Here is a 126,589-nt window from a genome sequence, read left to right as displayed (position 1 = left end):
GATAAAAGGCCTGCTCAACAAACACTTACTGTGAAAATGTTTAAAGATACACGTCAGGAAACAAAAGTAATAATACAGTTTATGACTTCCCCGTTAAAAACACTGATTCTGCGCTCGGAGCGAAAATGTTTGTGCATAACGACTTTTATTTTACAAACCAAAATTGGTCCAGTTAATTTCAAGCCAGTACTTAACCTTGTTATATAGCTTTTAAAAATGTTAAACATTTTCCGGACTAGTTGCTTTAATGGTTTAAATATCAAAACTAAATGCCTCAAGTCTAAAAAAACGGGTATAAAGTTAAATATGTGTACAATATCAAAATTGATTCTATAAAATCAAGTTGAAACGACATCAACACAGAAATATACAAAATTGTTCTGTGCTCAGACCAGGTCATATGAAGGGCCAGGGATCAAAAAATAAAACCAGTAGAATACGCAAGGTCTATGCGTTTAAATGTCTACCCATTTTTTTTTTATTTCAAATGAAAGCAATACCATTGTGACATTGATTAATGAAATCATAATTTATCGAAAGGTGATTTGCTTAAAGAAATATGTACTGTTAACGTTCGTGCTTGCATCTTATATATTCTATTTTGATATTCAATTAACGTTCTTAGATTTAATTAGAAATAGAAATGACGAAAAAGAAGCGTTTTAAAGGTTCGAAAACAAACACTAATCTTTAATATTTTTTGTAACTTTAGTTTATCTTGAATAAGGTATTCTTCTCATTACACATGGTATTACATTGAATATTCTTATATTTGTAACACTGCCATTGAAAAAGAAGACATTATTGGGTCCAATGCAATGCTGGTATTACAACAAACAACGAACGAAGGCGAAGTGTGTTTGTGAAAGAGTCGCCCTTACTTCATAGCTGCTCTTTAGCTAAAACCCTAGAAGGGTACTTCCATGAAAGGACAGAGTGCAGCACTTTTCTACAACTCTTCAAATAAAACACTAGAAGGGTACTTCCATGAAAGGACAGAGTGCAGCACTTTTCTACAACTCTTCAAATAAAACCCTAGAAGGGTACTTCCATGAAAGGACAGAGTGCAGCACTTTTCTACAACTTTTAAATAAAACCCTAGAAGGGTACTTCCATGAAAGGACAGAGTGCAGCACTTTTCTACAGCTCTTTAAATAAAACCCTAGAAGGGTGCTTCCATAAAAGGATAAGGAAAAGCAAACTTCCATAACTCTTTATCTTAAACCCTAGAAGGGTGGTTCCAAAAAGGACAGGGTACAGCACACTTCCATATCTCATTATCTGAAACCCTAGAATGATACTTGCAAAAAGGACAGGGTACAGCACACTTCCACATCTCTTTATCTGAAACCCTAGAATGATACTTGCAAAAAGGACAAGGTACAGCACACTTCCATATCTCATTATCTGAAACACTAGAATGATACTTGCAAAAAGGACAGGGTACAGCACACTTCCACATCTCTTTATCTGAAACCCTAGAATGATACTTGCAAAAAGGACAGGGTACAGCACACTTCCACATCTCCTTATCTGAAACCCTAGAATGATACTTGCAAAAAGGACAGGGTACAGCACACTTCCTCAACTCTCTATCTGAAACCCTAGAATGATACTTGCAAAAAGGACAGGGTACAGCACACTTCCACATCTCTTTATCTGAAACCCTAGAATGATACTTGCAAAAAGGACAGGGTACAGCACACTTCCATATCTCATTATCTGAAACCCTAGAATGATACTTGCAAAAAGGACAGGGTACAGCACACTTCCACATCTCTTTATCTGAAACACTAGAAGGGTGGTTCCAAAAAGGACAGGGTACAGCACACTTCCTCAACTCTCTATCTGAAACCCTAGAATGGAACTTCCTTGCAGGGACAGGGTACAGCACACATCCATAACGTTATATCTAAAATCATAGAAGGGTACTTCCTTAAAAGGACAGGGTACAGCTCATTTCCACAACTCTATATCTAAAAACCCTTGAAGGGTACTTTCAAAAAGCACAGGGTACAGCACACTTCCACAACTCTTTATCTAAAACCCTAGAAGGGTACTTCCAAAAAAGGACAGGCTACAGCTCGCTTTCACAACTCTTTATCTAAAACCCTAGAATGATACTTGCAAAAAGGACAGGGTACAGCACACTTCCATATCTCTTTATCTGAAACCCTAGAATGATACTTGCAAAAAGGACAGGGTACAGCACACTTCCACATCTCCTTATCTGAAACCCTAGAATGATACTTGCAAAAAGGACAGGGTACAGCACACTTCCACATCTCTTTATCTGAAACCCTAGAATGATACTTGCAAAAAGGACAGGGTACAGCACACTTCCACATCTCCTTATCTGAAACCCTAGAATGATACTTGCAAAAAGGACAGGGTACAGCACACTTCCTCAACTCTCTATCTGAAACCCTAGAATGATACTTGCAAAAAGGACAGGGTACAGCACACTTCCACATCTCTTTATCTGAAACCCTAGAATGATACTTTCAAAAAGCACAGGGTACAGCACACTTCCACAACTCTTTATCTAAAACCCTTGAAGGGTACTTTAAAAAAGCACAGGGTACAGCACACTTCCACAACTCTTTACCTAAAACCCTAGAAGGGTGCTTCCAAAAAAGGACAGGCTACAGCACACTTACACCACTATTTATCGATAACCCTAGAAGGGTGCCCCTAGACGGGTGCTTCCTAAATGGCCAGGGTACATCACACTGTCATGACTCTTTATCTAAAACCTTCGAAGGGTGCTTCCTAAAAAAGGACGGGGTACAGCCAATTCCAAAACTCTTTATCTCAAAACCCTAGTGCTTCCTAAAGAGGACAGGGTGCAGCACACTTCCATAGCTCGTTAACTAAATTCCTATATAAACTAGCTTGCCCTTTGGCATTTTTTGAATTTAAGATGTTTGATTTTTGAACATAGGATGCTGTCTCTATAGTTGTACTTTTCGTAGTTTAAAACAAACCGCGATTGCTATTTTGGTATTTGATATGTGTTAAATGTCATAACGATAAAACTATTTCGTTTGATTTTCAATTGTATCCTTTTTGTAAAACAAAATTCCGATTTTATTTTGCATTTTGAGTTTTGAACTTTTGCACACACCTGCTGAACTAATGTCGGTATGTCATTCGCTTTGTCACTTTTAAGAAAGCATATCTTTTGTCAATGTGCATTATGTTCACCTTAATTAAGGAAACATGCTAATTATCACATGAATTACTTCCACATGATGATGTCAGTGTAATGACACGGAGCATCGCTCGCATAAACCAAGAAAAAAAACTAACCGCGGCTTGGTTGAATTCCAATAGCACAATCAAACCACAGTATCCTTTTTGTTGTCACACGATTATGTCTGCTTTGATGATTCTTGACATCTTTGAAAACGAAATAAAATTAAATATATCACCCATTGTGTTCAAGGGTCTGTGTGACTCTTGCGTTTTACGTATCATTAATAATCTGATTTATGAAGACTTTACTGAATCACTTTCACTGAACATTAGTTTCAATTATACTTGAATGCACACTAATTTATTCTCTCCATTAACAACACTCACGTAGATGGTAATGCAATGCATATTTCAGGGACAAGCCCAGTAGCCAAATTGTTCAGCAATTATTGGGGCCTAATGGCTAACGCCTAACATACATTAAAGAAAAGACACACAACGTACGAACAGCACATACATACCTTTTGCGTTTGAAGGCTAAGGCCGTACATACACTGAACGAGAGAAACACAACATACAAACAGCACAGACAGACCTTGTTTCAATCCACAGAGGCTTAGAACTAACATACACTGAACGAGAGAAAAACAACATACAAACAGCACAGACAGGCATTGTTTCAAGCAATAGAGGCTTAGAACTAACATACACTGAACGAGAGAAAAACAACATGCAAACAGCACAGACAGGCATTGTTTCAAGCCATAGAGGCTTAGAACTAACATACACTGAACGAGAGAAACACAACATACAAACAACACAGACAGACTTTGTTTCATAGCGCAAAGGCTAAAGAACTAACATACACTGAACGAGAGAAACACAACATACAAACAACACAGACAGGACTTTGTTTCATGGTGCAAAGGCTAAAGAACTAACATACACTGAACGAGAGAAACACAACATACAAACAGCACAGACAGACCTTGTTTCATGGTGCAAAGGCTAAGAACTAACATACACTGAACGAGAGAAACACAACGTACTAACAGCACAGCCAGACCTTGTTTCAAGGCCAACTGGCTAAGGCCTAACATACATTGAACGAGAGACACACAACGTACAAACAGCACAGAAACACCTTGTTTCAAGAGACAAAGGCTAGGGCCTAACATAAACTGAACAAGAGACACACAACGTACAAACAGCACAGCCAGACCTTGTTTCAAGGCCAACTGGCTAAGGCCTAACATACATTGAACAAGAGACACACAACGTACAAACAGCACAGAAACACCTTGTTTTAAGACACAAAGGCTAATGCCTACATACACTGAACGAGAGACAAACAACGTACAAACAACACAGACACACCTTTTTCAAGGCCAACTGGCTAAGGCCGTACATACACTGAACGAGAGACACACTACGTACAAACAGCACAGCCAGACCTTGTTTCAAAGCACAAAGGCTAGGGCCTAAGATATACTGAACGAGAGACACACAACGTACAAACAGCACAGAAACACCTTGTTTGAAGGGACAGGGGCTAGGGCCTAACATGAAGTGAACGAGAGACACACGACGTACAAACTGCGCAGACATACCTTGTTTCAAGTGAAGCGCTAAGGCCTTACAAACATTGAACGAAAAACACACAACGTAAAACAACACGGACATACCTTGTTTCAATGCACAAGGGCTAAGACATATGTTACACTGAACGAAAGACACACAAAGAACATAACAAACTCATATACCTTTTTTCAAGGCGCAAAGGCTACGGCATAGCATACACTAAACGAAAGACACACAAAACAATACAAACAGACCTTGATTCAAGGCCCAATGGCTAAGGCCTAACATACACTGAAAGAGAGACAAAAATCATCCATACATACAGTATCTTGGATTAAATCAAGTTTCTGTTTACGCAACCTCACACTTGTCCTATCCTTACATTAAATGATAATTGCAATATTGACTCACATAGAGCATTTTGAGGCTTACACGTTTATTCTTGCTCCTATTGATAGGTATTGGGAAAAGTGTTAAGTTTACTGACCCTCTAAAAGCGGTAATCCAAATCTTTATTGAAACAAGTATTTTGTTATATTTTTGTATTCTCTATCTAATGCTTTGGGGCGGTGTGTGTCTCTCCTTCAGTGTCTGTTAAATAATTGATATTTGGAACTTTCTTGGAGACTGTAGTTTGCATTTTGTCACAAAGGGAAACCTTCGGATGCTTTTACTCAGGTATGCAAATACCATCGATACAAAATAATGAATAGTATTTGATGTTGAGAAATACACAACTTCAACCTAATTGGACTTCATTGTTTATCATATGATGTATGTTGTTTATTCTGGTAATTTTATTCTTTTGTTCAGGGGTTTATAAATGTGACTGTTTTTACAAAATATAGTATTATAAATAATATTTTATATATTGTATTGCCAAAAAAGTGCGCAGTTCGGTTTAATGTGTGTTATCTTTATACATGAACAACAATATGTTTTCGACTTGAAATATGACTATCAAGTTTGTTATGAAAAAAGAGTCATTTACTACCTAGTGAGTACGTTATTTGCGGTTTAAAATTTAAAAATAACACCCATTTAGCTTTAGTTACTTTTCTCTAAAAGGCAACAACAAAAGATTCACAAATGAATTTCCCTGCAGTTGTGGTTTTAATGCCAAAAGATACAACCCAGTGACTTCTTACCTTGTTTTCACTGAACCAACATCCACTAACGTCAATATTGTGTGTGTTGAATGGTAGCGTTGTTTATCTTGTTTGTGTTTGTCTGGCGTTTGTCCTTTAACCTTTTACAGCACCTTTGTTAAATGTTACCGAGGCTCACATAGGAGGCTATTTGTCTTGTCCATGTAGTTTCCAGTGTCTGTACTCTGGGTATACATGGATTTGATACCGTCTATCATTACCAGAACAGAATAAAACAGAACAGAATAGAATAGGACAGACAGTTTCTTGGTATTCTACAATATTACATCGTCTTAGTACATACTGTTATAAATACATTCATGGCATGTATCTAAACATATAGTAAACTAATGAATGTTTTTTTTATAAAAATGAAAGTCAAGGTCAAAAGCAATAACATTTTATTTTTACATGTTGACATTGGCAGTGAGGTAAATTATCATAACTTGTTTACTTAGCTTAATTATTACGTATAACAAATGCTGCTTTGATATATTTACAAACAGCCTCGACGATCAACATTGCACAGTCTGGTAGAATGCAGTGTTGTTATGGCTATTCATTTTACGCCTCCATTTGTGTTGATGCAAAGGCTGACAAACCCAAACAATACTAAACTGTTATTATTTAATTACCGCAGCATGTAAACATCTGACAGTTTGTCATTAATCAGCTGCATCCAGGTTGTGTGACGGTCAAATATGATGATGTTTACTGTAGATCTTGTACTTTTTGCGAGTTGTTCGTTGCTTTGGTGTGCGTCCAAGCAATTGCATGGCTGATGATTAGCACATGTTTTGCAATCTGTTCCGTGAATGACATGAACTACTGTTCAATTCAATTTGATGCCATGTTAAACGCGTTTAAAACGGCTTCAGTATTTTTAACATAACGCAAACATCATCCGTGATTAAGCGTAAATAGAGGTGAACAGAGTCAACATCCCGGTCATCCCGAACATGCGTCATAAATAGAAATTATTTTCTAAAAATAGCTAGACACTTTTTGAGGAAATAAAAGGTGAATTGTTAATGAACCAAAATAGCCTGTCACTTACAATATAAACTATTTCATTTGAATAGAACAATACATACCGTCATGTTATCATCAGCAACAAACAAACAAACGACATTGTCATAGATGACATGATTGGACAAGCGCACGGTGGATAGCTTGCCAGGCACAATCCATGGCGTTGTTGGATGTCTCTTCTGGTTTTGCTATGCACTTAAGGAGCATAAAGGTCTTTATCCTGTCAATATATTACTAGTGGTGGCTCTTTGATTTCCTCTCCCTTTTTAGGCCTGATGGAGTTCGAGGTGGTGTATTAGGCGAGGTAGAAAGAGTTTCATCCCATTTCATAAAAAATGCGCAAGCAAAGTTGGGTATTCTACCAACTTGACGGGGTATTTTTACCATCTTTAATGTATATTTCTACCATCTTAACTGGGTATTTCTACAATCGTGACTGGGTATTTCTACCATAGTGATTGGGTATTTCTACCATCTTTACTGGGTATTTCTACCATAGTGATTGGGTATTTCTACCATCTTTACTGGGTATTTCTACCATCTTGAATGGGTTATTGTGGCCTGGTATATCTACCATAGTGATTGGGTATTTCTACCATCTTTACTGGGTATTTCTACCATCTTGAATGGGTTATTGTGGCCTGGTATATCTACCATATTGACTGGGTATTTTTACCATCTTAACTGGGTATCTCTGTCTAGGTATAAGGGTATTTCTACCATAGTGATTGGGTATTTCTACCATCTTTACTGGGTATTTCTACCATATTGACTGGGTATTTGTGACTGGGTATATCTACCATTTTGACTGGGTATTTTTACCATCTTAACTGAGTATCTCTGTCTAGGTATAAGGGTAGTTCTATTAACGTGACAGATCAAAATATACTATTAATATTCTGTACAAAATTATAAAAAGGCATAATTATAGTTTTATTTTTTTATTTTTTATTAAGTGCAGAGGAATTCAGTTTATCAAACATTGGACCGATTATTCAGAACTTTATTAAACAACGTTGTTACTGTCATCAATGTAAACCTTCAAATTTTTAACCTTTATTATTATGAAATTGAAATGAGTGCATTTGTTATGTGCAGTATTTCATACAAGATTCGAGATAAATGTTTCAGTTGTACGTGTTGTATTTAAATATATGTGAATGTTATAAAATAGTTCAACTTTAAAAGTTGACAACGATGCCTATAATCACGTCGTTAACTTTAACTACTTTCAGAACAATCGGGCGACTTATATATTATTTATGCACAGAAAATAAATAGTTTTGAATAACACTGTATATCTGAACGTTGTTTGTCAAGATAATATATTTACATTCTAAATTAGTTAGACTTTTTTCCCGACGAAAATTGTATTATTGAATTCATAGAAGCTTCAAAAGACGGTTGACTAATTATTTGACTGCTACAAAACAATTTGTAAACATCACCAATACTTTGGGTATGTTAAAAGGAAAAAACACAGACGTGAGTTTAGGGCAGTAACCTTTGATGTTTTATGACATACTAAATGTACATGACAACTTAATGGCTATCCCAAAAAACAACAACACTTCCTTGCCGTAATTAAACGACACCGACTTTACTATACCTGGCCAGGTAGACGGTAGATTATTGAGTTGTGCTAGATTAGAAGGGGAAACAAGAACCTTGTAAAATGTAACTTTTGGATGCCACTGATGAGGAAAGGGGAAGCAGATATGAAAGAATTCTAAATCTAACAGCAAGAATAATAGCGCAGAGTTTAATTTATAACGATAAAAAGCGTTATAAAACGTAATATAACGTATTTAAAGTTATATAGTTAAAGTAAAATGTGTATGTTCTTGTCTGGCTCTATAGTTAGACGAACATGTTACCCATTCACAACCCCAATAGCCTAATGGTAGGGCGTTTATTTCGAGTGCGAAGGCGCTTTTCTCAGTACTTAATATTGGATTTTACGTAGGAAAGTTTTTTCCTGTATATTGGTTAGTTACACCGGGGACGACTAAAGAACCAAGAGACATTCGAAATGAGCTGGGGTATCACACCTGGATCTCGTACCATCTCCTCCATTTCTTGAACTCTTCTGGCATCTTGATGTGATTGGAGAATTCAATTAGTTTTTACTCAGGTCACGTGTGACATTTAAACACATTTTAAGTCGTGATGGGGTTTCGTCGAAGTGAAGTTCTAATACAGCCAATTATAGGCACGGGTAGACTTTAAAAAAACTCTAAGAAACAAACAATGTGACCGGTACCTTTACTCTCAAAATTAATGGAACGTATCGCAAAAGAGTCAACGTGGGTAACTGATTGACTTTACTTCGGGCTTTTACAATACGCCCAAATGACATTGAAAGTCAAACAGCTTGTTGTTGTTGTGTTTTTTTAAATTACTACGGGGTCTTATCTCACAAACTTACACCACAACATTTTTAATCTTTAACATACAAGGTTGGCAATTTAATCGAGTGATAAAACCCTTTCGTAGTTTTTCTACAAAGAGAAATTTCTATCCCAAAAAAAAGATTAATGTCATTTCAGCAAGACTTTCAGATTTGGATAGTTTGTAATGTAATGTTGTTATATCAACAAAGTGACCTTTACGGATAAAAAATGGGATGTTTTGTTTGTCCATTTAGCAGCTCATAAATTTCTTTAAGTGAAAAAACTTATAGTTAATAGAAAATGACACTGCTTTTGTCATGTTTGGCTTATATTAAGGACATATAAGTTAAATATATGTCCTAGGTTGTGAGTACTTGTGAGACAAGATCACGCATTCACATTTGTTTGCCTCAGAAATGTCTACTTGTCTTATTTTCAATTCATTCTTCTATAAGTTAACTATAAAATTCTGAAGCTTGGAAGATCTAGGGACCATTTTATTAAGACTTTGTACAAACAAGACACGAAATCTGTGAATAACTTCCCGCGAACTAAACACGGAATCTGTGAATAACTTCCCGCGAACTAAACACGGAATCTGTGAATAACTTCCTACGAACTGAACACGGAATCTGTGAATAACTTCCCGCGAACTAAACACGGAATCTGTGAATAACTTCCCGCGAACTAAACACGGAATCTGTGAATAACTTCCCGCGAACTAAACACGGAATCTGTGAATAACTTCCTACGAACTGAACACGGAATCTGTGAATAACTTCCCGCGAACTAAACACGGAATCTGTGAATAACTTCCCGCGAACTAAACACGGAATCCGCGAAACATTTCGAACGAACCAGACACGAAATTTACGAATTACTTCTAGGGTCTACGATTCACTTTGTAGCAACTATAACAGAAGTCGACATTTCCGCGAACGAAACGATTTATTAACACGTTTGTAAATGACTTTGTATGGCTTCGATCGTAATTACTCTTCAAAAGGAGGATATATTTTTAAAACCAAAATGGCCGAAATGTTGGAATATCTAAACTCTAAACTTTCAGCAACCTATTTGGAATATAGTCTAGTTTGAAATTATAGCTATCACATCCTCATTCAGTGTTGTTTAAAATGATGAAAAATGAATGTACTAGGCGATGTAATTAAGGACCTTAGGACTTACATGCTTCCGTGTACAAAACATAGAATGACAAATAGACTGCACATGTGCTACCATACCCATCATGTTATGGCATTTCGCATCAATTTTAAGAAACACTGAACTTGCAAAATGTGCACTACGTTGGTGCTTAGTGTCACCGACTCCATACAGCTTCACAATTGTTGGGCACACTTTACTACAACCATGACATGTTTCAATTTACATAATTTGACAGTTACAAGACTAATTCAACGTTGTAAACATATTTGGTGATACAATCAACTTTAATTTACTGTGACACTGTGACAGTAATACACGAACAATCATACAATTGTCATTGTTCCGATTTCATTTAAACAAAAACAGCACAATGTTGTCTCACTTTGTGTGTTCTTTTGGCAAGCTTTTTTCCTATAAAGTCATAATTTGCAAGATTTAGTGGATGACATTTAAGATGGTAGCGCGACAGCAAAGACTTCCAAAATTGTGTCGGAAAGGCTTGAAAGTAGGATTTGGGCTGTTGGCCTTTCCCTTGTAACGCCCATTGCATCGTTAAAGATGCACTCTTACTCCCAAATAAATTTACCACATTTAATACAATTGCTTTAATATACGAAAAGATGAATAAAATGTTGAAAAAATGATTCTTATGAAGGAAACTGAGAACTTTTTGAAAAAAAGGTGCAGAAAGCACAGTATTTCTACCTTATGAGACGACAGTAGACAGTAAATCTTTTACCACTCACAAATCACTTGAGATTTTTTTGCATGTTCAGCTATTATTATTTACACAGTTACCACCTTTTTATCAGTTATTGATATTTTCCATAAATGCATTATTTAGTAAGTAGTTAAAGGTTTATCACTTAAACTTTGTATTTGTTATACATGAGTATGTATTGATGTTGAATAAGAGTGTCACTTTAAAGAAAACCACACTCGTTTGGCAAAGGCACTATACCATTGTAACTAGAGGGACAAACCCAGAAGCCAAACCATTAGAGGCAAAGATCCCAGCTGTTCCAAAAAATGATTACATGCTAATGGATTGACTGTGTTTCAAAACTCTGAGGCCGTCATGGAAGATTTACCCAGATATATCTATTAATCAATAGTCACAGCTCATTAACTATGAAGTTCAAACACGTCAATCTATAAATATTATTGATAATAACTCACAAAGTGTGCTGCAGTTATGAACATTGAGCTTAAAGTGAAAACTACGAGCCGATTGTTCAGATCTTTGTTTAAGTTAACAACGTTGTTAACGCCATCGTTGTTAACTTTAAACTCGTTAACAAACACTAAACGAGAGACAAACGACGTACAGACCACACACAAATTAGGGTTTCTGTATGAAACTTTGTTAAGTTGTCTTCTGGTTATCGTTTTTAAATGAAAATGATTTGATTGGTTAATATGATCTTTTGGATAAATATTGACCAATCAATAATCTTGGACCAAACGAAAGAAATACCCACTTTTATAAAATTGGTTGCTGGTGAATATGGACAAAAAATTATCGGATAATTTAAAGATGCACTCTTACTCCCAAATAAGATTTCCCACAATTAATAATATTGTTTTAATATTCCAAAAAGGATGAATAAATGTCGAAAACAATGGTTCTTATGAAGGATATCGCGTTTAACTTGAAAGAAATGAGCATAAAATACGGTATTTCTACCTTATGAGACTAAAGTAGACTACAGTAAATCTTTTAGCATTCACCAATCATTTAATAGGTTTGCGTTTTCTGCTATTAAATACACTGTTACAATTTTGTTATCTATAATTAATATTTTCCATAAATGCATTATTTAGTAAGTAGTTAAAGGTTTATCAGTCGAAATTGATGATTGTTATAAATGTGTTCGTATTGATTTTGAATGAAAGTGTCACTTTAAAGAATGTGAAGGTATATTATTGGAAAGATCGATATTTGACTTCTAATGCGCATTCCGTTATTCACAACTTTTCCCTGATTTTTATTACATAGTCAATCAAAAGATGATGTGTTCATTCGAATGGTGTCTAATTTGATAGTGCTTTACCATATACATGTCAACTGTATACTCCTGATCTCTATATTTGTAACTGATGCAGTAAACCGATCATTTTACGTGTAATAATAATATACGGCCATTATGCAGAAGTCAACGGCACTTAAGATTTCTTGTATTGGTATGCAGACACTGGTCAATCGTTATATTTAGAAATAATAGTAGTAAACTATACCTGATTATCAATACAAAATGTCTATTGACATGTATACGACCAGTAATGAACCGTTTGGAACTGTTTTGTCTGACATTTGACAAGAAATAAAATCATTGCCAATGCACCAGATCAACAATGAAACCGTTTGAAACTTTTTGCTTGATACTTGTCAAGAAATGATTTCATCGTCTATGAACGCTCTTTATTAAGTATTTACATGTTGTTGTTTTTCGGTTAACGTCACTGCCAACAATATTGAATACTGGAGCGATTGTCCAGAACTTTGTACAAGTTACCAATGTTCTTAACATCATCGTTGGTAACTTTCAAATAGTTGCTGCTCTGGAATTTGAATGGTGACACTTGTGATCTGCTGTATTTCTTACAAGATTTGTATTTAAACATGTGCCCAAATCATCAGAAAAATGGTTGCTGGTCGGAATTTGAATCATTACACTTGTGATCTGCTGTATTTCTTACAAGATTTGTATTTAAACATGTGCCCAAATCATAAGAACAATGGTTGCTGCTCGGAATTTGAATGGTGACACTTGTGATCTGCTGTATTTCTTACAAGATTTGTATTTAAACATGTGCCCAAATCATAAGAACAATGGTTGCTGCTCGGAATTTGAATGGTGACACTTGTGATCTGCTGTATTTCTTACAAGATTTGTATTTAAACATGTGCCCAAATCATAAGAACAATGATTGCTGCTCGGAATTTGAATGGTGACACTTGTGATCTGCTGTATTTCTTACAAGATTTGTATTTAAACATGTGCCCAAATCATCAGAAAAATGGTTGCTGCTCGGAATTTGAATCATTACACTTGTGATCTGCTGTATTTCTTACAAGATTTGTATTTAAACATGTGCCCAAATCATAAGAACAATGGTTGCTGCTCGGAATTTGAATCATTACACTTGTGATCTGCTGTATTTCTTACAAGATTTGTATTTAAACATGTGCCCAAATCATAAGAACAATGGTTGCTGCTCGGAATTTGAATCATTACACTTGTGATCTGCTGTATTTCTTACAAGATTTGTATTTAAACATGTGCCCAAATCATCAGAAAAATGGTTGCTGCTCGGAATTTGAATCATTACACTTGTGATCTGCTGTATTTCTTACAAGATTTTAGACAACTGTCTCAGCTGTACTTTTTGGTATTCAAACATGTGCCAAAGTCATTAAATAAATCACGTTTAAAAGTTAAAATGAAGAGTAAAAGTAGACAGAGTAATAATTTTATGGATTCTAGTAAACGTTTGGTCATTTATTTTACATATGAGTAAACAGCCAGCAACTACCTTTCAGATAATACCAAACTTATACGGGATCACCAGGTAGCTCAATTTTACACTAATATCAATAAGGCTGGCTTAGCTGAGGGTCAGATTCCTTAAAGATGTACTCTCATAGATTAACAGTTTTGACACCTTTTTTATTCTTTTTTTTATCTATGAATGAGCCAACTTGTGTGCACATTTCTGGAAAAGAGTGAAACAAGACTGCTGACAAAGGATCAGATCGCAGTTTTTCATATTTTTGTTCGAAAATTGATGTTTTATGGCTAAGAACATTACGATCGCTTTAAGGAAAATGGCAATTTTGGCAATTTTCCAAACAGGAAAATTATTTTATACTACTGGGTTAAATGCATTTACGCAAACATCAGCTATTTCTGAGACAAAATTAAAACAAATGCCAAAACTGTCAATCTGTGAGATGGCAGCTATATACAGTGGGCCGATTGATCAGAACTTTGTTAAGGTATCAACGTGGATAACGACACTGTTGTTAACTTTTAAACGTAAAATATTTAATACAGTCTTAATATTTTGTTAGGAACACAGCAGATCACAAGTGTATCCATCAAATTTCCAAAGCCGTAGCGATTTGAAAGTTAACAACGGCGTCGTTAATGACGTTGTTTACATTCACAAAGTTCTGAGCAATCGGCCCAATGTTTGGTAAAGTTTGAGTCTAAGTGAGATTAATAATGTAAGTCATTTTTTAACGAAAACAAAACGGCGATTGGATAAATTCGTAGATTGACGTAATACATCTCTAATGTCATGTTTCTCTTGGTCTCCGAAATCCATACAATATTGTTCGGTCAATATTTATTACAATGATACACTTACCTGAGTGAGTAAAGACGTCATATTTTGACATATTTACATCGACTTACAGATCATTTCGTCTGGTCCACCATTGGGTAAGAAAGTTATGATAAATGATTGTTTTGATGACATATCTAAAGGCGATAAATCATACTTTGGTATATTTTGACTAATCATTACTTGAACTAACAAATTAACTATTAAATCGATGATATTTGCGTACATTGGTCATAAAACGGTCACTCTGTACCGATATACTGAATCATTAATCGCTTTAAACAAAAATGTTAAGAAGATACAAGTCAGTAAGTAGAGTAATGAAAGTATGTTGTTTGTTATTGTAATATGTGCAATTTAATAGATTACAGCACATTTACAAAAGGTTGCACGCGACCCGGTAGGTTTATATGTCACCAAAGCTGAGAATATTTCGTATATACACTATATACATATAGCGTCGAACTATAGACTATAAAACAAAACCATAGTTTTTACAAATCGTTTTAAATTTGACTCTACGAATAAATAATACTTCGTCTTCTCAAATATTCACTAACTGTAAAACTAGGACAGTTTTCAGGGACTTAAAGGGACTTAAAGACATCAGCATATTTTATTTACTATTCAGCTCTTAAAGTACTATACCTCAAAATCATTATAGAGATTGCATTCAAATAGGAAATGAACGTCGTCATCAATTTGATCGAGTTCGCATACCTGTCCTACTTAGTTGGTATTTCTTTCATGAAACTAGTCGGTTATTACCAACGTTTTCTGATAAATACTTCATTTAGTATTATGTTAGTATTTAAAGCTGTACTCTCACAGATTTACACTTTTGACAACTTTTTTTCTTGACTTGAAATGACCAAACTTGTGTGCAGTTGTCTGAAAAACTAAGGTACAAGACTGCTTACAAAAGATCAGATCGCAGTTTTTTATATTTCTGTTCCAAAGATTATGTTTTAATGCTAAAAGCGTTACTAACGTTTTAGGAAAAGTGATTTTTTGGCAGTTTTCCAGCCAATTAAGATTTGATCTATTGTTAGTTATATTTGACTATTTGACTGAATTGAAGGCATTGTTGCAAAAATCATCTGATACATTTTTTTACAACAAATGCCAAAGAGAGTGCAGCTTTGAAACAGCTCGAATTTATAGAAAATACAAATAAAAGACAAATGTTTTTGATAACTTTTCAAAGACGGTTATTAGTATTTTTAGTGTTGAATACTTCATTGATTATCAATATATAGTGCAAGTATCGCGTGTTTGTCTGTGTACGTTTGATTGTTTGTAAATAAACAAGTTCATATCACAGGGATGGTGAACATAGTATTTATATTAATATCATTTTTATACAGTTGAACTTCGTTGGCTCGAATTCGCTTGGCTCGAACTCATGTACCATGTGCCATGTTGGCCTTATCGAATTTGTATGTACAAGATGATATATTTCTTGAATAAACTAATCTTATTTATTTATATATGTTATCAGATTGTACCCAATGGGTGCTCGGGGGGGGGGGGGTGTTCACCCCTCGCCAATTGAGAACATGAGAGTGAATTTAAGCAATATGTTAAAGAGTTTATTTTAACAATTATATACGATTCTACGATAACGAAAAAGCGATATCATATAATCATCATAGTGTCGTATAATCGCGTTTTCGTTATCGTACTGTCGCGTTTCATCCTCGTACTGTCTCGTTTTAGTCAACGTAGTTTCATGATTTCGCGTTTTCGCTATCGTACTATTGTGTTCAACACATTCACATGCGATAGCCCTAATGGAATTCCGTAGTTGTAGGATAGTGTGCTTTTTTATTTTGGGGGGAGGGGGTCATTTTATACACAGAGAAATAAATACCCGCAATTCACAGACATTGAGAAAAAACAGCCACAATTAAAACATCAGTTAACCACCGCAGACTATTATGACAGGTTTAATTAGCAACAAAGGTCAGCGTAGGGTCATTTGCGTTTGAATAAACAATAAATGTGTTACATCCCAATTACACTCATTGATGTTCCGTTGTAATTTACATTATTTTTGCACGTAACGGTGCATGTATATTGTCGTGTGATAATTACCTACATGAGCTGTCATGTAAGGTGACCAACTCAGACCCCCGGGCAGACTGTCAGTCATGAATCGGACAAATACACATTCTTGTAACTTTTTTTCGACAAATAATTACTTTTCGCGTAATAACTTACCAGAAATTACTGTTAATATCATCTAGTGATTTTGACTAAATGAAGTAGTTGTCAATAAAACAATATACGATAGTCACATAATACAGTATATATTTTATAATATATCACAACTTTTTCAACTCCCTTTTCAAAAACTAGTTAACTATATCATTGTCAAAATAATAAAAAATATTACACAAGGAATTCCCGTTAAATTTGCCAAAGAGTTAAACTGAAAAGCACATAAAACATTTTCTCTCTCTTTGTTTCGACCTCTGAGAAGTCCCCTTTATCCACAGTAAATATACGTTATCAGGGGTCGGGTTTGTTCCCTGTAAACGCGTCGTCATTCTGAACATCACAAAAGGATCGAACATTTTAATATATATTTAAGTCGTCTTGCTATATCTGCGATGTCATATAACTGCGATGTCTTAAAGGGGCTGTACTCCATATGATGAAATAGCGAAAAAAAAAGAAGAAAATTGTCGAAAACTGACATAAACTTGGTATCGATGTGTACAATGCATTGAAACTTACTAACTGAAGTACCTCATAGTTTACAATTAATTTATTTTACGCAGTTTTTCGGTAATTTCCATTTAAAATGATTACTAGGTATGTCTACCTAGTAGAATGTATTCCTTATGCGTGATTGGCTAGTCGATGTTATCACGTGATATTACCAAGTTAGGTATATAGCTGAAATATTCCGACTGTAAAGGATAAGCCTTCGTAGCACAGTGGATACAACACTGAACTGCAATTTTGGCGACACCGGTTCGAACCCGATCTCCGACTCGATTTTTTTTACATTTTGGTATTTTTCTAACAATTATGATATCAAAGAGTAAAACATTTTATTAAATAATTGTCCTGAGATTCCTTACAGAAAAACATATGTTTGGTGCCAATCTGGTGTCCCTTTAAAGCTTATGCATTGTTTAAGTGATTTGTTTTTACATTTTTCAACACCTTCAGATATTGTTTATAACTTCAACACTGATTAGTTTGATACCGCATTCAATGCTTTGTTGAATATTAACTGTGTATAGATAAAAAATATCGCTTTTTAAAGTCGGATTTTTGGCCACGTAGTTATTAATTTATAAAGGCTTATATTTTATATATTTTCATATATCATATGCCTTTATGTTATAGTTAAACATAATAATGCATTAAAATTAACACCTTTCGTTTGTGAATCTATCTAGATTTTGTACTTTTAATAATTAAATCGATAAAATAATAAGCAAGCCATTTAAGAAATTTTAACTTGTATTTGGAATGTGTAAGCATAGCGAAGAAAAGGACGAAAATTCACATATTCGTTTCATCTTTTATAATAGAAAGCGAAAATCCTTCCACGCATCCTTAAAAGGGCATGGACAAGATTTGTTAGATGTTCAATATAAGTATATATTTACCATAATACAGTCTCAACTTGATACCAACCAAAGAGCCTAAACCATTACTATCAGCTTCTTTAAAGAAAGCGCTGGAAATGTTGAAAGGCTGAAGGTGTGCTAAGTGTGATTTACTTTTTAACAATTCTGTTCAAATGCAATAAAACTTAGATCTTAAAAATAAAAAAGTGGCCTCAAACTGTAACCGATAGGTGCTTGCTATTACTTAAGAGTAGGTAATGTAAATTGATGAATTGTTAATGCAATTAGCTAGTTTAATAACAGTTACTGATAAAACTATATGAATTGGAATATATGAACATTGCTTTTCATCGCGCAAGTTTATTGCTAGTGTAAATTTTATTAAATGAAACCCGATATTTTGACTATTTTAGTAAGTAAAGTTAGGAAGAGTTTGCATTTTCTGCGTAACTTTCCATACTTACCTAGTCCCTTCGATTCCTCACAAAGATTTATTTAAGATTATTCGCCTTGATTTCAAATTCACATTAACGTTGCAAGCTTATTGACGTATTTAAATCAAGTGGTCTTTTCGCCATATTTGAAACCGCATAACCTTATACGTCCCATTTCGTATCCCCGGTGCATTAATTCTTTTTATATGTCATGTCAAAAAGTAGATCGTACGACATCTGATTTCGATTTGCGGTACTCTAAAGTATGTAGGCCTGCGGCCTAAACCGAAAAAAAATTTGACGAGCTAGAAGACGAGAGTGGCATAAGGTAATAGAACTAGTAAATCAATTAATATTAATACATCAAAGACTGTTACCGGATTGGAACGGTTATCGAAGTCAATTGGTGTGTGTGTGTGTGTACATCACTTCATGAAACTAAATCTTAGCACTCAGCATACGTAAAAATGGACATGTTTTTCGACCCGTGTCTAGGTCTGTCCTTACTTGGTTGGATATGTAAATCGATTTACTCATATAATTACTTTTGTTATAAATTCATGTCGGGGGGGGGGGGGGGGGGGTTACACTAGACTGATGCATCATTGGTTTTCAAAACAAATTTTCATGTGTGTCACTACAGGGTCTTTGTTGAAACTTAAAACTTTGACCACTTTGCTGGTCCTAGTAGTTTCCATTGGGTTAGCTTAATGTATCAGAGGAGATTAGTTTAGTTTATACTTTTTCATTTCACAACGTTTGAACAACAAGTTATTACAACATTATATCAATCACTCTAGTTTGCACGATGTAACGCGAGCTTGTGGTTTTGTGTTGTGGAGAAAACCGGAAAACCCGGAAGAAATCCACATGTCCGACTTGGTGACCACAAACCAACCTCACACAAGTTCAGAGATATTTATTGAATGATTTCTATTTGTAAGCAGGCTTTATTATGAAATGAATACTATTAAGGGCGAAAATGTGTCATTACAAGCTAAGTGTCGTGTGCCAATGAATATTATTTCAATATTTTACAATTAAACTGAATGAAACGAATGACTTCATTGTTCTAATATGTCGACAATGATGAAGTGGTTTCTTACTTAATTGACAGTTTACAGGCACATCTTTGTGTAAATCTTGTAACGGATAAAACGACAAGACTGAGTCAAATAGAATATTAAATACACTATTGTCTGAAATAGTCAACAGGAGTTTTCTGAACATTTTCTTTTCTGGAAAAGACGTTTCTTTCTATGTGAACTTCTTAAAAAAAGTCAATACATGATATTTCGAAACATTGTTGAAAACAAAGCTTATTTTATTTTTGGATGAAAAACACTCATGCCACAATCTTGTTTGACTGCATGAAATTATTTCAAATATGTTCAATGATAGCTGCCAAACACCTTGACAATGTCATGATACATATGTATTACTTGTAACACCTACATGCTACATTAGTACGGGTCGTAACCTAAGTTGAAAAATCTCATGAATTACTAACTATATCGGAGAGTTTCGTATCTGATATTGAACGAGTTTGTGAATTATTTACTGCATCGGGCAGGATCGTTCCTGATGTTGAACAAACATGTGAATTACTTTTCATATCGGAGAGGGTCGTATCTGATATTGAACGAATTTGTGAAATACGTACTACTTTCCTAAGGGTCGAAAATGATGTTGGAACAAACTTTTGAATCACTTACTCCATTGTAAAGGGTCATAAAAATATTTTGAACACAGTAGTACATAACAAATTACACTGAAAAGGGTCGTTACTGATTAGAAACAAAACAAAAAAATATGCATAACTTACTAAATTAGAAAAAGTCGTACATGATGTTGAAGAAACGTTAAGTACATTAAAACAACATAAGGAAGGGACGTAACTGATGTTGAAACCCGTTGTGAATTACTTACTATATCGGAAAGACTCGAAATTGATGTTGGAAACACTTGTGAATTACGTTCTTCATTGTAAAGAGTCGTAACTGGTTTTAACAAGACACGTGAATTACGTTCTTCATTGTAAAGAGTCGTAACTGGTTTTAACAAGACTCGTGATTTACGTTCTTCATTGTAAAGAGTCGTAATTGGTTTTAACAAGACTCGTGAATTACGTTCTTCATTGTAAAGAGTCGTAACTGGTTTTAACAAGACTCGTGAATTACTTACTTCAATGGAAACGGTCTAACTGATATTCAACAAACACTAGAACCTCAACATCTATCGGTTCAACGATATTCAACTGAATATTTAATAGCCTCTGAAGTTGTTCTCATTAAGCCTACGCTGGGTCTGAATCCTTGTAACTTAAGACAAGACCATAGTTTAATGTTGTCTTCTCCGCACTTCCTTAGTTTTCATTGTACACTCAGTTGCAGAAGGCAGTGCGCACTATTTTGTTTTATCAATTTTATGTCTTATTTTAAACATAAATGTATGAATGTTTGGTACAAATGGTCGATAGGCCGGTAAAAAGGAAATTTGCAAACCGCCTTAACAATCTAAAAATTGTGTTTGACATTTTGAGTGTTTCGTGTCTTTGAAGTTATGAGGTTGATTATCACTGTTCAACAACCCACTGATAATACAAGCAACGATGAGGCCGCAAATGGACTTCGGACTCCACACACTTTGACCAGCCCTATTGCGTTCATACCCTGATAATGACATCAATCGCGCAATTCATTCCTTAAATGAATATTATACTTTTTTCTGGATGGATGGATGGATGCGTTTTCAAGGCTGTTAATATCACCTTTCAAACTTACCCTTCGACCAAACACGTATGTGAAAAGAACCAAAACCCACTTCCTCTGCCCCAGCGCAAATGACTTTGAGCCAACTGCATTCGAGCTGCCCGATGACATGACGCGATAACAGCACTGATCCACATACGGTCGCCTTGGTCGAAAAGGAACACCTAGGACGACGCCAATTTGTACACTTTCTGATACCGTCTAGTTTTGTGGCACTACTGGCACTAGATGTTGTTTTTAGGCTGAAGGGTATTTTCATATCTTATTTTTGACATGACATGTTCAAAAATATATGCACCGGGTTGTCAAAATGGGACACTTAGTTGTATGCGGTCTAAAATAGTTCGAATAAACCGTGTGAGACCACTTTATATGAATACATCCATACGTTAAAGGGACTGTGTCACAGATTGGCACCAAAAAAAGTTTTTTTCTGTAACGAATCTCAGGACAATTATCTAATAGAATGTGTTACGCTTTGATATCATAATTGTAAAAAAAGTACCAAAATGTAAAAAAAAAATTGTGTCAGAGACCGGGTTCGAACCCGCGTCGCCAAAATTGTAGTCCAGCGTCTTACTCACTGCGGTACAAAGGCTTATTCTAATCAGGTGACATAATTAAGCTATACATCTACCTCGGTAATATCACGTGATAACACCGTCTAGCCAATCACGCATAAGGAATGAATTCTACCTGGTAGACATACCCAGTAATCTTTTTCAATGGAAAAATACGAAATAACTGCTAAACTTAAAATAAATTGTAAACTATGTGGTACTTCAGTTAGTAAGTTTCAAGGCATTGTACACACCGATGCCAAGTTTATGTCAGTTTTCGACAATTTTCTTTTTATTTTCGCTATTTGATCATACGTGAGACAGCCCTTTTAATCTGTATGTAGAAGCGAAAGGAAAAGACAATTATAGATAATTACTCAGAAAATGGGCATTTGGTGACGAAAGACCTTGCCTTATTTTACTATCAACAGAAAGTCAAAACGTCCTCTGCCAAAACTGGGTTTCATTCAATTTACTTGATACGAGCAATTAACTTATGAGATAAAAGCAATGTCTATATATCATAGAACATATTGGTTTATCAGTAACTGTTATGAAACTAGCTATTTGTATTAAAAATTCATCAATTTACATAACCTTTTCTTTGAAAATGATAGACACTTATTAGTTACAGTTTGGGGACACGCAAAATATCGTTCGGATTTGATTTTTACTGCTTGGCAATGCGAACAGAGTTGTAAATAAAGTAAAATCACACTTGTCGGGCCAACAGCCTTTCAACGCCTCAGAGATTTCATTAAGTGGTGTCACAGGTGAAGCGGTATGTTCTTGCCAATGCCGAACCTACGTCGATCTATGGCTCATTCGGTTTGTTAAAAAGGGTCCATCAGACGAAAAATTGTATTTCCATGGCGTCCTAAATTCCTTCTGATCTGCATTTCGCTGACGCCAAGGGTAAGTTTCGTTAATACTTAGAATCGCATTTTTTCACCATGCTTTGGCGTTTTGATCAAGCACTGCTTGAATATCAGTTAAGTCGTTCCCTTTATAAAAGGCAATGGGAGTGTTACCAAACATGATCCCTTTTACATGTCCCTTGATTTGCAAGAAGAAATAACATATTCCCAATTCGATTGAAATTTATTTTATTCATATCGGACATTCGTGCTATAAAATTAAGACTGATACGTTTGAACACCACCATAAAAAGTGAACATTTTTGTGCAACCAAGTGTATTACAAATTAATTTGATTTTTTCCATTTTACACTGGACTGTTTGTTGTCTGCCTTTTCTTTGTATGATATTGAATGCATGCGCTTTCAATAAATGAATAATGATCAAAGTACTCATATGCAAGATAAGATTTCATACTTCTAGAAAAAATAAGCTTGCTATTCTATTGTTAATAATGTTTGATTGTGATGTCTGCTGATCCCATATAATTTTGTCATCAATCTGAAGGGCAGTGCCTACTGGGTAATTATATGTAAAGTAAATTACCGAAAGCATTTGATAGATAAAGGACTTTCACCTCATTGTTCTTTGTTTCAATTTTAATCATACGTGTAATGCTTAGTAAATGGAGAATATTTTTAAGATGTCCTCGCACCTATTGGCTGGATAATTGTTTAACCCAACGGCACCCCTTGCAGTTTAAGCATAAAGTGGGGAATATATCCCATATCCTGGCGAATAAATCCAACATGTTAATAACTTTGCCCTTTGCTCTTTGGTTATGTGATGAATGATATGCAAACGTTAAAAACAAGATACAAGATATATTACATACAAGAATCATGTGCAATAATATTTATTTAAAGTCGGGTATACGGTAACAAGAAACATTGGCTCAGTTAGCTATTTTCCTACATGATAACAAACATACATTGCATAACAAAACTTAACAAAGAGCTGGTAATCTGGAAATAAAAGTGTATAGTTATAAATAGGTACAAATTGGAAAAATAAGTATAACTTACAAAAGCCGTTTCTTATTATATTCATGCATACAATTACAAGAAGTAAGATTGAATAGAGCAGTGTACACACTGATAACATTAACTAGTTTCCCGGCTGTACGGCCAGTCCAAACGCGCACGGTTCCTCTAGTTGACGTACGACTTCTTTCTAGAGTATAGATTAAAGGTTCTCGTATACATGTAAAACAGCAAAATTGTAAGCAGCACTATGTTTATGGGAGTTACAGCACGGTACAGTCAAGTGTAATTGCCTAATTGGTAATATTTTTTATGATTCATTAAGCTTGCTAATAAATCTTTCTAAAGTATCGCTAAAAGAATGTACTTAATTTCTTATGCAATTTAGTTACTACTAGATTGCGCTTATATTATCAGACACAGAATGGAGAGAGGAAAGAGGGGACAGTCTCTGCCAAATAGGGCCAGGCTATGCGCGTGTCACCTGGGTTTGGTTGCAATGAATCACCGCAATTGAGGCTCAGGACGTCGACTTTCTCATGATAATCAGAGCCGAATGATGGATGCCTTTTATATACTTATTGGTCACCATGCATGTGCATGACGTCATCAGTCATAACAAAACAAACACATGATTAATTCAAAATGGCTGCTTAAAAGAGTTGCAATATGTTCTATTAATTTGGTAAAACAGTTCCCATTATTTGAACTTTTGAATGCCTTTTTTTTACACTTCATGCCAAGACTACAAATTCATCTTTCCAGTTAAGGGGTAATTGATGAAAAATATGCAGCAAGAATCGGGCCTCAAATATGTTGAGTTTCGAACAGCACATGTCTTAGGGCGTTTTTTTACACCAAACTAGTTTCAGTTTTGCTTTCAAGTGTTTCGGCGGTTTAGAAACCTGTTTCGAAAGTGTTGCTTGAAGTATCAAATGCATGATTTTGTGAACAGCTTCAAGAAAATGACCGAGCTTGTAGGCATTATTTGATTATTTATTCAAAACAATGATACCGCAAATGGACGTTTGCCTGTTTTTAGTTTTAACTAAATGGTGTTTCAAAACACGCGTTGGAATACTGTCCGTCATGCTTATGTTTTTTTTAAGCGAGCTATTTTTTGGATGGAGCGAATCGAAGTAAACCCCTCCGAAGGGATTTCAATACTTTCAAAAACCAGTTTCGGTTTTAGTTAAACAAACGATAAAACTGGTTTTCATTTTCCTTGAAACTATCACAACAAATACACAGTGCGGGAAACCAATATAAAACCAAAATTAGTTTATTACCAACAAAAACGCCCTTAAGACTCGACGGGGTCGTAGAAACTAGAACTATAGTGAGGTCTGCTCTGTGCGGTATTGTTTCGTATGGACTTTACAAAACACACCAACAACAACATGATTAAACGGTTTATTAGAATTGTCAGAAAATATAACAACGTCGTTTTGACATATATATTAGTAACATTAAACATTTATAACGAACATGATTGTAATAATAATGCAAATCACAATGCATTAATCATCGCAACACTGAGTCAAAATATATATATAAAAAAACACTATGCATGGTATCACTATGGAAGGGCAGGCCCTGCGTCTTCAGTATCACAGCTTTGTCGATGTGCCCTACAAAAGAGATAAATCAGATTTAACATTATCAAGTCCTATGCAATGAGGTGTTCCCTCTGACGTAAGCATTCAGTAATTTAATGTTATTTTATTAGTGAATTCGGATTGATCTATGGACGTGAGGGTGTCAATTTAAAAGTAATAAACTCGCTTAACAAACAACCTTTATATTAATTTTACCTTGTAAGTATGCTCTCGAAACAACGAACTCCAGGAAGACAAACTATTGATAACTAATTAATATTACAATGTGACTGATTATGCTGTCACTATTTTATTAACTAAACGTTCGAAAACCACTAGTTTAATTTATTAAGACAGCAGAGCTGAGCACGTAAATGATTATGAACAAATGGTGTGTGTTTAACAGATTGACATAAGGGTATAAATGTTTTCCAAAAGCCGTCGATAAAATTCATTATACTGACAAGCCACAAAAGAAAAAAATAGAAAAAAATAAGAAATATAACATTTGGCGTTTGTTTACTATCAACATCATTTTTGACAAAGTTCAATGCCTTAAATGCCTTACTTATCCGACGTGCTCTTCTATCCTTAAGTAAAATATGTACCCCCCCCACCCCCCGAATTTCCGAAATTGAGTTTGCTTTTTTCCAAACGGTTGTGTAATAAAGAGATTGCCAAATATAATCTCGAGTATCAAACCACTTCACCTAAACGAACATTTGACAAATATTTAATGGGTGTATTATTAATTGACTTACGTCAAACTACCTACAATTTAAAATATTATTACATTTGGGATATGTTTAATCATTTCCGGTTCGTCAAAGGTAAAGGCCTTGTTCGTCTGCTCAACGCGGATCTCCATCTCCGCCTCTTCCGGTGTGATACTAAAAACATCCATGGAGGCTGTGGAGTCCGTCCGTGGTAGTGAGGTGGGGCTCAATTTGAGTTCGTCCTCAGACTCGCTGGAGGACACCTGCTCTGCCTCCGGTCGCGGCAATGCTCCCATGGCGCTCACCAGGGCTACAGACGCCAGACTGGTAAGGCTTTGGAATAAACTGCTGCGTCTGCGCCGACCTTTTGAAATAGAGGTACATTTCCTGTGATCAGAAGTAATATTAACATTTACCACATACAAATAGTAAAATGAACAAATAAACCTAGAAATGATGTCACTTTAACCATTTGAATGTGTCAAGAACGTGAATTCATTAGCGAGGTGAAATTAACGATTCTTTAAATATTGGATTTCGGTGTATTATCTTTATTGTATCTCTTACTTTTACAACAAGCACGCATGCATATAATAAATAATATCGTTATCTTTTGAGATTGACCATACTTGTATAAATTAAGTAATATTTTTATCAACTGAGATTGACTTTACAAATATGCGTCACCTGTAGGACAGCACGCCTGGATGGCAGACTCCTCCGCCCCATGCTTCCGACACAGACCCTGCAGCTGGCGGACCTCCAGCTGAAAGAACAAACACATGCATGTACACGACCAATACGTAATATTCGTTGTTTTATCATGAGAAGTTAAATGTTGTAAATACAGGTTACCCCTCTGAGAGAAATGAAACCGAAGAAGGTGATAAGAAACCAAGTTTAATCAAAGAAAATATAAACTCGATTTTGCTAAATAAGCAATATTTGAGATGATTTCAAGTAGGAACTTTAGTGTGTGCCATTAATTTCACCAGGACTCAATCCAAGGGGAGCTCCTCACATTGTGAGATTAGTGAAACCAATCCGATTGATCGTATTCAAATTTGTAACAACCTGATTTAACGTCTTCAAGATTTAAACAAACCCGAATTACCATACTTATTTTCGAAACAACCAAAATTGCCATGCTCAAATTTGAAACAACCCCAAATTACCGTACTTATTTGAAAAAAAAAAATGAAAACGGCAGTGTAATTGTGGTTTTGTAACCTTGTCCTTCAGTTCAAGATGATAGCAAAACATGCTTGTCGGATCAAGTTGCTCATACAGAACGCCACTCAACATACTATATACATGTACATAAGAAATATTTTTATTATTAACACCAAACCACAAAGACGCTTTCTTCTCTCTGAACTATTAATTATAGTGTTTGTATTTTCGGTGTAAGTGACCAATTAGCAAATGATCTAATTAGGTGAAATAACCAAAATATCAACAGGGATGACAATAGTAATAATTTTGGAAAAGTCATTGTAAGACCACAAAATTAGTTCGCAAATAGATAACCTTTTGGCTTTCACAATATATATGAAGAAACACAAGCCGAAACATATTGTTTAAACTCGTTTATGACTCAAGCTGACAGCTTTTTGACTCAAGCTCGAGTCTGTATCCTGGGTAGAAATCAATACTGGCCCCACCCAATATCACAAAAATACTCAAATAAAATATCAATCTCAACTCATTTTACAACACATCAGTCGAACCCCGATGGCTTACACTCCTTCTGACTGGCAAAAATACCTCGAGCCTCAGAAAATTCGAGCTAAGCGGGAAAACTTATGTTCAATGAAAAGAGATCGGTCCGTAACATTCAATTCGAGCCAACGAGGAATTCGAACTAAACGAGTTCGAGCCAACGGGATTCGACTGTTTAAGCAAAATATGATCTTGCATGTTTTATACTTATAAAAAACGGTTGTTTATTTTCCATAGAATGTGTTGATAAAAAGATTTTGACAATATTTCAAAGAAAACTAATTCTATAGCAAAAAACATGATCATTTGCTCAAAGGCAATGAAATGAAGTACATTTATGGCTGTAGAGTTATTTTTATTGGAATTAACATATTCAATGTTAGAATGCGGTTTTAAAATGTGTACACACGTATATTATTTTCAATAACTTTTGATGCTATGTGGTCAAACCATGTCGTTATTTATACATGTGAAACAGCCAATCAAATCATACAAAGATATTCTATCAGTGTGTAAAAGTGTAAAAGTCCAGCAAGTAGACGCATGGTCAAGTACATGTAACAGAGAGATAGACAAAAATACAGACGGGAACGACGGACAAATGAACAACGTAGCAAAAATTTCACTAATCACACAAACTTCCAAATGTATGAAATGTAAATGATCTGTGTGCCACTTTTTTTGTGAAAATGTGTTTGAGTATGCGACCCCCCTGTTTCACCGTATTCATTTTCATATATTTATTTGTGAAATTCATGACCACATACTTTACAAATTTTTGAAAGATGTGATTTGTGAATTGTGTGGTCTAACAGTGCATGCAAACGACCTCAAGGCACACGCGATATCATTTGCGAAATACTTCGTTTCAATAAACTTGCCTCTTGCAAAAATATCACAGGTTGGGAAGAATTTGTTGTTGGAGCATGATTCCAGTTTCAAAAAACAAATTAATGCTTCCCACGTTACAGATTCCATTAACACGTTTGTAATAGAAGCATTGTTTCAATTGATTAATATGGCTTCATACCATTAGGCACATGTTGGACTTCTTTCTTGCTATTAAACAAGTTGAGATGTATCAACGGGCTCTATTTTTATTACAAAAGAGTCAATAAGTCCCGATATCGCTCATCTGAGTACCTGGATAACGTGAAGAAGCAAGCTATTGCCAATGAAGTTATTGGTTTCTAAGACAAATAGTGGTTGTTAAGGAAGTGATCGGTTGCTAAGACAAAGAGTGGTTGCTAAGGATTTGATTGGTTGCTTAGACAAATAATGGTTGATAAGGAAGTGATTGGTTGCTAAGACAAAAAGTGGCTGTTAAGGAAGTTAGTGGGTGCTCATGAGATCCATGATGGTTTCTAGGGAACGTGGTGAAACATAGGGAAGAAAGCTAGTCATTTGGTACTAAGAAAAAGTGTGGTTGCTAAGGAAGTTGATGGTACCTAAGGAGATCAAGACTGTTAAGGGGAGCAAGTATTTGCCTATAGCCAGGGAAGTCATTGGTAACTAGAACAAAATGTTGTTTCGAATAAAGGGGTTACAAAAACGTAATCACTATATCCTCAAGTAACATTCACTATCAACATCTCATCAACTACCATGTAATTGATTATTCGAATCCCCAACTGCCAGCTAGCAGGTAGTTGAGAATTTTAGAAGTTTTTTTTCCTTTTGATCTCAATGGCAAATCATTTTTTAAGTACCACCCAAGAATATTTCCTGTGAAGCCTGGGCACATTTTACCAAACGATAGAGAAGGAAATGCCGTAAGAAGCATTTGGAAGGAAATGCCATTAGAAGCAACTGTGGACGACGGACGCCCACCTTCCACAGCAGCTCACCCTAGAGCAGTCAATGCTCAGGTGAGCTGAAAACACAAAAGGCGTTTTATATGTAAAAATGCAAGATTTTATGACAACCTGATCGGAACAAGACCGTTGTCTCCTTAATTAATTTGTTTATCTCGTATTTTTTTGGTTTCGAAGCACGAGTTGCGCATGCTCGTTTTAGTGACCAAAAACACACACACGCACGGATGAATGATGGCTTCCTTTTTGCACTGATTGTCGTGCGATCGCGTCTTAACTATTACAGAACAAAACTAGTGTTTTGTAATTAAACTGTAGTATATGTGTGTCATTTCCGTGACAAAGAACAAAAATGATTGCTATTTCTTTTTCCTCATTATTAAGTGTATTGTAAACACAATATGTGGTTTGAAAATGATTTATTGTAGAGCTAAACATAGCTAACCATAATTTCAAAAAATGCGCAGTATCACTTCAGGCTTTGATTGTAAATTATGACAGAAACAAAAGGCTCATGTTAGTTGTTATAAGGAAGTTCAATTAAAGTCATGACATTCAACATTCCAATTTATTTGCTCAGTGAGATTGTGTCATTTATTGCAAATAAAAGGCTTATTTATTCATTCAGAAAATGATAATATTGAACCTTTATTATACAGTGTATGTATACCACGTGATAAATAGCGTCATAAATGCTCTGTCTGAAGGCAATATTTTACCTCGAATGAAGACTTTAAACAAAGATATCTTACATATTTCCTCACCATATTAAATGAACCCTAGCGCTTTCTACGTCGCTTACGGAGCCCCACCTTCAGTCTTTTACCAGAGTTTGATTGAGAATTTAGTTTCTTTATTTTTCTTCACCATTTAAAATGAAACAAAGGGCAGTCTATGACGCTTAAAGAGATCCTATAAGGTAATTAGTTTTCTCAAATACTTCGACAAACCTTTTTACAAAACCGTCGCCTGATGGGCACTGTCGAAACATTATTTTGGAAACAGGTTTGTCGAAGTGCTTGAGAAAATTTATCACCTTATCAAACTCCAGTAATAAAACGAATAGCGGGCTCTTTAATCGGCACAGACTGCCCTTTATTTCATTTAAAATGGCGAAGAAAAATAAAAGTTGTCTTTGTTTTAAGTAATTATTCGAAGCAAAATATGGCTTTCCGACGTAGCATTTATAACGTAATTTACCACGTGGTATACACATACCTGTATATCCTTTTAAGAAATGTATATGCAACACGTATTTCTTTTTCGTCCATGTGTTATTTGAATATCTCAGATACGGTTACTTTGCATGCATGTTTATATCAGAAATTCAATTGATATATGGAGTTTTTTTATGATATAGTGTCCTAATAAAGCATTAAACCACAAGACGGCAATTTCAAGTAAGTAGATCAATAAATACTGTTTGTTCCGGCTTCGGTTTGGACAAATATATTCAAAATTACCTTATCTATTCAAGACATGCTATTACGTACAATAACAATTGTCAAGTATGTAAGCTGTTTTTTAATTGCTGTTTCTTGGAACTGTTTTAAATGCATTTCAGGGAGTTTTATACTGAATTTGATTTCGAAGGCTAGCTTTCGTTTCATTGTATTTAAGTCTCCTTCGACAAACATAGACTGGTTCTCAACCAATTTTGTTAATCATAGTAAACTATAGACGAACCCCTTGGCTCGAAATCGTTTGGCTCGATTTCCTCGATCGCTCGAACTTTATGTCAAGCCCCGATTTTGTTTTACTCTTTGTAAGCATTCCCGCTTGGCTCGATATTTGCGGGCTTCGAAGTATTTTGGCGGGTCCCTGAGATATCGAGCCAACGGGTTTCAACCGTGTTTGAATTGCCATTTGCATTTCTTTGATGAATGCTAAGCTTCCAGTTATAAAACTTGTTCCGTGTTTAATATGGGATAATATTATACATCTTTTCAATTTTTCAATTAGCAATGACCCCTATATAAATCAACAATTCTTGTCTCTTATAAAATCGAATTAATAAGTTATTTTTAAATGCCGCATAGATTAAAAGATGAACAAACAAACAAGAAACATGAAAGACAACAACCACTATTAAGATCAATTTTTCAATAATTTGTGTGACAAGAATTACTTCTTGGCGTGATGAACGGAAGCCAAAGTTCTATTGTTTGCTTCAGTTGAAAACTACAAAACATTACGCGATTGTTTTTAATGAAACTCCCAAAGCTAAACACTTATTATTCATTGCCCATGCAACAAATTGAAGGGACTCGCTCCTGTTTATGGACCAGAACATTTTGTTCACGGGCATGCAGTTGAAAATACTAATATTGTAATATTACTCGTTGATGCCGAAATAGCCCCCCCCCCCAAAAAAAAAAAAAAAAAAAAATAATAATAATAATAAAAATAAAAATAAAAAAATAAATAAAAAATAGTGGTTATAGTAGGAAGCGAACGCACGCCGGCACAGTTAAGGAAACATAGAAAGCTGACAACACAACCGCTCGCCTACAAGGACTCTTACACTAACTAAGGGATAAATTAACAAATCAAATCAAATCAAATTTTACTTTCAGTCGGTTTGACTAGTCTAAAATAATAGACGTGTTATACGGGATTCTTCCAATTCCTAACCTCTAAACGGGAATGTGCAAAAAAAACGGGGGTGTTTTAAAAATATTGAAATTGTTTTAAGTGAAGTATTTTATGGTTGAAATTGATCATAAAGAGTTATATTCATATTTTACCATGTAAGTGAAATGTTATTTTGCACTAAACAAGCATTTAATGCATTAAAACAAGTTGTTTACCTTTCCAATAAAACGAAAGTTGTCTGACACAGACAACAATTATGCGAAGGGGAACAACTCGATACAATCGTAATAGCTCGGCCTCCTCCGACAAAGCTTCGAGATTGACCTCGTGATACAATCGTAACAACTCGGCCATGGCCGAAATGTTCCGAGCGATTTAAAACTGTGCCCTAAAGCCTTGCAGGTGCCCTTCATGTATATATCGTTATGTTTGGAAAGAATGAAATGAAAAAAAAGCCGTCAAACTCATAATTATAAGTTGGATATTTATTTTTTTGTGTACGGAACTAATATAAAATAACATTATCTGGTAATATTTCTTGTTTTTATGATATTTTATAGACGCTATATGCTTTAATCCGGAATCCTGATCGGAACAACTACCCACTTTTGATACTAAACAATTTGTACGTGAAGGATTTGCCATATCAAAAATCTAAAAAAAATCCGTCAACGTACAATTATTTGGACTATCGGTTTGACAACATAACAGAGAAAAAATTAGCGATGAATAGCTTACAATTTAACCTTAAAGCCCCTTTTGTTGGTCGCCTTACTAACGCTAATCGTAATCGTTGACTTCAAAGACAATATTTGAGCATATATCAACATTCGTTGGAGGGTTCTAGCGGTCGGAATCTAAGTTTAACAATCTTAAATCATTTACCACACTTTATTTCGTCATAAAAAGTGCATTTTACAAAACATGAGCAAGTCCCTTTATCTGCATGGCCTTCAGCTACACATCTGATGTGTAAAGAGAACTGGGCGACCTTCTCGCGTAGCATTATGCCAAAAACAACTACCTTTGAGACATGAAAAATTACAGTGAGTGAGAATTTTAAGATGCACTATTAACTTTGATGACATCATTTGATGACTGTGAAACATATTAAAATTCCTTGTCATCACGACGTTTATGGTATTCAACAACAGTCGAATCCCGTTGGCTCGCGCTTGCTTTGCTTGAATTCCTCGTTGGTCGAACTACATCTTACGGACCAATTTCTTTATACTGAAGGTATGCATTCCCGCTTGCCCGAATTCTCCGAGGCTCGAGCTATTTTTGCCAAGTTCGAGCCAACGGGGTTCGACTGTAGATTTGTTAACACGAAAACATTTGTCTCCCTTTATATAAATGTGTGCAGAGCCTTTGTATAAACAGAATAACATGTGGCTTTATTCTTTAGAAGTATGAAGTAATTTAAACTGCATATCCCATTCACATAATTAATTACTAAAAAATATATAAAAAATGAAATGATTTAATCAATATGTGCACAACACACACTTCACACATCTTTATAATGATTTTGATTCATGAAAGACCCATCACTCTGCTGTAACCCAATGTGCAATACCTTTTGAGATCCACACGACCCAGAATTCATTCCCATTAATAATGATTTTTTATTATGTAAGAAGTTAAAAAACTATGCATATGTAAATGGAGTTCACCACAAACAAAACCCAAAGGTATGCGCGACACAAGATATGCTCCATGTGCTTTATAGCCTATTTTTCAGCTAAGTCAATGACCAAAACTGTGCACTTACTCAATGTAGCCACATAAAGATTAGTCATTCTAAAATGCCGTCCAGGCTTTTTTTTTAATGATGGTTAGCCTGGAACGTCATTCATAACAAAATTCGTAAACATGTAAAAACTGTCTATGAAATGAAATGGTCTTCATTTGTATTCTATTGCTTAAGACTGCCAATAAATACCTTAATTCTTATCAATAACCATATCCATTTTGCAAATCCACAAGCTATTTCTTAAAAAAAGTAATTTAAATACCTGATTTCAGTTGACAGGAGCTTTCTTACTGCCCGAAAGAAAAAAAGGTTACACACAACTATACTTTAAGGTTTCAATCTGAAGTAGTATTTTTAGTATGGATTACCTTCCCCTAACACTATCATTATCAGTTACCACACTTTTGTACTTAATAAATTTGAAAAACATTTATCGTCACATACAGGATTCAAGATTTATTTACAAACTATTCTATGGGCAATGTGGACAATGCATACTATTATACTTATGTATTTAAAATAAGACTAAATATTAAAAAAACATGTATATCAACGGCATTGTTACACTAAGTGAATCAAAATGTTTTATTGTGTAACCTATTAATCAAAATTTGACTTCAACACGACAATCCAAGTTTACAATAATCAGAGATTTTGCTGACTTATCAATTTATTATGTGTATATATATAGTTTCGCTAGAACAGATGTTTCATGATGATATTTATATTAACAAATACCTTATTCCTCACATCAGAAAACCTATACAAAACTCAACTAAAGGGAATCTTCAGGAAATTACTATTTTTAAAGGAATTGATAGAAAAACATATTTACAGAACATTGTTGTTTGATTTTTTCAGACTAGAGTGCGTTTTATCGTCAAGCTTAAAGCTTATAGGAAAACAACTAGAGTTAGAATTGTTGTGTGTTTTTTAAAAGAACTATATTGGTAAACAGAAGTAACGCTTATGTGTTTAAGGGGTTAAAATATGACAAAGCCGGGACTCTGTATGAGAATTGGCCTTCATGCTCTTATAGAATATGCCTCGGGTTGTTATGGGACACTTGTGCAATCTTCGCCGACTTTACATTTAAAATGTCATCTTATAGAAGGTCATATGCCCAGTTTGTGACGTGAACGCGCCAGCGGTTCAAAGAGACGCTATAAAATTTAACAAAACTTATAAAGTCAAACCGTAATTTTACCCAGTATTCTAATTTCTGTCATACAAAGTAAAAGCACACATATAGTATTTATAATGTATGGTCGTTTTTAGACGGGAGGCTAGGTGCGTGTGGGAAAGAAATGTAGAAATGTTTTTATGTCAAAAGATGGCAATCAAAAACCTCCAAATAATTGCAGAATTTCAAACCGTCATGGCAGGTTTTTGTCAACATACATACAAATGGTCGTTCACTGGGGAACACCAGAAAACTTACTCGCCTACTGGTAGGAAAAAGGTTGGGAGGAGAGAGCTCGTACAATCACCAGTTGGTACCTGAGGTTGCTCTTACCACAAGTTTGTGACAAGTAGTACTTAAAAAAGTTTTTTTGTTGTGTGTCAGAATCTGGATGCTTTAAAGAAACCAAACAAAGGAATATTAAGCATACAAAAGTTCAAAGACATCCAAGTGAGCGCAAATGAGGGGTAAATTACAAGAATAGAAAATAATGATACGAACTGAAAAAAATGCCATGCATGCAAATGAAAATTCTTCCCATACTTTGCATGATAACATTCCACAAACTTAATGATATTGCTATTTGATTAATTTTGCAAAAACTAAATGACCTTGTTCCAATATGCTAACAAAAGTAATAAATGTTTGTAAACACTTCATTCTTAATTTATTTTGAATAATTTACAGGTTTACAATATGTTGCCTTAACAAAACTACTGCCAATGACACTACAGCTCGTACTAAGCTGTACTAAAGTAACTAATAGTCATGTGTAACCTTAAGCAGTGAAAAGAAAAAAATGCATTTGGATATTCTCGGCTACATTCGTTAACAAAAACAATGGTGTTTGGTGAATTTTGATGGTGTTTGAAAATGTATGTTGTTTTAACAATTCGGAACGTGATTATTTTATAATATATAGTGCAATTGATGTAAAAAGGATTAGTTTTAACAGGTAAAGTGTTCTTTTTTTTGTTTTAATAGACTAAATTGGAATAATTTCAATAAATTTGCGACCAAATTCTGATCGGCATTTTGAACATGTTTACGAATTTTATTATGAATGACGTCCAGGCTAACCATCATTAAAAAAAAGCCTGGACGGCATTTTAGAATGACTACATAAAGATAAACAACTTCACTTGGTGCTACCCATTCATGTCAAGTTTCATCACTCTGGCTAATTATTTTTTTGGAGATACACCTTTTTGTGACTAACAGTTGCTCTTAAGGCTATATTTTTAACTAAGTCAAGGCCATAATTCTGCACTTATTTGGCAAAACAACTAACAAAACATTAGGTGTATAACTTACATCACTGGTTATCATCTCTGTAAGGTTGTGTGCAATTTCGAACAAAACATAACAAAAATGCATGCTCTGTGGGTTTATTTTTAATTTAGTCAAGGGTAATTACTCTGCCCTTACTGGGTGAAGCCCAACAATGGCCGAACAAATCTACATGTTGATTTACATTCCTATAAATCAAACCATCACTCTGGCTAATATACATTTCGATATACGCCCAACACAAATTATTGACGGTCAGACGGACGGACAGACAGACAAACGGACTGACAACCATACAAATATTAATATAATAAAAAAATATTCAAAATTGATATTAACACTGGTCACATTGTATCCGGTACATGAGTACTCTTATAGATAAACGCACACGGTGCACATAACTAGGTTGCACATAAATAACTGAATCGTGATATCTATAAACAAAAATAAATCATACTAATAAAACTAAAATACATTTGAGGTTGATTGCATTGCTTGTGATGTTAAAGTGGAGCAAGATTATCGCAAACATGATAAAAGTACGAACAAATGTAACATAAATCGTACATGACGACAGAACCTTTTTTGGCTGTAGCACATTCCATTTTGATAAAAATATTCAAGGACTAAATATTCAAATCTTAATATCAATTACTAATATTTTCAATGCATTTTGTAATTCAATTCGTATTTCCAATTTAACCAACGCAATTAAAATTAATGCTTATAGCAACCATAACATAAATAAATCGTTTCTGCTCTCTAGGCTTCAATGTCGTCCAGCTTATTTTAACTGGTCTGTACCAAGGCATAATAAGCATCTAAAGTAAGAGTTACTGAATGTCAAGCACCATCGTTGGATACTCCGGATACCATTTGGATCAACTCGGCCATTTTCCATAAAAACCACCTCGGATGTAGCCGGTACATTAGAAGAAGTAGTTCGTATTTTTTAATTAATAGTTTTAATTTAGTGTAGTGTTGTAACGTGTATTTTTTATAACTAAGTTTAAATGGATTGCAAGTAAAGTGTTTGAATAAATAAATAATGAAGATTCCCTAGAGTACAGTCAGTAAGTCTAACAGCTAAATTAAAAATACTTTGCGATCTATTTTCAGCGTAGTTAAATGTAAAGATATCTGACATAGTAAACCGTCCATATAAATCCGTGGTTGTTTTTGATTGAAATTGGCAGAAGAGTTCCGATTGATTCACTACTGACATATGATATGTATGAAGTGTAACGGAATAAAGTACCATGGTTGCCGACGATGGTTAAGCACGTATTGAAGTTTTGGACTCCATGTAAACATATGGAAAATTGTCTGAGTATCGTGCTTTTATTATTTTGCTACATATTTGATTGAACTGCCGGTATTTATAATCAACACAACGTTGGGGGGGATCACTGTGTTGCCATTTGTAACGTTTATGCGGATTTAAGAATATTGAAGTTATTAATTGAAGACTAAATCCCTCCATTGAAACAACCCCCAGGCTAATAGAAGTGAAGGGTTGAGTTGAAGGCTATAAGTATCTATCATGTGTTTCCGGTACGGATAGAAATATCCGACCCGAGGGCACGTGCGTAAGCCATTAACGAGGCTTGCCGAGTTACCGGCCACACAGCGTGCCAGAGAGTGGGATTTTTCCATCCGGACCGGAAACACATGATTGATATTTTTTCTTGCATATCTAAATTTATCAATTTGTGGAAAAAATGACGTTCAAAACGAACTTTTGAACAAATCACCAAAAAGCGCGTGCGACGTAGTTTACTGACGTCATAGAGCACAGTCATTTTGAATAACTAAAAATAGCGTCATAAATATTTGATTGACCTTTATTGAAATGGCATAATATATTTTTTATAAACCATACAATAAATGAAATACGTAGTGGCGCGTTGTTGCGCGTGACTCATCTTACATGGGGTATGTAAGATGGGTTTTTCCAGCACTGGTCACATGACCGGAAACACACGTCCGGTATGCAAGAAATACACATGTTCAGGTATTGATTGTGTAGCTGCTGGTCCCTCTTAGTCATCCATTCAGTGACAAGAGGCTCAGAGCAATCTGTCCTTTTAATATTGAAGTTTTTCTAACGCATATTAAAGTTAACGGTATGTATAAAAGCTACCTCATTCATTTTAATTTTAAATGCTTTATACCTGGTGACTTTAATTTTAGTGTCATTTGAAAGGTAATTGATAGCGAATAACTATCGTTTAAAATAAATCACCAAAAATATATGATGCATTAAGTAATTACAATTTGTATATGGCAACTGAAATTGGATGCAAGATGCAACGTTTTACGAACTTTAAAGGCCAAATAGCTCATTTCGTATATTTTTCTCCCTTCAAAATGTCACATTTTCTTTTGCTCGCACAATTTGGTTTCAAATGATACCATCATTATATGAAGTCTTCAGGCATTTACATATTAGTGACTCTGATTCTTAAATCAACTAGTTATAATAATAACCATTATTCTGTATGTACTGATGTCAATTTCACTATGTAAAGTAACAATAACTCGCAACCTACGTAACATTGTCTAGTTTAGCAGCAGCGTCTATTTCCTTCAATAGACATGTCTCCCTGTTACAACCATTTAGAAAACACGCAGGATATACGTTTAGAATATGTAGTAACAAAAAGACTCCCCATCTACTCTATAGGTGTCCAGTTTGGCAGTCTTTCCCCCTCCGCTTAGCGAGCCTTATTTTATGTTGGAACCTTTGAGTATTTGAGTAACATAATGAGATACCAGTTTATAATATGAAGTTATAGAACATGGCCACATACCCGATATTTGTCCAGTTTGAAAGTTGATTCATTTTTCTCCGCAGTGCAAGCCTCGGTTTTTGTGGGGACCTTTGAGTATTTGAGTAACACCAAGAGATACCAGTTTAGCGTATGAAGTTAAAGAAACTCGCCACATACCCTGTATTTGTCGAGTTTGACAGCTGAATCTTTTTCCCTCCGCAGCGCAAGCCTCAATCTCTGCTTAACCACCTTGAGTAACACCAAGTCTTTCTCCTGGATTACCAACACGAAACCTGCACGATAAACAAGCAAGGTATTTAAGGCAGATTATAGATACTGATATACTAGTAAAGGTACACGTTAATTGTTTTGCTATTCATGAATAACATGAAATACATCAATAGCAAATCCCTGTTTAACAACCTTCCGTAGCACCAAGCCCATCATTCTTAAATCTTTCAGAATACCTATAATATAACTACTTTTGACAGAATATGTATGCCTGTCTGTAGAACAGTTTATTTGTTTAAGAATACCATAGTGTTAAGTATCTTATCCCCTGAAATAGCTTTTTAAACAAAATAAAATTTTGCTTTTCAGCAGTTTTAGTCTCAAACTGAGATTCCGGACGTGATTGAACATGTGCCTATTACGACGCGTGCGACGTATACATTTAAGGAATGAATTGCGGGGTTGATGTCATTATCGGGGTATGAACACAATTGGGCTGTTCAAAGTGTGTGGAGTCCGAAGAGTCTATCATTCATGAATTGTTAAAAAAATACTTCATCTCATTAAAGAAAACCTTTCAGTAATCCTTTCTTACCCATTCTGTAAATAGAACGACCCCACTGTAACCGGAAACGTTTTTTTTCAAATGACGTCACAATAACGCGGGAAAAGATCAAGCACTTGAAATCACTTTTAAACGTAAAATTGAAACACTTATGGCAACAATACATTTAAAATATAATAAATTAACACTTTCTAAAATGTTGATTTGTATTTTACGGGACCTGCTGACACAATACAAACAATAACAAGATCAATAGTTTTCATGTATATTGTTATGCGATGAATTGCGATCCGAACATATCCGAAGATGTTGCGTTCATCGATTGATAAACGCAATTGCCGAAAGGCAGTTCATTTAAGGAATGGAAGTTGAGGTGTAAAACATAACACTTCTCAAGTCATTTCTAAACGTCAGTCGATTTCCTTACATGTTCGAAGTCAAATCTTTAAAGAAAACTATAAATGTTTTAACAGAAACAGTATGTGTATTCAATACAATCAATGGAAATGGAGTATTTCATATATTGTTCAGTTATTTATTATATCACATGGCCAGCGAGATACTAGGAATATGACTATTTTAGGAAACTACTTAAGATGTTTTATACCGACATTGCAGTACTATAAACAATGGACTTGTGCCAAATTTGCCTAGAAAGTTGAAAAGAAATCACTCTAGTCCGACGTTCTATGATTAAAACATATCTTAGCGGTCTCTTTGTCGGTTAATCGTTTATTTCCTTTAACGAATGACTTGACTATACACCTTATAGGTAACATATCAATTTTGACTACATTGAAGACATATGAAATAAAAATAACAAAATTTCAAAGTATATTCCACAAAGAATGTACGAAAAAAAAACTCAAATAAATATACAGTAGCTTCATTAAAATTTTGTTTATAAAATCATTAGGCATATTAAACCAAATAATCACGGTGCATGTGTTGTTGTTTTTTCGAACGAGAACATTTTCAAAATAAAACAAACTTCATCAATGTATGTTTTGCTTTGTTTCATTTATAGTTTATATGAAAATTATTAATAAGGCGCGGCTCTTCTAACATTATTCCCATTATTTAATCATAATTTAGATACAAATCTGTTAAAAAGTCGTAAAATATGCCATTCCTTGGCATTTACGCCTTTCATGTCCTTTCAATTAATGCAAAATACTTCAAAAAATAAATTTAATTTCAATTTATTATACCGGTATAAATTATGAAATTGAATTGCTTATATAATGCAGACGTGAGTGCGGAGCCTTGATTGCCATGTTGTACTCCCAATAAACTGTTAGTTGTCAGTTTCATTTTTTCTTAACACATAAACAGTACGTTTAAGTTTAACCTTCATTTTTTTCACCATAACATTTTACAGCTCAAGAACCTCAAAACTGACAAATTTTGCAGCTCAGTAAAATTCCAACTTGGCATAAATGACAGTTCACGTTTCAAAAAGAGACGTATTGTTCCGGTGGTGACTTATTAAGGCACTCTGGTTTAGTAACAGGGACAACGTTATTTCAGAGATAATGAATACCGAGATTGTTGTTTCCTTATAAGCTGTTATTGTTGGAATGCGCTTTTGTTAGTTACATTATGTCCTAAATTTAGATGAAATGAATCTAGAATAGTGGGACACATTTAATATCTGTTTCATTTCAAGCCGTTAAAAGCAAATAGTTGTCTTATTTTGACATGATATGTGACGATCGCTTATATCATGCTTGCTAAAACAAACCGTTTATCAATAGAAACATTATAAATTTACACATCTCACAAACTGGGGATGTTTTCTTTGAGAGATCTTGTTTCCAGAAAATTTGAGTCCAAAATTATTCCAATCAAACGCGTAACTGCAAGATACTGTTGAGTCTGTTTTCTTTTCGACCACCAAGTGGACATTTCTGCCAAAAATAATCTAAACCAAAAAATGGAGCGGTCTTAGAAAATAGTGCAAAAAAGTGACCTTTCAATGGTATAACCCCTTGCAAAAACATGTTGAATAACCCTGCCGTTCACAATCCTGGACACCATCAAGGGACAGCCTTGCGCATGCTTCGCTATCGATATGACCCTTCAATGTTATATCCCTTTTCAAATACATATTACATTACCCAGGCATTGTTACTCGCTGTTCACAACCCTGGTGATTAACCAGACACAGAGTATCGCTTCCTTGGCCTTCGAGATCACCCTTCTATTAAACACCCCGATGCATATACACGTTATATAAGCGTGACGTTTTTACTCACTGTTGACAATCCTGATGACTCTCCATGGTAGAATAAAGATAAGCAGAGTAGCACCCTCTTGGCCGGGCCTCGCCCAGATCCCCTCCCAGAATGCCACGTCAAGACTCCACGATACCATAATCACAAACGCGTCAAATATCTAGACATATTGATAAACGCATTAAAATTATAAATGATCGTTTCAAAGTGTCACCAAGAATGGCTTAGACTCAAAGACAACATTATCACAAATGTCTTGACAAGGCTACTTTGAATGATTTTTGAATGCGACTACTACTGCTACAGTTACTAGTACTACAACTTCTGCTTTTGCTGTTGATGCTTCTGCTTCTGCCACCGTGCTCCTACTTTCACTACTTCTACCATTACTTCATCAAACACCACTACTACCAATACTACTACAATAACCGCTACCACTTCCACTACCACCACTTCCTACTACGAGTATTATCATTTTTACTACTACAACTTATAATAACAATATTTTATTATTGTGATATAATAATAATACTTATACTAATAGTAATCATAAAAACGTTTATGGAATTGAATAATTACATTTGACATAGATGTGTTAAGACTCACTTTAAATTTAGTGAACTACAAAATTCCTCTTTGGTTAAATAATTGTAAATTTATTCTAGACGACCTTCTAAATTGGTAAGAAAAAGAAGCATTTGCACCGAAATTGATTAAACGTTTAAGTTTTTTAACTACTATTAATTGTTTTATGGCTACGAATGGAGAATAATTGGTAATGACTAATGCCTGTCTTGTCTTGCTAATTTGATAATTACGTCTTTACTAGTTCGTATTTAAATATTAAGCCCATTTAGTGTCCTGCCTAGGAATGTTGGACTAGAACCAAGACGTATATGTGCTAGGCTCAGCCATGAGTACGCATAAAACAAAAGGGAAATAACGTATTCACCAGTTTCCAAGCTGATCAAGTAAAATTAATCTCCTTATTATTGCAATACAACAAGATTGATTATGTAACTCTATGCCCATACAAGGCAATAATATCGATGATGTTATTTGTTCACTATTTTTGTACTGACTTACTTGTTTTTGGTTGATGATTGTTTTTGTAGAATTATGTGGTTAAGAAGAGGTAGTTGATCTCTTTGATATCAAAACAAACCCAAATCCCCGTACTGAGAATGGTTCAAAAGTTGGTAGTAAAACAAACCAAAGTAATTATGTTTGCCATCTTACCTCCAATTTGTGATGAAGAAAGTGCTTGCCCATTGCAAATATCTTAAGAAATGCCTGCAATGACAACATAAAATAAATTGGCAATTAATCAACACTATTGACAACGTTGATCGTTTATTATGAGAGATATTTTTCCGTTGAATTAAAATTCTTTGCAATAGTTTCCTTAATCTACGTATGCAAAAGTTGAATCTAAGGTCATATTAACCGCAATTGTATTTGTTATTTCTGTTATACAGATCATCATCTTAACAAAACCTTAAAGATCTAATACAAATGAAGATCGGTCCCTACCTCGGCAAGAAGTACTGATAGGATGACCATTGACCCAATGTGGAAGGAATGTGTAAGCTCGTGCAGCAAGTCATGTTCCGCGTGGTCGTCGTCGGCAGAAGCCCGGGGTGTACCCACGTTCGACCTCTGTAAAAAAGGTCACGTTATTCATATTTCTATAAAATTGATACTTACGGAAGGCACACTTGTACATTGTAACGTAAGAATAGAAATAATAAACTTATATATAAAATGGGAAGATAATTTAAGAAATCATGCTGTCAGACTCCGTTTAACGTTTTGATATGAGTATTGGCCTTTACAATCCTTTCGGGAAAAACAAATTGGTTCGCCGTTTTAATTAGTCCAAGTTTCTAAGACGAATGCTTATTGTAACTTAATACATGCATGTCAGATTTCTGGACACAGTGGTACTTTGAACTTTCTGTATACAACATATATGTCATTAAAAGCACTTGTACTTGAAAAGTAAAACATACAATTGCCTAAAAAACTTTAATTATTGATATGAAAGCTTAACACATCTTTAACCAGACAGATTCATTTCACTGCATCTCGTCTGGTTACGTGTGTGTGTGTGTGTGTGTAAGTTTTTTGATATTCGTTTTCGAACAAGGCCTACTCGGCGAGTGGAGCGCTCATTTAAGGTTATTTGTTAATTGAGGTTTTTGGAGCATTGTGCACAGACAGAATGTAACTGTTGTTCGAGCTACCCTGGTTCTTTAACGTGCGTGAGTGTATAGCACTGTCATGCGCATTAAACGTCCCTTCCGGAAGACGATTAGTATTTTTAGTCATACGGCGGGTAATCGAACCTGCGACCCCTGGATTGACAGTCAATTGTGTCAGCACTAGACCACGGATCCGCCACTCGTCTGGTATCCGACTTAAGTGTCTTATATATGGGTTTAAATGAGACAATAAATGGCGACAAATCAGCACGTAAGAAGCTATTATTGTCACGATAATAACACCTTTGCTTTTATGAGAGGTTTGATTAACACTACCGGTTTAACAGAAGACATATCTTACTTTAAATATGGAGAAACCACCGTGCTCTACATGTCCAGTATCGTGTGAGCCGTGATCTTCTATCAAATGGGTCCCACCTGAGTGCATCGTCTCAATATGTTCAACCACCTTCTCGAAACTCCAACTCAGATAATCCGTGCTGTTGTCGCTAAAGAACTTGGGGATGACTTCCACTAGCAGCCCTGTAGCCTTTGTGTGGAGCTTATCGTAATCCGCTAGCTTGTCTGTAAAATGTGAAGGTGATTCTTAAATACCCGTGATAAGAAAAGTTGTTCAATATAAAATTTTAAGCGCATGAATATCTTTTGCTCTTTTGCCGTTTCAGGTGAAGTCAACGCATAATAATGACTTGGAAAAAAAGGTTATCTTTGTTGAACTTCCATGTTAGAGCCCAGTTATTGTAGTGCTTTTGTTTAATATCTGTCGTCATTTAGAGGAATGCAACATTATCCATCCAATCTCATGTTTGGAAGCAGTGTTTTTAAAAAAAAAAACTCATTTCGTTTCTACGAGCTATCATTTCGGTCGTGCGAAAAATGTGCAATTAAAACTAAGACGTCTTAAATTAAAATGGAAGCCTTCCCGTTCTAAAAAACATGAATGGAAATTGCCAATTGGGACGCTCAATGTTATGCGTACATGTATTTCAAATTTTACGAGCCAGATTTTATATTTGACTATACTAACGCTTATTGAGTGAAATAGTTGTTTTAAATACGTTTAAATTTAAAATACCTTTCGTGGCGTAAAAAACCGATAAATCAAGTTCACAAATATGTTGAAAAAAAAGCATTGGGCAGAGCAAGTTTTAACATCATGCATGTCGAAAGAGTTATTTCTTTGATTTAAGAGGTATTATGATAATGATGATATCTTCAAAGAAAGACATTGATGTCCTAAATATATGCAGGCATTATATATTAGCATACGGGCTTGTCAATGTGCCATATATTTTTTGGCTACAATTAGATAAACCATCGTTTTCTATGAGACAAAAGACAATTGGGTTAGTGTTAAATGACGCTTACAAGCGAAATGTTTCGTTAACTTTTAAATGAATGGCTTAATTAGTTTATTAAGTTTATTTGTTTATTTTATTCAACTCTTTATCATATTGGGTAATCAACGATGTTAAACGGTAAAACAAATAAAAAGTATCATTTGAAGGATATTTGATTTAAAGGGTTTCAAAAACTGCTAATCAGTGCATCAAAGAAATGCGAAATGATTAAAACCACGACAGCACATAACCTTGAACGGTATGAAAAGCACACATTTTAGAACATTAGACTAACTTTGTTAATTTACATACGGATATAAGTATATTAAAATAACTTGACTGAAATATACATTGATTACAGTTCTGGTTGAAAATTTGTCTTATTGAGTTAAAGCTAGACATAGAAAGGTGTCTCATTATACTCCGGAGTTGCAAGTGTCTCGCACCGTCTCGTCGCGTCCCATTATATACAATTTGTTGCACGTAGCTCCAAAAGAGTTTTACCCGACAGGCGAAACTTCATATGGACGTTTGTCAGCATAATCACTTGTACGAATGTTATTTGTTAGAGAATTCATTCACTCAAACAATAGGTATGGCTCTCGACGGAGTTAAAAAAAAATCTTGTGTCGCAGGTAGCTCTAAAAGCATTGCACCTACAGTCATACAACTTTGTTTGTCAGCTTGTTAAGTTTGAGGTTTTGTTGGACTTTAAAATCAGTTTAGCAAAACTTCAAGCCCTTGACGTAGTAAAAATGTCTGAAATGCCTTCTGTTTCATTGCACCATCACTCATGAAAGTTTTATCATATTTTACTAGTCCTGTGGCCATGCGGCGTCTGGGGATATTCATAAAGTATGTTGTTGCTCTAGTTTGATAACGTGTTATTCTTAAATGATATGCATCAACTATTCTCAAGAAATGCATTGCTCACCTGACATGATGAGTATGTCGCATATCACTTGTCCGATCACGCAGACGGCATCAAGACTGGAGAGAATGCAGACGACAATCAGCGCTATATGCGTATGCAACCATATATTCAACCGCTTCCGACATCTGCAATACAAAAAGAATATAGTTTAAACAATCTGGACGAGCCAGGTGCTAAGTCATTCGACATGGAAAGTGGACCGACATCTACAATACAAAAACAGTATTGTCTAAACATTCTGGACGAGCGAGGTGACAAGTCAATCCACATAGAAAAGTGCCGATATCTGCAATTTAAAATAAGTATTATCTAAACATTCTGGACGAGCCAGGTATTTAGTGAGTCCTCATAGAAAGTGTTCCGATATCTGCAATGCAAGAGTATCGTCTAAACATTCTGAACGAGCCAGGTGCTCAGTCATTCAGCATAGGAAGTGTGCCGGTATCTACAATCCAAAAACAATATTGTCTAAATATTCTGGACGAGCGAAGTAACAAGTCAATCCACATAGAAAATGTGCCTATGAATGTTTGGGAGAACTAATGTTTATTTGACGAAGCCTGTTAAAAGGTAATCGAACGTGGAAAAGTCACAGTTTCAGTTTTTAACTGAACCCGAATCAGTACTAATCAATGAAATCAGAATATCCCATCTGTTGGCGTTTCTATGGCAAATTTCGCTTAACTATGGTTCATGGAAACAATATGGCTTCCAACGGACCAACGGACCGACTTGTGCAAAGCAATATAATCCAATTTCTTTGAAGAAAGGCATAATAAAATAATTAATTAAATGATTATTGTAAATATATTCAATTAATGGTATAACAGCGTCAAGACATGCATTTTGAAAATTAATTTAAAAAATGATGTTTGGTATTACCTTACCTTACAATTTATACAGCAAAACATTTAAGAAATTCGAATGTATTTATTTCAGGGAAATTAAATTTGGAAGAAACAATGATATAAGCATTTGAAACATAAAATATAGCTACAAATCATTAAATTTAAAATGATTTATTACGTGGTCCTTACGCAAATTGCTACAACATGTTAAAGATATTCGAAAAGGTTGCCATGGTAATGTATTTAATTTGAAGTAAATGTTGTGTTTTGCATTGATGCTTTAGTAGAAATATGTGTTTAGAAACTTTAAATTTTTATTATTTTATTTTTATTGGCCATGTTAACAATATTTAAATGAAGTATTTCACTTACTATGTCCAATTACACACACTTAACATACCTTATACACACACCATTACATAATATCAAATTCAGTAACAATGGCATTATAGCTCATGTAAAAAACGAAATAATAGTGATAATGCTCTACTTAAGTACTAGTATATTAAATCATGAAAAGTGTTTACATTGTAAGATACAGTGTTGCGGTTGTTAATTTAAAGATCAGTATAACCACAAATGCATTGCAACTGATATAATTTCTTTGATTGCTTCGCCAAATGTCCTCATCAATATAAATTACTAGCAAGATAAAAGAATGCATTGACTGCGTTATTCTGTTCTCCCGAAACGCGTCCATAATCATTTGACTGTGCTTGAGTAATGAAAATATATAAATATAACTAAACGCAAGAATAACTATGGGCGTATTGTGTTTATTGTTGCTGTATGTATCTATATATAAACATCACATGTATAAAAATAGATTGAACTTGTCAGTTAAAATATGATCACATAGTTTTTGTTAACTATTACAAACACGTCATCACGATGACATCATTTGTTTATATGTTACTGTTTAAAGAGGCAGGGATTGTGTCGGATGGATTATGAGGAATAAAGAAAAAATGTTATTGTAAGCTGCCAAATTTTACTTTATAATTTGACTTCGAGAGACCAAAACTCGATTGATGAAACTATTGTTTGGATTTACAGACTTAACGATTGAGATTGGTGGTCATACATTTGACATAGAGAAAGGTAATGGGGAAACTAAACTTGGTTGGCCTACAAATAAAAGAAATCGAAAGCCTTAAATCGAAGCGGACAAAAGATGTTTGGAAGTATTTAAGTAGAAAAACTAACTTCTGGAATCTAGTTAATGAAACAAATTTAGAAGGGATGATGAGGAGCTCGATGTCGATATAACTGTGCAAGGAATGAATAATGGTACATGACTTTTAAAACGTGAGAAAGCGGGTTTTCAGACAATTTGATAAATGAGTATTTTGTAGAAACTCGAGACATTGGCCAATATAACGGACTTATTTAATATCGTATTTTCATCGGGAGTTTTACCACTGGATATAGTCCCAGTGTATAAAAAGGGAGATGACTCGAAAATGACAACGATAGGGTATTTCCATGGACGAGTTGTTTGTCGAAAATGTATGCGTCTGTACTCTGTAAATGTTATATTCTATGGTAAGCAAGGTATGCCAGAATTTCGGATTCGCATTTTGAGTTAAGAAAAGCGTTTTTCTACCGTGGACGTTATATTTTTTTCTGAAATCATTTGAACCAATAGATAACGTCTGTAGTGTACCTTTATTGACATGCAAAAATGTTTTGACAGAGTAAACTGGCAAAAAAAAACACCCATGAGGTATCAATTTGAAGATGTTTAAATCAATAAGCTCTATGTGCACTTTCGTAAGGGCAAAGGTTAAACATTGCAATAACTACTCAATTTTCATAGAGATATCAGTCGGACTGAAGCAAGGTTATATATGTTTGCCAGTATTTTGGTCCTTGTTTGTTGATGACTTAGAGCTATATCTTGAAACACGTGTAGCTATTGGCATACCTCTAAAGGTATCTGATATTGTTGTTGTATACGAACTACGTGGCAATATTTTCTGAAACGCCAGAAGAGTTGCAATCAACGCTGGACACACTTAAAGTATATTGTGATAGATTGACCCTTAGAGTGAACGGGGGCAAAAGCAATGGGATGGTCTTCAGACGTCGTGGAAATGTTCGTGCGAATGAAACTTGGAAATACGGCGAGACAACTTAAAGTTTAAGGATTGTGGATAATTTTAATATTTTCCTTATATATTAATCAGATTTGTCATAAATAATATTTTTATACATTATAGGTTGTTTTTGAATATGTATTATTGCGTTTGTGTTGTTTTTTATGATTAATAATATTGCGTACTTCTTTTGTGCAGTTTAATAACCATCACTCTACACTGTTTATGCATGTTTATTATTATTAAAACATGTGCATGGATGATAAACCATATGGGGGGTTATAGTAATTGGTAAAATAAAATGTACATGTATTGTGTTTGCTGTATTGTCAGTGAGTAATAAGATTGATATCCCTAGCTTTTGTCAAAACATCCAATTTAACAATCACTCTTGAGAAAATATCTGTTCAACATTTCTTCATGTTTTAATTATACTACGAATATATATGTTTACCTTCCTTAAAATTATTTTAACAAAACACCGATTTCTGATCTTCTGAAACATTTATAGAGTGAAGAAAGTTCTATTACAACAAATGTTCATTTGTGGCTATTACATAAGAAATATTTAAACAAACAGGTAAAATCAATGAAAATGTGTTGCAACAAACCTTTCAAGATGTCTCATCACTTTAATAAAAAACAGTGTGTGTAACTTAACTTTGAAAACCTTTCAATTAATATGGAGCGAGATAATGATTTTCTTTTTTATCAACTCCAGCCAGTATTTTCTTCTTTCTTTTTTCTTTTAAGGAGATATACAATATGCATGTACAAAACTAGTACGTGTAATACAGATATATGGATATACGAATACGCTATTTATAAATGTTCGTGTCATTGTCATTATATTTAAAATAGGATATGGTAAGCTGTTTGAAATCTAATGAACCGGGTCCGCATTAATTAATTTCTTAAATCTCACCAAAACCGCATATATTCGTTGTTTTGTGCATTTGTCAAGAGAGCAGCAAGTTGAAGTTAGATTACATAGGTTACATCTTTATGATTAAGAATGGGTGGGGTGAGCATATCGAAATAGACCTTAATTACAACCTCATTGGCTGACACGTTGTCAACGCAAACTTTGACACAGGAAGTGTGTATCGAATAAGTGGTATGGTAGTGTTATTTATACTCCCACTCGGGCCTTGCCCATCCGGCGAGTGCTCCGTTAAGAGTGTTAGTCATCTTATGTTTTTGCAGCATAGTGCACAGGCAGAATGTAACCCTGGTTAGAGCTACATGTGATCTTTATCGTGCACCAGTGTATAGCACTGTCAAAAGGGACCTCCATTTAACGTCCCTCTCGGAAGACGATAAGTATTTTAGTGATGCGATGGGGAAGCGAACCTGCGTCCCCTGGATTGAAAGTTAAGTGTGTAACCACCAGACCACGGATATCGAATAAGTAACAGTAGATGGACCTTCAAACAACCGCGAAATTCCTAATAGGTAAACCTTATTGATTGCCTTTCCGAAATTTTATTGGCTAAAAATCAGATTATAATCTAACCATGGTTAAACTTGCCAGAAATGTTTCACAACCATGCTAAACAATAAATTACACACTTTCTGTCAACAATATTTATATTTTTGGATTATTCATGAAATAAAAGAAACCGCTTTTCCTAATATGCGTCACAAACTGTTTACTGAATATGGGCACTGATAACAACATAAGCGCTTGATTTGCATCATGTAATGTCTGTGTTATAGATGGAAACCTCGGAATTTGCCCTTTTGTCGAAGATAACTTGTTTTTGAGCGGTCAAGCAAGCTTACCAAACCACAACACAATGAAATTTCCTTGAAAATACCTCCGTATGGAGGTTGCGCGTTTCCATTTCTGTTGTATTATTAGTTTTGATATTTACAGAGATGACAATAGTCGATTGTCTTAAATGGAAATATGACATATTTATAATAACAACAATGGAATATTGATGAAATTAGCTGGTTATAAGTCGCAGACAGAATCTCTGAAACGTCTTGGAACGAAAACAATAATAATCCATCTGCAAGAAAGTATTATAGTATTAAGCATATATTGTTGTTTTTGACTAGACAGAAGCAAATTAGTCAAACGTTGGAAACCCAGACCGATTCTTTATTCAGTGTAAGTGACCTCTATGCACTTAAATGATATGTCGACATTGTTATCGATGGTATCGTTTGCTTCTTTCCTGGTCTACACACATGTGCTAATTGCATAGCTTTTTTTTAAGTTTCCATTCAATCCTATTAATACAGGTTAATCGTTTTCAATCGATATTTAATCTTTACTGTGTCGCATCCCAATATAGGACACGCAATATCATCGTCGGAATTAAGATTACAGTTTTCTTGCTTATTACTTGAAGGCGTTATTCAAACAAAATGACTGGTTTTCTACTTTGTTTTTTTTTCATGTAAAAACATCATTTATTGGCTCACGTTTTTGCGATGATTCGTTTAACTTTGTTTGTAGAAAATAAAACTGTGTTTGCCCCGTCTTAAACAAACTGATTTAAACCCTAACGCAATGACTCGGTAGTTTCTTAAAAAATGCCACTGAATTAAATGGTTCATGTTTTATTAATTAGAATTAGCACTTTTCCTTCAGCAATATCATTATTAGAAATTGTACATGTTTAAGTTGTTTTTTAATTGTTTGGCGGCAGTATGAAATAAAATCAATTCTGATTCACAGAACGGAAACTCACCAAGTTCATAGGCATAGTCATTTAAATTACTGCACAGTTTTCATAAACTCTCCGTACCTATAAAACGGCTGCCCCTCTTTTTTCTTCTTATGAAGAATGGCGGAGAGGTCGATGGGATCAATAACGCTGTCCCGCCCAAGATTAAGCCCGTGGCTCAAGTCCTTCAAACCATCATCACTTAACATGTCCAACGAAGGTCTTCTATCTAAGGACTGACGCCGGATGTTGATACTGCTCGGCCGCGACGCCAAAGTACCGCTTTGAGAATATTTTCCCATTTTTCACGATTGTCCTTTTCGGTTTCAACTGTCTTATTGAATGTGTTCAAGGATCTCATAAGCTAAATATATGGTATTGCTGCATTGTACATGAGTTCGCCAAGAAACTCATATGCACATAGAAGTGCTTGAATAAATATTGTCGTAACGTTAAAAGAAAGCAATCTTTAATTGCTCGTTACTTTGTCACTCTGTTACCGAAGAGCTGTAAACATTGACTTGGAAATCCGAGTGAACCTCGCGAGGCCATGATTTAGTTCCGGGAGGTGATGAAGATGCAGAATAACAAGAAATGACGAGCATTTATCAGCTAACAGTGCTACCATTTTTAATGTTTTACACTGACGCTTTGTAGCAATAAGCGACATATGTTAAAAAAACACTCTTGCTTGTTATTGAAGTTTTTTTTGACATGTTAACATTATTTAAATGAAGTATTTCACTTACATATGTCCTCGTGCACACACTTAACATACCTTATACACACACACCATTACATACTACCAAATTTAGTAACAACATTGCATTATAGCTCAGGTAAAGAACGAACTAATAGTGCTCATGCTCTACATCAAAATATTCCATCATGAAAAGTGTTTTCATTGTAAAACACAGTGATGCGGTTGTTAACTTTAAAATCAGTGTAACCACAAACAGTAAAATGCATTGCAACTGATATAATTTCTTTGATTGCCCCTGCCATAATGTCCCCATCAATATAAATTTCAAGCAAGATAAAAGAAATCATTGACAATGAAATTCTGTTCTCCCGAAACGCGTCCATAATCATTTGAATGTTTTTGAGTAATGCAAATATATAACTATAGCTAAACGCAAAAATGACTAAGGGCGTTTTGTTGTTACTGTTTTTGTATTCTCGTTCATTATCTATATTTAACCATCACATATATAAAATAGATTGAAATGACAATTTAAAAAGTATCACATCACCAAATTTCTTATTTACTGTCAAATCAAACCACGTAATTGTCGCGATAATTATCTCGATAACTAGTTAAAATTCGAGATTTCTTTTCGGTAAGATAATATCATAAGAATGAAAACTGGCTTGAAAGTCCCCGAACGTCTACCTGTTACCTTTTTTAGAGGTACAACATTAACAGGTTAACTAGTTATGGTTTGCGAATTCCAATATGATAAAAAGTAACATAATAACTGGTTAAGTAGATACGATTCGTGTGACCACTTTTCTCTAAATGCATTTTTGGCTTTAAGCAGTAATTGGTTATATGGTTATGGTTTGCGAATTCCACTAAGTAAGTAACTTACTAACTGGTTAACTAGATAAGATTCGTGTAACCACTTAGCTATAAATGCACTTTTGGCTTCTAGCAGTTACTGGTTATCTAGTTTTGGTTTGCGAATTCCACTTAATAAGTTGCATAATAACTGGTTAACTAGATACAATTCGAGTTATCAGTTATCAATGTATACATTTATACAACTGGTCACCTACTTATTATTTGCGAATTTCACTTAGTAAGTGGTAATACGAATCTTAATCGAGTTAACCAGTTGATATGTTACTTACTAAGTGGAATTCGCAAACCATAACTAGATAACCTGTTGGCGCCTGAATCTGGATTGGATTCATAGGTAACTTGTAACACGAATCTTATCTAGTTATCCAGTTAGTAAGTTACTTACTAAGTAAGTGGAATTCGCAAATCATAACTAGATAACCAATTCTTGCTAAAAGCCAGATATATATTTAGAGATGCTTTTTATGTGGTATTCGCAAAACATAACTAATTAACCTGCAGTAAGTGTTGTATAGTTAAAAGGGTTATAGGTGGCAGTTCTTGGCACAATATGCCACCATAGAAATGTTATTGTAATGCTGCCAACTTTAATATTATATTTGACTCTTTGAAAAAACTCGATTGAGGAAAATGTTTTTGGGATTTACAGACTTAACGATTGAGGCTGTTGTTAGCCATAAGTTTAACATAGTGAAAGAGTACGGGGAAATTACCTCGGTTGGAGTATTAAAAAGCCAGTGGTGAAACGACGTGGATGGATTGATAATTATTGCATTTGAACATGGATTGAATACTAGAACGCTTAGTGATTTTAGTGACACTCTTATTCAAAATCAATGTACACATGTATAACAAACATCAATTTTGACTGATAAACCTTTAACTACTTTCTAATAATGCATTTTTGGAAAATATTAATTACTGATAACAAGATTGTAACCATGTATGTAATAGAAGAAAACACAAAAATATTAAATGATTGGTGAATATTAAAAGATTTACTGTGGTCCAATATAGTTTCATAAGGTAGAAATACCTTGTTTTATGCTCATTTCTTTTAAATTAAACTCGGTTTCCTTCATAAGAATCATTGTTTTCGACATTTATTCATTCCTTTTTTAATATTAAAACAATATTATTAATTGTGGTAAATCTTATTTGGGAGTAATAGTGCATCTTTAGGAAAAGAATGAAATAAATCGGCAAATACTTGTTGAAACAGAACTCACTGGTTTACTACTTTGTTTTTTATGTTAAAATATCACTTACTGGTTAACGTTTTTGCAATAATTCATTTACCTTTATTTGTACGAAAAAAATGTGTTTACCCTGTCTTAAACAAACTGATAAACCCCAACGCAATGACTTGGTAGTTTCTTAAAAAATGCCACTGAATTTAATGGTTCATCTTTTGTTATTAAGAATAAGCACTTTTCCTTCTCCAATATATTAGAAGTTGTACTGGTTAATTTTTCCTTCAATGTATGCGGCAGTATGAAATAAACCCAATTCTAATTCACAGAACGGAAACTCACCAAATTCATAAGCATAGTCATTTAAATTACTGCATGTTTGTCATACCTATAAAACGGCTGCCTCTCTTTTTTCTTTTTATGGAGAATAGCGGTGATGTCGGTGGGATCAATAACACTGTCCCGCCCCAGACTAAGCCCGCGGCTCAAGTCCTTCAAGCCCTCATCACTATACAGGTCCAAAGAAGCTCTTCTATCAAGGGACTGACGCCGGATGTCGATACTGCTCGGCCGCGACACCAAAGTACCGCTTTGAGAATATATTCCCATTTTTCACGATTGTCCTTTTCGGTTTCAACTATCTTAATGAATGTGTTCAAGGTTCACAAAAGCTAAATATATGGTATACCTGTATCGTACATGTGTTCGCAAACAAACTCTTATAGACATACAATTGCTTAAATAAATAGTGTCATTACATAAAAAGAAAACCAAATTTAATTGCTCGTTGATTCTGTCACTCTGTTACCGAAAAGAGCTGTACAACATTAGCTTGGAAATCCGAGTGAACTTAGCAAGGACATGATTTAGTGCCGGGAGATGATTTACATGTAGTATAACAATAAATGACGAGCATTTATCAGCTAACAGTGCTATCATTTTCGACAAATTTATAACATTCTTATTCCTATCAGTTTATAACATATCCCCATAATAAATTTTCATCAAAATTTTGGAGAGAATGATTAAGGACTGTTACACAAGTTTCTAAAGCCAATTCTCTTTAATCTTCAAAAGTGTCTTTCCGAAGTTGATATTTACATAATGCTTCATGTGACAATGTCCTTGGCTTGTTTCAGATTTCAGAAGAAAGGAGATAGCCATGCTTTTACAATTGTATAATACATGATTAGTTATTTTAACAATGCCTTATTATATGATGCTGACATGATATATAAAACTGATATGTTTTCCAGCTCATGCATTTGCCTTATTTGTGATGCAAGCAGTCTATTTACATTATCATAATTATAATTAGTAGTAGTAGTAGTAATGCTAAGTTATGTACAATATTCTAAAGGAAGACATACATTGTATTACCATACATATTCAGATAAACGGCAAGTTATCTCTGTAATTGTTGAACCTTAGCTCGTTTTAAAAGACAATGAAAATTACAGGGACAAGTCCAATAGGCGAACGATTATTGAAGACCCCCTTTAAAGGCACCAGGACAAAGCACGACATACACTGAACAAGAGACACAGAGCGTTTAAATGAATGAATGCCATGTCGGAAGCACAAGCTGCAGTCAACCATTTGAAATATTTGCAGGATTTTATGATGCATGTTTTTAATATTTATGTTGACTTAGTTCCTCGTATTGTTTTTTCCTGACGGTCCAGAACAAGCTCGCAGTAATTTTGGACTGCTGTGATAGTCCCTGTTATTTCTACTATACAGTCAGTTTGATATTTTGGTGTATTTTCATTCGCTCCAAAGTCATTATTAAACCCTTTGAAAGGATTAAACAAAGCACAAAGTCTTTACATGTTTTAATGCTAATAAAAATGCATGTTCTAAAGTTTATCACGCGTGATATTGTCATGTAATATCAGTGCACTGGTCATATTAAAGTACTGGGTATAAATAAACCGAGTATAGGGCCGTATTAAGTAGTCAAAGTCTGGGAGGGCGTACAAGTATCAATAAATTTTCTCGAGGGCTACACATTTGTCTATATTTGTTAAACTGACAATTTTGACAATGCTAAGGACATTGTCCGCTATGCTGACAACGTAAATAACATTTTATCTCAGATAAATTCAATGATGTCGATGAAAATTATCAAAATCAACAATTGGTCTTAAATAACGATATCTAACCGCTTAATTCCAGTCCCAGTCTGTTATAAAAGATAAATATGCTAAGTTTACAGTTTATTTATTGTAACTGAACTTTTTATAAAAAAAAAGGTCACGGCAGTATTGGTTTGTTTCTCTTTCATCATGAACTATTATTTTATAGGTTTTTTTCTCACGAAGAAAAAAGCCAATCTTTCGATGTTCAAATGACGACTTATAAGTTATCACCTGAAACATGAAGAAATAAGCAAAACCTCCTTTGCCTAAACTAAATCATCGATATTATAGTTATGTATACCATAATTCCATTAGCATAACATAACAAAAACACATATAGGTTTTTAGTAACTGGAGTGATAATTTTATCCAAAATCTCAATTTTTTGTGGGATTTTAATTTCTTGAAGCATGAACATAAATTTAGTACCACAGCCACATGGCGTGCGATCCCGGAAAGTCTCTGAACCAGGGGCATTGTTGTTGTTAAGTTTATAAAAGAATGCCCGCGCCCTAAAAGTTTGCTGCTCAATGGCTTGACCCCGTGTATTGAATCCGAAGGAGGAAATTATTTTGTACCCAAAATTAAGCAAGAACTGCGATGAATGACATATGTACCAGGGGCTGTCCGTAAGACACGCCTCAGCGATTACGTTTACTTCAATGACTAGCTATTATACAGTCCAAACACAAAACTTCAATTCTAATCTCAAAATAAAGTGAATTTTTAGGTGAATATTGAATACAGCCCCAGAGTTGCTCTACAATATAAGTGTAAAAGGCCATACTACGATGTACCACAGGCGAACGTGGCCACTACGTTGAATATTGCCGATACGAGGATAATTGCTTTAACAAACTCATAGTAAAATGACGACTAGGCTCTTCTTGCGGTTTCCATTTTAATGAACTATCAAAAGCAGGGCAATCTCGAGGATTGATAGCGCTTTAGTACATTGGTATTAAATCATGTGTGATGTCGTCTGCGCAAATGAGTCCTATTGATGTAATAACAGATATTAAAAATAACAAACACATTTTTTAACCAAGAGAAACTATTACAAAAGAAAAACATATCATGAACGATAAGTAAATTCAACTTAAAAGTCTAAACTATTTGAAAATAGCACGATGCACGAAACATGAAAACGCTACTTTTAACTTCACTGGACTCTTTTTCGCTGGCAACATCACAATTAATTCCATTATATGATATATTAAATTGTTTAGTGTATACGTATAAATGAATGACTTTGATACATAATTGACAAAAGTAATCAGTTTTTGTTTTCATTAATCGTGTGATTGTTAATACATTGCATTGCTTTTCCACGACAGGCCCCGATTTCTTGAACAATCCGCAAGTCCCTTATAACAGGACCTGGCTTAGCACACTATTTTTGTTATCATACTCTCATTTTAAAGACCTTTGAGACTTTTACAGAGAGTTATTTTTGTGATAATTACGGTAAACTAGCTTTTTTTATTTGTAATATCAACTTTATAGTGGTTGTTCTCTTAATTATGAAGCTTGTTATACTTTCGAGAAAAAAGGGCCAGTTCTTAACCATATATTCAAATACAATAAATATTGTTATCTTATTAAAGCAATTATTCTAATTACCTTTGGAATTTATTTTTCTTCTTTGGAAGCCCAGGGAATAGTTGATTCTCTGTAGGTGACAGGTCAGTCTTATGTTTTCCCTCCTGGTAAGGCGACACGGGGCTGCTTGGGCTCGGAACCGAGCCATTTCCAGTCACCGAGCCATTGGTACTTATGGAAAGCGAGTGTGGTTTCTTCATTTGGAAACACAAAAGTGATATTTGATATGTTATTAAGAAGTACACAAACTTCTTTGATTTAACGTAGTCCGATTGCTGAAGAGGTCTGGTATATTTTCTCAAAAGCTTTAATTAATCATATTACCTCTGAATTGTTCTGATGAATTTGTATGCATTATTTTCAATTAGATATAACACTGTATAATTTGTTTAAGCAATCCATTGAAATATATTATAGGGCAATAGAAGTAATAAAAATAAAATAATTAAACAAAGACAACATTTTGTATGGCTTTGATACAGAGAACAAATTGTCGTGAAGAAAGAAGTGGGGCTTTTTGAAATCTTTTTTTTTATATATTTTCTGTGCTATAAAAGTTTTGCTTGAAATATAATTTTAACCAATTGAAGATCAGAAAAAGAAATAAAAAGTGATCTTAAACACCGATGTGGCACGTTTAATTTATCATATATAAATATAGACAATTAAAATTTACGATGATACAAGTAGTCTTCGTGGTTTCAAAACTAATTTACAATCAGTATGTAAATTTTGTCATAAAATTCCTACATGTATTGAGTCAATAAAGTCGAGTGCAAATAACCCAACGATCGTTATCAAAAACCAACCATATATACAATACGTATAATAAATAAATAATGAGAGCTTGTAGTTTGAAAGAAAGGATTTAAAGGCATACTCAGTTTCCACATTTAAGTCAAAGAACTCAGTCCATGACGATATGAGATTTTCCCTACTTCAAAACAACTTTGTTTTTCGTGCAATTTACTGAGTTTTGTTTAATCTAAAGTGCAAACGTGTATAGATAACACTGAGATCATAGAGAAATATAATTATGAAAGTATTAACCTCTCGTTTGTCGAATTAAAAAAGGACTGTAAAAACAGCTTTGAATGTATTTGGAATTATGCAATAAAAACTACGAAGACAAGCCCAATGGTCAAAATGTCACATGTACACCCTGCTTAGAGGCACAAGGTTAGACCCTAACGGCAATGAACGACTGACACACATGTACACCCTGCTTAGAGGCACAAGGTTAGACCCTAACGGCAATGAACGACTGACACACATGTACACCCTGCTTAGAGGCACAAGGTTAGACCCTAACGGCAATGAACGACTGACACACATGTACACCCTGCTTAGAGGCACAAGGTTAGACCCTAACGGCAATGAACGACTGACACACATGTACACCCTGCTTAGAGGCACAAGGTTAGACCCTAACGGCAATGAACGACTGCCACACATGTACACCCTGCTTAGAGGCACAAGGTTAGACCCTAACGGCAATGAACGACTGACACACATGTACACCCTGCTTAGAGGCACAAGGTTAGACCCTAACGGCAATGAACGACTGACACACATGTACACCCTGCTTAGAGGCACAAGGTTAGACCCTAACGGCAATGAACGACTGACACACATGCACACCCTGCTAAGAGGCACAAGGTTAGACCCTAACGGCAATGAACGACTGACACACATGCACACCCTGCTTAGAGGCACAAGGTTAGACCCTAACGGCAATGAACGACTGACACACATGTACACCCTGCTAAGAGGCACAAGGTTAGACCCTAACGGCAATGAACGACTGACACACATGCACACCCTGCTTAGAGGCACAAGGTTAGACCCTAACGGCAATGAACGACTGACACACATGTACACCCTGCTTAGAGGCACAAGGTTAGACCCTAACGGCAATGAACGACTGACACACATGTACACCCTGCTTAGAGTCACAAGGTTAGACCCTAACGGCAATGAACGAGTGACACACATGTACACCCTGCTTAGAGGCACGAGGTTAGACCCTAACGGCAATGAACGAGTGACACACATGTACATCCTGCTAAGAGGCACAAGGTTAGACCCTAACGGCAATGAACGACTGACACACATGTACACCCTGCTAAGAGGCACAAGGTTAGACCCTAACGGCAATGAACGACTGACACACATGCACACCCTGCTTAGAGGCACAAGGTTAGACCCTAACGGCAATGAACGACTGACACACATGTACATCCTGCTAAGAGGCACAAGGTTAGACCCTAACGGCAATGAACGACTGACACACATGTACACCCTGCTTAGAGGCACAAGGTTAGACCCTAACGGCAATGAACGACTGACACACATGTACACCCTGCTTAGAGGCACAAGGTTAGACCCTAACGGCAATGAACGACTGACACACATGTACACCCTGCTTAGAGGCACAAGGTTAGACCCTAACGGCAATGAACGACTGCCACACATGTACACCCTGCTTAGAGGCACAAGGTTAGACCCTAACGGCAATGAACGACTGACACACATGTACATCCTGCTAAGAGGCACAAGGTTAGACCCTAACGGCAATGAACGACTGACACACATGTACACCCTGCTTAGAGGTACGAGGTTTGACCCTAACGGCAATGAACGACTGACACACATGTACACCCTGCTTAGAGGCACAAGGTTAGACCCTAACGGCAATGAACGACTGACACACATGTACACCCTGCTTAGAGGCACAAGGTTAGACCCTAACGGCAATGAACGACTGACACACATGTACACCCTGCTTAGAGGCACAAGGTTAGACCCTAACGGCAATGAACGACTGACACACATGTACACCCTGCTTAGAGGCACAAGGTTAGACCCTAACGGCAATGAACGACTGACACACATGCACACCCTGCTTAGATGCACAAGGTTAGACCCTAACGGCAATGAACGAGTGACACACTTGCACACCCTGCTTAGAGGCACAAGGTTAGACCCTAACGGCAATGAACGACTGACACACATGTGCAAACCAAACATGCCACACAAAAATTTAACTATATCAATGAACAAAAGGTTAACCGCTTTGGGACGGTCAATGAAACACAAGTTGTCTTGAACACGAACTTACTGGGGTTAAACCATTTCACTATATTTTTTCGCAAGTGTTTGAAAGTCCGCTGTATTTATTTGGATGTATTTTGAACTTTGTTTTTTTTGATGTTATTTTAGCATAAGTTCATTATGTTTAATGGTATGTATTTGGAAGTTCACCAGGTTTCTTTGAATGTAATTGGCAGAATACTGTTTCTTTGAATGTAATTGGAGGTAAACAATGTTTCTTTGAATGTATTTGGACGATCATTATGTTTCTTCGAACGAATTTTGAAGTTCACTATGTTTTTATTTGTTTCAACATATTACAAGTATAAATAATAAATATTCCTCTTGTCATTGTCAAGTGATCACAGATAAGTATGAGAACAGCGCTAAATTAACCTTTGTTCTTAAATACAAGTCACTTAGGAAAAGAAGGTAGCCTTATATGTATTCCACATACCACTACTTTTTTCTATGTATTGACAGTGTATGATAAACATTTTTACAAAACCGCCGCCTGATGGAGCACTGTCAAAACATTATTTATGGAAACAAGTTTAACGAAATGTTTGAAGAAAATAATAACCTAATCAAAATCCGATAATAAAACGAAGGCGGGGCTCTTTAAGCGGCATAGACTGCCCTTTGTGTCATCTAACATCTAATCTAAAATGGTGAAGAAAGACAAGTTATCTATGTTTAAGTCTTCATTTGAAGCAAAATGTTGCCTTCCGACGTAGCATTTTTGACGCAATTTATCACGTGATATACACACACTGATAGGTATATCATTTTTGTTTTTTAAAGTTCACGCCAATAAACCTGTTCTACATATGATTCCAGAAAGCATCATATATAGCGGAAACCTAATTCCCACCGCAAATACTCGCTGACAGACTAATGACGGCAGCAGCGGGCGACTTATAAAACTGCCTTCTTGTCAATCAATGATCCAGCCAGAGAACCTTGCTGTCTGTTACCGTGTCTCTAGCCCTGACGCTGAGACGTCGTTTTGTCTAATTAATTCTATAAGAGGATATATCTTAAGAAAAAAGTTGGCAATTATGTGCAAAGTGTCGATTGTAATGTAACTAGTATGGCAAGTGAGATGCAAAAATCTGATTTCGGCTTTCTGTTTCAACAACACAGGTTAGAAAGACATTGTTTAAAATGATATCGTCTATAGTAATGTTGATGTTGGGCACATATTTGATGCTGTTTTGTTGAGCACTTAATATTTGATGCTGTTTTGTTGAGCACTTAATATTTGATGCTGTTTTGTTGAGCACTTAATATTTGATGCTGTTTTGTTGAGCACTTAATATTTGATGTTGTTTCGTTGCTGCCTTTTATTGCTCTATATCTCAGTGCCTTACTTATAAAATCACGATAGTGTTTATTTTTCATTTTTAAATTGTGTTTTAAATAGATAAAATCTACAATGAAACAAATGTTTAATGTCTCATCTTTTGCCGCTAAACAATTAAGTCAGAATTTTTTTTTTTTTCTTAATCTTAGTTTTGTTCATTTTTTGCATTTAGATTGTCATGTTCATTTTAAATAATTTGATTGTTGTAGGTTTTGTTTTTTGTATTCTATACACGTTATAATATATAAGTATATAACTAAAAGTTTGAATAAAGTATAAGAAATGTAAACTTGTATTATATATCAGAAAAAGTGATTTTAGTGATAACATTAACATGTCGAAGATGTTTTTTAGAACTTCTTTTATAGAAAGAAGTAATGAGGTTTTGTCTTGCTCTTTTTAAAAAGTCATTCATCTAAAATTCTTTGGAATAAGTGAACCCCAACGATATTGAACCAATATTAAAGGGTCTTCAAGGAATATATGCTTTTACCAGTGAAAAAAAGTTTTTGATATAAGGCATCATAAATAGGTTATTAGTAGCCATTTACATGGACATGTTTACTAGTAATTTGATATAAGAAATAGCATCGATTTCTAGTGTAATAGTTTATCCAGCAAGAAAAAATGGAATTTACATTTTCATGGCATTTTTAATCAATACGTCATCACAAACTCTGTATTTATTTTGTCAATCCCAATTTAGAAGACTCTCTCATTTCAAAGCACAGATGTTAACTTTTTCTTTACATTAGTTTCCTTAACTTCGATTTCTCTAGTTAAATATTTGTATAGGAATTGCGATTTGCATATTTCTCGTGATTGTGACGATTTCAAATAATGTCATGAAAACGGCATTGAAATTTAAAAGATTAAAAAAGTGTTACATAACTGTAAAGCAATATAAAAATCGTCCCTATGACATGTTGCGAATAAGAATAAATCATTTGCAGCTGAAGTATGCCCTATCCTCTTAATAAGATCTCCATACGACATTCAAAATAATATTCCGGAGAATTATTAAGCATTAGTCTTGACGTCTTGACAAGAGAGAAACTAATGTATTGAAACCTTAGACAATGGCTAAGCCTTGATTTGTCATTAATTCTTTGCGAAATATCAAATATCAAATACAGATGAACTCAGTCTAATGATGTTAATAATTATAATGTCCAGTGCAATAAAGGGACTTGCTCATTCTTTGGACCAAGCATTTCTTTCATGGTAATGCATCTGACAAGACATATTGTATCATCATTTTACTCTATGATATCCCAATTTCAGAAAAAAAATATAATAAAAAACTATTTGGTTTCAGTTTGGTGCAAACCCACAGCGGTCAAGTCAAGCAAAAATATAAAAAAGACGCCTTTACCTCTAGGCCACAATGATAATGAAAATTGTGATTTTCAAAGACGATATTTTACCAAGTATCAAAAATTGCTGAAGAGTTCCAGCTTTTGGTATTTAGTTTTAACACTCCAAATGATTTGCCACACTTCATTTCCTCATACAAAAAGGGCATATTACATATATACATATATTCATTGATATGCGCTTACAACAGATAATAATGGATTCACAATATATATTTATAGTTATAAATTACAATAATTATATAGTTAATGATAGATGACTGACGGATACAACTCTAAAAGCGTCTTAAGCGACGCATGTTTTTATACTTAAAGATAATTAATGAAACTAATACAAAACGTGTTCATGTAAAACGAGTATTACTTCTTTCAAAAGATTAAACGTTATGTATATATTATTTGGTATTTTGCTCCGTTTTCGACAACTTCTGAGCTATCTAAAATTTCTATTATTTCGCTTTTGTAAGAAGACATTGCATTTTGTTTAAATCTGACGGTGTTAAAGATGGTTTGAGTTACCAAAATATAAATTTAACTTTTTCATTAATTTTGAGTTTCATTATTTAGCAGGAATACTAAATACACCAAATGCAACATGTGTATGGGAACAAGGAGTGATGAAAAGTTTACGAAAGGAGATTTTTGTTTTATTATGGCAAAAAGCATAAATTTTGCATTTTGTGGGAAAAGAATGTTTACACTGTAAAAAAATTTGCGTCAAAAGACAGGCTTTTCCGAAACAATGCAAAACAATTTTTCATGCCAATTCATTATGTGAATGATATATGTTTTACTGTTAAGATATTTTTTCCTCGAAATAAAATAACACATTTTAAATTTGGGCATTCCTTTCCCACTGTTGCATTGCGCATCCTTTAAGGATTTCTTTCTCATATAAACTTCCTATTACAGTGAGCAATTTTATCTTTAACTTGATAGCATTTTGTGTTTTATGGTGTCATATAACTTCCGTAAGATAACCTGATAACGTTTGCAAACTGTTTCGAGATAATCACTTAATTTTCGAGATAATTATCAAGCTATCTAGTTAATATTCATACAAAGAATCGGCAAAATCAATAACGTAAGACTAAAAACAGGCTCAAAACTGCCATCTGTTACATTTAATATTGTACAACACAAGCATGTCATCTACTAATTGCTAGCGAATTCCAGTTAATAAGTAATATAGTAACTGGTTAACTGAATAAGATTCGTGTTACCTGACTTGTCTATAAATGCATTTCTAGCTTCTAGCAGCAACTTCTTATATAGTTACTATTTGCGAATTCAACTTACTAAGTAACATAATAACTTTTTATTAACTAGATCAGATTCATGTTACCATAGATTAATACAACCTGTTATCTACTCATGATTTGCAAATATCACCTAGTAAGTGATAACATGAATCTTATCTAGTTAACCAGGGTTTTTGTTGCTTATTTAGTGGTATTCGTAAACATAGTGTCTGAATCTAGAATATATTTATGATTAACACCAACCAATTCGCAAACGTTATCTATCGGCAGTGATATTCCACCATAGTTTTGTTATATTTCCTTCAGAAATCAAGTTCAAAGGCTATAAAAAAAGTTAAACAAATACATTTTGCTGACCGATCCAAGGCAGTTCCCCACCAATCCTTGATGAACATCCCTAGTTCTACATGTTGTGTGTTGTTTGCGGATGAGTGTGTTATCATTCTGTCAGTAATCAAGTTTAACTGCTATAAATTGTTAAAAAAATTCATATTGCTGACCGTTCCAATGCGATACCCCAACAATCCTTGATGGACACTCCTAGTATATATGTTGTGTGTTGTTTGCGGATGAGTGTGCTGTTATGCACCAGTCAATTGTAACCACGCCCCCCCCCAGGTCCGGGGATAGCCGGGGAAAAGGGTCGTGTTTTTTTACTTTCCAGGTGCCACCGCAGGGCCGGGTGACCGCGGTGGTTTTGCCATAGCGCCAAATTTAGCGGAGATTTGGCCTTATATAGAGTCTCTGGGGTGCGGGGGCATTTGGCCTGGGGTTAACCATCAGTTCGTCTAAGGATTTTACCCGGGCTTGGCTGGACCGAAAGTCAAAGTCCCGGCTATTCCCCGGACCTGGGGGGGGGGGGGGGGGGGGGTCGTGGTTACAATTGACTGGTGCATTATTCTGTGTTTCTGGCTTGGCTTTGTCACTGAACGGGGTTTATGTTTAAGACTGGTGGATTTGTTTCTGTAGTTTTTTTATACAAATTAAAGATTTACTTTGAAAATGTGAAGCATACTTCAATATTGTTAAAGATTCATATACATGACGAAATAAAAACAGTTTGATTAAATTTTGAACATTAAAAACAGTTCCAAAAACAAAAGAAAAAGAACGACTAAAAAAGAAAAGAAAAAATATAAACTTGCGTTGACATTTCATCCTAACTGTTTGTCGTAACATCATAACTATTAAAATGCATAATTACTTTTATACAAACCATAGTTCATAATGTTAAGAAAATAAAAGAAAGGTTACATCGAGTCCTAGACCAATATCGAGAGTACCTTCTCATGTTATCGGAAATGACCGCCACAATTTGCCTGCGTAAAATAAAATAATATCGATGACGGATCGTTCAATGGCTCTGTGCATTCGAATAATAAATCACCGTAGTATTGCACAAGATATAAATAATCGAGCGCAGCAATAATTCATTCCAGCCTGACACGCTAAAACTATGCTGCACCCATGGATCGGTATTGCAATCAGTGACATTGTGCTCTTGCAATTACAAAATGCACTGAACTGTGCAGTAACAAGTAAAACTACCTGTAGATGCATTCATCTACGACAGTTTCTTGATGATGTTTCATGTTCTCATCATCTCTCTGACCTTTTGATATGAGAAAATCAATACCTGATTAATTCATCATTGATAATATTCAACACTTTTCACTTTTCACAAGAGTTGAAATATTTTGTAGTTTAAAGAAATCATCGAACTCAACTGAGACAGCGACATGAGTGTTGCGTTTATTCTTTAAATCATGTAAATTGATGTTTTATCGTCCTCATACTAGCTCAATGCTTCTTTTTAGATGTGTTTAAAGATATGTTGTTATTTTATACTGCTAAAAAGCCGGTAATTTTGTCTCATTTTGTCGGGATGACGGGTTTTACACCAAATCTTATAACCGTACAAATGCATGTGTTTCTGTTTTGTACTACAACCAGTATTGACAGCCGACTTGAATTCACTTCTTATTCAATGCTATAACAATCACAATTGTTAGAAAATGGTATTATCAATGCTGGTTAAGATGAAAATTATCCTGTCCCCTTTGGAAGAACCTCTACCTTTTGTTCCATATCTTATTTATAAAATAAAAATTCCTTGTATAATGTATATATCAGGTAGGATAAATTCATTGCTGTTGGGCATACTAAACAAACTAAGAAAAATACGGACTAAGTAAAACTGTATTGCTTCTTGAGCGTCCGAGTCGTTACCAAGTGCCTCACTGTCATGGGGGTGCTCCTTCAGGGGTTCCAAACTTTCTACAAACTTCCACCTTTTCTTTCAGTTTTCGGGGCCGGCTGTTGAAGGTTCTACACTGTCGTCGGATGCTGATCTTCGTAAGCGTCCTTGTCGTCACTGAGTGCCTCTGTGTTATGGCGGAAATCATGGTAGATCTGCACAGTCTCCGATGTACGTATTGTGTTGCTCATAGGCATTAAAACTCATTTGGTCATCTTATCAACGTGTGTACAACATTATATCGAAAGATAAAAAAATCATCTAAATATTACATCTTGATTACCAATTGACCAGTCGCAAATGCAATTGCTGCCATTTGTCGAGATCATTTGGTGAGGTATTTTGGTCAATGAATTGGGAAATGCCGCATCAAGTGTTCTTATTCATTTCTAAATATAATCATATTATTGGTCAACCGATTGTTTGATTGACAACTTTCGATAAGACAATTTCGTTGAACTTTGTAATTGCAGAATCAACACCGACCATTAAAGTTCGTCGAGTTTCGAGATAGAGAGAATAACTACTCAAAAAATACTAATATATTCTTAATTTAAACTGTATTTATTTTACAACGATTGTGAAGACATTTATTTAAACTTATGCGAAGTCACTCTTATTGGCCAATGTTGCGCGGGAGTGTTGGCTTGTGCTGAGGGGGGACCTGAGCCCTCGGAAAAAAAACACATATCCTTTTTGGTCAACACGTACAAGACTCATAAAGACCTAGGTCGGGAATCGATCTCTGGTAACTTATTGAGGAGCGAGTGCGTTTACCATCGTAATTAAAGTTTAGCATAGTTTATTGGTTATGTTTTTGTCATAAAATGCTTTGCAAAACGATATTGATATTCGCTATGTTCGATCAGCAAAAGTGATAAATTGTAGTGCTCTCAGAATTATCGGGTTTGTGATAAAAGTGTTGCGAATGAACGAACTGTTCTGCCTGATCGAATTACACAGGAGTTTTACATGAAGCCCTAGTTCGCAAAACAGGAAATATACGAACATTTATTCAATAAGCTTAACGGATATTTGGAAACCTATTAATAAAACCAAACACTTAGACAACGAAGACGTCTGGAAATTATTTAAAAGCAAATGCTTCGTCAATCGGGCTCGGTACTTAAGTATGACAAAATTGCTTGGAAGATAATGTTTTCTGACATATATGAGATGAAATATTTTTCCGAATGCAATGGCATTTGTCTTCCTTTGCTTTATAAACATGTATTGTTTCACAGTTAAGATTTACTTCTCACTTGGTCTTGTTTATCGAGTTCAAGCGATAAACGCATACCTGTGTGTCGACTTTGTTTTATTCTTGAGACCTTCGGCAATTATATTTCATTTCCGTCACTGTGTAATTCTGACAGCACTACACTTAGTATGGCCGTCTACAAACATGAAGTCACGTGATGTGGTCTTATGTTGCGTATGAAACTTACCTTGGAAGGCTTCAAACTTATAATAGCCATTATGATGAATACGTGTCCATAACACCTGCGTTTTCATACACTAATTCAGTGGATACTAAAGGGGCATGCCCAGTATCGAAAAACAATTAACAAAGGCCTTGTTAATTGGTACACGGAAAAGACGTGACGGACACTGAACCTCGACATTGTTTTATTTCCTTTATCAAATTATGATACAGTTTTCGCAGAAGACTAACGTTGTTTTGTTTTTAAAAACGCTGTTCATCTCATATCATCATCGCTTATTTTCAGTTCGCTTTGAACATGAGGAGGCGGAGCTGAAGAAGTTTGTCGGAGAAATAACGCCAAGCGACGCTCCGACCCGAGAAGATATCATGTCCACTACAGACCTACTTAATTATCTTAGAAAAAATGACCCAATAAACACAAGTTCTTGTAGTGACCCAAATAGGCATCTGCGCTCTTGGCCTGAGAAAGAGGATTCATCATTTAAGAGATTCATTAGGAAAGCCCCCAAACACGCTGGTAAACGATATAGAGAGGGTATCCTAGAAAGTGATGCTGTTGTTTTAAATCGTTTCAAAACATTTCGTGGTGCAAAAGAAATTAATTACCGTGCTAGTGGCATACACAGTTATGATAACGATGATGCTGTTACTGATTATGCACGACAGGAACACTTTGGACGCGATACGAAACAGAAAAGAAGCAATTTTGAAGGGACCAAAGAGTGTCGTGTAATAAATAATTTCGTGTTTTCATTTCAAACGGACGCAAGCAATCGTTACTATTTACGCTCTTTTGATAGACTAGACAAGTCAACAGCCACTGAAGAAGACTATTTACTGTATCAAGAAAAGTACATAGACTTTCAAAAGGTTGCCCACATAATAAAATACATTGGCTTCGCTGTATTGTCTGTCATGGTTTTTGAGGTATGAAAAATCTTTATTATCATAATTATGTATAAATTTTCATTTGACAAAATCATTATTCCTGCTAACTTAAACATAGCAATGGGATCATTCATTTAGTACGTGATTTTTATCAAATGCTATTTTAGTAGGTAGTTTGTCCATAATAAAAAAGATTATGATGTTTGTGAACAATTCGTGTATTAGTTTAGTGTTGAACTTTGACGCCGTTCGTGTATACTGCAATGATGTTTATATGGTTTCAAGCCTTCTTTAAACATTGTGGCAGATTCATATCTGCTTCATAAACAATCCCAGAGAAAGTTTTTATTTCGAATGGTATCATAGTTTATCTATGTCATACATTACTTCTCCATATTTATTGGTAGTATTCGTCAATAAATGGAAACACTACAAATAAATATAAACACTCGAAAAGTAATAAACCGATATATTTGCTGGGATAGCCATGCGTGTTTACATTCGTAGTTTATTCACCGAAAACCTTTGACTCCAGGCCCACAAAACATTCTATATTTAGCGTTTTTAATTTATATAATGGCCTTGTAAAAATCTATATACATGACGTTCAATATTATTCATGTTTTTCACAGGTGCTGCTTAAATTGGTATGTTTGGGACCTGTCTTCTTCCGCAAAAAGATTGAGGTAAGGCATATGTAAGCCTTACATTTTTGTGTTTTAGTGTAAAGTTTGTATGTAATTTATCTGACGGAAGCGTTCGGGTGACCTTTTTTTTGTCTAATATTGCTTTTGCAAACAAATCAAAACAACCTTGAAATTGAGCTTCACAATAAATCGCGGTATATAAATTTAAACATGTTATTTCCAAATATCGATGTGCAACCAATGTCTATTTAATACAAAAAGGTAGTTTGATAACGAATGCTTAAGAAGAGGAAAAATGTATGGCAAAATTCCGAACGCCCATTAACATCACGATTTCATTTATGCACAGAAGTAAAAAAAAAATCGTTAAGCAAACAACTTGACCTTTGCAAAAACATTGCGAAAACAGATCACTTGTAAATAATAAACTAAAATAACATTTGTATTTCCTTGGAAACGATGATTCGAAAATTATCAAAATCGATAACCCTAGTTATCTCGTTCCAGGTATTTGACGGTTTCATTGTTACAATATCGTTCGTGATCGATGTGGTGTTTATGGACAGTAAATGGTACGAATCCGGCAAAGACGCTACAACGATACTTGTCCTTCTCATGCCATGGCGAGTCGTCCGCATTGTTAACAGTAAGTCACTTATTTCATGTTTGAAGTAAATCATGTTTTGATGGTTGTTACGAGAGAGTGAAGATGCGTATTGAATTGTTACATTCATTGGCATTCGGAACTCCTCGGCAATTTTCTCGAAAACAAACTCGGGTGTATGCCGGTACATCAGTAGAAGTAGTTCGTAAATTTTTAAATTATACCTTAATTAAACGTAGAATTTAAGCTTGTATTTATTGATCTAAGTTTAAATTGATTTCGGAGTGAAGTAAATTATTGCAAACATAAATAAGATTCCCAATAGTTTAGTCATTAAGTTTAAGTGCTAAATTAAATTTGTACGCGATCTACTTGTAGCGGCTTAAACATATTTCTGAGTATGTAAACCGTCCATATACATCCGAGGTTGTTTTCGAAAAAAATGGCCGAGGAGTTCCGAATGATTCATTGGCTGGAGCAGAGGCAGAACAACAATACTGGTCCGTCTCATGCGTTGGCGAGTAGTCCGTGCTGTTAACAGTAAGTCCTCCGTTTTGTGGCTAAACCGCAACGTCGTTGTTTGCGAGCGAAATGAAATAGGGGAAGAGGTCGTTTATAGTTAAACATTATACATTATCAACGAGTATGAAGAAAGCTATGATAGCTTATACTAAGTCACTCTCGTTGGCACGATGTTGCGCGAGCGTGTGGTCCTGTGTTGTGGGGAAACCGGAGTACCCGGAGAAACCCACTTGTCCGACTTGGTGACCACTAACCAAACTCACATGCGCCCAGGCCTATTATAAGAACTCTTATAAACAGTAACTGTTCATGTAGCTTGCATGCTACGATGAATTAATAGCAATTGTGAATTTTCACTCGAAACTATAGTTCTAAATTAGTGTTTTGACAGGAACATTCATAACCGTTTATATAAAAAAAAAACATATTTTTAGTTTATCTATGAATCCACTGTCAAAAAAGACGGCAGGAATCTTAAATGTTTGGCAAATCATCTCTACAAATCAATACCTTGGATCCGATACAAGTTTGTTGCTGTTTTGATAAACAGCGAATAGTATATCTAAACTCAGTAAGTCGCATGTTGATTTTACCGCGTCATACGCTTTAGATACTGCTCGAATGAGAGGCGATAGTCCACGTGGTGGTCGATGAGCTGTCTCCATCGGTCAAAGAAGATGGACGTCAAAAGGAAACTGCATTGTTTTATTAAATTTCTTGTGTATCATTGCAGGCTTTCTGATCACGATTAACCACAAGCATCACATAGAAATGCTGACCATCAGAAGAGCAAAGAAAAAGGTCGACATCAAATTAAAGAAACTGCGACAACTTATGCTTGAAATGAGAGTAAGTGTCCTGTTAATGAAGTTTACAATATAGCTGTGCCACGTACATACCAATTTCGGTACAACTAGAATTTCTGCTGTGAATATGTCGTATAACGATTATTATATGGGACTTGTATGAATTGGTCCCCAGACACTACTTAGTTGCAATTTCGTGTCTGTCAAAACTATTACCTCATTTGCGCTTAATATTTTGTTTCAGCACGACATTGATTTGTTGATTGGTTTGGCTAAGCTAAAGGGTGCTACAGAACCGGAAATCGTTAACTGTATTTGTAAGTATATTGAGCTGTGTTATCAGTCGAACCAGATAGATTTAGAGTTACTGCAATTGCATGGATGATTTCCCGACAGAAAATATGATTCATTCACCCACTGTCAATATATTCTACAGATAATATTGCAATATGCCATTCTAAAGTCAACAAAAGGACCTTATTGCTATTAATTAAACATATAAATGTATCAATCTCTAGAATGTGTCTATAGTTTGACAGAATATCATTATTATGCAATTGATACTAACAAATACAGATCTGAATAAAACATAACGTTACATGTTATATAAATGGCATTATATCTGTCAGAGATAGTGAAATTAATGTAAGTTTGATGTAAAACATCTTTAACATTTTTTCCAAAGATCGCAAATCTCTTTCTTATGCTGTCATCTCGAGCAATTATTCTTCCCACTGGGGCAATTATCAACCAAATGCCATGGTCAACCATGTATGATTCTATAATTAACTGTATTCTTAACGTCATGAAGAGACACTGGTGATTTCTTTCAATGAGATTGTTTCTGTGCAGACGGCCAAGGAAGGGAAACAAAGTCCTTGGCAGCCATCACCGGTATGGCGTCGCTCATGTTTATCAGTACACTCGGGAAGGACCCAAGCACCCGAGATTGCACTAGGAACACCCGTGAGTCGGGGGACATGTACAATATGCTCATCAGGGATATTCTCAGCGACGAGGAGGAGGGGGAAAGTGATCCGCTCACAGAAACGTCCGATGCAACCAAGGCTAGTTTCTGCCCAAAATGTTAGACATGTCAGCTTCTTGCAGGCATCAACGTTATTCCTCTTTTCCTGTTAAGTTGCACTGGATGACCAGATATTATATTCGCAAACATATATTAGTATTTAAGCTCATGCCTACTCAAATTGGATAGCCGGGTACATTTAGAAGAGGTTTGACAACAATAAATCTGGATTATAATCGCCACATTTCCATTAGGTACCGTAAACAACCGCAAGATTAAGTCTTGCATTGGGTTTATTTAGTGAATTTTTGGAGGCTCGCGAATTTGCAATGGTTTTTTGTAGAGGCATTCGATCGCCATTTTAGACTGAACTCTAAAGAAAGTTAGCATTTCTTTTTTGAAATACTACTTATTCATTGGTGTTTTCTGGTAAAGAATAATATCAATTGGGAAGACAATATGTTTCAAATACATAGAACACAGATAATTTAACAGTGAGCCGTTAAATATGTTGCTTTTAAATTAGTATCTTCGTTATACACTAACATCTGTCTGTGGCCTAGGAACAGTCCCTTGTTTGCATATTGATGAATATCCTAAATGTGATTCAGTTTATCAAAACATTCATTGCTTGTTGCCATTCATTTTAATTTAAGAAGAAGTTCATTACAAAGTAGATATTAGACTAGTTAAGAAACAACTCCTACATACAGCTCGACGAGTTGGCGTTTAATACCCCCGTTAAGTGTAAATTTCGCTCTTGCAGGCCTTGTTCCGGATCGGTAAAGAACGCGACGAAGAAGACGTTACCGTTGAGATACCGAAAGAGATGTCGAGCTCGGACAAAGAAAGTAAGAAACCGAAAATACGGAGACGTGTCACGTTACCACGTCGTCATAAAAGCTGCAATGATGACGAAAAACAGGTGTATTACATCAATGACGGTTTTGACGTTATGGAAGAAGTTGATGACGAAACATTTGCACGTGGGGATAATCGTTCGGTAAGAAGTATGCCACAGATTGAAACGACAAAGGATGGGAAAAGCATTCTTGTGAGTATGCACTTGAATGTGTTTATACATTTTTATGTGCATTCAATTTGTACAATTTCAAATGTATTTATAAGACTAGAAAATGTTGTTGAAGACGAGCTACGTTCAGCGCAAACTTGCTTAGGTGAAATGTACAAAAGCAATTGTATAAATATACAAAAGGAGGAACGAAAATGTTATATAGTATATAATGACGATCAAAAGAAAGTTAGACTTCTTAGCGCAATACTGACGTTATTCCTTCTATATTCGTATCAAGTTACAACTGTTTTAAGGTAAGCCCGAGTTAAATTTGAAGGAAAAGTATCCTGTTTTCCGGGAGGGACGTTAAATGGGGTCCTGTGTGACACTGCTATACACTGGTGAACGTTAAATTACCAGGGTCTGCTAAACACTGGTGAACGTTAAAGAACTAGGGTAGCTCTAACCAGGGTTATATTCTGTCGGTGCACTTTGCTCCAAAATCTTATTGGAGCACTGACCGTATTGGCCGTGCCCGAGTACGAGTATAAATAAGCTTACAAACCCACACCTGTTTGCCAGTCTGTTTTATTTTTTTCTTTGTGCTTAGTTTGCAAAGTAGCACCATCGAAGGTGGAGTAGATCATAAGACAATAACATATAGATCCCATCATAGGCATAGTATAATTGTTGATTATCTTTATTTCGTATCGGACGCAAAATAACAGACTAAAATAACATTGTATAAAATATGTTTTGAATACAGGTTTCTATCATGCCGGTCCTCTATTAAATGTTTCTCCTTGTGTTATTAAGTAGATGTAAGTTGCGTGATCCGTCTCTTTTTCTGCAAAATAAGTTCAGTAAATATAACCCATTCCCCCAAGTCTACAGTTTGATTATGGATTGTTCTTTAAATGATCACAAATTTCGACAGGGACAAACAATGTCTAGAGTGTTCATTTTGGCTTTGATTGTGCGGGAAATTACATTGGCTGTCACACGAAAAGTGCAAGAGACTAAATCTGGATTCATTATTACGTGATTTGTACACAAAATGAGACCATTGTAAAGATTAATGAGAAATCTTCAGTTTCCAAAATTTCCATTTCCTTCGAAATGTAATTTATTGAGTGGATTTTCAACTACTTAAAAGAACGTAAACAGGATTTAAGGAGGGAACATTTTGTAGAACTGCAAATACGTTGCATATTAAACACAGCTTTACTCAATACCTGACAAGTTCCGCTTTATGGAGTATGATATAAAATGTTGCAGCACAACCAGGAGCAAAAGAAATAAGAAGCTATGGTTATTGTCAAAAGAAGAACAATCTTGACCCTTTTCTTTATGAAGAAACGTTGTAAGTGCAAGTCAACTGAAATGTTTTTAATGAACTAATGATCTTGCTTGTTGTGAAAGGAACGTCAGCTACTCAATATATTCTTATCATTTTCAGCCACTAAAGGTCCCTTGATTGGTTTGCGTGTAACATTTGACATTAAAAAAGCACAGAAATAGTGATTTAAACAAAGCCAAGGCACGGTGTATTATCAAATTATATAATTGAAAAAAGTGTAAAGGACAACCAGACGTCCATATCCTGAATATACTTTTTTTGATGATTTAATTTTTCAAGCGAGACAACTCGTACAAACACATTCTCGTATATCGGGGAAATAATGTCGCATATTCAAATGAGACAATAGTGCTGTATTTTAAATTTCTACATGGATATCGACAGAATTTGATTGAAATCGACTTCCATATAGTCTCTTATCAATTGTATAGTTTTCATTTTAAACACTGTGTTATCATCTTCATTTTCTATGAAGTGGTGTATGTGCTCAAACGAAAAATCAGTCCACTCAAATTGCCACAAAAAAACATTTATTTGGTGTTAAGTAAGGAATGCCGCGTACTGCTTCTCACATAGCGAAAACAATGCTTTAATAGTTACCTGCTTTGGCACCCAAATTTGATGCGAGTTTCTTAACTGTGTACGATACTCGGTCAGAAGACCTTGACCCATAGTTTCAGTCATTCGGAACTCCTCGGCCATTTTTTCTCGAAAACAACCTCGGATGTATGCCGGTACATTAGTAGAAGTAGTTCGTAATTTCTGTTTGAGTTCCAATCAGTTTTTTTTTTTTCAAAATTGCCAGATACTTCTATCCGACCTGTATATGAATCAGCAGCATTAAATACATAAACATACAGGCATGGACAATATATATACTACATGTATAGTATAGTATTAAATCTACAGAGATAAAACATGTATGAAACTGATGAAATACTATTACATTTCATATTGTGTAAATAAAGCTTTATTTTGCATTTCAGACGTTTGAATTCACGACGCAAGTGTCATATCTTTGAAAAGAATGTGATTGTACGAAACATTTTCAAATGTAATTACTTGGGAATCTCCTCCAAGTTCGGACGTGTATTTCATGGGATGAAAGGATGTGATTTAACGAGACGTTTTCAATTGTAAATACTCGGCAAACTCCGGCGTGTATTTCGGTTGGATAACAGCCGATTTTGTTCCGAATGGAGACGTTTTGTGAGAAATCCTCGGGCTAGTACTTATTACAAGAAGATTCTACGGATTTGCATACGGCTGTGTACAGGTGTGACAAATTGTAACATTGCAACAAAAAAACTCTTGAAAGAAGAAAAACTAAAATGTTACAAAAGGATATCCTCTATCGAAAGCTTGTCAATCTGCATTACTTTTTTGCTAGTTAGCTGGCTTGATCACTTGTTTATTCACCTGTTAACTTTTATTTAAGACGTTGATAGTTATTTTACGAACTTTTCGATGAAGACGGAAAGTGTAGTAAGGCGATGCGGAGTACGCAGTTCAATTACATGTACTTGGTTCAAGCAAACAGTTTAAGTTGTATCTGCAATTGCTACTATATTGCCACGGATATAAGCGTTCATTTTATTTGACCGTAATAAATAAGTTTGCACAGCCAAAACAGACGCAATTGAACGGGAAGTCAAATATCATCGTAGATTTCATCGACAAAATCCCACGTTAAACCATTAAGCACCAGTCAATTGTAACCACGGTCCCCAGGACTTTGACTTTCGGTCCAGCCAATCCCGGGTAATATCCCAGCCCTGTGGGGATACACTGCTGGTAAAATCCCCGCAAATGCCCCCGAATCCCGGGGATATCCCAGGTAAAGCCCATTCCTCGCTGTTTTCGGAGCGAAAACAAAACCACCGCATTCACTCGGCACTGCGGGATCACCTGGAAGGTAAAACCATGGCCCATTTCCCCCGCTATTCCCGGTATACCCCCGGACCTTTTGGGAGCATGGTTACAATTGACTTGTGCGTTCTATTTATTTCGAAAGTATGGTCCCTGTTTAATGCATAACAATGTGTAATAAATATTATGTAAACGTTGATGTATATAAATTCAGAAAACATTAAAATGGGGTCATTCTACATAAAGATTTTAGATAATCGGACAGACGCAAGACTAGCAGCTGAATCTCTACATTTGCAGGTCACGGTCGGTCATAGGATTTCATGAAAGGGCTACACAAACTGGGTGTAGATCGACAATATGTTTTAGTTTAACTATGTAGTTGACCAATAAACAAAATCATGTGTCGTCGGTGGTTCAAAATACGTCAAAAAGGACCATTTTCCACCATTGTGTTACGCTCACTATAGAAGCAACATTTTCTCGTGTTTTTCTTTCAAGTGTCATCGACATTGGTTCGCTTTTACTGCAATCCCATTACAAGCTTATCGTAACGGTCGCTTCATTACCATTCTTTGAACGTCTTGTAATGCTATCGAAAAGGAAATTCTATTTTATGTGACTGCATTAGATGACTTTTTGTATTTGCATTAGGTTGACAATTACACAAATAAATAATCCAACGACATTCGTTGATAGATCATTTCCCGTTGTATCTTTGGTCGGAGAGGGAGATAGATGTTTCCCAACCCATGTGAAAGATATTCAACAGGGAAGAGATTTACCAAGTGTCCGTTAAAGATGCACTGTTACTCACAAAATAGATTTACCACAAATAATACAATTGTTTTAATATACCAAAAAGGGTGAATAAATGTAGAAAACAATGGTATTTATGAAGGAGACCGAGTTTAATTTGTTAATAAGGTGCAGAAAACATGGTATTTCTATCATATGAAACGATAGGAGATCAGAGTAAATCTTTTAGCATTCACCAATCATATAATATTTTTGCATTTTCGCTTAAAAAGTACGCGGTTACAATCTTGTTATCAGTTATAATTAATATTTTCAATAAATGCATTATTTAGTTTAGTAGTTAAAGGTTTATCACTCAAAATTCATGTTTGTTATTCATTATTATTGATTTTGAATACGAGTGTCATTTTAAATACCTGAAACGAGGTTTGGAATAAATCTATCTTTTGCTTCACTTTTTCTCCAACCCCGTATCCATGGAAAATAATATTTAAAGCTGTAGCTGAAAGTCGTTTGTCACGTTTGCATTGACGTGCATAGTAATAAAAGTCTTAACTTGTAGCTGAAAGTCTTTTGTCACGTTTGCATTGACGTGCACAGTAATAAAAGTCATTGGTAATGGACGGACGTTTTCTAGTTCCAGGATCCTAATCGGGCCAATTAAAGAATGCCACAGGACAAAACAATTTAATATATTCTGATTCGAGGAATGTGATACTGTGAATCGATATAAATATATTGAACATTCGAGGAAGAAGTTTAACACAACATAGCACTATTTCGTACCATTCTACAGTGACGGGAATTTGTTCAAAACATATAAGTTAAACTTTTTATCATATCATACTTACTTAAATGTTTGTTTATATCCACTTACTTTATAATAATATTATTAACAATTCGACTGAGTTTGAATTGCAAATTATTTTTCGCATTGTTGTTCATGTATTAAAGCATCTCCGAAATACACAATGACTAACATTCTTACGAAAGTAAGATTACTGCTTGAATTAGAGCACCATGGAATCAATTGGACAATTCAAAAAACATTATTTTACAAGAAAATGACAAAAATAATTGGTAATAAATATTATAAATTCACACTTAAATGTGGTGATATTGTAAGATACGGGGTTAGTAGGTGGCCCGATATGGGATATACGGGGCAATGGAAACCATATATAGTGCTTGAACCCGAATATGGTTTCCTGGCACCGTATATCCCATATTGGGTCACCTACTATAACCCCGTAACGTAAATATCACGTTGACAACCTGTTACATGTTGAAATGTTTCATCTATTCATCGGAATCGAAAATAGACTCCATTTTGGTACGTTATAAATTTGGTGACCCGATATGGAAAAATATGGGGTCACCGCGTGACCAGTCCTGGACCAATGGCGTTACGTCATGTTTGTTTGAGGCGTGATAAATCTCCGTCACAGATGATCTTGTAGTTGATACTATTATGAACAAAATAGATACACTGTACAAAATACGAATGTGTAAAAACGGCCCATAGAGTAGTCCTATACATCGGTAAAGATAATTTAAATACCGTCATTGAAATGATCGGACATCCATGAGGAAGGGAGAAAACAAATATTCCTTTCAAATTAGAATCAAAAGACTGATGGTCCTAATATCGCGAAAAGTATTTAGAAAGAAAGAAAGATGGTAAAGAAAAAAATGAAATCCGGTTCTAAATGTTGTGTCTCGGAACACTACGGTCGTTATCCGACGTTTTGTCATTTTTTTTCTGACGCGCCATTTGCACTTGTTTTAGGCAGGCATAAGTAAAACAATACGAGAAACATGCTTATGAAAAATTACATATACACTTATCAGGTTGCATACTACTATGTACTGGACGTTATGAAACATCGCGACAAAACTCTCGAAAGAAGACATTGAATGTTCCAAAAGGATGTCCTCTGTCCGGAAAGCTTGTCATTTTGCAGTTGTTTTAGATGGCTTGGTGACTTGGTTCGTTACCTATACATGTACATTTAATAGCATGATATTATTTTTTTACCAATTTTCGATGAAGTGTGTCAAGACAATTCGTAGTTCGAAAGTCGAGCAAGCAGTTTAACTCCGAAATATTATTATGGTGTGTGGTGTAAACGTTCTAGAATTCCAACTGTACACAGATATAGCAGAAGCAGATCAACTAAACATAAACCCGGTTTAGTGGCAATGTGCAAACGCCAAAGACATAGAACACAAATTCACAAACAAGAAACATAGAACAGCAAATAGGATTTTTGGAACCTGTTTTCGCCTGGTAAGTAGTATAAAGTGCATATTTCCAAAAAATCATGAAGCGCATTCGGCTCTACAATTACCATGCCTCACTCGGCTTTTTATTTCATGCTTCTAGGTTACGGAATAAAAAAAGTTATTGAAGGAAAACCTTCTGCCAGTCTGTTGTTTACAAATGTGGGAAGCGAGAATTTGATACTTTTTAGGACGTTTAAGCTCCAAAAATTCATGTTTTTGCAATGTTTTCTGCTTTAACATTATTTAAATGTGGTATTTTAATTTTCTGACAAATCCTTTGCTGTACAAGAGCCTTCATGGTCAATGTTTTTGGTTTAACCACCTAAATGTGTGCTGATAATAGTTCAACCACCTTTTGGCATCTGAACTGAAAGACAATTGACGAGCTTTTATAAACGAAAACAAACTGTGTGACACATTAAACATGTGACAAACGTTCCATAATATTATGACAAACTTTCCATTATGTTACACTATCACGTGTTGAATACTTTTCTCTTGTTGTGCAGGGTACGCTGGGAACCAGACAAGGAACCCGACAACACTCATGGAAGAGTTCATCGACGGATTCCCGCGTTCAACTATTCTCTTTAAACCCTATGCATTTATCTCCAATTATATAATAAGAAGATAACAGCTACATATTGTCAATACTTTAATCATTTTTGTTTATATTTTCGTCCGTTTGTATATATACGTCCAGGCACTGTTGGCTCCATATAACAAAACTTAAGTGTTGCAATGTACTTATTTGTGGACAAATGAGGAATGGTTATTTTTCATTTTTTTCAGTTTTTAATACATTAAACGCTTGGTTGCTGTGACAATATTTTGTAGAACGACTAACAAAGAATATGTTTCAGTTTTATCTATATAATAGTGTATATCTTAACGTTCTAGAAATATAGAAGAGCCCGAAGTGAATTGCGTTATGCAACAAAACAAATTATTCTGTATATTCAGCAATTATGATCCCAGTGTTGACACATCAATTTTTCGCTTTTCTACAAATCCAGACACCGAATCAGCATAAAAAATAGATTATTGTACAGACACAGGTCACGATAATATGACCAAGATATTGTATACATCTAAAATGTATTCTCGTTTAACTATAGCTATCTTATTCCAAATCTAACAATAAAGATGGTAAAAATAACTTAATTCACGATGTTGGTTTGTGTCTACAAAATAAATTTCACCCATTGTGTAAAACGCAAACCATATATAGAAATAACGTTTTAAGGTGTGCTTTTCATTCAAATGTCATCAACATTGGCTCGCCTTAAAACATTCTCATTAAAGTTCGCTTCATTACCTTGGGGTGTGAACGTCTTGTGGTTATGTTGAGACTCTTCTTTCAAAAGAGTTTTTAATATATGGATTATTATCAAAATGAAACATTTGTAATGAAGTTCCGTTGTAGTAAAAAAAGCTTCCTTTCAAATTGGAGAAATTTAATCTCCGAAATGCTGAAAACGTCAAGACGTCATACCTTTAAGAAATAACAAGGAATCGCCGTATTTTAATGAGCAGAAGTAAGGGTTATTTACGGCAGTAACATGTTAGTTCCATAAGGAAAACATCGACATTCTTTTTTTTAATATATTGTGTTTGGGTTGCCAAATGATTGACCAATAAACATTCGTCTCATGAATTAACAAACAGGAACCGAAAAAAGGACAACCCCTAAGGCAAGAAAAGAAATGATGTACATGTATTACTATTTCTAAAATAACATGAGATGTCACAGTAAGTGACAAAAGCCCCCGAAGTGCCATTCAGCTCAATGGGTTATGCAATAAGCTACAGGAAGAGCTATCATTAACTTACAGCATATGCCGGTCCCCATGATGGTTAACGTCAAGTACGGAGGAGTATCGAATACTGAAATGCAGTATTCCTAAATGATAAATCTGTAAATGTAGACATGACCATTGAGGTAGGGGCGGGGGTTTGCATGCTACAAGTCGCCTTTTGCTCTGTAGCGATTGATAACCTGTAAATGTGACCTTGATCTTTGAGGTAGTGACATAGGTCTTGCACGCGACACGTTACATACTTATGTATCAAACACATTTGGTGAGTAATTTGAAATTTCCAATGTGCATGACAAAGTTACAGAACGGACTCGACAAACTATACTCTATTAGTATATATATATATATATATATATATATATATATATATATATATATATATATATATATATATATATATATATATATATATATATATATATATAGGTACAGACAGATCAACAGACGGACGGACGGTGTGATCATAAAATAAAAAAATATAAACGCTGCATAAATCAGAAATATCAAATTTCGCGTGTACTGCCGCTGATCTGTTACACACAAAATGGCGGACTTAAATTAGGTGGGAGTCTGCAACAGTCCTGGCAATGCTGAATAAAGAATATAAAATAATATATATTCTCTTCTCGTACCTTATTTCATCAAATTATGGAATTATGGAACTACAAGTAATTTGTTGCTTTCATTAATTAAATTTGAGCTCTCTTCAATTTATTTGAAGTGCTTTATTATTTTCATGATAAGGAAGATGGACAAATGAATTGATGTTAGCAATAATTATTTAATGATAGCAACAGATGTATAGATACCTCTTCAATTCAGCTAAAGAGGTCTTCAATTGATTTTTTTTATTATTATTTGAAGAGGTCTCGAAGAGCTGTTCAAAAATTGGAGTGTCTGCATACTGTATTAAGCGTTCAATTGATTGAAGTCTTCCATTTAGGTACCATGTTAAGGGAGTTAACGCTTGATAAATCACTTTCAAGCGTATGACAAAGTTTCACCCGTTGTACCTGGTATTGCAACAGCGTCATTTCGTATAGGGCGTTCACTTGTGGCATAAAGCTGGATGTCGTACATTATCATTATGTTTACTGTTTGTTTATTTGAATTTATCAAGGTCTGATAACATTTCGACACACGGCCGAAATAGCCTGAGCAAGTGCTTCATGACTGTAGTTTTTGTAAGGTTTTCTAAAAATAATGTTCAAATCAAACTAATATTTGAAAATATAACCACTCTGCAAGTAAGCGATTATTCATTTTGGCTGCCGCACAAATTAGTTTAAAGCCAATTAGAACAAAAACAAAGAGGGACAATTCATGAACGTACAAAAATATAATAATAAATTCAAAATTAAGTTGTCTCCCTTGAACGAAAAAAACGGCTATAACTTCCCAGTTGTTATCATTTTCTTGATTTCCCCGTTTTCAGGTTTCACCATTTTCCTTCAAATTGAACTTAAAAGCCTAGTTTAAGGAATGTTTGGCATTATAATACCCATCTCCTGCTAATTTCACAGGTATCACAGTAGGGGCCATTTTCCTGTGTATTCGTTTATTGGCTCAGGGCCATTTAGGGTCCATTTTTATCATTTTTATAATAAAACATCGAAAACTGCACAGCAGGATACTCATATTGGAGATCAGATAAGCCAATTAGGTAATAATATTAAGATCAATTAACAGAGGTTATGTACAAATACACGTTTTTTTTAGTTTTTTTTTTTTTTTTTTTTTTTTGGGGGGGGGGGGGGGGTCACTTATTGAAGACTTAAACTAGGCCTTTAAATAAATGGTATTTGAATAATTTATCACCGTTTTTTTTTTTACTTTATAATGTCAATTCAATAATGTCGTCTGATAGCGCAATGTATAAGGAAAAGTTTAAAATCCTTACAGGGCCTCATGCAAATGAGCACGCGCGTAATGACGTCATCCAACGCGTGCTATTTAAAAGGTCAGAAGTGAAGCAATGTTAGCTCAATCGGTAGAGCGTTGGACTCTGAATCGGTTAACCCGGGTTCGATTCCCATGTCACTTTTGTTGTGATTCGTTGTGTAATTATGTTATCCTTTCTACGACCATTCGCATGGTACTACTGCCCCTGGCATGTACAGATGTTGTCAATTCCTTGCAGAGATGAAGGCACCCAGGATAGGTGTGCGGTTGAACTCTCACTCTGAGAACCTTCAGGGGGGCACAACTAATTATAAACACATAAAACTATTTTGAATGCATAATTTTAATCATATAATGACATGGAATTCACATTAGTCGTCGCTGTCAATGATGTTGAGCAGATCAATTGAACTAATAAGATAGCATTAACTGATATAAGATAAACCTTTATTTGAAAATGAAATAATATAAAGATGTGCCCCAAAAATATGACTTGCCGGCCAGCTGGTGGGGGGGACACGGGCCCTCTGTGACCCCCGGTAGGACCGCCACTGCTCACAACTGGACCCGGAGTATAATGCACCAGTCGATTGTAACCACGCCCCCACCCCCGCCCCGGGGGTATACCGGGGATAGCCGGGGAAATGGGCCATGTTTTTACCTTTCAGGTGGCCCCGCAGTGCCGGGTGAATGCGGTGGTTTTGTCTTCGCTTTAAATATAGCGGGAAATGGGCATTACCTAGGGTCCCTGGGACGCGGGCGCATTTGGCGGGGATTTAAAACCATCTGTTCGTCCCCGCAGGACAGGGATTTTAGCCGGGGTTGGCTGGACCGAAAGTCAAAGTCCCCGCTATTCCCCGGACACGGGGGGGGGGGGGGGCGTGGATACAATTGACTGGTGCATAAACAACTAACACCACCACACCGTTTGGATAGAATTCCACAAACTACGTACATTGGAACGCAGAAAACAGCTGATATCTGTCAAAAAAGATGCTGCAATGAAACGCCAGACTGGTTTGTTAAAAATATTTCGTTTTGACTGGTTTTAACAGGGTGGGCGAAAAAGTGGTACAGGCGAATAATAGGTCGCTAATAGGTTTATCAACTCGGTCTGCGTTACATTGCCTCAATCATTCGGAACTTTGCCTCAATGTAATAGTTGTGTGTAACCGTTTTTTAGCCGAAGTTTACCGAATTAATACGGAAACGTCCGTGACAGCAGGTAAACAAAAATCTATCTTATTTTTATTAACATTATGAGATTTTATATTACAGGTTAAGACACCTTGACTCTGGATTGCGCACATGTTTCTTTAATTAGTTGCTTAAAAGTGTAACCTCATGCTTAAATTCGATATCAGGAGGTAAACAACCAGTTATAAATAAGTCATAAACTGGTTTAAGTAAAAGTTTTAGAATTAAATGATATAATATTACATTTACAAATGTATGTAATTAAGGAGCATTATCAAAATGTGTAAATTATGATCATAACTTTTTGTCTTTGTGACAGATTTTTAGTGCAAAAACACACTGATACAGAAAGTGAAGGGGAAAGGCACTTAATTTGAAATAATTTATAATTATGTACAGTAACCTTGCAACTGAACTTAGAACTTAGTCATTCTAAAATGCTGTCCAGGCTTCTTTTTTTAATGATGTTTAGTCCAGGCTAAACATCCCTAAAAAATGAAGCCTGGACGTTATTTTAGAATGATTACTAAACTGCTCAACTAGAAATTCACAGTAGAAATGTAAAATAAGATACATTGCCATTTTACCACCATAAGAGTTTCTTTCTCATTTTTAAATACGCTTCCATTTAAACTCCCATATAAAAAAGCTTCAAATAGAATGTGCATGCATAATGGTTCTACTACTACCTTGCGGCTAAATTATAATGGTACTGTATATATTTATTGTACTAAAGGCAAATTACTGAGTATCGATACTTGACAACATGGGATTTTTTTTTGATTGTAGAGTGTACTGGTAGAGTATTATCTCAATAGCTCATGCTGTGGATGTCGTGTTACTACCTACCTGGGCAGATGTTAATAGGAGGTGGTTTAGTGTTCTCAGGCATTATATAATTTCTTATCATAAATTGTCATAATACATCGTCCGCCCGGTTAGCTCAGTCGGTAGAGCGTTGGACTGTTAATCGGACAACCCGGGTTCGATTCCCGGGCGGACCAGGTCACTTCTGTTGTGATTGGTTATGAAATCCTTTCTACGACCATTCGCACTGTACCACTGCCCCTGGCATGTACAGAAGTTGTCAGTTCCTTTCAGAAGTGAAGGCACCTAGTACTGGTTCACCGCCCAGGATAGGTTTGCGGTGGTTGAACTGACACTCTGGGACCCTTCAATGTGCTCACGCCGGGACCCGGAGTATAAACTACTAACACCACCACCGTCATAATACATCAAGATACTTGAGCTCATTTACAGCTTATGTTTTCGCGACATTTATTTTACCTTCTTATATAATAAAGGCACACTATTTAAAACTGCAACTCAAATACTGAAAAAGGTAAACAGAATTTTGAATATTTTTTTGCCTGATACAATAAATAGTCATTAAATTTCCAATAGTGTTACTATGGCTTTTTCTTTTTGGCAAAATGAAGCATTTCAATATCGGTACACAGTAGAACTTTTAAAAATTATATGAACTTGTGCCCATCATATTTGATCATTTTAACAGTTTTTTTATATTTGATATTTCTTGCTCTAAACCTTTAAACATGAGCGAGTCCCTTTAGATAGGCAATACCTGTTGTTGATACATGCAAATTAAAAAATGTTCAGCGCATTTAATTCAGTGTGAAATGAGATTCGTTGATTGCCATGAAAAGTAATTCAAAAGGATATACTGGGCTAAATACTTTTTTGTTATATTTGTAATATATAAAAACATATCTAGAGTATGTGTATTTGATTTTTAAAGTCACTCGATCAGTGTATGCTACTTCTCATGACTATTGGTATATTGCTTATCATTTTTTTTCAATAAAATTGGTTCATACAATTGAATGAATGCATAACATAAATGTTTTTTTAGGAATTTATTTTGAATTTAATGAGACTCATATCTTATTCTTAAGGAAGAAATGTCAGTTCTGTTTAATATTAAAACAATTTCATTAAAAATTGTTTGTTACAGCAAGATATGTCTTGTAATATATTTGTTTCAGAGGTCAGTCAATATGAATCAGAGTGTTTTTTTGGAATTATTTTTATTGCCTTAACCTTGAAAATTGGGAAAAAAGTTGACTTGAAGTGGGAAAAATATACAAAATCAGGCCAAGCTGCCAAAATAGCTAATAAAAATTTAATGGTAAACAACTTGTTCTCAATAAGAACCGGCTGCTGGCCAAAATGGACGTTTCAAATGGCAATTGGGCCGATTCAAATTTGGAAAACTAAATGAATTTTAAATAGAATAAGTAGAAGCTGGTCGGTTACTTTACTCTTTGAGACCGTTCAACTGAAACTTATTGAGAACCCTGGGTAAATATACATGTTCTGACTTTTTTATGCATACATTATGATATGAAAGAGTAAGTATTGTCAAGATTTTGTTTATATTTCAAGAAATTCATTGCTTTATTTATTCATTAACATAATCCACATTAAGCAAATTGGGAAAAAGGTATAAAACTTTGGGAAAAATGGACATTTTTTCGCAATGGGAAACAGCCGACAGGCAGTAAATTGCACCAAAAATCACATTTTTTTACAATGATTGCAGGTGGTCAGGAAAAGAAGAATCTTGATCATGATAAATAAGATCGGAACTATTTTCTATAGCATTGCATCTTATATATATACATGTATACAGAATAGTGTATTTATTCACAGTACTCCCGTAGCAAAATTAACACAAGTTTGGAATACCAAATTTAATGGTCACTACCATTACCAGTATTTGTCTTTAGTCACTATGAAAGGACTTAAGCTTATGTCAATATGCTGAGTGAATGATTATGATTCATCAACTTAGAGGACAGCTATAGTCACAACATGCTGTATGCTGTTGGATTGGATATTTAAATGTGATTGTGATGTTATTAATACAGGAGTAATTTACGATATACAGTGTTGTATCTCTGCATCTATACAAAGTATATCCAATGTTTTGTATTTGTAAAATTATTAAATACATTGCAGTGAACTTTTACATAATTTATCAGAGAAATATTTCAACTAGCTGATCTTTAGATCAATATTGACAAACTGTCGATCAGTGATCCACGCCCCAGTGGTTATAACTGGTCCAGTCTACAGTAGTTGGACGTACGATGTGATTGTATTGTCATTGTGGCCTGTAGCGTTAAGCTAACCTGTATCTGCTTTCTATGTGGTGGAAAAGTTAACTGAAATAATATAGATATTTTATAATTGAAGTGAGATAGAATCTTAAGCTCAAGGTAAGGATGAAAACTAATGTAAAATGAACATGTATTTTGTGTATCTAAACTTTTTACATGGTAATTCAATGCATACTTTTAAATTTTAGGTGTTAATTAAGTAACTGTTTTTTTAAACCATTAAATTGGAATAAGCTGCGATCAGTTCAATTGTCGATTTAATTGTTATGTACCAGTAATAGTTAGATGACATGAAGTGAATTCTTAATGATTAAGAATGGGTGGAGTGAGCGTAGTCTAGTGCAATGTTTCTTTACGCAAGCAACGAGAAATGATACATTTATATAATTCCAACAGATCAAGCAACTGACATGATATTTGATATATTTTATACCTAAAAAAGGTATTAAAAATAAAAATAATGAAATCTTTTTTACAAAACCATTTAAATTGGAGGACAAGTATCCTATTTCTTTCATTTAGTATTGTGGAAGCAGATATTTGCTTACTGTGTGATATATATGGAATCAGATAACACAATTACAATGTGCAAGACATTTTTTTTCTCCTTTACTATTTTATGTTTATATCATGCAATGTTTTAGACGGCTATTTAAAATGTGTGAAAAAAATAAATATTACAAATGTTGCAATGTTGGACATATTTTCCTTATATAGGAGCTGCTGACACTATGAAGGGAATGATGCTTGTGACGCTGCTGCTATTTGTTGTTTCTGGCCTGCATGCCTTCTCCTCGGGGCCACCGCCCTACGTATGTGATAACATGACACCTAATCACCCTGGCAGCGGCCAGACAGCAGCTAACCCTTACACACTCACGTTTTCAAAATCAACTTATGGACCTAATGAAGAAATACAGGGTAAGGTTTAGGATTGGTTAAGAGCTCATGCAGGGCTTCCATTAAGAATTTGGAACTGGGAGTATGAACTTCCTGTCTATCAATTTTGGATGTTTTTCACTGAAATTTGGAAGTCTGAGACCTGAATACAATATCTTTTTCTACTATTTTTCAACTAGTATGTTTAAAATCAAGTAATTTGCAACTTTAACTTGCCAAATTCAGAGACTTACATTATAATAATTATTTTTTTTAAAGACTGATTAAAACTGTTACCGTAAAAGGTATATTTACGCAAGGTTTTTTATTTCAAACTTCCAAGCTTTCAACTTAAGACGTTTTCTTAAAAATTATGGATGTTTTTGTACTTTTAATGAATCAATTTTGGAAGTTTTAACCTATTTCTAGAGAGTAACATACTTCCAAACTTCCTTTAATGGAAGCCCTGTCATGCATGTACTGTGATGTACTAGAATTTAGAAATACACTTATTGTTGTTTGACCCCAGCTAGAGATGTTTGTTGGGGCGGGAATTTCTGAGACTTCAGACAATAGATTATTCCATGCTGATTGCTGTATCACATTCAAGGATGTTATATATTCCAAACTTCTGAAGCCATGATTATGAACAGTTTAAAGTCTGTGTTCAGACTTGAGTGGCGAAACTGCAAATCTTCATTTTTTGTAACTTTCCTTTTGAGTGTATATGTGCAATAGCACTAGCACAGTTACATGTATTTACATTTTAAAACTTTTGTTAAACCAACTGAATAAAATTTATTCTTTGTAATTCATTTAAAGTGCTTTTCTGAGTCTAAGTCCAGACTCAGACTTGAAAGTCTAATTAAATCCAGACTCAGACTTGAAACTCAAGACTTTGTAATTCATTAAAAGTACTTTTCTGAGTCTAAGTCAAGACTCAGACTTGAAACTCTTAGTAATCATGGGACCCGATATCTTATAAAACACTTCCAACACCAGAAATTTTGACAAGCCTCATTGTTTTTGGGTGGGGATTTATAAAACAAAATATGCAGCTTTTCTAAACCTCCTTTATGTACTCAAGAGTAACTAACTGACTGTCACCATGTATGGGTAAAAATAAGATTCACTATAGAACATTCACTTATTCTTTGGTATTAAACTTGTTTAGTTACATAGTAAGCAATTATTTCTATAACTTTAAGCCTGCAGGAAGTTTGGAAATGTCATGTCAAACGTTTTGACCTATTTTGATTATCAGAATTTTTTTTTACTAACACAACATCAATCAACGTCTTAATGTTGACTTACTCATGCTTATTAGTATTTTTAAGTTAACAATAAAAAGTAAGCAGATTGCAACAGGCAATCATAAAATACCAACCAGCTTTTTATTATTTTTAAGATGCACTCTTACTCCTAAATAAGATGCACCGTAATTAATACAATTGTTTTATTTTTTCGAAAACGATGAATAAATATCGAAAACAATGGTTAATATGAGGAACAGGGTATTTAATTCGAAAGAAAGGTGCAGCTAGAAAACACGATATTTCTATCTTATGAGACGATAGTTGGTCACTTTATAATCTTTTTAAGATCCACCAGTCATTTAATATTTGTTCGTTTTAAGCTTATAATACACGGTTACAATCTTGTTATCAGCTATTATGTGTTTCTATAAATGCATTATTTAGTAAGTAGTCAGAGGTTTGCTCAAAATTGATCTCTGTTATATATGTGTGTATGTATTGATTTAAAATAAGAATATCACTTTAAAAGTGGAAGATTCTTTATGAATATTGAGACACATGTTTTATTTATCAACATGATGTGTAGACTGCGCCAGTTTAAGGTCAAGGTCATTGTACTTGGTCAGGCAATAGATGTAGCCCGGAATTATAGCTATTCTGGTTTTTCCGACCTAATCCTCTGGTACAAACAAAATTAAACCGTTGTAATATGCACATGTTACTTAGGAAACAATAGTCATTGGACTGTTATATGAATTTCAATAGCTCAAAATTCACACTTTATTCGTACCGGCATGGGAAAACCCTGTTGTGTTAATTCCGGGCTATATGTATTGAGCATTGCTTTTTGGGTCTGCTTTGTTCAACAGTTTTGAAAGGATCTTTAGGAAAGTTGGGTCACATGTTCTACTCATCAAAGTGATGTACAGAGCCCATGTTGGAACTGTGCCAGTTTAAGGTCAAGGTCATTGTACTAGGTAGTGCAATTGAGTGTTGCTTTTTGGGTGTGCTTTGTTTAACAGTTTTGAAAGGATCTTTACGAAAGTTGGGTCACATATTCTACTCATCAAGGTGATGTACCGAGCCCATGTTGGAACTGTGCCAGTTTAAGGTCAAGGTCATTGTAATTGGTCATGCAATTGAGCGTTGCTTTTCGAGTCTGCTTTGTTCCTACAGTTTTGAAAGGATCTTTACGAAAGTTGGGTCACATGTTCTATTCATCAAGGCGATGTGCAGGGCCCATGTTGGAACTGTGCCAGTTTATATTTGAGGGTACTGTACAAGGTATTTGGCTTTGCATTACTCATTGAGTGTTTCATGTCACTCCATATTTTCTACTTTTATACAGGATCTTTATGACACTTGAGTCCCATGTTATAACCATCAAGGTGATGTGCAGAACCCATCAGTGAAATGCACCTGCTCATGGCGACTGTGCATGGTCGAGGATTTGAGCCTTGCATTTTGTGTCTACTTTATCTCCTGCTGTTATGGAAGGATCTGAATGAAACTTGTCACATGTTTTTATAAACATCAAGGGGATGTGCAGAGCAACGTTGGAACTGAGTGTCACAGGGTCCTTGCATTTTGTGTCTGCAATAATTTTATATTTTCAGTGACCCTTTCTGGCAGTCAGAATTTCAAGGGTTTTTTGATCCAACCTCGTAAGGAAGGGACCACGTCAACCACAACTTACGGCAAGATCACACCTGATGACAATGTCAACACAGCCAATCCGTGCACTGATGTAAGTAGGGTCATTGGTTATGAGATGTCAATATAATGTATAATAGTTTATGATAATGAAGAAAATAATGATCGTAAAAAAAATCTGAATCATCTGTATTATCAGTTTACCACATGCTTAAAATAAACCTATATTTTCAGATTTTTTAGATAAGCAATCAGAAAGTGCCTAAAGCTTAATCATTAAAAAGTTCAACTTTTGTGGGTGTTTAAAGGTATGACTCCTGCCATTCGTCCGACACACACTCCCTGCGTCAGACTTTGTGTTGGCAATGTGTCAGTTGAAGTTGTATTCTAAGTCAGTAAACACTGCACACTATCAACATTTTTTTATGTCACACACACACACATGCACACACGCACACACACACACACACACACACACACACACAGACCAGGGAGATATAGCTGTCCTTTGGACTGCTTTGTTCAAATAGCATCATTTACATGTTGCAGTTTTCAGAAGTATGAAATAAACTTTGCCCAATGATATTTCAGGGAAAAACAGCACTCGGCCACAAAAACGATGCCGATCGTTCCAGTGCATCTTTTAGGTGGACAGCTCCAGGCTCAGATGTGGGAAACATAGTTTTCCTGTAAGATAATAAGCTGATTAAAAAATCTACAATAAAAATCATAATGAGTTATTCCCCTTGAGTAACTTGAGCAAGAAAGATAACTGTACCCACTTTATCACTTATCTAAGGGCAGAATTCATAAAGCTTCTTAGTTAATCCTATATTCAACTTTGTGAAAATTTCTGACAATGATCAATTTAAATACCTTCTATTTTCCATCACATTTTCATATATGCATATTACATTTCTTGCTTATTTCCATATGTTTTGTGCAAAAATATTTTTGTCCATTGTTTTTAAAAAGGCAATGTTTCACGTAGTAGATTTATTTTACTAAGATGCTTTATAAATACAGACCCTAGAAGCCGTTCCAATAAAGATCTTAGTTGATCATAGTCGGAAATTGAAATTATCTTAGTGTCATTTTTTTGCTACCTATTTGAGTGAGTTGAACCGTAGCCAGTATTAAAAATATGAACACCAAGTAAGAGCTTAAATCCTTTATTGAAATGGCCTAAATTCAATATAATTCTTATCCTTATCCTTAGACATGCTTGAAGTGATTCCATTTAGTTCACTGGCCATTAATTCTACAGTCCAATCAAAATGCTCGGATTCTGCTCTGAAATTTAAGTTAAACTTAAGTTGATTATTAGTCATACTATAGGTATTTATCTTAATGGAAAACCATTACTTTTGCACATTCATGTATATATATCAATATTATTATTATAATCATTCAGGTTCACAGTTGTGAAGTCACAGACGGTATACTGGGTGAAGCAGGAGTCAGCTACTTTGACATTTGACAGCTCCCAGCCCACCCAGCAGCCAACTGCCGCACCCCCGACAACACCGTCCACAGAACCCCCTCTCCAGGATTCCGTAAGATCATTATGCCACTGTTTTAGCTTGTTGGATTATTATTTTTATGGAAAAAACATTGAGGTCAAGTATTGGAAAAGCTCTGATGTTGAGATGTAAGAACTGACAGAATTGTGCAAATAATCCAAATACTTTTGGCAACAACTCACCAATCATATTAACTAGTAACTTACCAACAACTATTTGCATTATATGTTTGGCTTGGTTCATTGTTGGCAAAAGCATTTGCATACACTACCAGCCTTGTGAACTTGCAAAAAATGTGTTGTTTTCGCAGGATAGATTGCGTCATTGCGGTAAATCACAGGAATATATTCCGCTGGTAGCAAACCTGGTTTGCACAACACCATATTCAACTTCAGCTATCGTTTACGACATTCAAAAACATGCATGCGATATATCGCCGCAATGCAGCTTCCCACAAAATGCTGGTATTTCTATAGGTGCTGCGGGTACAAAAAAGATTGTATCATGCTCACAGATACTTTATTGCTTTTGTTAATGCATTATTGGAAATAAGTTAATTGATACAAAAATATATCTGCGAAAGGGCTTTCTTGCTTTTAGGAAGAGTTTGCACCCATAGTTCCGTTTGTTTTTCACATGTCTTTGTTGGAAGAGCAGAGGTTATTGTACATTTTTGTAAGTGTAATAACTAACACAACAAAATTGAATTCAGTTTTCATCTAAAAATTATTAAGTTATTTATAATTGCACAAAGTGCTTGTTTAAATGTGATTCATTGTGTATGTTACTATTTAAAGATTTTTGGAAAATCACAATTGAAAGTGACTGGGGTCAAACACCCGTACAAACTCTTGAGTGTAGTCCTTGCCTTGTTTTCATGTTGAAAATTCCTCTTTTCATCACTAGATATTTTTAACCACTAATGATAAAAATATCATATAACTATATACTACATTGTATTCAATAGACTATTTATTCTTATTTACGCAATTCAAAAGGCTATTAGAAATTTAGATTTGGAAAAAAGCATCTGAAAACTTTCACAGATCCAAAGATTAATTTTCAGGGATTCAAAGATTAATTTTCAGGGATCAAACTATGTTGAGTATGAACCAAGATTTGTGGATAACCCATCGAGTTTGTTCAAGTTAAATAAAACTGACTACAATAATATTATGTTTATATTTATAGGACAGAAACAAAGAAATAGCCTTCAGAAAAAAGCTACTTTAATTACAGTTAATTAACACTTCGCAATGTCGCGTTCATTTACCTGATGTGAGGGGACGCGGGGTAAATTATAGAAATGAACACCGTGTGCGATTATATGCGTATATTCCGGGGTATAGTAAAAATTATATTAAAAAATAAAGTCTAAGGTAAGGAAAAATCGTGACGATTAGCAAAATCTGCTAAAAAGGTGTGGTTGGTAGTGTATGCACGCGACGTCTATTGCAAGGTGTAAAAAGGCAAATAGTAAATTCATCAAAAATTCTTGATAGGCTTCAGTTTAGTTGCTTATTGAGTAAAAACTTCCTCAGACTTAATTAGTTTACTTTAGTAAAAACATTGTGCCTCAAATGGATGTTTCATACGGTTGTGAGGGTCCAAGAATCTTAAAATTGCGAAGGTTCAGTATGTTGTCAGGCATTTGTAAGTAAGTTTTAAGTTTAAGGGACAAGAATATCCACTCTGCCACCTAAGGCCACACCAATTATTTTTTTTATTAGTCTCAATTTGGCCCTGAATAATTAAGCATTGCAAGTTAGCGAATGGGCAATAGTTACGCCCCTTTTTCTACAAAATTATTAAAGTAGAATGATAATCCTGAATCATTTTAAATTAATTCTCCCTTTTAGTTTAGTTTTAGTTTAGGGTTGAGGATTTAATGCCCGAAGATTTTTCCATTTTTAAAAAAAAAAATCAGTGTTTTGGTTGTCAGAGACATTATTATAACTTGTTTTTGCATTGTTTATATAATGCAACAAAATTGCCTTCACACGTGAGGCTATTTTTTTTTTTTTTGATTATTGGTGTAAAGAAAAGATGGTTGCTGAATTATTATATTTGTTGGCATTTTCTGAAAAATAAATGTGAACCTAAGATAGCAATTTGGTGTGGCCTTATATAATGGCCTTTGATAAAAATGTTCTAAATTTTGTTCTATATTTTGTTCTCAACGCTAGGTTGAAAAAACAGAACAAATAATCTGGCACTTATCCATAGAAGTGTTAAATTGCTTTGTTGGAGAATCATTCCATGTTTTCCGAATCAATTAGATTTAAAGCAAATTCACAGCGTGATGAAAGAAAAAACATTTAATAGCAAACTCAGTTTGTTATTTCTAAGCTCTACCACTAATGAATGAAGTTAAGTAATGTTGATAAGGCAGTTTTTGAGAGAGGTTATTTAGTTGAAAAAACATTGAAGTCTTGAGTACAAGTGTTCTTGGCCTTCCCATAAGGGATGCATTCTAATGGCTTTTCTCTTTTGGAATCAGCACTTGTAGCAATAATTCAATATCTGTTCTATACCTGTAAGCAATTTATTGGGAGTTATTGCACTAAGCTAGAGGGATGACTTTATGTTTCTAGATATGGAATGGGTTGGTTACTTGGACTCGTACGGATACTAGTTTATTGACAATTCTGACATGAAGGACACAACGTCTTATGAAAAAGAAACATCTGTTGAAAATATGTTTGACAATTAAATATAAATCCTATTATTTATTGAGCTACATTGTACATGTATTAGTTATAGTTATCTGAAGGCACTCTGGCCTATGGTCACTAGACCATGAAATTAAGATTCGTGTTGGTTTATAAAATGTTTAAATAAAATAATTGAATTTAAAAGTTATTTATTTACCATATTAATTCTGTGCTGTGAGATGGCTCTCTGTACCATGTATGACCATGTCAGTAGAGCCTGAAACCAATATAAGACCTATATACCTCTTGTTTAGGTTTCACAACCCTATACTGTGCTACCCTAACGTTTTTATTATTTGTTGGTTAATTTTTTTGTGTTCTTTAGTGTTTGTTTGAATGCAAAGCTTAAAAGCTTTATCTGAAGATCACTTTAATGCCAATCACTTATGATTACAATAATGTTCTTGCAAAAAGCCTAAAAAAAATAAAATAAAAAAGGCTACCTACCCAACCTGTTTTCAGATAAGATGTAATCTTAATCCCACAGTTATTTTTTTTTTTTTACCTTATATGTATAAAATATTCATATTTATTTACTTGTTTACCAGATAAATGCTGACCCTGGCTGTGGTACGACCCTGAGTTGTTTCCCTTCCTCATGTACAACCAACTGCGACTATTTGGTCATGTGGCGGGAAGAGGGAACGTCCGAAGTGGAGTTTACGCTCAAGAGGAAAATACAGGCCGACAACTACTACATTGCTATCGGATTTTCAAATGACTTGCAAATGGTAGTGATTTTAAGAACTTGTTCTGAAAGGATTGAATTTAATTTGAGAATAACTCGACTGTCAGCACTTTATTTGTTCATACTTGAGAATGTAGTCTATAACATTGATTTATAAAATTTGAGTAGGAGAAAGATTATTCTTAATAGATAATGTACCATTCACATATTGTTTGATTAAAACTGAACAATATTTAGTATGCAAATGATTGATGTGACCAAAAAATGCAAAAAACAGCTTGATATAAAGATTATTCTGAATAGATAATGTACCATTCACATATTGTTTGATTAAAACTGAACAATATTTAGTATGCAAATGATTGATGTGACCAAAAATTGCAAAAAACAGCTTGATATGTACCCCAAAATAAGTGTTGAAGAAATGAACCTTTTGTTCTATAGTGATTGTCGTTACTTCCCGTGCCAAAAAAAAGCTCAGCTTTCTAAAAAGCGCAGCTTTAGCTTAGCTAAAGCTATGCTTTTCAAAAAGCTGCGTTTTTTTAGCTAAGCTATTTTGAAAAAGCTTAGCAAAAGCTGTGTTTTTTATAGAAAGGTTAGCAAAAGCTGTGCTTTTTAATAATAGCTTAGCTAAAGCTATGTTTTTTTTTCTCTAAAAAGCTGCGCTTTTTCTTCAAAGCTGCGCTTTTTAAAAAAGAGCTGCACAAAAGCCATGTTCTTTTCTCTAAAAGCTGAGTTTTTTCTTCTAAGCTGAGCTTTTTGTTTATGAAGATGCGTTTTTTAAATCAAAGCTTAGTTAAAGCTGGGTCTTTTGCCTAGGTAAAAGATTGCCTCTTAGAAAAGCTGCGTCTTTTTCATATTAGCTGCGTCTTTTCCAAAATTAAAGTTGGGTTAGTATTTTTTTAAAAGACTAAGCTTTTCAAACAAAAGACTAAGCTTTTGGAGAAAAACAAAGGTTTATATTGTGAAATTCACTTTTCAAAATTTTATTATTTATTTAAAACACAGTTAAATAGAAATTCCAAATATTTTTTTGTGTTTTTTTTTTTATTCAAAATGCAGGTGTCTGAAAATATATCATTTTCCTAAATTCCTTTAAATTGTTTTGAAAATGTGTCCCATCTCGTCAGGTCCTGATTATTCTATTTTGGTGCTCTATATTTGCTTGGTACTGTATGCTTCTGTTGGCAGGGAGATGACAGCGTGTCTATGTGCGTAACCATGGATGGTGTGGTCAATGTTCAGTCATCCTACAATAACAAAGGAATACGTCAAAACCTGGTTCTCGACATTGTGAGTATCGTTTCTTAATAACAAACAACAAAGGAGCATTTCTTAACTATCTTATTGAAGTTATGGACATTCTTTGTTAAATTATCGTACAACAATTTAGGAGCATATCTATTCTTACTTCTTGAAATTGTCGGTAAGATTGTTAAATTGTCTTACAACAACATGGCTATGTTCTCAAAATTTAGGGTTTTGTTTGTTAAATCATCCTACAACAACATGGCTATGTTCTCCAAATTGTGGATTTTGTTTGTTAAATCATCCTACAAAAGCATGGCTATGTTCTCGAAATTGTGGGTTATGTTTGTTAAATCATCCTACAACAACATGGCTATGTTCTCAAAATTGTGGGTTTTATTTGTTAAATCATCCTACAACAACATGGCTATGTTCTCAAAATTTAGGGTTTTGTTTGTTAAATCATCCTACAACAACATGGCTATGTTCTCAAAATTGTGGGTTTTGTTTGTTAAATCATCCTACAAAAGCATGGCTATGTTCTCGAAATTGTGGGTTATGTTTGTTAAATCATCCATCAACAACATGGCTATGTTCTCAAAATTGTGGGTTATGTTTGTTAAATCATCCTACAACAACATGGCTATGTTCTCAAAATTGTGGGTTTTGTTTGTTAAATCATCCTACAACAACATCATTGGCTATGTTCTCAAAATTGTGGGATATGTTTGTTAAATCATCCTACAACAACATCGAAATTGTTCTCTACCTTGTTGGTATTGTCTGTAAATCATCCTACAACAACATAGGAGCATGTCTAAGCCAAGTTCTCGATCTTGTTGGTATTGTCCGTAAATCATCCTACAACAACATAGGAGCATGTCTAAGCCAAGTTCTTGACATTGTGAGAATTGTTTGTAAATTATCCTTCAACAGCCTGTCTAAACAAAGTATTGTTTGTTTAATCGAATGAGGAAATCAGTGGTGTTTAAATATATAATTATGAATATGACATTGACTTTCATCTTCAAATGTAAGTGTAAAAAAATGTACTTAATAAGTTATGTTTAAACCAAACTTCACTGAAGTTCACAGTTTTTTTTTTATATACAATTAGAGATACATCTTCTAGTATTACAGAAATATTATTTACGGATGGTGGTTTGAAAATGTTGTGTTTAGTCACACAGTGACACTAACCTTTGATTTCAATATTTTAATCAAGGAAACCTATGGAGTAACCATGGTTAGTGGCAACTACACAAATGGCGTGCTCAGTTGCACATTCAAAAGGAAAAAAAATTCCGACCTTGCTGTTGGGTTTAATGGGCGGAAGAAGAGAGTGGCCACTGACGACTCCACATTCTTTGATTTGAACTCCTCTTACTTCCTACTGGTGGCACATGGGGCAGCCAACAAAGGTGCGTATATGTGTTCTGGGTAAATACATCCAACAGCTGGCAATGGTGTGTGTATGTGTTCTGGGAATTAAATCCAACACCTGGCAATGGTGTGTGTATGTGTTCTAGGTAAATTCATGGGACAGCTGGCAATGGTGTGTGTATGTGTTCTGGGTGAATGCATGGGACAACTGGAAATGGTGTGTGTATGTCTTCTGGGTAAATGCATGGGACAGCTGGCAATGCTGTGTGTATGTGTTCTGGGTGAATGCATGGGACAGCTGGCAATGGTGTGTATATGTGTTCTGGGTAAATGCATGTCTCCGCTTGCAATGGTGTGTGTATGTGTTCTGGGTAAATGCATGGGACAGCTGGCAATGGTGTTCTGGGTAAATGCATGTCACGGCTTGCAATGGTGTGTGTATGTGTTCTGGGTAAATGCATGGGACAGCTGGCAATGGTGTGTGTATGTGTTGGGTAAATGCATTCGACAGCTGGCAATGGTGTGTGTATGTGTTCTGGGTAAATGCATGGGACAACTGGCAATGGTGTGTGTATGTGTTCTGGGTAAATGCATATCACAGCTGGCAATGGTGTGTGTATGTCTTCTGGGTAAATGCATGGGACAGCTGACAATGGTGTGTTTATGTGTTCTGGGTAAATGCATGTCATGGCTTGCAATGGTGTGTGTATATGTTCTAGGTGAATGCATGGGACAGCTGGCAATGGTGTGTGTATGTGTTCTGGGTAAATGCTTGTCACGGCTTGCAATGGTGTGTGTATGTGTTCTGGGTAAATGCATGTGTCAGCTGGCAATGGTGTGTGTATGTGTTCTGGGTAAATGCATGTCACGGCTTGCAATGGTGTGTGTTTGTGTTCTGGTTAAATGCATGTGACAGCTGGCAATGGTGTGTGTATGTGTTCTGGGTTAATGCATGAGTCAGCTGGCAATGGTGTGTGTATGTGTTCTGGGTAAATTCATGGGACAGCTGGCAATGGTGTGTGTATGTGTTCTGGGTAAATTCATGGGACAGCTGGCAATGCTGTGTGTATGTGTTCTGGGTGAATGCTTAGGACAGCTGGCAATGTGTGTGTATGTGTTCTTGGTAAATACATCCAACAGCTGGCAATGGTGTGTGTATGTGTTCTGGGTAAATGCATGGGACAGCTGGCAATGCTGTGTGTTTGTGTTCTGGGTAAATGCATGGGACAGCTGGCAATGGTGTGTGTATGTGTTCTGGGTTAATGCATGGGACAGCTGGCAATGGTGTGTGTATGTGTTCTGGGTTAATGCATGGGACAGCTGGCAATGCTGTGTGTTTGTGTTCTGGGTAAATGCATGTCACGGCTGGCAATGGTTTGTGTTCTGGGTAAATGCATGGGACAGCTGGCAATGTTGTGTGTATGTGTTTTGGGTAAATGCATGGGACAGCTGACAATGGTGTGTGTATGTGTTCTGGGTAAATGCATGGGACAGCTGGCAACGGTGTGTGTATGTCTTCTGGGTAAATGCTTGGGACAACAGGAAATGGTGGGTGTATGTGTTCTGGGTAAATGCATGGGACAGCTGGCAATGGTGTGTGTATGTGTTCTGTGTAAATGCATGGGACAGCTGGCAATGGTGTGTGTATGTGTTCTTGGTAAATGCTTGGGACAACTGGAAATGGTGTGTGTATGTGTTCTGGGTAAATGCATGTCACAGCTGGCAATGGTGTGTATATGTGTTCTGGGTAAATGCATGTCACAGCTGACAATGGTGTGTGTATGTGGTCTGTTTAAATGCATGGGACAACTGGCAATGGTGTGTGTATGTGTTCTGTGTAAATGCATGGGACAGCTGACAATGGTGTGTGTATGTGTTCTGGGTTAATGCATGGGACAGCTGGCAATGCTGTGTGTTTGTGTTCTGGGTAAATGCATGTCACGGCTGGCAATGGTTTGTGTTCTGAGTAAATGCATGGGTCAGCTGACAATGATGTGTGTATGTGTTCTGGGTAAATGCATGGGACAGCTGACAATGGTGTGTGTATGTGTTCTGGGTAAATGCATGGGTCAGCTGACAATGATGTGTGTATGTGTTCTGGGTAAATGCATGGGACAGCTGACAATGGTGTGTGTATGTGTTCTGGGTAAATGCATGGGTCAGCTGACAATGGTGTGTGTATGTGTTCTGGGTAAATGCATGGGACAGCTGGCAATGATGTGTGTATGTGTTCTGGGTAAATGCATCGGTCAGCTGACAATGGTGTGTGTATGTGTTCTGGGTAAATGCATGGGACAGCTGGCAATGGTGTGGGTATGTGTTCTGGGTAAATGCATGGGACAGCTGGCAATGGTGTGTGTATGTGTTCTGGGTAAATGCATGGGACAGCTAGCAATGTGTGTGTATGTGTTCTGGGTACATGCATGGGACAACTGGCAATGGTGTGTGTATGTGTTCTGGGTAAATGCATGTGACAGCTAGCAATGTGTGTGTATGTGTTCTGGGTAAATGCATGGGACAACTGGCAATGGTGGGTGTATGTGTTCTGGGTAAATGCATGGGACAGCTGGCAATGACGTGTGGATGTGTTCTGGGTAAATGCATGGGACAGCTGGCAATGGTGGGTGTATGTGTTCTGGGTAAATGCATGGGACAGCTGGCAATGACGTGTGGATGTGTTCTGGGTAAATGCATGTGACAGCTGGCAATGGCGTGTTTATGTGTTCTGGGTAAATGCATGTTACAGTTAGCAATGGTGTATGTTTGTGTTTAAGGTAAATGCATGGGACAGCTGGCAATGGTGTTGAACATTAAATGTTAATAATCAAGAAAATATTTAACAAGTTTGGATGTGTCTGAATATTGTGTTATGTCAGATGAGGATAGTTATGAATAATGCCAGGTTTGTCTATTAAGTAGAATGCAACTACAGTTGAAACTTGATGGCTCGATATTCTAGGGACTGGCCAAAGTACTTCGAGCCTCGAGAATATCGAGCCATGGGGGATTGCTTACAGAATGTTATTTTTTCATTTGTTACATAAAGTCTTATTTACCTCGTTTGTTATTGGCTACGCTATCTCCGCAAGAGAAGGAAGAGTATTTATTGGGCATAGTTACGCACCCTAAATTTCGTAATATGACTTATTCGATTATCAGAAAATATCATTTTATTTTTTATTCATAATAAAAATACTTTTATGCGAAAACAAGCAATTGTAAACAGTGGGTAACACAAACATAGCTTAAAAGTTATATCAAAATGCATAGTAATTTAGGAATGGATAACAATTAGAGACATAACTTAAAGTGATGGCATGTTTATTCAAACTGTTAAACCATTTAAATTCGACAATAATTATAATATCAGTCAAGCAATTTTAATCGATTAGCGCCTTGTGCTAAATGAAGCCAATCAAACAAATCAAGGCGTGAGATTCTTAACTGAACCCGCGAAAATGACCCAAGCAACCAAATCAAAGTGTGAAAATCTTGTTTGGGACCGCGAAAACCACTTTGAGCGTGGAGAAATATCGACCTTCAAGATATCGAGCCATCCGATCGAAATTTATATGAAAAAAAGAGTAAATAAAAATCGGTCCTTTTAATTTGGTTCGAGCCAACGAGGATATCGAGCCATGAGATATCGAGCCAACAAGTTTCGACTGTATGTTGTTTGTGTAGCCAGTGAAGCTTGGTTGACCAGACCACAGACTTTAAAGATACTTTAATTAAAGGCTGCTGGGTGAAAAGTTCTTAAATTTGCAAATGCCTCCTTTAAAAGTTCTTGAATTTTTAAAACTTGGTATATGCACAATGGTTATGGTCACAAGATTACCCATATTGTTATTTGGGTCAGTAGGTCAAAAGTAATGCAAACCTTTACTAGAAAATGATAGATGCTGTATACAAGCAAAACATCATTTTTTTAAATTTAGGTTTCTTAATACCAATTGGTTGTTTTTTATTGTAGGAACTATATCTCGACATTCTGAAAGACCAGTGATATCTCAGTCGAAGATAGATTTCCTGTCTCTGTATACCGGAGATTCATCATCTGGCACTACAGACGGCCCTGTTGGGGTAAATATGGGATACAATATTCATATTCAACTTCTGATATATAGTGTGTGACAAAACCATTTTATTATAAACCAGTTTTATTTCTTTGAAAACATGATGCTTTTAAAGTCATTTTAGCATGGAGTATGTCTATTTCCAAGAACATCAGCCGAGGTGTTGCAGATGAAAGTACATACACATGTTTACGATAACCATACACCTGTGTGTGTGGGAAAGCTCATTGTGTAATGCCCTTGTAACAACTCGGAAAGTCATTTTGTTTCATAAAATACATAGCGCATACAGTCTCTAGACCTACGATATTAGGTAATAAAACATAATAAGCTCATCTTTTTTTCAAAACAGCTTTGGTGTTGATGTTGGAAACTGCAAATTTTGCAAGTCATGAAAAAAAAACATTTAAGATATTTACACTTATGTCAATTTTTGCAAAAGCGCATGTGTAGCAAAGCCCATAACTCTGGTTTAAATAAATCACAAGTTATTCTCCTTGATTAACAGGAAAAATAACAACAGATGGGCATTTTAATACTCATGAGGTGCTCTTGTTAACTATGATTCTGTAACAATATTTGATATTTGCAGACGGTAACAAGAGATAAGCAATGTGGCAGCACTCTTGGATGTTTCCACGACTGCAACGGAGGTAAATGTAGCTTTCTGCTCACTTGGAAAGATGAAGCTGATGATGTAGTGCTCTCCCTTACCTGTGCCCGACCACTCAGTGGGTATTGCGCAATCGGACTGTCAAGTGATGACAAAATGGTAAGATGCTGTATTGAATATTAAGATATATTTCTTATTGAATACTGAAAATGTTGCACATGACATTTTGATAAACACATGCTTTAGTAGAAAAAAATGTGATACATTGAAATATATATTTGCATAATTATATAACCAACTTGAAAAGAATGGACCAAAAGAAAAGAGTAAAAATGTTTATATTATAATCACCATGATATGTAATAAGGAAAACTTGCTGTCCATTTAGATAATACAATATTTACAAACATTCTCCGTTGGGGAAATTGTGATGATTTAATATTATTCTGCTTTGATACAGGTTAGATAACCCCCGCTACGTTATTTCCTTACAATACAAGCATCAAAAAAAGATTTTCTTTAACGTCATAAATACTATAAGTTCATATAATGATTAGATTATAGCTCACAAGTCTGACATGTCCTTAAAAACATGTGGCAAAATCCAGACTTTTTTCTTCAGGCGTGCGGGCTGGTGCTTATTTTGATCACTGTCCTTAAAGTTTATGAGCATTGCTTATAGCTACACATAGTCCATTTTTAAACAGATCAGAATTGCTTTCGGGGTGAAGGCATGAGCTAATTTCAATCACTTTCCTTTATGAGCATTGCTTACAGTTACACTTGACTAGGCCTGTTAACTTGTTAATGCATTTTATTCCAGGGTGATGATAGTGTGATCGAGTGTGTGTCTATTGAGGACAGGGTGGACGTGTACATCTCGTATAATGATAATACTCCTTCCAACCACAGACTTGATGATGTAAGCACTTACTATATTAACAAATCTGGTATTAATAAAAAAAATATGAAATTTTCCTGATTTGAATATCCCACTTGTCATAGGATATAAATATTGAACATTTCTGAAGTACACTCTTATATGTTAAAATACTTTATAATACACACCTGTTTTAATTTTAGAGTAACAAATTAAACACTGACCAAAGATAGAAAATGACTTTAGTTGTTTTTCATGAGTACTGGCCCAGGAGCAGTATACCTAAAACATCTCCAGACATTCTCTTACTGAAGATGATTTCCTAATAATATAATATGTTCATTGTCAAATCATTCGCTCAACATACCTGCAATTATTCGCCCACTCAGCAACCATTATTTAGCAGGTTAGATATGGATTTTGCATAAGAATGTAATTTTGTGTTAATTTGAAAATAAGTTGTTATGGGTGATCTTATCATTACACCCAGTTGCACAACATTCCAACAGGTGTGGTGGTGGTTTTATGCTGTCTTTATATCATGTGATTTACCTCAGGGGCAAATAAGACCATTGGTGTAAATATGTGTCAAGAATCCACAGGGCTCAAATTTGCATCATGTCTTGAGGTGTTGGTAAATAAGGCATCGGGGGGCAAATATGCATTGCGTATAAACACAATTACTAATATGCAACCGTAGATGTTTTGAATTGAGGTAAAGTTTAACACTAAATATTCAAGAATAATAATGCAAAGAAAGTTGTACCTGAATATTATATACTATCAATCGTTTTTGGCACATATCCTCGGCAATCTGTTATTATACCGCCATTTCTAATTTTCTACTTTAAATGTCATTTTGTCAACATTTCAGCAACAATATGGCTTATCCAACATGACCACCAAGAATGAGGATGGAGTCCTCACATGCAAGTTTTCTCGGAAGAAAGTCTACCAGGCCAAAAAGAAAAGAGCAACCGGGCCTGGACCTGACACTTTCTTTGATATGAATAAGGACTGGACACTGCTGTATGCCTATGGGAAAGCGTCATCAGGTGACTTTCTGCTTAAGTTCCTAAATCAATAAGGAAGATATTATTCATTTATTAGAAGCATGTTTGCATTAGCAGTCAAAATTATGAACCTGTCTGACGTATAAAAATAAAAAAATATTTAGTAGTAGCAAGGTAAGTTTTATTCTCAGGGTATATTCTGCTTAACTTATTTCTTCTGAATTCTTTCCAATATAAGTGATTGAAGGTTTTAAATATTAGGTTTTATATGTGCTTCATACTGATTTGTAGGTTTTCTAAATAAGCATGATGTTAGACCCTTGACTTCCGATCAAAAAGCAGACTTCCAGAGTTTCATGGAAATTGGGGCGTCAGCAAATGATCTTCTCTATAAAGTCCATGGTAAGTGGTTGATGTTTTTATAAACTTACATTTTTGGCGTGTCTGATTTTTGTTCTGTTTATTTCTCGATGAAAAAGAAAGTTAAGGTATTATTAAATTCTTGGTGTCCTTGGTGTGTTGAGGTATTGACATAGCCTTGGTGTATAATAAGTATCTTTAAAATAATTCTCTTTAAAAGTCTAAAAACACACTTTAAAATTCAGAAAATTATACAATTTATACCGTCCAACATGTGACCTTAGTTTGTTTCTGTTAGAAAGGATTTTTTTTCGTGAGAAATTTGAGTGTTATGATCGATATTTTAGAATCCATTTCAAATACAGTTCTATAATTATTGTCTCCTACGTTACAGGCATATTAATGGTATTGGCTTGGATGTTGATGGCCAGTGCAGGGATTTTCATGGCTCGATTTTACAAGGAAGTGTGGCCGGAGGGAATGGAATGGTGTAACCTGAAGCGTTGGTTTGTCGTGAGTATTCAAATCAGATATAATTTCTATTGATTAAAATATATAACAAGGACACTGTTAATGGTACTTGAGGTTAAATTCCATTTTAAATTATAGTTTTATAATGGAAGATTAAACATAAAGCATGGCTAGGGGGAACTCATTAGAGTGACTTTTTAGACTGTTGGTTTGTTGTAGCTTTTCATATATAGTCAAAACTCCCTATGTCAATGTCATCGGTACCTCAGAAATACTCAGAGATAATGATCATTTATTATAACGGAAATACTAGACGAGTTTAACTGAACCCAACACATTAAAAAAACATTCAACATAACCAGAACATTGAGATAACAGAGTTTGACATAGCGTGTTTGGGCTGTTTATCAAAATATTGGTTTACTCTTTGATCTGAGGTGGGCGAAAAAAAAGGCCTTGTTCCATATTGAAAAGCTTTGTTTTTATTTATTTATTAAGTCTCGTATTAGAACAGTAACCAGTAGGCAAAGCTCTTACCATGCAATAGCAAGTGTGGGTTTAAATTACAACAACAATCACTTGATATGCACGCAACTTACTGAATGCTCTCCTTGACTGTATGGTACAAAATAGTTACAACATATAGTACCTGGTGATTGAAACTAAGTCACGTTCCACACTCATGTTAAACTTCAAAAACTCTGGAAGTTGGTTAAGCAGCTTTTACAGCAGCTGATGTTCCTCTTTTATATTATTGCTTTTATTTCAGGTCCATCGCATCTGCATGGTTTTGGTGTTTTTGTTGACTGCTGCATCGTTTATTATCATCTTTGTGAAGGTTGGCGGATATGCAAAGGTACGGTTTCCTTCATAACATTACCAACAACAGCAACAACATTTTTTAATGCATTGGTGATATTTATCGCAACAGCATAAAGTTAAAAAGAAATGAAAATTTTAATAACTATAGGTTATTTCCATATAATAAAAATGTTTGATAGATTCAAATGTTTATCTTTGTTTTTTGTACATTTAAGGACTATGTTCATTTCATTGATAAGTGTTAAATGAAAAGTGTTAAAACATTTCCTTTGTGATTCAGCATTATAGCAAGGCTGAAGAAATGTACATGTATATATGAAATTGATTTTATTAAATGTTGAAGATTTTTGAACACTTTAGATTCATTTAAAGAAACCGGTAATTTAAATACCCATGTCATTGTCCTGACAAATTCTGGTATAATACTACCGGTAATGGTGATAGTGGTCTAGTGGTGTAGGTGTCTGCCCCTACACCTAAGAGGTTGTGGATGAGATCTCCACCAGGCTAAGAGTGGTCTAGTGGTATAGGTATCTGTGTCTCACCCAAGAGGTTGTGGATGTGATCTCCACCAGGCTAAGAGTGGTCTAGTGGTAAAGGTATCTGTGTCTCACCCAAGAGGTTGTGGATGAGATCTCCACCAGGCTAAGAGTGGTCTAGTGGTATAGGTATCTGTGTCTCACCCAAGAGGTTGTGGATGAGATCTCCACCAGGCTAAGAGTGGTCTAGTGGTATAGGTATCTGTGTCTCACCCAAGAGGTTGTGGATGTGATCTCCACCAGGCTAAGAGTGGTCTAGTGGTAAAGGTATCTGTGTCTCACCCAAGAGGTTGTGGATGAGATCTCCACCAGGCTAAGAGTGGTCTAGTGGTATAGGTATCTGTGTCTCACCCAAGAGGTTGTGGATGAGATCTCCACCAGGCTAAGAGTGGTCTAGTGGTATAGGTATCTGTGTCTCACCCAAGAGGTTGTGGATGAGATCTCCACCAGGCTAAGAGTGGTCTAGTGGTATAGGTATCTGTGTCTCACCCAAGAGGTTGTGGATGAGATCTCCACCAGGCTAAGAGTGGTCTAGTGGTATAGGTATCTGTGTCTCACCCAAGAGGTTGTGGATGAGATCTCCACCAGGCTAAGAGTGGTCTAGTGGTATAGGCATCTGTGTCTCACCCAAGAGGTTGTGGATGAGATCTCCACCAGGCTAAGAGTGGTCTAGTGGTATAGGCATCTGTGTCTCACCCAAGAGGTTGTGGATGAGATCTCCACCAGGCTAAGAGTGGTCTAGTGGTATAGGTATCTGTGTCTCACCCAAGAGGTTGTGGATGAGATCTCCACCAGGCTAAGAGAGTCTTGTGGTATAGGTATCTGGGTCTCACCCAAGAGGTTGTAAGTTTGATCCCCACCAGGCTAAGAGTGGTCTAGTGGTATAGGTGTAACCTCTCACCCAAGAGGCTGTGGATGTGATCCCCACCAGGCTAAGAGTGGTCTAGTGGTATAGGTATCTGTGTCTCACCCAAAAGGTTGTGGATGAGATCTCCACCAGGCTAAGAGTGGTCTAGTGGTATAGGTATCTGTGTCTCACCCAAGAGGTTGTAAGTTTGATCTCCACCAGGCTAAGAGTGGTCTAGTGGTATAGGTGTCTGTGTCTCACCCAAGAGGTTGTAAGTTTGATCTCCACCAGGCTAAGAGTGGTCTAGTGGTATAGGTATCTGTGTCTCACCCAAGAGGCTGTGGATGTGATCCCCACCAGGCTAAGAGTGGTCTAGTGGTATAGGTATCTTGTGTCTCACCCAAGAGGCTGTGGATGTGATCCCGACCAGGCTAAGAGTGGTCTAGTGGTATAGGTGTCTGTTTCTCACCCAAAAGGTTGTGGATGAGATCTCCACCAGGCTAAGAGTGGTCTAGTGGTATAGGCATCTGTGTCTCACCCAAGAGGTTGTAAGTTTGATCCCCACCAGGCTAAGAGTGGTCTAGTGGTATAAGTGTAACCTCTCACCCAAATGGTGTCGAGATCGATCCCCACTAGGGGCACTTTCTCATGGCCTCTTAAAATGGACACTAGTACTGATATCTACCAAGATAACAGACTAGAGAGTTGTTCTACAAGCTGTTTTCTTCTGTAACAATAGAGCTTAAGAAAATGAGTACCACCTAAACTTTCCTGAACCTACTCTGTTTGCCTTATTGTAGTGTTATTTCTTACAGATTGATGGAAGCAACTTTGAAAAAAGTCATCCAATAATTGGAATTGTTGTGATGGCACTCACCTTCATAAATGTAAGTGGTAGACCGTTCAATGTTATTTCCCCAAAGCCTTTATATCTGCTTAGTTTTCATGCAATTTTTAAGTAAAAAGCCTTGTATGTTTTATAAATACAAGTTTACGCAAAATTTGAGTCCCGTGAAATTTGTTGTTAAATAGTTATGTGACTTTGTAAAGATTATACTACATGTATAAAGAATTTCACTTAGTTTATGATTTTTAGCTATTGATATCATGTTTATGATGATAATATAATGTATATTTTGTAATTAAATTCTTTTTTGAATTAACTATTTCATGCTTTCAGCCCTTGATGGCAATGTGCAGACCGAAACCGGGCGAGTCAAAGAGAGTCCTATTCAACGTTGCTCATGGCAGTGCAGGCTCCATTGCACATACATTGTCAAGTAAAGCACATGTTAATGTTTTAGTTTTTTTGTTATCCTGTTGTTGTTTTTTAACAGTATTGTTAAGCTTTGGTATTGTTGTCATCCACACCACTGTGCAAAAAATTGACCGTAGCCAAAATCAAAAACCTTTTTTAAGATATGCAAATGAAACTTGGAACAGTTGGAACAATACTCATATTCTTGACAAGGCCCATGGCTCTAGCTTTCATTATTGTTGAGTTAACCCTCTTGATTGAATGAAAAAAAAATCATGGACATTTGATGGCTTTGCTCCGTGTCACTCTAGTTCAATGTTGATTAATATGTATACTGTTGGTTGTCCAGTCAGCATCATGGTAGTGGTTAGCGCCCTCACTTCTCACTGAAACATTCTGAGCTTCATTTGTAGAAACTGAGCCAGGACTCATATAATATTATTTAATTGCATAATATCATATAATATAATTTAATCATGTAATATCCTTCCTATATCTTTCCCAGTTGTGAACCTGTTTTCGGGATTATGGCTGGCAGAAGAGAGTGTTACAGCCAACACCAACATTGTGCTGTGGGTATTCGTGGGATGGATCATCTTTATTCACACATCATCTCACATCTATGACTGCGTCAAAAGAAGAGGTAAGTCGGAGTTTGGTCATATTGTTTTCTCTGCAGCGATTAATATTTGTCTGAATAAATTGTTTATATAACACAACTGTGCATCACTGAGCTCGGTTTACAAATTCAATTATCCCTTACAATGGGCCAATTGTTCAGAACTTTTTTCAAGTTAACAACAGTTATTAACAACATCATCTCAAATGTGAAATATCTTATGATGTACTCATAGACGTGAATAAACGAGTTCAGTTGTCAGCTACTGAAACACTCAAATTTTGTTAAAAAATACTGCTTGTCATAAGTGTATCCATTAATCTTTCAGAGCAGTAAAGAATTGAACGTTAACAACAATTACGTTAACAACGTTGTTTACTTTGACAAAGTTGTGAACAATCCGGCCAATGTTTATAGTCATTTATCACACTGCGGCCATCTTTCTTATCAATGAGTGTATGACAAAATAATTTATGATCAAGATTTACAGTTGAATACTGCCAGTAACAGAAATCAAATTAACAATTCAACATGCAAATATGATCAATCATGCTTTTGCGCTTGGAGTCAAACTATTTGTTGACAGATTCAAATACAAATTTCAACTTGCAAATATAAATAATCTTGCTATTATCTTTTCATTCAAACTATATCATTGGATATATATCTAAAAGCAACCAAGAATAGAGATTTACAAAAATAAACAGTAGGATATATTTGTTGATTATTGAAGATGGCCACATTGTGTTTATTTGTTGCATAATATTACTTCAGTTCTTGCAAAACATTTGGTTTATTTATCTAAGTATACATTTGTAACAAAGATAATGCAAATGTATCTATGGCATTAGTAGCGTAGTTTCCCTTTCTTTCCCCACAATATATTAAAACTTAACTGTCTTTTGTTCATATATACATATATAGTGACCTTTTTATGAATATTATTTCCTACCTTAATTTCACATTCATTTTATCAATACAGTCGATACCCATTGGCTAGATATTGCTTGAGTCAATTTCCTTGTAGGCTCGATCTGGATGTAAAGACCGATTTTGTTTTACTCTTTGCAAGCATTCCTGCTTGGCTTGATATTTGCATGGCTCGATGTATTTTGGCAAGTCCCTGGGATATCGAGCCAACAGGTTTTGACTGTATTAGAACTTTGGACCTGCAAGCCCAAATCCTTATTTTACTTGCTAGAGGTCTCAGTTGCTATTGAATATTTTAGTATTGAACTAGCCTGGCTCATGTATTATTGGGAAAAAAAACATTTGTGTTTGTTCCCCAGCACTCTTAAGCTATTGCTGATCTTAGAGGCTTCTTTTAATTTTGACCACTGAATTTTACACGACCTCCATTGTAGCAAATTTTAACTTTTAATACACTCGAGATTTCTGTCATTTAATTCATGACTAAATGACTAAATGAAATAAGGTGATAAAAAGCTATTTTCTGTTAATGGTTTACTGTATATTAATTGCAATGATTTTTCTGCAAAGACCAAAAGAATATCACACAGAAGTCTTATAACAAAGTGGACAAAAGTCCTGATGCAGGTATGCATAACACCAAAATATACCCTTTAAAATGTACCTGTAAGCCAATTCTTAGGAAGCTGGGGGTGTATTAAAAATGTATTTTAGCTTTATACAATCATTAATGCAGAGTTTTCAAATGTTATCTTATGTCTACGACATTTAAAAGTAAGAAAGTACTTGTTTTAAGCATGCATGTTATGTATTCTAAGGTATAAAAGTTTATGAGTGTTTTTATTATATTATTGAGGAAAAGAGAACTCTGACAAATGTTGTATGGATTATATTAAGCAACGCTTTGCCTACATTAAAAGTACATCATGTTCTAAGGATTTAAATGGTAAATCAGGACACTTGTCTTAGATTTGCTCTCTTTTCTGAAACATGGTGGTATTTCGTTTCAATGTTTTAATCTAAAGGAGAAAATGACTTTTATATTGAAATACGTACAAACCTAAGTGTTGGCTGCATTAAGCTGTTTTTCGCTAGTTTTGATAGTTCAGTGCCATGGCTGTTGTTGTCACATTATTGTGTGTGATGAATATTTTTACCAGGCTGCATGACATTTCCTTTTAATTAAAGAGAATGTGTTAGTTTGAATTTAGATTTCTTGGCTTGACAAGTGGTTCATTATTTTATTTTGTGCCTTAGGTTTTTTGCAAATTGGTTTTGCCAGGTATACATTGAGAATACTTTTTCTCCCACCTCAGATAAATAGATCCATTAATTTAACCATGCTAGAAATTCTTATCTTGCCCACGGGCGAAGATAAAATGCTCGTATGGAACTTCTTTTAATGGTCACCACATTGTAATTACCTCCCTTGTTGAAGACTGTCGTCTGTAGGGTCTGTTTGAAGCGCATCATGGAAACCTTGTCTTGTGGCAATATTTAGAATGCTAGTTAACTATTTCTCGCTTTAAATGTCACCCGAAAACAGTTTTCACGCACCTTTCAAGAAATAATGCTTCACTCTTCTTAGAACTATTTAAAGACCGATCGCAATTATTTTCACTAAGCACAAAAGAGTTCCAGCAAAAAAATACATTTTTGCTTAATTTTGTTTAACTTAGCTGGGAGAAAAAGCATCTACCATAGCCACTCGTGTAAGATAGGTTCATCCCGACCCTCGCGCAGGGTGTTTTGCGGAAACTCGGTGAGAAAACATCTGAAAATGAGGTCAAGGTCAACATCAATATTTCCAAGTTAGGGGACTATAAATTAATTGCTAGATTTGCATCCCTGTCTGTTCCCTCTTCTTTCCGCCACCCCTAAGATTTTATTGATTCAACAAAAAAGTTGAACTAGGGTCTGTATATGGGTATCGTTCCGGTACTGTCTTTGAGCAGCACTTATTCATTGGTGTTGATGTGTAATTTTAAGATGTAAAAATGGAGAATTGTAACGTCATTTTCGTGATTCGTCTAGAAACATATGTATATGGTCCCTTATGCAATATTAGAAAGAACATGAACACAATATTCAACAGTGCAAAAGTCATCTGAGAAAAAAAGTGAAATGTCTCCCTCAAACACCATTTAAAAAAAAGGGATAAAAATCTAGCAATTATTTTATATTGAGCTAAAGCATAGCTGAAAAAGCAATTGGAATATTATTGTTAAATATATACAATAAAGACTGAAAACCAATAAGCAATGACCCTTGTATCTGTAACGCAAAAATTAAAGCCCATATAAGGGCATGTTAAAAGAAGCCAAGCTTTAGCCTAGGTAATCCTTTGCAAATTTTGAGTAGTATGTAAGCCATGGATCACATCTTCTACGCATAGAATAAGCTTATTCAAGCAGAGCTTAAACTTAAGTTTCATTCGAAATATTTTGAGAAATTGCATTTAATAGTTGCTGGATTTATTAGATTTGTAATACACAATCTTTAGTAGCTTGTTGATACAATTATCTAAAACTTACCTTGAAAAGTAGTCAGAAGTGTCCACATTTGGCACATGAAGAGTTTGTAAAATAATGTGAGAGTTCATATGGCCAATCTTGATTTTAGTCAGCATCTCATTAACATGCATTTTGCAAAAAATCATTTGATCTAAGCGTCTTTGTATTTTCTGCAAACTTCAAGTTCCTAATCTATTTCAAAGAGTTTTCAAAGTGATGTACTTTTCCTCATATTTATATATATACATCTAGGTTTGCTGGCTTTTTGCTTGTGCATGCTGGAATGGAATTGTTTTGGTACCATTGTGAATACACTGTTGTATTTCTTTCCTTATACAGACAAGGACGATGGAGACATACCGATTCTACGCTATGATAGTAATGACTTACCTCTACCTTTTGTTTTACTTGGTTTATTCCTTTGTACAGTCTGCCTTAAAAGGAGCTTACAATTTGCCAATGTTGCTTGAGCACAAATTATTGCATTTGGGTGAATTTCTAGTATTAGATCTATGGATGGATAATGATGTAAAATTTACATTGGAGCTGTCTATAAATTAATGTTTCAACCTGTATGGAATATGTCTAAGGTTCCTATTCGTAAAAGTAAGTTAAATGTCTTAAGGAAATTTTACCAACCATTTTATGGTCAAATACAACCATAATAGGTACTATTGTTACGTCATCATTCAAAATAAATGTACGGGACTTGTTTTCATTGTGCACTCAAGTATTCTATCATTTAAATCATTCAAATAAGATAATTGTTCTTACGCAAATCTAATGGAGAAAAGGAAACAGCACATGCAACATAATATTTGTGTATTCATCTACAGCAGTATTTGACCATGAAGTTATGAAGAAATGAAATAGAAGATAATTGTTTGTTTCAGTTTAAGATAAATTGCAATATACTTCACCAAGTAAGCACAAAAAGTAATATTTCACGAGTATATATATTGTATACTGAAACAAAGAAGACTTATAATTCTGTACTTATAAAATGTAACAAAAACAAAAATTGATTGACATTTAATTGGAACATTGCAAAAAATTTAACCAAATGAGGTCATACCGGAAACAAAATTAAATGATGTCGTTGCATTTTGTTCTGACATTGTTACATAATGTTTGGGGATAGCTGGTATGTTACCATTTTAACAATGAAACGGGTAAAATCTGATAAAATAGTGGAATTATATTTCGATAAACTCACTCTTCCAAACAGTGTTTTTATTGAGGTAATTATAATCCACCATTTATATTTCAATAACCTACCTGGAAGCATAAAATAAATACAGTATCTTACATGCCTAATGTCCTTTAATACAAGTCTATAAAACAAGTTTAGGAAAATTCATAAAGTGAACCTTTGGCAAGCTTTATAAATATTTCATAATGAAAACAAGTTCATAATTTTTGGCATGAAACGGCAACTCATTCAAGATTTCTTTTAACACATGATACCTACATCACCAAAAATATATTGTTTATTCTTTTTCCTGTAAGAGGTTGAACGCTATATTAGAAGGGCGAAATAGCATCAACGTTATTGAATAATTTTACTCTACTCTTATCGCTTAAGTGTAACACAAGAAAATACTAAATGATGCTATCGTAACACTCAAAACAAGCACTGTCTCGTGATTAATATGGTATATATCTCCTATGTGCCATATTTGATAACAGAACCTTATCTTGTATGTCTCTGATTTGCTTTACTTTGCTGTTATTGAAAAGCATGTATAATGGTTAATGGTATTTTTGTTATATTAAAAGGTGATTTCAGAATACTTAGTACTAAAAATACTAACCATCTTGAAGGAAAGATGTTAAACAGGGCACTGTGTGTCAGTGCTATACACTCATGTTAAAGAATCTGGGTAGCTCTGTGCAGGGTTACATTCTGCCTTTGCACTATGCCAAATGACTGATTGCTGATGCATATGAATCACAAGTCCTTTCGTGAAATATTCACAACCATATTTTGATTTTTTGTCTACCAATAAAAATCATGAAAACAGCCCTGTATGAAGGGGTTTCATGAATAGATTAGCAAAGTATTTCTTTGTAATTCAAATAAAAAAAATTCACAAAGAGTGGAAGGGTAGAACTATCTTGAATATTGTGGTTGAATTTAATTTTTTCAGAGAAAAAAATCATTTAAGCAGGAACAATAGATTTGATGGACACAATTAATGCTTATCTATTTACAAATCTATAACTTTTACTGTTTTCTTCTAACACTACTAATTTTATGTGTATTCACATTATAATTTTGCAAAATATACAGTCATATTTCAGAAAGATTTTAAGTTTCAAATTAGAATGAGAGCTGTAACCTATCAATGGCTTCAACTGAATGAGTTCTATAAAATTCAAAAATGATGGTTATTATTTTTTTTGTTATATAAATGTTCATAGATTGAAGATGTTGTTTTTCTTGATTTCAATAGTATAACCAGAATATATGTTAGTCACTAAGGGGAAAACCCTTGTATGTGTAAAAATCATGAGTTCCTTTCAGATACTCCTACTGTATTGAGGTGTTTTATGAATAAAGTCACCATGGTAAAGGCATGTCAGACTGTAATGTTTGTGTTTGCAGGCAAGCAAGGTGAAGCATATGAAATGAAGGATCCAACTGCAGGGGAATCCTTGAATGATACGCAGCAGACGGTGAGTCAGGCCCACATTATAACTAGATTAATCTTTGCTCATATTTTTTTCTATTATTTGTGTAAATTATCTACTTAAAGCTGCACTCTCACAGATTAACCGTTTTGACAACTTCTATTTTTTGTTTTGGAATGAGCCAATTTTTGGGTAAATATCAATTATTCTGCAAACCAGTGATACAAGACTGCTGACAAAAGATCGGATCGCAGATTTTCATATTTCCGTTCAAAAATGAATGTTTGATGGCTTAAAGCCTTACTAGCTGTTCAAGAAAAATGCATAAAACATCAATTTTTGAACTTCAATATGAATAATTGCAATCTGATTCTTGTCAGCAGGTTGGTTTCCATGCATTTTCGCTTTCATGCATTTTCGCATTAAAACGGGTCATTCCATAACAAGAAAATGAAAATGTTGTCAAAACGTTCAATCTGTGAGAGTGCAGGTTTAAAAAAGGAGCTACAATGTATCTTCACAACAATTTCATTTATCAATATCATGTTATTGTTTGTATTTCGCCTGTTAAGTATATTATATGAAGTTTCTAGAAAATGGGCCTTCTGTGTAACAGGCTTAAGAATAATTTTTCAATAAGCTGAATTTCACTCTTTACCTTTATTTCTCAAAATAAAAATAGTCCATCATGATAACTTAAATCAGATTTAACATTAGAAGCTTTAATTTGATTTTTTACTGCAAAGTTGTTGATTTGTTTCAATATGTAACAAATTCAGAATGAGATTTTTGTCGGAAACAAACATCATTTGGAACTCCTCGGCCATTTTTATCAAAAACAACCTCTGATGTATTTGGACAGTTTACATACTCAGAAATTAGTATTGGTGTTTAAGTCCGCTGCATGTAGATCGCGTAGTAATTTCAATTTAGCAGTTAAACTTAATGACTTAACTCTTGGTAATCTTAATTATGTTTGCAATGATTGCAATAATACACTTCACATGCAATCAATTTAAACTTAGATCAATAAATACAAGCTTAAACACTTCATTTAATTTATGATGTTATTTAAAAATTTACGAACTACTTCAACTGATGTACCGGCATACATCCGAGGTTGTTTTCGATAAATATGGTCGAGGAGTAAAAATCCGAATGAAACTAATTTTTGTTCACCAAACATAGATAGAAAAAATAGATCTGAAAAGTTCCTTTTGAAGTGAACTTTATGTTTAATTTTAATTATTTTTATGTAACTTTGACACCGACCTTCTGACTTCTTCCAGCAGGTTGATGGCGTCAAATTAGGTTTGCTGTTGTTTCACATGATTGTGCTGTTGGCGCTGACCATTGCTGTTGTTGTCATGATAGCTCGAGGTGGACAGTCGGAACATGACCATGACAAATAGAGGGGACATTGGGGATCAAGAAATTATATAAACCTTCGTTTTACCGAGAGCCAAACAGGCTTATCAGCCTACTTAATTCAAGGGATGAAACTTTTCATGTTTCTCCTTGGATGTTAAAGAGTTTAGTGGTTGTGTTTGTGAAGCATCTTAAACAAATTGTAAATATATAGGGGATATTCAAATTTGTTTGTTACAGTATAAAATCTCAATATATTTTACCTGTTTGGAATAGTGAAAAATTCCTTGACCATTCACAATAAATAGGAAAGCATATTATTAAGTTTTGAAGTCAATGTGCAGTTAAAACCTTCTTAAATTTTAAACTAAAATGAATAAAGATGCTTTGCAAATCCCCACACCATCACCCCCTGCCCCCCCCACCCCCCCCCCCCCCAAAAAAAAAGAAGAAAAAAAAGATAAACACAAGAGCAGTTACTTCCTTAACAAAAAACAATGTGTGTAATTTTTAACATAAGTTCTGAGTTCTGATTATTTTACCTCATTTTTATGTTATATTTCTCTGCAATATTGTTTAAGGTGTTAAAAGTATTATAGCTTTGCAATACCTTTTAAGCTTTCATATTTTAAACCCTAAAACTGTTTTACATGTCTTTCAACCGTTTTACCATATTCTTAACCTGTTTTTTGTTAAAAAATGTTTTTGCAATTTACATTATCATTTTACAGTAACTGTTATGGGTATTATAAATGATGTGACTTATTCCAGTAACACATAAACTTTTGCAATAATAATTTTTAAGCGAAATCAAATTTATTTTAAAAGTAACACAGTATATTATAACACTGCAATTATTTTACAAACCCAATTTGTTCTTTGTTTCTAACTTTTGTTGTACATTGACTACAGGTTTAGTCAAGTCATAGTATCTGGTAGTTTCTTAGCTGCTTTGGACAGTACATGTTACTAGCTAGTTGATTTTTATATGTCAGTTTATGTTCTTTTTATGATATCTATAATTGTTTCATTGTAAATTAACTGTAAGTTTTATATCAATAAGAGTTATAAAGCCTAGATTTTATATTAATGTATCATGTAGATTTTATATCGATGCATCATGTAGATTTTATATCAATATGAAACAAGGTCAAGATTTCATTTAAATGTATGATGTAGATTTTATATCAATATGAAATGAGGTCAAGATTTCATTTCAATGTATGATGTAGATTTTATATCAATATGTTACAGGGTCTAGATTTCATTTCTATGTATGATGTAGATTTTATATCAATATGAAACAAGGTCTAGATTTCATTTCAATGTACATTTGTATAATGTAGATATTATATCAATATGAAACAAGGTCTAGATTTTATTTCAATGTACATTTGTATAATGTAGATTTTATATCAATATGAAACAAGGTCTGTATTTTATTTCAATGTACATTTGTATAATGTAGATTTTATATCAATATGAAACAAGGTCTAGATTTCATTTCAATGTGCATTTGTATAATGTAGATTTTATATCAATATGAAACAAGGTCTAGATTTCATTTCAATGTACATTTGTATAATGTAGATTTTATATCAATATGAAACAAGGTCTAGATTTCATTTCAATGTGCATTTGTATAATGTAGATATTATATCAATATGAAACAAGGTCTAGATTTTATTTCAATGTACATTTGTATAATGTTGATATTATATCAATATGAAACAAGGTCTAGATTTCATTTCAATGTACATTTGTATAATGTTGATATTATATCAATATGAAACAAGGTCTAGATTTTATTTCAATGTACATTTGTATAATGTTGATATTATATCAATATGAAACAAGGTCTAGATTTTATTTCAATGTACATTTGTATAATGTTGATATTATATCAATATGAAACAAGGTCTAGATTTTATTTCAATGTACATTTGTATAATGTAGATTTTATATCAATATGAAACAAGGTCTGTATTTTATTTCAATGTACATTTGTATAATGTAGATTTTATATCAATATGAAACGAGGTGTACCTTTTTTTATCAATGCATCATGTGCATTTTATTTAATAATAATAATAATAATATCTTTATTTAGAGAAGGTAAAGACACATTATGACATAATTACAGGTTCAACAATAACAACATCCTACTTACAATGTGGCCTTCTATGAAGAAAAACAAACAAACAAAATGCATTTGGTAAATCATAAAACATCTGCATCTCACTTTTACATTCGTATACAAGAAATATTGATGTTTTGAATATAATTATTCAATACAAATCATGTTTAATTAACATAACAATTTAAGTTATTTCAATATACATCATGTACACGCCGACAGACACTCAATTAAACACAACAATTTATAAAACAAAAGTTCTTTCAATCTAGAGGTGTACATTTAATATCAATGTCTCATGTACATTTTATATCAATATGAAACAAGGTGTACAGTTTGTATAAATGTATAAGGTAGATTTTATATCAATATGAAACAAGGTCTGGATTTTATTTCAATGTATAAGGTAGATTTTATATCAATATGAAACAAGGTCTGGATTTTATTTCAATGTATAAAGTAGATTTTATATCAATATGAAAACAGGTCTAGATTTTATATCAATGTATCATGTAGATTTTATGCTCATTAATTATTTTTTGAACAACCATGTTTGTATACAACCCTTGTTCTTATACCTTCTATTTCTCATGTTCCATTTTACTGATAGATCTGATATTTTGAATAGTGTTCTTGTTCAGGGTCAGTTTTAAATGCTCAAGTGATTTTTGCACATTTTTTGTTAATCCTAGGAAAAAGAAAAGCCAAAGGTTGCAAATGAAATGTTTTAATCTCTTAATAGAATACTTAACCAAACATTAAGGTAAGTTAAAGCAAAGATTCAGAGAAACCATTTTTTTTTTAAACCCAGAAGTAATGGTTTTGTTTGTACGTTAGATAGGGACTAACACATTCCAGTGAACTGTACAATAACGGGCAATGTTATTTAACAAAGCATCATACTATTGAGTCCTTTATTCTTGGAATCTTTTATTTTTGGTTGTAATAAAATGTATGTATTAAACATATAGTTTGGCTCAACATATTATTCTAGACTTAATTAGATTCATATGTAAAATACTAAGTTGCTTACTTTTAAATTAAGCTATGTGAACTTACAATATTTTGTCATAAGGTTGTGGATTAGATCATAAAACCAGCATTGTCATGGTAGCACTGGTTTATGATACAAATTGCTTTTGTCAGTAATATTCTTCACAATGTTTTTAGTACTTATGTTTTTTCTCATTGAATGTATGGTGCTAAATGTTTCCAACCATTTTATATTAAGAATTGATATTGTATTTTGTGAAAGCCAGTTATAACTTACACATCTGATTTTTTTTTGTCCTTTTTTTTAAAAAACACTCAAATAAGAAGGTTAAGTTAAGAATTTGCAATTTAGTTTTCATATTTTTTTATGTTTAGTATTTTTAATGTTTAGTAATTATTTGTATACAAGGATTGGAAGCATTGAATTTCATACCCACTATCTTACATTTGTTAAGTTTGATTTTGCTAGACGTTTGCATTAATAATAGTAAGAAGTACATTAAAATGGATATAAATGTATTTGAGATATATATTAACGGCTAGTGGTCTAAGCCCCTTAACCCTGCTTTGGCCTTTATTCATCATACTCAATTAATTCTTTCAGGATTGTAGGCCTGTTTTACCCCTGATGTATACGGTATGTTCTCTGTTACCTCTTAGTTTGGTGAGATATTCAATAAATGTTTACCATATTATACAAAAGATTGCATTGTTATTATTCCTTCCCTCTGTATTTAATGATTTAAGGAGTACATTACTAAATTAATATTGCTTTTCTAATAAAAATATTATACAGAAGATTGCATTGTTCTAATGATACAGAAGATTGCATTGTTCTAATGATACAGAAGATTGCATTGTTCTAATGATACAGAAGATTGCATTGTTCTAATTATACAGAAGACTGCATTGTTCTAATTTCTTCTTTTTATATTGAATGATTTAATGAGTACAATACTATTATAATATTGCTTTTCTAATACAAATGAAATACAGAAGATTGCATTGTTCTAATTTCTTCTGTCTGTGTTGAATGATAAACAATAAAATAATATTGCTTTGCTAAGTCAAATGTGTCGATGTGGCATTTTTGTTGATATCTTTAATTGAATTGTCAACATGCTGTCAGGGTTTTTTTTCTTCTTTCAAATTGCATGTTCTTTTGTTTATGGTTTGGCTAATAAGTTATAAATGGTAAAAAATAGAGGGCTATACCAATCACATATTTTTTCTATAAATGACACATGCAGAGTCGTTGTAAGGTTGTAAGCATAAAAGGGATTGTGTTTACCTAATAACAAGAGCTTTTTAACATATAGGGAGAGTTTAAATATTTTACTCCTGTCATAAAAAATAAATTACTATAACTATTTGTACTCAGAGAGTTTAAGTTTTTATCTACTATAGTCTTTGCAAAAGTTAAAGATGCACTCTTTCTCCCAAGTAAGATGTAACACAATAAATACAATTGTTTTGATATAACAAAAAGGATGAAAAAATGTCAAAAACAATGGTTTTTATGAAGGATACCGAGTTTAACTTGAAAAAAGTTGCAGAAAAACCTGTATTTCTACCTTATGAAACTATAGTAGTTCACAGCAAATCTTTTAGCATTCACAAATCATTTGATATTTTTGCGTTTTCAACAATTAATTACACGGTTCCAATATTGTTATCAGTAATTAATATTTTCCATAAATGCATTATTTAGTTAGTAGTTAAAGGTGTATCACTCAAAAGTGTGTTTGTTATACATGTGTATGTGTTTATTTTGAAGAAGAGTATCACGTTAATCTATTTCATAACAGTTATCTTGCGAGGACTTAAAATACACTTTGAATCAATTGAAGAGACATAATGTAGATTGAACAAATTACCACTGCAAGGTATCACAAACTGCTCATTTAGACAACAGCTACCTCCAGCCGGCCAATCATAGGCCTGCAAAAGTGTTTGATAAATTTCACACACAACTGTTTTCTGTCGGATATTTCAACTGGTAAATCTCGTGCAAATCGTGCACCTACTTATGTTACAAGGACGTTCTTAATACTACAGAAATGTTTGTTTCCTGCGCTTTCCTGACATTTTTCTTATACAAATGAATGGTATCGGACTAAGAAACAAGCAATACACTTTCTGTTGTCTAAGTCTGATAGATCACGAGTAGCCGTTTGATACGTGATCTATCCTATACATAGCATGTCAGTGTGTATATATACAACATGTACATGTTAATAGCATAACATATAATTTGAGATTGATCTTTCAACAGTTAATAGGATATAATTATATTAAATTACAAACGCTTCTTTAACATATTAAGTGATTAATCGTTTCATTTTTAGCTCGACTATTCGAAGAATAGGTGGGCTATACTACTCGCCCCAGCGTCGGCGATCGGTTAAAGTTTTAGGGCAAGTTGGGCTTTTCACTTATAAGTCAAATACTCTACATTCAATTGACTTAATACCACAAGCAGTTGTTCAGGGCCATCACATGATGAGGTAAGATAACTCCATATTATTCTTTACACATATTATGGCCCCTGATTGACTATTGAACTTGGGTTAAAATTTTAGGGCAAGTTGGAATATTTTTTAATAACTTCTATATCCTTTGTTCAATTGACTTAATACTTCCCACAGTTGTTCAGGACCATCACATAGTGAGGTTACATAACTCCATTTTATCCTAAATAGAAGTTATGGCCCCTGATTGACTTATGTTTAAGTTTTAGGGCAGGTTAAAGTTTTAGGGCAAGTTGGGATTTTCACTTAAAACTCCAATAGCATTCATTCAATTGACTTAATACTTCACACAGATGTTCAGAGCCATCACATAATGAGGTTAGATAACACCATATTATCTTTTATACAAGTTATGACCCCTGATTGACTATGGAACTTAGGTTAAAGTTTTAGGGCAGGTTGGGATATTGTTTAATAACTTCTATACCCTTCATTCAATTGACTTAATACTTAACACAATTGTTCAGGGCCATCACCCAATGAGGTTACATAACTCCATATCCTTAATACAAGTTATGGCCCCTGATTGACTTAGGTTAAAGTTTTTGGCAAGTTAAAGTTATGGGCAAGTTGGGATTTCAATAAAAAAAACTTCTATCCCGTTCATTAAACGCACTTAATAAAATTCAAATTTACGACCATCTTACAACAAGAAACATAACTCCGTTTAAGCCTAAATACAAATTATGGCCCTTGATTTTTTTTTTTACATTTTTTTATTTCCTACTTGTTTAAATTCTAA

The 126,589-nt window shown here is 34.7% G+C and overlaps 3 protein-coding genes across 7 annotated transcripts; 2 read left to right on the top strand and 1 right to left on the bottom strand.

Moving 5' to 3' along the window:
• Positions 1-25,524: 25,524 nt before the first annotated feature.
• On the bottom strand, positions 25,525-59,580 carry LOC128230117 (uncharacterized). 5 transcript variants are annotated; one of them, XM_052942138.1, is made up of 10 exons: positions 59,275-59,580; positions 47,105-47,229; positions 45,171-45,394; positions 44,139-44,264; positions 43,845-43,898; positions 42,627-42,765; positions 39,750-39,865; positions 27,126-27,204; positions 26,516-26,802; positions 25,525-25,755 (listed from the first exon to the last, which is right to left on the bottom strand). In XM_052942138.1, exons 1-10 carry the CDS (start codon positions 59,451-59,453, stop codon positions 25,735-25,737), a joined length of 1,350 nt encoding a protein of 449 aa, XP_052798098.1. In that variant the 5' UTR covers positions 59,454-59,580; the 3' UTR covers positions 25,525-25,734. The 5 variants fall into 5 exon arrangements, with proteins under 5 accessions (XP_052798098.1, XP_052798097.1, XP_052798096.1 ...); XM_052942137.1 differs by lacking the exon at positions 59,275-59,580 and adding an exon at positions 55,899-56,277; XM_052942136.1 differs by lacking the exon at positions 59,275-59,580 and adding an exon at positions 52,814-53,624.
• A 9,104-nt stretch (positions 59,581-68,684) lies between these two features.
• On the top strand, positions 68,685-78,194 carry LOC128229934 (uncharacterized). The gene is made up of 9 exons (XM_052941853.1): positions 68,685-68,778; positions 70,338-70,981; positions 71,575-71,628; positions 72,097-72,235; positions 73,449-73,564; positions 73,766-73,838; positions 74,374-74,588; positions 75,315-75,602; positions 77,910-78,194. The coding sequence occupies exons 1-9, from the start codon at positions 68,694-68,696 to the stop codon at positions 77,943-77,945; spliced, it is 1,650 nt and encodes a 549-aa protein (XP_052797813.1). The 5' UTR covers positions 68,685-68,693; the 3' UTR covers positions 77,946-78,194.
• Positions 78,195-86,759: 8,565 nt separating this feature from the next.
• Positions 86,760-122,393, top strand: LOC128231547 (ferric-chelate reductase 1-like). The gene is made up of 22 exons (XM_052944540.1): positions 86,760-86,784; positions 90,617-90,820; positions 93,651-93,781; positions 94,279-94,376; positions 95,102-95,243; positions 98,473-98,655; positions 99,804-99,905; positions 101,086-101,281; positions 105,217-105,326; positions 105,912-106,091; positions 106,756-106,854; positions 107,687-107,867; positions 108,117-108,227; positions 108,580-108,698; positions 109,426-109,512; positions 111,680-111,751; positions 112,045-112,144; positions 112,628-112,765; positions 114,242-114,298; positions 116,524-116,562; positions 118,793-118,863; positions 120,108-122,393. Exons 2-22 carry the CDS (start codon positions 90,631-90,633, stop codon positions 120,228-120,230), a joined length of 2,529 nt encoding a protein of 842 aa, XP_052800500.1. The 5' UTR covers positions 86,760-86,784; positions 90,617-90,630; the 3' UTR covers positions 120,231-122,393.
• The last annotated feature ends 4,196 nt before the right edge of the window (positions 122,394-126,589 follow it).

The sequence above is a fragment of the Mya arenaria genome, chromosome 4 (genome assembly GCF_026914265.1).
Source record: "Mya arenaria isolate MELC-2E11 chromosome 4, ASM2691426v1".
In the NCBI taxonomy this organism is placed as follows: domain Eukaryota; kingdom Metazoa; phylum Mollusca; class Bivalvia; order Myida; family Myidae; genus Mya; species Mya arenaria.
The sequence above is the reverse complement of the archived record's forward strand: the minus strand, read 5'-3'. Positions and strand labels throughout refer to the sequence as shown.

Coding starts and splice junctions, on each gene's coding strand:
- LOC128230117 (XM_052942137.1), bottom strand. CDS start 56,119: ATGGGAATATATTCTCAAAGCGGTACTTTGGTGTCGCGGCCGAGCAGT. Junction 45,395..47,104: donor CGACATACTCATCATGTCAG/GTGAGCAATGCA, acceptor CACATTTTACAG/ACAAGCTAGCGGATTACGAT. Junction 39,866..42,626: donor AGTCATCAGGATTGTCAACA/GTGAGTAAAAAC, acceptor TTTATCGTGCAG/GTTTCGTGTTGGTAATCCAG.
- LOC128229934 (XM_052941853.1), top strand. CDS start 68,694: ATGCTGATCTTCGTAAGCGTCCTTGTCGTCACTGAGTGCCTCTGTGTT. Junction 68,779..70,337: donor AGATCTGCACAGTCTCCGAT/GTACGTATTGTG, acceptor GCTTATTTTCAG/TTCGCTTTGAACATGAGGAG. Junction 70,982..71,574: donor TGTCTGTCATGGTTTTTGAG/GTATGAAAAATC, acceptor TGTTTTTCACAG/GTGCTGCTTAAATTGGTATG.
- LOC128231547 (XM_052944540.1), top strand. CDS start 90,631: ATGAAGGGAATGATGCTTGTGACGCTGCTGCTATTTGTTGTTTCTGGC. Junction 101,282..105,216: donor ACATGGGGCAGCCAACAAAG/GTGCGTATATGT, acceptor TTTTTATTGTAG/GAACTATATCTCGACATTCT. Junction 111,752..112,044: donor TGGCACTCACCTTCATAAAT/GTAAGTGGTAGA, acceptor TCATGCTTTCAG/CCCTTGATGGCAATGTGCAG.